At 33.8% G+C, this 129,154-nt stretch overlaps 15 protein-coding genes and 3 long non-coding RNA genes across 32 annotated transcripts in view; 8 read left to right on the top strand and 10 right to left on the bottom strand.

The window, feature by feature from the left end:
- Positions 1-3,619: 3,619 nt before the first annotated feature.
- Positions 3,620-6,788, bottom strand: LOC144566055 (cytochrome P450 71A9-like). The gene is made up of 2 exons (XM_078315916.1): positions 5,847-6,788; positions 3,620-4,419 (listed from the first exon to the last, which is right to left on the bottom strand). The coding sequence occupies exons 1-2, from the start codon at positions 6,714-6,716 to the stop codon at positions 3,799-3,801; spliced, it is 1,491 nt and encodes a 496-aa protein (XP_078172042.1). The 5' UTR covers positions 6,717-6,788; the 3' UTR covers positions 3,620-3,798.
- A 4,021-nt stretch (positions 6,789-10,809) lies between these two features.
- LOC144566054 (cytochrome P450 71A9-like) lies at positions 10,810-14,019 on the bottom strand. Its single transcript, XM_078315915.1, has 2 exons — positions 13,081-14,019; positions 10,810-11,636 (listed from the first exon to the last, which is right to left on the bottom strand). The coding sequence occupies exons 1-2, from the start codon at positions 13,945-13,947 to the stop codon at positions 11,016-11,018; spliced, it is 1,488 nt and encodes a 495-aa protein (XP_078172041.1). The 5' UTR covers positions 13,948-14,019; the 3' UTR covers positions 10,810-11,015.
- Positions 14,020-18,150: 4,131 nt separating this feature from the next.
- On the top strand, positions 18,151-19,120 carry LOC144565907 (uncharacterized). Its single transcript, XR_013515062.1, has 2 exons — positions 18,151-18,206; positions 18,784-19,120. It is a non-coding gene; the product is annotated as an uncharacterized LOC144565907 (long non-coding RNA).
- Positions 19,121-22,215: 3,095 nt separating this feature from the next.
- GLE1 (nucleoporin GLE1-like protein) lies at positions 22,216-30,584 on the top strand. Of its 5 annotated transcripts, none has more exons than XM_078316048.1 (19): positions 22,219-22,447; positions 23,020-23,043; positions 23,321-23,370; positions 23,864-24,067; positions 24,374-24,532; positions 25,100-25,264; positions 25,390-25,510; positions 25,685-25,833; positions 25,921-26,095; positions 26,380-26,578; positions 26,687-26,781; positions 27,007-27,077; positions 27,201-27,282; positions 27,370-27,465; positions 27,733-27,816; positions 27,901-28,029; positions 28,523-28,645; positions 29,803-30,033; positions 30,141-30,584. In XM_078316048.1, coding segments are annotated over exons 4-18 (1,872 nt in total). In that variant the 5' UTR covers positions 22,219-22,447; positions 23,020-23,043; positions 23,321-23,370; positions 23,864-24,065; the 3' UTR covers positions 30,025-30,033; positions 30,141-30,584. The 5 variants fall into 5 exon arrangements, 4 of the variants coding, with proteins under 4 accessions (XP_078172174.1, XP_078172173.1, XP_078172172.1 ...); XM_078316047.1 differs by having other exon boundaries at positions 22,910-23,043; XM_078316046.1 differs by having other exon boundaries at positions 22,853-23,043.
- Positions 30,585-32,080: 1,496 nt separating this feature from the next.
- Positions 32,081-35,892, top strand: LOC144566144 (glycosyl hydrolase 5 family protein-like). Its single transcript, XM_078316049.1, has 4 exons — positions 32,081-32,880; positions 32,959-33,206; positions 34,375-34,895; positions 35,135-35,892. Exons 1-4 carry the CDS (start codon positions 32,497-32,499, stop codon positions 35,620-35,622), a joined length of 1,641 nt encoding a protein of 546 aa, XP_078172175.1. The 5' UTR covers positions 32,081-32,496; the 3' UTR covers positions 35,623-35,892.
- Positions 35,893-43,409: 7,517 nt separating this feature from the next.
- Positions 43,410-45,613, top strand: LOC144566199 (glycosyl hydrolase 5 family protein-like). Its single transcript, XM_078316140.1, has 4 exons — positions 43,410-43,892; positions 43,990-44,237; positions 44,387-44,907; positions 45,109-45,613. Exons 1-4 carry the CDS (start codon positions 43,482-43,484, stop codon positions 45,531-45,533), a joined length of 1,605 nt encoding a protein of 534 aa, XP_078172266.1. The 5' UTR covers positions 43,410-43,481; the 3' UTR covers positions 45,534-45,613.
- A 1,363-nt stretch (positions 45,614-46,976) lies between these two features.
- LOC144566201 (S-adenosyl-L-methionine-dependent methyltransferases superfamily protein) lies at positions 46,977-48,341 on the top strand. The gene is made up of 2 exons (XM_078316146.1): positions 46,977-47,601; positions 47,937-48,341. Exons 1-2 carry the CDS (start codon positions 47,074-47,076, stop codon positions 48,237-48,239), a joined length of 831 nt encoding a protein of 276 aa, XP_078172272.1. The 5' UTR covers positions 46,977-47,073; the 3' UTR covers positions 48,240-48,341.
- On the bottom strand, positions 47,445-47,790 carry LOC144566202 (uncharacterized). Its single transcript, XR_013515157.1, has 2 exons — positions 47,689-47,790; positions 47,445-47,623 (listed from the first exon to the last, which is right to left on the bottom strand). It is a non-coding gene; the product is annotated as an uncharacterized LOC144566202 (long non-coding RNA).
- Positions 48,342-49,107: 766 nt separating the features above from the next.
- Positions 49,108-52,239, bottom strand: LOC144566200 (protein-L-isoaspartate O-methyltransferase-like). 4 transcript variants are annotated; one of them, XM_078316142.1, is made up of 5 exons: positions 51,939-52,239; positions 51,396-51,428; positions 50,589-50,859; positions 50,046-50,210; positions 49,108-49,514 (listed from the first exon to the last, which is right to left on the bottom strand). In XM_078316142.1, the coding sequence occupies exons 1-5, from the start codon at positions 52,140-52,142 to the stop codon at positions 49,264-49,266; spliced, it is 924 nt and encodes a 307-aa protein (XP_078172268.1). In that variant the 5' UTR covers positions 52,143-52,239; the 3' UTR covers positions 49,108-49,263. The 4 variants fall into 4 exon arrangements, with proteins under 4 accessions (XP_078172268.1, XP_078172270.1, XP_078172269.1 ...); XM_078316144.1 differs by having other exon boundaries at positions 51,978-52,239; XM_078316143.1 differs by lacking the exon at positions 51,396-51,428.
- Positions 52,240-61,828: 9,589 nt separating this feature from the next.
- Positions 61,829-62,437, top strand: LOC144566658 (leucine-rich repeat receptor-like serine/threonine/tyrosine-protein kinase SOBIR1). The gene has a single exon (XM_078316691.1). It carries the CDS (start codon positions 61,829-61,831, stop codon positions 62,435-62,437), a length of 609 nt encoding a protein of 202 aa, XP_078172817.1.
- Positions 62,438-63,027: 590 nt separating this feature from the next.
- LOC144566736 (centromere protein X) lies at positions 63,028-64,424 on the bottom strand. Of its 3 annotated transcripts, none has more exons than XM_078316757.1 (5): positions 64,356-64,424; positions 64,174-64,254; positions 63,847-63,886; positions 63,539-63,592; positions 63,028-63,444 (listed from the first exon to the last, which is right to left on the bottom strand). In XM_078316757.1, the coding sequence occupies exons 1-5, from the start codon at positions 64,374-64,376 to the stop codon at positions 63,341-63,343; spliced, it is 300 nt and encodes a 99-aa protein (XP_078172883.1). In that variant the 5' UTR covers positions 64,377-64,424; the 3' UTR covers positions 63,028-63,340. The 3 variants fall into 3 exon arrangements, with proteins under 3 accessions (XP_078172883.1, XP_078172882.1, XP_078172884.1); XM_078316756.1 differs by having other exon boundaries at positions 63,847-63,889; positions 64,356-64,406; XM_078316758.1 differs by lacking the exon at positions 63,539-63,592 and having other exon boundaries at positions 63,847-63,889; positions 64,356-64,406.
- A 16,504-nt stretch (positions 64,425-80,928) lies between these two features.
- Positions 80,929-82,582, bottom strand: LOC144566795 (Transducin/WD40 repeat-like superfamily protein). The gene has a single exon (XM_078316817.1). It carries the CDS (start codon positions 82,514-82,516, stop codon positions 81,212-81,214), a length of 1,305 nt encoding a protein of 434 aa, XP_078172943.1. The 5' UTR covers positions 82,517-82,582; the 3' UTR covers positions 80,929-81,211.
- A 17,389-nt stretch (positions 82,583-99,971) lies between these two features.
- On the top strand, positions 99,972-102,127 carry LOC144565929 (uncharacterized). Its single transcript, XM_078315772.1, has 2 exons — positions 99,972-100,162; positions 101,859-102,127. Exons 1-2 carry the CDS (start codon positions 100,058-100,060, stop codon positions 101,943-101,945), a joined length of 192 nt encoding a protein of 63 aa, XP_078171898.1. The 5' UTR covers positions 99,972-100,057; the 3' UTR covers positions 101,946-102,127.
- Positions 102,128-102,550: 423 nt separating this feature from the next.
- Positions 102,551-106,094, bottom strand: LOC144565927 (vacuolar protein sorting-associated protein 20 homolog 2-like). Of its 2 annotated transcripts, XR_013515068.1 has the most exons (8): positions 105,732-106,089; positions 105,185-105,337; positions 104,546-104,698; positions 103,657-103,734; positions 103,504-103,566; positions 103,293-103,395; positions 102,695-102,807; positions 102,551-102,662 (listed from the first exon to the last, which is right to left on the bottom strand). XR_013515068.1 is itself a non-coding variant. In XM_078315771.1 (7 exons), exons 1-7 carry the CDS (start codon positions 105,831-105,833, stop codon positions 102,782-102,784), a joined length of 678 nt encoding a protein of 225 aa, XP_078171897.1. In that variant the 5' UTR covers positions 105,834-106,094; the 3' UTR covers positions 102,551-102,781. The 2 variants fall into 2 exon arrangements, 1 of the variants encoding a protein (XP_078171897.1); XM_078315771.1 differs by having other exon boundaries at positions 102,551-102,807; positions 105,732-106,094.
- Positions 106,095-108,123: 2,029 nt separating this feature from the next.
- LOC144565926 (peptide methionine sulfoxide reductase-like) lies at positions 108,124-110,258 on the bottom strand. The gene is made up of 2 exons (XM_078315770.1): positions 109,872-110,258; positions 108,124-108,628 (listed from the first exon to the last, which is right to left on the bottom strand). The coding sequence occupies exons 1-2, from the start codon at positions 110,184-110,186 to the stop codon at positions 108,380-108,382; spliced, it is 564 nt and encodes a 187-aa protein (XP_078171896.1). The 5' UTR covers positions 110,187-110,258; the 3' UTR covers positions 108,124-108,379.
- Positions 110,259-112,240: 1,982 nt separating this feature from the next.
- On the bottom strand, positions 112,241-114,200 carry LOC144566909 (uncharacterized). Its single transcript, XR_013515304.1, has 2 exons — positions 113,834-114,200; positions 112,241-112,503 (listed from the first exon to the last, which is right to left on the bottom strand). It is a non-coding gene; the product is annotated as an uncharacterized LOC144566909 (long non-coding RNA).
- A 3,980-nt stretch (positions 114,201-118,180) lies between these two features.
- LOC144565925 (peptide methionine sulfoxide reductase-like) lies at positions 118,181-119,574 on the bottom strand. The gene is made up of 2 exons (XM_078315769.1): positions 119,188-119,574; positions 118,181-118,607 (listed from the first exon to the last, which is right to left on the bottom strand). Exons 1-2 carry the CDS (start codon positions 119,500-119,502, stop codon positions 118,359-118,361), a joined length of 564 nt encoding a protein of 187 aa, XP_078171895.1. The 5' UTR covers positions 119,503-119,574; the 3' UTR covers positions 118,181-118,358.
- Positions 119,575-128,461: 8,887 nt separating this feature from the next.
- The window catches only part of LOC144566580 (DNA repair REX1-B protein), a 3,208-nt gene continuing 2,515 nt past the window's right edge, over positions 128,462-129,154 (top strand). For 4 of the 5 annotated variants that reach the window (XM_078316634.1, XM_078316631.1, XM_078316632.1 and 1 more), the window contains exon 1: positions 128,462-128,788. The gene's annotated coding sequence lies outside the window, so the exon portion shown is untranslated. Of the gene's footprint in view, positions 128,789-128,815 lie in introns of those variants that run through there. The other variant, XM_078316630.1, reaches the window with a different exon arrangement.

Below are 129,154 nucleotides of genomic sequence, written 5' to 3'. Positions count from 1 at the left end.
TGACCAATATTGCAAAATAAATAAAGATTAAAGACAGTGGAAGCATCCAGACTTCACTGATTCCAGTCTTTTCAAGTACTAATTATGCTAAAAAAAAGTACAACTTATTAGCTCGGCGTGCGGACGGTGCGGTGACCTGAAAAGCAACCATAGATTGGCACGATATGTAAAAGCATACATGCATGGATCAAATTTTGATCATCAAATTAACCATATGTGGCGGACTGGCGGTGAATGGATCAATTAAATAATAATATAATATCGAGTCTGGTTACATAATATTAGTGTCATTTCAATCTATATAATATCAATTTTAAAATTTATCGAATCGATTTCAAACGATAAATTCAAACCGTTAAAACTAATATCTTTGTATTTACATGCATGTAAAATTTATATATTTTTTGAATTTATTTAGCATCAAGTCAAGCGGTAAAATGTGTGAGTTTTAAAATTAATTTTGATACATTTATTTTTCAACATTTTTAATTGCTTGATTTGATACTAAAATAATTAGAAATATAAAAAATTTACATGTAAACACGTCACTTATAAAGTAAATTTTAATTATTTAAAGTCTATCTAAACAAATTTATAATTAATATCATATGACATGTCATACTAATCAGACGGTATAATATCAAGTCAGACAACCCAACAACTATCCACAATGATGTATATCTTACCTCTTTTTTTTTTCGCTTTGTTTTGCCGACTCAGATCGAGGATGCGGTCCAGAACTAAAACAGGCCGTAGCCTAAATTTTTTTTGCCAAATATGGATTAGGATGATGTCAATATGTGGTCCTCATTGCTGCGGATGGTCTCAGGTCCATGCTGACCACGCACTTTGATTTATGCACGCTAAGTATAATTGACTGAAGAGTGAGACAATGTTACTTAATTTGCAATGCACAGATTGTTCTGTGCTTTGATTTCATATCTTCATTTTTAAAATTTAAATAGTTGATTTGAACCGCTGAACATTATTATCATATAAAAAAATAATACTTGCAGATCAAATTTTATATCTTTTAAAATTTTTTACTATTTTTTGAGATAATTAGAAAATTACTTGATCTAAAAATTCTGGACCATCCGAAAGTAGTGATTTTCTATCTAAAAAAATAGTAAAAAAATATAAAATAATATAAAATTTGATCTCCAAGTATTTTCATATAATAATAATGTTGAGCGGTTTGAATCAACTATTTGAACTTTAAAAATAAAGATATAAATTTAATGCACAAAACGATCCGTGCATTACAAATTACAAAGTACAATAGCTTCATCGACAGAATTAAGAAACACAAAAACAATGATGACCACATATTGTTTTCTTTTCCAAGTTTTCATATCTGCTTCTGGTAATCATTGAGAACTCCATCGAAATGTCATTCATTGCCTCTTGAATGCGCATTCTTCTAGGCATTGTTGTTGACACAGTATAGTCACACTCGCTCTACTGCTATGTTTACGTACATATCAAGAGAAGAGAATGAACATGTCCATTGACTTGCTAATATGGTGTGAACTGAACATTTTGCAACTACTGGTTTTACTTTTTATCTTCTCTTTAATTTTTGGCAATGAGAGATTTTACAAGTAGTTTAGTGTATAGAATATTATCTTTGTGTATTAAGAATACTTGTGTTGAAACAGGTTTATAATTTGCTCTGATGTTTAATAAAATCGCATAAAGACTTACAACCAAAAAAAAAATGTCATTGCTCTTTTTGGAAATCAATGCAAATTATTTTATTCGTAAGGGCAACATCTATTATGATTGGAATTTCCATATTTGTTTATGAGGAGGGTTCAAATGCCTCCATTTTTTGTGTCTCCATCATGTCTCTATTTTTAAAAACTTTAATAACTAAAAATTTGAAACTTTAAAGTCAGAATAAAACCGTTGGATAATATGGATAATTTCTATACGTTGAATTTTCAACTGATTAATTCACTCAAAAATAAAATTGAAATGTGATAATATTTTATGAGCATATAGAGAAAATAGCATAGATCACATCTAATGGTTTTATTTTGACATTTATAATTAAATTTTGAGTTATTTAAGTTTTTTAAAATGGAGGCATTTGAAGCCTCCTCTTTGCTTATTCCAAACTTTAAAGAATTATAATATATTGACAGATATTTATCTTGATAATTTTAATAATACTTTTTAAAATTATTAATTTTTAGAAAAAATAATGTCTCGTTGATATCTGATAATGTCAAATTATATAGCGAAAATCACTACTTTTAAGTATGAAAAATGGTGAAAAAAAAGTATGCAAAGTAGTTATTTTTTCGAATTATTTACCGCAAATATGTTTTTAGACTATTTTGACACGTTTTTGAGAAAGTTGCGCATTTAGCCCAAAAACAAAATAAAAATGACATATTTAGGCTATTTTTGAAAATGGTGTCAAAATAGGGCATCTAATTAATAGACAAGTTGTTTTCATTAGTTCTGAATTGTTTGTACGTACATCAGCCTTTATATAGGCCTTTCTCAATACAATTGAATCTATTATCTGATACAACTCATCTGTCAGTACATTGAGTCTAACTAACATAACTGCCTAACTGCCTCACTAATCTAACTTCTATCTAAGTTGACCGTTTGAGTTGACTGTCCAATATCCCCCGCAGGCAAAGCACGTAATATTGCACTCAATAGTAAGCTTAGTTCTTAGAAAAGCAAGTATGGCACTAGAGAGCGATTTGGTGAATGCATCTGCAATTTGATCTCTAGAACAAATGAACCGAACTCCAATTGATGAGCCGCAACTTTCTCTCGAATGAAGTGATAGTCTATTTCAATATGTATTGTATGAAGCTAAGAAGGTCACTCCAAGATTGTCGCACCAAAGGGTCGGTTTAAATGTGAATGGTACATGTACGTAATTCCTTGAGCAATTGTTGGAGCCAAGTGAGTTCGGCTACGGCCACTGCCATACTACGATACTCCACTTCGGTGCTAAACCGAGACACCGTATATATGTTGCTTTTTGGAGCTCCACAAGATAAGATTGGATCCAAAAACACGCAAAACCCGGAAGTCGATCGTCTATCGTCGGGACAACTAGCCCAATTTGAGTCAGAATAGGCATGGAGCTCAAAGGAAGAGTGAGAAGAGAACCGAAGACCATGGTTAAGGGTACCCTTTAAGTAGCGCAAAATGCGTCTGACAGCATTCCAATACTAATCGGTAGGGACATGCATAAATTGAGATGTCTTATTCACCGCATAGGAGATGTCCGGTCTTGTAATCGTGGCATATTGGAGCGCACCTACCACACTTCTATAAAGTTGTAGTTCGGCCATAGCATTGCCATGAAACTTCGAGAGCGGATCACCCGGTGTAAAGGGTTAATGGGCTGGGTACTAAAACGGGCCTCAAATCTGTTTATTACATTGACTCATCTGGGCTTTTGTAGATTTGAAAAGTGTAAGGCAGGTTATAATAAAACGGGCCTTCTTGTTCAAACATTATATATTTTGTAGCACGATATTGATAAAAAAAATAGGTTCATAAATTAGGCTTTACGTAATTTGAACTCGATAATTATAATACAATAAATACTAAATATATGAAAGTAGCTTTTTACTACCAAGAAATGTCATTTATTTGTTAATTCTTTATAAAAAAAAGTCTAGGAAACCAGCATATTTCTTGCTAAATAAAAATGCTAAATATAAGAGTAGCTACACATATTTCTTGCTAAATACTAAAAAGTTTAGGAACCGACATAAATGCTAAATATATAGTTACACATATTTCTTGCTACTCAAATCAATCTAACACCTTATTAAAAAGACTAGGAACCAACATAAGAGGATTTTTCTTGTGCACAGTTAACCCTAGTTCCTCCTCCAGATCTAGATCTTCTTTCGCCATACCGGCCGACAGTTCCCAATCAAAACAATACAAAAGGTTAGCCAAAGCAAGCTCAACCACCGGTAATGCGAAGTTGATTCCTGGGCAGCTCCTCCTGCCAACTCCAAACGGCACAAGACTAAAATCTTGGCCTCTAAAATCAACATTGCTATCGATAAATCTCTCGGGTCGAAACTCTTCTGGACTATCCCAAGTATTCTGGTCGAGAGAAATAGCCCTTGCATTGATAATAACCCTAGTTTTTGGAGGAACATTGTGACCTTGGATTATGCACATCTCTGTTGTTTCGCGAGGAATGAGCAGAGGAGCGGGAGGGTGGAGTCTCATCGTCTCTTTCATAACTAGCTTCAAGTAGGTGAGGTCTTGGAGATCATGTTCTTCGATCTTTCTGTTGTTGCCGGCTGTTTTTCGGACTTCTTCTGTTGCTTTGATCATGACTCGTGGATTTCTCATGAGCTCAGTCATGGTCCATGTTAGAGTAGCAGCAGATGTGTCAGTTCCAGCAACAAACATATCCTAAAAGAAAATGAAATTAATGCTCAATAATTTTCTTTTGGATTTAAAAAATATAGAACTCATTTTAATTATTTTTTAATACAACAAGTATCATTGAGTTGATTTTTATAAAAAAAAAATAGCTCCACCGATTCTAGAGATCGGTGGAGGGATGAATAAGTAGAAATAACAAATGCAAATTTCTTAGAACAAAATTTAAATTCTCTTAGGATTGGTGGAGCCGCTTTTTATAAAAATAAAATCAATGGTACTTGTTTTACTAAAATAATTAAAATTAATTATATTTAAAAAAAAATATCTTGCTTTTGTTGTTTATTTTTATGTCAAAAAAATATTGTGAAAGACAATATAGGCGATATTGCATAATGTCAATGCACTAAAATTAAACGAATACTAGAGAGAATTTACTAGTACAACTTGATATGCATTAATTAATTACTATTGACTGGTTAAGTGGTTAATTTTGCAATTAGAATATTTGTTAGATTGAAATTATAATTTTGGTGGAGAAGAGAGAGAACGCAAACTCAAAATATTTTTTCTTATATTAAAACAAGAATATAAGAGGCCGGCTTCTTCTTTTACACGGCTTGTATATGTCTCACTTATGCACTACTTCCTACAGAAGCTCATATCTCTATTTGTACTTATAATACACAAGTCGGTTAAATTCTAGACCATTTATGATTTCTAAAGGCTATTAAACGTAAATAAATCTGTTGTTATTCCAAAGGATAACAGAATCCTATGATCTCAGCCGTTCATTTTTTTGTCGAAATTAATTCACAGACATGAAAAAAAAAATCTTTGAAATTTGCGCATGAAATTTTTTAAACAGTTGGAATAGGAATAACAAAATCCTGTGACCTAACAGCAGATTTATATCCCTATTAAACATTCAAATATTACAAGAAAATTTGTATTTGAAAACTCTATGTCAAGCAGCCTAGATATTTTGTAAATATTACAAGAAAATTTGTATTTGAAAACTCTATATCAGCAGCCTCTTTTGTTGACTATTTTTTTCTTTGAAGACTTTGACTTCTCAAAATTGAGTCGGTGCACTAAGGGAACCAATTAAGTTTATATATCAACATATTCATCATGGGAACCAATTGAACACGTGTAGTAAATTTAATTTGGTAAAATAACACTTAATTAGTATGGTTGCCTCTTATTTACAATTTTAATTACCTAGACAAATTAACTAGCCTGGAATTTTACATCATATAATATCAAAGTTAATTATCAAATTAACTACCCTGGAATTTTACAATTTTAATTAACACTTTCCCAAAGAATTAACATTCAACATTGTAATAATCCAGCCATTAAAGCTGTGCAAATTAGAACCAAAATGGTAGAACACAAATCTATCGGACGAATATATAGCAATATAATTATAATATACTTAAGAGAAAACGTACCGTTATAATCCCCTTAACATGGCTCATTGAACTAAATGTCATACCATAAACAGGATCCTTGTGCAGCTGAAGCAACACATGCACCAAATCACTGAGCTCATGATCTTGAGCGCCACCTGATCTTGTATGCTCCTCTATGACAAGATCATAGAACTCATCCAATTCTTTAAAATTGTCCTCCAGCCTTCTCCTTAACCCGGTAATGGCATCAATCCACCCGAACCACGGCAAGTAATCTACCACCCAAAACTCGCCCAACATCTTTTGCATTTCCTCCAAAATCTTACCATATCCGGGAGCAACAATCCCGTCTCCAAACATCACCCGAGTAACAATATTGTTAGATAAAGTATGCAATGCCTCGCTTAGATTCACCAGGTTTGAAGAAGAGCATGCCTTTCTGATACCAGAAATTGAGTTAGCTACTTCTTCTTCCCTGATGTTGCGAAAGGATTGCACCCTTTTTGTACTGAGTATTTCTAAGATGCATACTTTCCGCGCCTGTCGCCAGTAATCCCCATAAGGAGAAAAAGATATGCTGAGGAAATTGTATGTATATCTTTTGGCAGCGTATAAAGATGGTCGGCTCGAGAAATTGACATCGTTTGTTTTAAGTACTTCTCTTAAAGCATCTGCACTTGAAATGACGAGTGTCGGTACCGAGCCAAGCTGGAGAAGCATGAGGGGCCCATGCTTAAGAGAGAGCTTGTGAAGTGAGTGGTGGGGATGTGCACCAATTAGTTGGTGCAGATTTCCTATAACAGGCAATTTTCTCGGACATGGAAATGAAGGGCTTCTTCGGCTTTTTTGGAGTTTCACAATGAGGAAGAGAAGAGGAAAGAGTAATAGGAGAAGACACAGGGGGGACATTTTTATTTTTTTTGCTAGGCTAGTATTTTGGAGCTATGTCTAGAGTAGAACTGTAGAAGTAATATTTATAGTACAAGAGGAGGATGGAGAGTTTGTTACTAGAAGAGACTTCTAGACTTCTAGTAGCTAAATTCCAATAGGAATCTCTTACTCAAATCTAGAAGAGATCATATCCATTTGGGTTTGTAACCACCACTGGACAGATCGAATCCAGACCGTTCAACGCTCGAACAGCTTTTAATTAATTGGGACTGAGGTAACTTTAAGATTCGTAACAAGCAATTTGGATGTCCAATTTTGTCAAGTATATATTTAAGGGGATGCCAGATATGAATCCGAACCTCCACTTGACAATTGATAGAAGATTAATTATATATAGACTTCATCGAGAATGCGACGGATGGATCTAGTCGACAGAATTTTTCTAGCTGTTAACAAATTGACTAGAGATATTCGGATCCCCTTAAAAGTATATAGAACTACATGTTTTGTCCCTCTAATGACCAATATTGCAAAATAAATAAAGATTAAAGACAGTGGAAGCATCCAGACTTCACTGATTCCAGTCTTTTCAAGTACTAATTATGCTAAAAAAAAGTACAACTTATTAGCTCGGCGTGCGGACGGTGCGGTGACCTGAAAAGCAACCATAGATTGGCACGATATGTAAAAGCATACATGCATGGATCAAATTTTGATCATCAAATTAACCATATGTGGCGGACTGGCGGTGAATGGATCAATTAAATAATAATATAATATCGAGTCTGGTTACATAATATTAGTGTCATTTCAATCTATATAATATCAATTTTAAAATTTATCGAATCGATTTCAAACGATAAATTCAAACCGTTAAAACTAATATCTTTGTATTTACATGCATGTAAAATTTATATATTTTTTGAATTTATTTAGCATCAAGTCAAGCGGTAAAATGTGTGAGTTTTAAAATTAATTTTGATACATTTATTTTTCAACATTTTTAATTGCTTGATTTGATACTAAAATAATTAGAAATATAAAAAATTTACATGTAAACACGTCACTTATAAAGTAAATTTTAATTATTTAAAGTCTATCTAAACAAATTTATAATTAATATCATATGACATGTCATACTAATCAGACGGTATAATATCAAGTCAGACAACCCAACAACTATCCACAATGATGTATATCTTACCTTTTTTTTTTTTTCGCTTTGTTTTGCCGACTCAGATCGAGGATGCGGTCCAGAACTAAAACAGGCCGTAGCCTAAATTTTTTTTGCCAAATATGGATTAGGATGATGTCAATATGTGGTCCTCATTGCTGCGGATGGTCTCAGGTCCATGCTGACCACGCACTTTGATTTATGCACGCTAAGTATAATTGACTGAAGAGTGAGACAATGTTACTTAATTTGCAATGCACAGATTGTTCTGTGCTTTGATTTCATATCTTCATTTTTAAAATTTAAATAGTTGATTTGAACCGCTGAACATTATTATCATATAAAAAAATAATACTTGCAGATCAAATTTTATATCTTTTAAAATTTTTTACTATTTTTTGAGATAATTAGAAAATTACTTGATCTAAAAATTCTGGACCATCCGAAAGTAGTGATTTTCTATCTAAAAAAATAGTAAAAAAATATAAAATAATATAAAATTTGATCTCCAAGTATTTTCATATAATAATAATGTTGAGCGGTTTGAATCAACTATTTGAACTTTAAAAATAAAGATATAAATTTAATGCACAAAACGATCCGTGCATTACAAATTACAAAGTACAATAGCTTCATCGACAGAATTAAGAAACACAAAAACAATGATGACCACATATTGTTTTCTTTTCCAAGTTTTCATATCTGCTTCTGGTAATCATTGAGAACTCCATCGAAATGTCATTCATTGCCTCTTGAATGCGCATTCTTCTAGGCATTGTTGTTGACACAGTATAGTCACACTCGCTCTACTGCTATGTTTACGTACATATCAAGAGAAGAGAATGAACATGTCCATTGACTTGCTAATATGGTGTGAACTGAACATTTTGCAACTACTGGTTTTACTTTTTATCTTCTCTTTAATTTTTGGCAATGAGAGATTTTACAAGTAGTTTAGTGTATAGAATATTATCTTTGTGTATTAAGAATACTTGTGTTGAAACAGGTTTATAATTTGCTCTGATGTTTAATAAAATCGCATAAAGACTTACAACCAAAAAAAAAATGTCATTGCTCTTTTTGGAAATCAATGCAAATTATTTTATTCGTAAGGGCAACATCTATTATGATTGGAATTTCCATATTTGTTTATGAGGAGGGTTCAAATGCCTCCATTTTTTGTGTCTCCATCATGTCTCTATTTTTAAAAACTTTAATAACTAAAAATTTGAAACTTTAAAGTCAGAATAAAACCGTTGGATAATATGGATAATTTCTATACGTTGAATTTTCAACTGATTAATTCACTCAAAAATAAAATTGAAATGTGATAATATTTTATGAGCATATAGAGAAAATAGCATAGATCACATCTAATGGTTTTATTTTGACATTTATAATTAAATTTTGAGTTATTTAAGTTTTTTAAAATGGAGGCATTTGAAGCCTCCTCTTTGCTTATTCCAAACTTTAAAGAATTATAATATATTGACAGATATTTATCTTGATAATTTTAATAATACTTTTTAAAATTATTAATTTTTAGAAAAAATAATGTCTCGTTGATATCTGATAATGTCAAATTATATAGCGAAAATCACTACTTTTAAGTATGAAAAATGGTGAAAAAAAAGTATGCAAAGTAGTTATTTTTTCGAATTATTTACCGCAAATATGTTTTTAGACTATTTTGACACGTTTTTGAGAAAGTTGCGCATTTAGCCCAAAAACAAAATAAAAATGACATATTTAGGCTATTTTTGAAAATGGTGTCAAAATAGGGCATCTAATTAATAGACAAGTTGTTTTCATTAGTTCTGAATTGTTTGTACGTACATCAGCCTTTATATAGGCCTTTCTCAATACAATTGAATCTATTATCTGATACAACTCATCTGTCAGTACATTGAGTCTAACTAACATAACTGCCTAACTGCCTCACTAATCTAACTTCTATCTAAGTTGACCGTTTGAGTTGACTGTCCAATATCCCCCGCAGGCAAAGCACGTAATATTGCACTCAATAGTAAGCTTAGTTCTTAGAAAAGCAAGTATGGCACTAGAGAGCGATTTGGTGAATGCATCTGCAATTTGATCTCTAGAACAAATGAACCGAACTCCAATTGATGAGCCGCAACTTTCTCTCGAATGAAGTGATAGTCTATTTCAATATGTATTGTATGAAGCTAAGAAGGTCACTCCAAGATTGTCGCACCAAAGGGTCGGTTTAAATGTGAATGGTACATGTACGTAATTCCTTGAGCAATTGTTGGAGCCAAGTGAGTTCGGCTACGGCCACTGCCATACTACGATACTCCACTTCGGTGCTAAACCGAGACACCGTATATATGTTGCTTTTTGGAGCTCCACAAGATAAGATTGGATCCAAAAACACGCAAAACCCGGAAGTCGATCGTCTATCGTCGGGACAACTAGCCCAATTTGAGTCAGAATAGGCATGGAGCTCAAAGGAAGAGTGAGAAGAGAACCGAAGACCATGGTTAAGGGTACCCTTTAAGTAGCGCAAAATGCGTCTGACAGCATTCCAATACTAATCGGTAGGGACATGCATAAATTGAGATGTCTTATTCACCGCATAGGAGATGTCCGGTCTTGTAATCGTGGCATATTGGAGCGCACCTACCACACTTCTATAAAGTTGTAGTTCGGCCATAGCATTGCCATGAAACTTCGAGAGCGGATCACCCGGTGTAAAGGGTTAATGGGCTGGGTACTAAAACGGGCCTCAAATCTGTTTATTACATTGACTCATCTGGGCTTTTGTAGATTTGAAAAGTGTAAGGCAGGTTATAATAAAACGGGCCTTCTTGTTCAAACATTATATATTTTGTAGCACGATATTGATAAAAAAAATAGGTTCATAAATTAGGCTTTACGTAATTTGAACTCGATAATTATAATACAATAAATACTAAATATATGAAAGTAGCTTTTTACTACCAAGAAATGTCATTTATTTGTTAATTCTTTATAAAAAAAAGTCTAGGAAACCAGCATATTTCTTGCTAAATAAAAATGCTAAATATAAGAGTAGCTACACATATTTCTTGCTAAATACTAAAAAGTTTAGGAACCGACATAAATGCTAAATATATAGTTACACATATTTCTTGCTACTCAAATCAATCTAACACCTTATTAAAAAGACTAGGAACCAACATAAGAGGATTTTTCTTGTGCACAGTTAACCCTAGTTCCTCCTCCAGATCTAGATCTTCTTTCGCCATACCGGCCGACAGTTCCCAATCAAAACAATACAAAAGGTTAGCCAAAGCAAGCTCAACCACCGGTAATGCGAAGTTGATTCCTGGGCAGCTCCTCCTGCCAACTCCAAACGGCACAAGACTAAAATCTTGGCCTCTAAAATCAACATTGCTATCGATAAATCTCTCGGGTCGAAACTCTTCTGGACTATCCCAAGTATTCTGGTCGAGAGAAATAGCCCTTGCGTTGATAATAACCCTAGTTTTTGGAGGAACATTGTGACCTTGGATTACGCACGTTTCTGTTGTTTGGCGAGGAATGAGCAGAGGAGCGGGAGGGTGGAGTCTCATCGTCTCTTTTATAACTAGCTTCAAGTAGGTGAGGTCTTGGAAATCATGTTCTTCGATCTTTCTGTTGTTGCCGGCTGTTTTTCGGACTTCTTCTGTTGCTTTGATCATGACTCGTGGATTTCTCATGAGCTCAGTCATTGTCCATGTTAGAGTAGCGGATGATGTGTCGGTTCCGGCAGCGAACATATCCTAAAAGAAAAATGAAGTTAATGCTCAATATACTTTACTTTTGTTGTTTATTGTTAAAATGTTAAGTAAAAAAATATTGTGAAAGCCAATAGGCGATATTGCATAATGTCAATGCACTAAAATTAAATAAAAAGGCTATGCAATTAACGATATACTAGTACAACATGATATACATGCATTAATTACTATTGACTGGTTAATTAGTGGTTAATCTTGCAATTAGAAAATTTGTTAGATAGAAATTAGAATTTTGGTGGAGAAAAGAGAGATAACGCAAACTCAAAATATTTTTTCTTATATTAAAACAAGAATACAAGAGGCTTCTTCTATTACACGGCTTGTATATATCTCACTTATGCACTACTTCCTACAGATTCATATCTCTATTTATACTAATACATAAGTCGGTTAAATTCTAGACCATTTATGATTTCTAAATTAAGGCTATTAAACGGAAATAAATTTGCTGTTATTCCAAAGGGGTAACAGACCCTGTTATTCCGATCTCAGTTGTTGATTTTAATTTGTCGATATTCAGACACAAAAAACTTATACTAACCAAAGACAACTTGATCAAGAAAGGATGGAATGGTGACACACAATGCCATTTTTGCTGCCACCAAGAATCAGTAGACCATTTATTTTTACTCTGTCATTTAGCTCAACAAGTTTGGTTCTGGTTAGGGCAAAGCCAAGAGGTCATGCTTCAGTGGCATACTTGGGAGGATATTCTAATTTTTTCTAAGACACTTGATCATACTGATGAGGTTGGTTTCCTAATAGTTCTTAGTGCAGTCAGCTGGTCCCTGTGGAAACATAGAAATGCTCTCTGTTTTACCAATGCTCCAATTAACTCTGCTCGAAACATTATACTAACAATTAAATCTTTGTGTCTATACTGGACAGGAAACATGAAACAGAAGTTCAAGGATGCAATGGGCAATTGGCTTCCAGTAATTGAGGATGCAATACCACTTCGGCAGTACATGCCACTTTCCATGGTGATAGATCAGCCCACTGGAGATGCACCAGTGACTCCATAGCTTGATGATGCAGTTCAGAATCTTGTTTTGCTCTAGTAGTAATAATAGCCTCAGCCCTTTCATAAGTGGCTTAGATATAACAACTCTTACTTACTTTTGGTGTTTGTCATATGTTATGCTTATGTTGATGTATGCACTGGTTTATCTTACTTCTTTTGCGCTTGGTAGTTGGTCTAGGGTACTGGCAACGTAAGAACCAAAACATTATGTTTTGTATTTAACTCAATTTCAGTAATGAAATAGACTTTTTGCCTCTTTTAAAAAAAAAAAAAAAAAAAAGACAAAAAAAACTTTTTCTTTGAGATTTGCGCATGAAAAATTTTAAATGTGACATGGTAGAACACAAATCGATCAGACGAATGGATAACAATATAATTATAGTATGCTTAAGAAAAACGTACCGTTATAATCCCCTTAACATGGCTCATTGAACTAAATGTCATGCCATAAACAGGATCCTTGTGCAGCTGAAGCAACACATGCACCAAATCTCTGATCTCATGATCCTGAGCGCCACCTGATCTTTTATGCTCCTCTATGACAAGATCATAGAACTCATCCAATTCTTTAAAATTTTCCTCCAGCCTTCTCCTTAACCCGGTAATGGCATCAATCCACCCGAACCACGGCAAGTAATCTGCCACCCAAAACTCGCCCAACATCCGTTGCATTTCCTCCAAAATCTTACCATATCCGCGAGCAACAATCCCGTCTCCAAACATCACCCGAGTAACAATATTGTTAGATAAAGCATGCAATGCCTCGCTTAGATTCACCGGGTTTGAAGAACAGCCTGCCTTTCTGATACCAGCAATTGAGTTAGCTACTTCTTCTTCCCTGATGTTGCGAAAGGATTGCACCCTTTTTGTACTGAGTATTTCTAAGATGCATACCTTCCGCGCCTGTCGCCAGTAATCCCCATAAGGAGAAAAAGATATGCTGAGGAGATTGTATGTATATCTTTTGGCAGCGTATAAAGATGGTCGGCTCGAGAAATTGATGTCGTTTGTTTTAAGTACTTCTCTTAAAGCATCTGCAGTTGAAATGACAAGTGTTGGTACCGAGCCAAGCTGGAGAAGCATGAGGGGCCCATGCTTAAGAGAGAGCTTGTGAAGTGAGTGGTGGGGATGTGTACCAAGTTGGTGTAGATTTCCTATAATGGGCAATTTTCTCGGACATGGAAATGAAGGGTTTCTTCGACTTTTTTGGAGTTTCACAATGAGGAAGAGAAGAGGAAAGAGTAATAGGAGAAGACACAGGGGGGACATTTTTTTTTAATTTTTTTTTTGCTAGGCTAGTATTTTGGAGCTATGGCTAGAGTAAAAATAATATTTATAGTAAAACAAGAGGATGAGGATCAATGGAGAGTTTGTTATTAGAAGAGATCCTTTCGGTTTTGAGACTTTTAGTAGTTAAATTCCAATAGTTATTCTCTTATTCAAATCTAAAAGAGAGCATATCCACAAACATTGGACAGAATCCAGACCGTTAATCTCAACGCTCGAATTTCATGAACAGCTTTTTAATTAGGGACTGAGGTAACTTTAAGATTCGTATTAATATGGATGTCCAATTTTTCATCAAACCAATTTTGTCAAGTTTGTTTGTTCCTTCAACTTCAAACCAACTTCATACCGACTTCATGAGATGATATATATATATATTTTTTAATTATAACTTAGAGATCAAGCTACCCAACACATTTCAAAATAGTAAGTATATTATGCTACCTATATTTCCTTCTCGCTTTATTTTTCTTTTGTTAAAATCAAAATAGTAAGTATATTAATTTCCATATATGTGGTAGAATTTTATAGCAAAAGTAATTAAAGTAATTAAACAATAAATTCATCAAACAAAGTTTCATGTCTCATATATATGTAACCCGAAGCGTCTAATTTATTCTCCACAAAAGTAATTGTCATGATTTTTCAATCATCACCATGATAAAATTACCAAACTTCAAATCCTCTGAGCATATTATTGGACATTCTATGAAAGTCAAATGTAAATGAGAGTCAATCATATAAATTTTTCATACTGTAAATGAAGATTAATTTTTATGCAAAACTAGGATGTTATGTGCTCATCAAGAAGGGTTGGTGAGGACACCTCCAAAATGCTATCGGATTGGCTTCGAACTACAAATCTAAACTGTTGAAATTCATATACTTCGTGAGTGATGCATGTAAATGTGAAAATTTTAGAGTTTTGAATTTATCAAGCACATGATCAAGCGGCCAAAACAATAATCATTTTATAATTGTTTTTATTGTTTTATGTACTATTTTTTCATCATTTTTTTGCATGTATATGCATCACTCACGATGTACTTGGATTTCAACGGTTTGAATTACTGGTTCGAAGTTAATCCAATAATTTTTTGAAGGTGTGCTCACAGTCCCTCTTGGTGAGCACATATTACACCCCAGTTTTGCTCATATAATACTCATAACATTTTACTCGAGTTATATAAAAATCTTGTATAAACATAAAAAAAAATTAAAATTAAATGGAGATCATTTTTTTTCTTAAAAGGCCAAACCCTGTTTCATTAATATAAATCTTGATAACTTACATCTATATAAATCATACATGATTTTATAGCAGTATGCTTTTCACTACTTACGGTTTGAATTCACAAACTAAAATTTCCAACAGTTTAAAGTATGCACTGCTTAGATCAAATACTAAAGTAAGGCAAAACAATACACGTAAGCACCAGAACACCTACTAGGAGTTTGACAATCATAGCCGGTCCAAACCTTCTTGAATTTATCAGAAAGAATAATGAGAAAGATAATAAACTGGTTCATTCTCATGTCACTCAATGGTTGAAATTTTAGATTTTTTTCCTCTTGAAATTTTAATTTTTTTTTCCTCCTCTTTTAAAAGGTTTACAAAATAAGAAGAAAAGATCAAACAATTATAGAACCAATTAGTAATAAATGATCATAGCATATAATTAAAAGATACGTAGACAACTATATATAATCGATATTTATGAGGGGACAAAATTGTCCATTTCACTCAACTACTTGAAGATATTGTGTTAATAAAATAAATTGTGGCGTTAATATCACTGTCCAGAGATGATATATCTTTAATGAGCAACAGAGAATTAATAAACTTCTAATTAATATGCTTTCCAATTACACGATTTTTTATTTATAATATTGAAAATCCTGCCAACAAAATTTATTTGTCCATCTAACTCATAATTAGAATAATTATTATTAGAGTGTACAAAATATTTGATTTTAAGAAAACATAACTTATATATACTTTAATTATTATCGTTAAGAATATAAATGAATGAATGAATGAATCTAGTTGACAGAATTTTTTTAGCTGTCAACAAATTGACTGGAGATTCGGATCCCCTTAAAAAGTATATAGAACTACGTACATTTTTTGTCCCTCTAATGACCAATATTGCAAAATATATAAATAAAGATTAAAGACAGTGGAAGCATCCAGAATTCAATGTTTTCAAGTCTTTTCAAATACAATTTATTATGCTAAAAAAAAAGTACAACTTATTAATATGTATTATGATAATATTTATGTATATATCTATTCAAGATTCAATATGTTTTATATCCATGTAATGTCTGATCCACATCTGTATTCGAAAAATAAATATAAATACAAATATAATTTTATCACTATCCGATTCGTTTGAACCGCTACCGGTTGAATGGATAAATTATATAATAATATAATATCAATTCAGACAAACCCAACAACTATCCACAATAATGTATCCTTTTTTTTTTTTCCGACTCAGAGGATGCGGTCCACAACTAAAACAGGCTGTGAGCCTAACAATAATAGTCAAATATGGATTAGGATGATGTGAATATGTGGTTTAGAGATGGTCTTATGTCCCATGCACTTTGATTCATGCACGCAAGTATAATTGACAGAAGAGTGAGGCTATGATAATTTCTAATGTGCGGATTATTCCGTGCTTTGAGTTCATATCTTTGTTTTTAAAGTTCAAATAGTTGATCTGAACCACTCAACAATATTATTATATAAAAATATACTTGAAGATCAAATTTTATATTTTTTGAATTTTTTTTTACTATTTTTTTAGACAATTAAAAAATCACTTGATCTAAAAATTCTGAACCATCCGAAAGTAGTGATTTTCTACCTGTAAAAAAGAGTAGTAAAAAAATTTCAAAAAAATATAAAATTTGATCACCAAATATATTTTCATATAATAATAGCGTTAAGTAGTTTGGATCAACTATTTAAATTTTAAAAATAGAGATATGAATTTAATGTACGAAACGATCCGCTAGACATTTGCTCTCGGGTAGGGTACGGGTACCTCGGGTATATCCGGAACGGGTAGTCGGGTAGGGCGGATACGGGTAGGACGGGTAGTCGGGTAGAACGGGTACGGGTAGGTCGGGTAGGTTTTTAAAAAAGTGTACCCTACCCGTTTCAAACCCGTGTCTGTCTCGGGTAACGGGTACGGGTACCTCGGGTACGGGTAGTCGGGTATTTTTTTTGTTTTTTGTTTACTTTTTTTTTTTTTTTTTTCTGTTTTTCTGTTTTTTGAATTTCAAATAAAACGGGTAACGGGTAAACGGGTAAAGTTGGTCGGATAAACGGGTGCAGGTACGGGTAAAACAGGTGCAGGTAGACGGGTTTTGGGTACGGATTGGACGGATTTTTTTCCCGAATCATTGAGTCCGGTCCGTCTCAAACCCGTACCCATGTACCCGTTTACTCGCCTATACCCGGGCACGAGTACAGGTAGGGATGGCAAAAAAGCCCAATTGGCCCGGTGGCCCGGTCATACCCGCCTGGCCTGCCCTTTACCCGGTCGGCCCGATGCTGTGATGGGCCGGGTAAGGCCGGGCCTAAAAACAGGCCAGGTCAGGCCTGGGCTTAAACAGAAGCCCACAGGCAGCCCGTTGGGCCTATATATTAATACAAAAGGAGCATTTGAGCAGTCTAGGGTTTTTCTTTTATTTTCCACGGCTTACCTCCTCTCTTTCACTCTCTTCGTCTTTTTCATTTCTCTCTTTCGCCTCTCTCTGCTTCACTCCGCTAGATCGCCGAGGCCACGACCACAGCCAGCAGATCTCCGCCACTCTGTCAGATCGCCGCGGCTCGGCAGCTATTCACTCCGTTAGATCGCCGCCAGCAGCATATCCTCACCTCCGCCCTATTAGTTTCAAGTGTTGAGTACACGGTACATCTTCTATTTTCTTCTAAGCTATATAAATTGTTTGTAGGGTTGTCGGCAACTCGCCATTACCAACTGGATCAAAAGTGGAGAAATGGGTAAAATCGAATGCTTTTAGTTATACTCGGAACTATGAAAAGAAATGGCCGGAAAAGAAAGGTCTAAAACATTTTTAGTACAAATACTTATTCTAAACAATAAAGGAAAATTTTAATAATTGCCGTGACAGTTGCTATAATTCTTATGTTGCATTGTTTGTATGCACAAGTGCTATAGGAACTTGGAGTCAAGAGGAGTGGGCCAAGAAGGTTTCTCAAGGTCTGATTTTAATTTTCTGATTTTAACATTGAGCCTTATTAATATATCATGGCTGAACTTTGTTTAGTTCTTAACTTATCATGGATTGTGTTTATGTTATCAAAGAAGTCTGTTTTCGAAAGAGGGCTTTTATGTTAATGAGGGATTTTCTAATGGTTTTTTGGGTAGCTAAAAGAGAATGATATTATGGACAGGGATGAGATTGAATAAGAATTAGGGTATTCAATTTCTGAATTGCTCTCCTTATTGGTACCAATACACGAGATCTTACAAGTAAGTTCAGTTTAGATGATGTTGGAACTGTAATATATAGCAGGGTATTTTGTTTTTTCTATTTTTCCTTAACTTTCTGAAGAGAATTATGCCATGTGTCCTTTCTTTCTGGTTGTCCGTGACTTAGAAAAATTGACAGTAGCCCTTGAAAGAAAGGATACCATGCATTTTGTACAGTTTATTCATCACTTAGTTTACTTAAAATTGTGAGTACTGTACACAAAAGGTGCTGAAATAAAATCAAGAACATACAAATTATACAAATTAATTTATATTAAACAACATAATTGAATTAATTATGCAGATCAGAGCAGTAGAAGAAGAGGAAGAGTAGTGATTTGTTATTACTAATGATGTTGAGGTAACTCTCTTTTTTTATGAACTACTAAAACTATAATTTGTAAAACTGTAAAGTAATTAGCATTTTGTACTATAGCATGATATTGGTATTGCTAGCAGGTTAGAGCAAGAGAAGTATTAGGTGAGGTGTGCTTGTTGCTTAGGTGCTAAATAATATTTGTGTAACTGTTAAATTTTTATTTTTAGCTTAGTATTAAATTATGCTTGTGCTGGATTATACTTTGTTGTGTTGTTGTTTGGTTGTGTTGTATTGGATAGTAAAGTGATTTGCTGTGTTGGAACTTTTGTTGTTGTGTTGTTTTGCTGTATTTGAAAACTTTTGTTGCTGTGCTGTTTTGCATAGTATTAATTTATGCTTAGGGCTGTGCTGCCATATCGTTTTGGATATATATTTTTTAATATATGCTTAGTATTAATTTTTGCTTGTGTTGAATTGTTGCTTGTACAAAAAATTATTGTTGGTTTGGTTGGGCATGGTAGGGCCGGGCCGGGCCGGGTAAGGCAGCCCATGGGCATAGGCAGGCAGGCACGGGCAGGCCTGGGCCTGGATGAAAAGCCCATGGGCAGGTCGGGCCTAAATTTTCAAGCCCATCAGTTTGGGCCAGGCAGGCGGGCCATTGATTTTTAACAGGCAGGCCAGGCCTGGACTTGGTAGAATACCCGTGGGCTCGGCCCATTGCCATCCCTAAGTACAGGTACCTCGGGTAACGGGTACGGGCCGGGTAAAACGGATAATACCCGAACGGGTATTAGCAATCCACTACGATCCGCACATTACAAAATAACATGGCCTCAGAGAATTAAAAAACACAGAAATAATGATGACCACATATTGTTCCAAGTTTTCATATTCGCTTCTGGTAATAATTGAGAACTCCATCAAAATGTCAATGCTCTTTTTGGAAACCAATGCAAAGCATTTTAATCGCAAGGGCAACATCTATTATGACTGGAATTTCCATTTTTGTTTATTCCAAACTTTAAAGAATTATAATATATTGACAGATATTTATCTTCATAATCCTAATAATACTTTTTTAAATTATTATTTTTTAGAAAAAAAAATAATGTCTCGTTGATATCCCTAAAAATGAAGAATTGTAAATTTTATGTCATTTGATGGACGATAAAATTTACATTCAATTTCATCATTTTGCAAGTATAGGTTTTGTTTACTTGTTGGATTTCAAAATTATAAGTTTTTTTTATAGTTGTCAAAATTGTCAAGCTATAGTTGTCGTCAATGAATACTTGTTTAAATAAATATTTGTTTTAAAAATATCTGACAACTTCATGCCTATTTGTTGAACGTGTCCCTTAAATTTCTTCATTTTTACTTAAATTTTGAAACACTATTATGCACGGACGGAAGAAAACATTTAAATTATAGAGGTTAAATATGTAATTTTTTTACAAAAATATAATACTCTAAATATTTTACTCTAAAATATAATAAAATTATGTCTGAGTAGAACTAGAGTGTTCTTAAGCTCATCAAAAAATTAGCGAGTTTAACTTCAAAATCTACGTAATATGATTTCAAATAATGAATTCAAACATTTGAAGTCAATCTAATTTATGACTCATGAGTGATACGTATACATGTCAAATTTATATATATTTGAATTAATTTAATGTAAATTCAAGCAGTAAAAAAAATAAGGTTTATGAATTAATTGTAATACATTCATTTTCAATTATTTTTTTATAATTTGACTTTATATTAAATTAATTTATATATTTATATATTTAACATGTAAACACATTACTAGTAAAGTAGATCGTTTTTAACGGTCTTAATCCGTCATTTTAATAAATTTTAATATTAAGCTCATCAAAAAAGTTTGTGAGCTTAGAAACATTCTAATTCTACTTTCTAATTAAAATGAAGCCATTCAGCTAACGTGGATCCGACCGTGTAATTAATTATGCGAACTACGCATTCATATAATTATCTAAACAAAAACCAAAGAGAAAATAGATATTTGATGAATAATATGATATAAATGTGTGCTTCAAGTTATTTGTGACCGTATGCCGTGCAAAATTAAATATTAAATATTTTAATATTTTAAAATAAAGATATTACTGCTTTTTATTTAAAAAATCGAATGGATAATAAAATGAATACGTATCCTCCGCATTAATATTTGTATCAACACAGATCGGTCGGTCCAGATTTATTTCGCATTAACGCAAATTCTAAATTAATGTGAACGATACGAATTCCAATAAATCCATTATTATTGCTGAGAAAGAATCTTAAAAACCGAAATTTTTAGTAATAAGAAAATAAAAAAAATTGACAATGAATAAGAGATTTGAGGAAATTTGATACATAAGAAAAACATCATTAATTGTTTGTAACGTGGACAAGACGTTATAGATCAAAATGTCCAGAAAGAATCTTAGCCACTAATTAGCGGTTTATGCTGACCGTTTTGATCTACCACGTTCAGATATTTTGGAAAAAGAAAATTCTGGATGTTAGTTTGTACAACGTCCTTTATTTACTTGTGAATCTTGAAATACAACCTGAATTCGGGAGTGCAGGTGGAATACTTAAATGCAAGTTGGTTTGAGTTCGACCGGGCCTAATCCGACCATTTCTCATCATGACGGGCCGAATCTGAGTTTGGACCTTCATGTCATTCTATTGGGTTGGGCTTCGAGCTAAAGCCCGCACATTAGCACCCTGCTTATAGTGGCATAGCTAAATGGACAGAAAGTCCACCGGGCCGGATAGTAATTAATTGATGCTGGACGAGTTGTGATCTGAACAGAGACCAAAGTTTGGTCCATCTATGGTAATATGCATATTATAGTCCATTAATGTCTTTGAAATACCGGAATCCTTACTCTGACTGGAGCAGTAGGCTGGAGTTCTAGTCCATATCCGTACGGGTTGGTCCGTAATACGGATCAATTAAGTTTTACATCCGAACCAGTTTTGATCGATTACTTACAAGCCCAAAGTTTGGTCGGAGCAGTTCTTTCCCGTTTGAGCAACTCAATCAATCTCTCGCTCTCAGTTCGCCACCGCTCTCAGTCCGCCTCTCTATCTCGCTCGCGCCGGTGCCGCTTCTCGTCCGTGGCGACAGAGGCAGAGCCAATTCAATGCAGGGGTGGGCAGTTGCCCACCCCTGGAAATTGATCTTTTTTTTTACCGGATATATGAGTTTCAATTGATGCCCACCTCTGAATTAGTTGTTGCCTCCCTCTGCAGCCCACAAAATCAATTTTAATACATCAGGCCATCAGCCCAATTCTTATTATTAATACATCAGCCCAAATTCTTATTATTAATTCCAAAGCCCAATTCAAAGAAAAAGAAAGAAAGCTACTGGACGTCTGGACTCACAATTCACCAAGCTCGTTGATTCAAAAGAAAGAAGCGGAGCTGCGGAGAAATAATAAGAATTGAAGGCGATTCAAAAAGACAGGCGGAGACGAAGTGGCGAACCCTTATCTAGCGTCCAGAACCCTTCGACCTTCGCTGAGCACAGGCACAGGCGAACCCTTCGGCCTTAGCTGATTCAGAGCACAGCCGCACAGGCGGTCTTCGCGATTTGAGCACAGGCGGACCCTTCGCTGATTCAAGAAGAGAGGTATTTAGGCGATTTGAACCCTAACTCTATTTGATTTCTGTTTATAAATTGATAAAATTGAGTAAAATTCAGTCATGGATTGATTAAATAAGGTATGTTTATACTTGATTTCTCAATTGATTAAATTGAGTCCAATGGTGTATGCCTTATAAATTGAGTCCAGTGGTGTATGCCTTATAAATTGATTAAATTGAGTCATGGATTGAGTAAAATCAAGACGACTGCACTGCCTTATAAATTGATTAAATTAGGTATGTTTATACTTGATTTCTCAAGTATATAAATTTATTCAAGTATGTATACTGAATTTTTCTGTTTATACCCGATTTAGGTTGATTTTGTAATTTTTTGTTTAGAGCTGAACCCTAAATTGTTTATTTATTACTTGTTTTTGTTTTATTATAGATTGTTTAGAGCTGAACCCTAAATTGTTTAGAGCTGAACCCTAAATTTTTTGTTTAGAGCTGAAAATTTTGTATCTATTGTTGAATTGTTTTGCCCACCCCTGGCTCAATTCCTGGCTACGCCACTGCGTGGCGACTCCTCTCCTCCGTCACGCCGCCTCTTCTCAGTCGCCACCGCCACTTCCTCTCAAGGTACAAACTTTCCTTTTGAGTTCGGACATAGTAGACCAATAGCGATAGTTCTCCTTTGAGTTCGGACATAGTAGACATAGTAAACTTTCCTTGACCTGTACTGTTCCCCGTTTTCTTTTGCTGATGCATATTTGTTCCACTCGTTTTGAGAAATAAAAAGTTTGAACTTTTTATTTTCTTGTGATTCTGAATGATTTGATAGGTCATGTAGTTTTGTTGAATGAAATGTCAGAGCTGCTAATTTTGCACTTCTTTTTGCTGATGCTGTGTTATACAGGTGCCTACTATTTTTGGGAAGAGAACCATCTTCATTGTACGTGCTTCAGGGTAAGAATTTGAAATTGGTTCTTTCTTTTCTTTTAACTTATATTTTTGATAGTTCCAAGTTTTATTATTTTTAAGCCTACAGGCTATTGGCTATATCTTTAAATCTATCTAAATTTTTCTTCTTTGGAGAAAGCACAAGTTTTAATAACTTTTTCGTCTATCTAAATTGTCCATATATGTTGTCCACACAAAGCCCGTTGGTTGTTCAATGGACAGCCCGCTGATTGTCCATATATTTTTGTCTGAACAGGGCCAGTTTGAACTGGGGTTTGTAATGATCTGAGTTGGACAGACCGAACATGGTCAAAAACTCCTCAAGTTCGGGCTGGTTATGGACTGGACATTTATCATTCAAATTTCGATACAGACCGGTTATGGACTGAGACCCGCTCATTAGCAGGCCTAGAAACCTTGATATCTCAATATATTTTATGTTTTTTCAGGAATCTCCATTTTTCTGCAAGAATACTGATTTTCTTGCTCTCTGTTGCAGCTTGCTTGTTACATTCTCTCTCACTTGCATACATGTGGTGTAGCCTTCACCAACTTACATCACTCTCCTCCGTCCCTTGATCAAGAACGCAAGGTCAAGACTGCCTGAGACATATATTGCTATTCCGTTTGATTCAGAACCTTCTGCTTTGGTTTTTCAACATCTGACGCATTTGGGTTTTCTTGAGACCACTTCTTGTAAAATGTATGTCCTTACTGTTTTTTCTTTCCTAAGCGATCAACTGGAGTTTGATTTTTCCTGAACTGGCACTTTCTTCTATCCAACTCTGGTTATTCTTATGTAAATTAAAGAAGAGCACTATTCAAGTAAACGTTTTAAAGAATATCAGTAACCTATATGTCGTACCAGTCTGAAGCCTAGAGTTTGTGCTGAATTACTGGTTAATCCAACTTTTTTAAATTTGATACTGCATCGAGTACCAAACTGGGCTGAGGTGACCCTTTCTTAATTGTGATGCCAACTAATTTCTTTTTTTCTTTTTTTTTTCAGGGATTCTCTCAGATTGGAGTTCAGTTTTCCCAAGAAATCACCTTCAATCCCTTCATTGGACCCTGAACCCAATTGGGACCTTAGTAGTCTCACTAAAGAACTAAAGTCACTTGAGATGCAGCACGCGGCTACTTCATATTTGACACCTATTCGTGGATGGTACTATTAATTTGGCTTTAGTATTAAGGCATTTCTTTAAGAGGGGATTTGCAAACTGAGCTCTACATCTGTTTCAATTGCTCAATGAACCTAACATTTTTTACTTACATTTAAGACCTAACCTCTTGGGTTAGTTGTGTATATTTACTGTCAAAAGCCCAACATAGCTGTGAATGACCTAATTGCCCCCAAATTTATTGTATTTTTCCTTTTTTTGCCAACCAAATATTTTATTCCCAGATCAAATAGATAAATCTGTATGGCTTCATTAAGTTGAATTTGGACACATGAAAATGTCAATAGAGTTAGGGAAATAGTTTAACAATTTATAATAAAACTTACTTCCACTAATGGAAAATCCTCTTATATCACACTATCTTAATTAAAATTTAATTTTTCTCTACATATCTTAAAAAATGGTAGGTGTGTAGTTGTAAACATTAGAATTGTTGGTTGCTATTTGCTATCACCAAAAAATAAAGTAAAATTGTTGTTTGCAGAAAACTCTCTTTAGTTTGTCTTTTGCTTTATTTTTTATCAAATGCTGCTTTTTGTTCCTCGTCTCAGGAACCTTCCTACTGGTAGAACAAAAAATAAGGAAGGGACAAAGAAGAACACTAGGCACATGACTAATTATGATTCAGAGGAATCTGAGAGCACCAGTGAAGAGGAAGAACGAGTTACTACACCAGTTTCACAAAACCGGTTTTCTTGCAATGATTTATCCTTGAGGTAAACAACACTAGGTCAAAATATTATAATATTTCAACTGATATTTTTGGTCAATTGTTCATTTTAATGAGATGTTAATTCTTCTTGATCTTCTCGTCGTCTCTCTCTCCAAAATTTACTATTAGTGATTCTGATGAAGAGCTGATTAAGGAGTTGCCTAAGGAAGAAAATGTTTTGTTGAACAAACCTTCAATTGAGGAATTTCTTCTTTTGGAGCTGAACCGAGAGCATCTGCTAGAAGTCCAAGTGAGTATAGGTTGTAACTTTTTATTTTATTTTTAACTGGTCAAGTTCTATGCTGGTTCTCTTTTCAGAATTTTATTTTTCATTAGCCTAACTAAATGGTTAACCTAATTCTAAAAGTCTAACTATTTAAGTAAGATGGTACTAGTTGATTGATGTTAACAATCTAATTTCTAGGAGCGTGCTAGGGGTACATTAAAGACGTTGGACATGCGCCATAGTAAAGAAATGGAGAGGCTAGCTTCCCGATTTGGTCAGATTGATAAATATGCTGAAGCAAGAAAAGAGGTTGATCGGAGACAAGACATGGAGTATCAAAGAAATGTGTATGTTCTCATTCCTTTACCATTCATTCTTCATGTCTATGCATGTTTTCGTCCTTCAGAAAATTCTATAACTTTCTGATTGTGCAGTGCAGAGATTGTTGATAGACATCTATCGGCTGTCCAATGGGACCATGAACAGAGGTCCCGCATAATGGAGAGAAAATTAAGGGATGATGCAGCTGCATTTGAGGAGGCAAAGAGATTGGAGAGAGCACACATTGAAGAGAAGTTACGGAAAGAAAAAGCACAACAAGAAGCAGAGGTTTGTTCAAAAGTAGTTTAGATTCCTGCACTGTTAGACTTACAATCGAAGTTATGTTGTTATACAGTTAACTGATTACCTTGACTAGCAACGGTGGCATCCCATTTGCATGTATCTAAAGAAGTCAGGTGTTAGCTGCAAGCATAAGAAATGCTGAGTATAATGTTCAAATACTGCATAATTTAGGTATTAAGTCGCAGAGAACTCAGAACAGGTTACATCTTTTTGTGCTCCACAAGTTTTGGAGCACTGATTGAACCTGAAGTTATATATATGCTTTACAGGCTAGACAAAAGGCAGCACAAGAAGCTGCAAAAAAAGAAGCTGAGAGAAAAAGGGCTGAAGAACTTGAGGCTGCTAAAAAAAGAGAAGAAGCTAACACTCAGGTTGTTAGAAACCAAGGAAATGCTGAGCCAGATAAGGAGAACCCAGTCACCAGCCAACCTCAGAATCTTGATAAAGAAAAAAATAGCCATCTTCCAGGTACGCTGCATTTTCCATGACAGCAAGAGGATTTTCATGTGATAGAATAATAAGTCATAAGTCGAGAAACTCAACATGCTAACTATATGGATGGTGAATGTATGATAGGTGTCAAGGTACTTGCAGCTCCTGCTGCCTTAGAAGCTGAGGCAAAGAGACTAAAATTGCGGAGCGAAATACCTGAGATGGCCCTTCTCACAAAGGTGAGGAAACTGATACAAATATTTTCAACATACATCTGAAGTTTGGAAAATTAAAAAATATTGTCAATTAAACACAAGTAAACAATGAGATAGTTAAAAAGGATTAGAAATCTTAATGTAACTGGTTCCCAGGTGGGCGTCATTCAGGATTGTACTTTACCATACCATTACCAGTCACAACTGAACTGTTACCTGTTACTAAGTAGTTAGCTTTGGAAAATGCAGGAATTAGGCAAGTATGATAGACGTATTGCCAAGTGCATTGGTAAGCTACTGCCTATAATAGATAATGTCAGGTATGTGCTTGTGCTAGTTTAGTGTTCTGAATTATTCTTCAGTTTTGCCAGTTTCATTGCCTTTTTGTTTCATGTTGTTGCATCTTTTCATCAACTCATACAAATTTATTCTCTTTTGTTAAGAACACGATCACAAGAATTAATAGCTGCTATAAATGATGCTCAATGCCCCCGTCCCTTTACGTATTGCATGCTTGCCAACAAGGTAGCTTCCAATCTTATATTAGACATTATTTGATCCATTTGTTTTATGTTTGCTTGGCAACTGGATGGGGTTTTCTCTCTCTTGTAGGTGGTTTCCCTCTGCAGAGACAGAAATAGCAAAGACAAGACATTTGAGGGAACTGCATTTGCTTGCGGTTATCTTATCCTTCTTGTCACATCACAGGTATTGATTTCCCTTTTGTGTCTTTGACCTTCTTTTTTGTCTTTTTTGTAGTAGTAAATGCTTCCTTATTTGTGTACTAATTTGTCAATTTATTTGTTAATTCATTTTTGAAAACTCATTTATGGGCATATACATGTAAACTTTTGCCTATATCATTGTCTGCACCCAGAAACACATTTATTCTTTAAAGGGATCCAAAATTTTTCTTTTGTTTTCTTTTGAAAACCTGTATTATTTTAGTTTACTAAAAGCATTTTCACTTTGTAGTTCCCAGATGCAATGGATTATATTTTGGCTGAGTTTAATAGAGTATGCATATATACAGTCCCAAAGTATCTTCGACCTTCTGATGTAAGTTGGCAGGTGACCTTCGATCATTTTGTTGCTTTGGTTCCATCTTTGTCCTTGCTAAGTTGTGAATTTGTTGTTGCTTAGGCATCTGCCAGAACAAAACAATACTACAAGATGATAGGTTACAATGAAGAAGATGAGAAGCTGGAGAGTACTGAGGCTTACCTGACATATGTTTCTGCTTATGTGAAGCTATATGCTGCAATCATTCAGGTTTTCTCCCACTTTTAACTGGGAACGAGTATACTTGTTGGTATTGCTTGATATTGGGTTAATTTCTGGTCACATCGTTCTAGACAGATTGCATTTTTATGTCAATCTGGTTCAGATGAGGTTATGCACATGTTCCGGATTACAGATTACTTCAATTTTCCTGTTGTTCAGGTCTTTAGTTGCATTAGATTTGGGTTTTGGGTCAGTTTTGGTTTATTGTACACTGAATTTTCAGTCCCAAGTGTGTTTTTTGCAGGTTAGATTGAGTTATGTTGGGTTTTGGTTTGACTTGGTTCCGTCTTGTTGTAATTTTTAAGGTTCATTAGTATCTCAAGATATTTGGGTGTTGGTTAGGTTTAATAAAGCTGTTAAATCTGATTGTGGACTCTTGATATGATAGGACTAATTCTATTACACTATATGAAACCAACTATGCAGATGAGCTGGTTACTTATTTATCATCTACTTGCATTGTGCATGCCAATATTTGCAGTCAGAGATTGAGGGGGTGAACAAGCCCTATGGATTGAATGAGGGATGGAAATGGATTGCAATGTGCCTGAACCGTCTCCCAGCTACCACTTCAACTGCCATTGCATTGGAAGCATTTCTTAGGGTATGTTCTTGTTTTTAACATAGGCTACTGATCTAGCAATTTTTGTACTGTGCAATGATTGTGCTACAAATGGGTGAACCTGGATTGAATACTGATCTGGCATATGAACACGGTTTGGATTCTAGACAAATATGGATATGAAGAGTATTACCTAACACAGATATAAATAAGAATTATTGTTCGAATTTTGAATATATATATATATTTTGAACAAAAGTGATACGTATGTTCCACCTATTTCTTATTAATATATATCAGGTTTTTACTCATACATACATCAAACTGGGATGTACAATATCTCACCAACCTAGAAAGACAGCAAAACCAGAACCCGAAGACCTTTTGGATTGCTTTAACAAGCAGTGTCAATCAATAAGTACTAACTCGGTATTATTCAGTTAGTGTGTGTGATGGTCAGGTACTACCGATATCAAGTGCAGTATCTGGCTTCATGGATATATCTTAGTCATACATAGTATCAATTAAATTCAGCAAAGCAAACCAGAGTAGAACTTCAGTATTACAAACAACCACAGTAGAACTTCAAAGCCAAAGTATAACTAGACCCTTTGAAAACTATATTATTACAATCCTTTCAATAAGTTCACAAATAAAGTTACCGCAGTAATGTCAAGACCAGCTTCACTTGCAGCACGTGCATCCCTCTGTTCATATGGTACCTAACTATACCACTCTGTCACCTGGTTCAGTATTTTACATTCCTTAACATATTGTTAATAACTATTGAAACTATTGTGGACATAAAATAAAATAAATAAATGGCAAGGGATTTGTTGTAACGAGCCATCCATTAAGAAAACAGTACACACACACACACACAGAGTATAGAACTTCAGCAATAGTAGTGTCTCTTTGGTAAGATCACTTGGCAATGCACCCACAACCCGATATGACACATCTGCTTGTTTCCCCATAATCAATCCGTTATCCGAACAGATCCCGTTAGTAAATCTGACACCGGATTTTACAGATACAGATGCTGATCAAATTGGATAAAATTTGATCTGTCTGCAGCCTTGCTACTGGACTATTTCAACAAAAATCTGTTACATGGGCTCCAAATGTTGAAATATGGACTATGTTATCTGCTAATTTCTCTTCTTTCTTTCTTTTTTTTCTTTTTTGATGCTTTACAGATGGCTGGATTCGCTCTCTATATGAGATATAAGTCTCAGTTTAAGAAAATATTGGACGTTATTGCTGGCAGCTTTTTGCCATCTTTGAAGCAGCTAGGTACAAAAGTTAAAGCAGAGGCTGTTACAAATCTCGAGTACTATATAACTGGGCAGTTGTACCTTAAAGAACCTGAAGGAAGGCACCTTGCGACAGGCTTGCTATCAAGAGACTTAGCTATATAAGCCTACAAGGTACAATGTCTCTTTCTATCTGGTATTTTTACTTTGACATGTCACTCAAGAAGTTTAATGCAGAGCTAATTTGATGGTTTTTATTTTTTGTTTTTGTTTTATGCCAGCCTGATTCTTGATCTGTTTATGATGCTCTTGTCAAGTTGCCTATTGATAGCCTCTCCACTGCAGTCTGATTTCTTAGCAAGTGCGTAAACTTTAGATATCTGTTCTTGCACTGCATTTGGTTGCAAGTCATAGAAGAATTGTCAGAATTGAATGGAAGCAAGCAAGTTATTTTATAGTTGCTTTCAGAACAGCAAAGAAGTTCACTTGAATGTTTCCGTAATATAGCCTGAAGATATCATCCGTTAGAAAGGAATCCTTTTGGATGCCAAACGATTTGTTGATATAAATTCTACTCCATTTTATAGTGCGGAACATTCCATCCCCACTAAATTGAATTGAATTCTTTTTAGCTTACTGGATTGTAAATTTGTAACCCTAGCTTATCTGAGCTGGAGGATAGTACTTCATAAATATAATATGGAAAATTCCTTTCAACTGTCTAGCTGGACAAGATCCATGCAATTTAGTTTTGCTATCAAATTCCTCAACATTGAGCTAAATTGTGTGTTTTTCATTATTTAGATAAGGGGAGTACTCAATTTGGCACTTTGGATGCAATTCAGAAGCTGATAAAACTAAACTATTAAGTTTTTTAAATCATGCAATGCAGGAGTGCCTTGTTTATTTTTAAATCAAATCAAGCTTGGTATGTGATTTATCGGAGTGAAACAGATATTACTTTGACACTGAACAAGCATGCAATGGATTCTGGAGATAATATTACTGTGGAAGGAAATAATGGTCCTAGGTTTTGTTGCACAGTGAAAGTAATGCTTGTTCAGTGTCAGAGTAATATCTGTTGCACAGTGACTTGTTTATTTTTAAATCAAATCAAGCTTGGTATGGTTTCTGGAGATAATATTACTGTGGAAGGAAATAATGGTCATAGGTTTTGAAATTTGTTTAATTATTTGGTTGCATTGTTCAAATTCAAATTCAAATCCAATTTTTTTTATTTCTTGAGCATAATTTGTTACACAATGACGTAACTCAGGCTGTATGTGGTTTTTTTCGTCATTTGAAGTCTCTGGCAAACACAATTCATCCTGCTAGGCTGCTAGTTCACATTCCTTTTTGTGAAAGTAAATATTTTAGAATCTTTTTACTGTTTCCACCTTGTAAAATAACTGAAAGTCTGCTTATTGGGAATTTGAGCATTGTTTCGAATAGCATATTTCTAATTGAAAATTCCAACCTAAGCTATTGGCACACTCATCCAAGTCATCTAACACCTTGTTTGGATGGAGAGTAGAGGAAGGGAGGGAATGGAAAGAAAACAAAACTTTTTATCGAATCATGTTTGGTTGACAAAATTATGTTAGCGGTGAAGGATACATGAGGTCAAAGGTTTAACCTTGTATCATTGTAATTAATAGAATCGGTTTCCCTTTTAATTTGGAATGTAACAAATGGGAAAAAAATATTTGCTGCAAATACTTTTAGAAAAATAACACAAATGTCTAATCCTATATCTTACCAATATAATTTTCATATTTTTTGTCACAAATTTATAACAGCCACTGAATTTTTCATTAATCTTCTAAATTTTAATCAACCAGACAAGAAATAAGACGGAAAAAAAAATTAAATTCATTTTCTCTCATTAATGATTCAAACACAGAAGTTAAAATATGTTAATCTTCTTTTTATTTCATTCCATTCCATTCTATTATTCACCTCCCCTTCCTTTCTCTACTCTTCATCCAAATAGGGTGTAAGATGATCATTTTATTTCCTGACACCTCTCTTTTATAAGCAGGCTTTTCTCAGCCTTCGAAATTTCTTCAGACTTGTTATGCGCTAACCAAGAAAATATTCAAAATATATTTCGGTTTCCTTGAATGGACCTCCAATCTAGTTCCCACAAAATATTTCAATCAAATTTGATAATTTATTAGTCGAGTCCACTATAACATCTACCTTTTTGACCATTCACTAATTGCACGAAATCAACTGAGGCCAATTTTATATATTATCCTTTTAGAACAATTTGGTATTGTTGAAACTTGAATTTAAATCAACTTAATTACCTTCTCTATTCCACAATTGACCCCTAACTTTGTCATTTATCTTGAACCCCTCACCAACCAAACATTCGTTCCCACAAAATGTGAAAGTAGGAGAACAGCATTGATCTCATTATCTTTACCTTGAAAGACAAAGCATCTTTAATTTCTAGACTTACAAATTCAGAAAAAAGTGGTGACCATTACTCCATTCCCAGAATTCAAATGTTAGAAACCTTTTAAGCTGCAAACTCCTCAAAATGAAGCAAAGTGAAAGTGACAGCGTTCAGAATAAATCCCCTATCAATTGCTCCTATTCTTCATACAGTGCACTGCAGAAAGTCAAAACATGAAGTCCTTTCTCCTTCTTCCCTTTATGCTCAGCCTATACATTTCTGTGGCAAGTTCACAATTATCGACCAATTCACGGTGGATAGTCGATGGGTCAGGCAAACGGGTCAAGTTGGCATGTGTAAATTGGCCGTCGCACCTTGAGCCAATGTTTGCTGAAGGCTTAAGCAAGCAGCCAGTGGATGTGATCTCCAAAACCATAACTTCTCTGGGCTTCAATTGTGTTAGGCTCACTTGGGCTACTTTCATGGTTACAAATAATTCCTTCGCATCTCTCACTGTTCGGCAGTCATTCCAGGCTCTGAACCTTATTGAATCCATTGGAGGAATTCGAGCTAATAACCCATCATTCTTGAATCTCACACTAGTCCAAGCATTTCAGGTGATTTTTTCTTTTCAAAAACTTCTTTTGTATATTCTTTCCAAACTTGAATAAAAATATGTTCTTATGTAAATATAGGCAGTGGTTTCAAACCTAGGAGATAACAACATAATGGTGATATTGGATAACCAAATAAGCAAACCGGGCTGGTGTTGCAGCAGCTCTGATGGAAACGGGTTCTTCGGAGACAAGTACTTCGTCCCCGATGTATGGATTGCTGGTCTAACCAAAATGGCAACCATGTTCAATGGCGTCTCAAATGTAGTCGGTATGAGCCTCAGAAACGAACTGCGAGGAGCTAAGCAAAATGTTGATGATTGGTACAGGTATATCTTACCTCTATCATATTTTCTATTATAAAAAATTACTTGAATGATCGAACTTTAAAATTTTAACTTGTTAGGTTCCTTTCAGTCGGTTAACCAGTTCCTATCAAGGTGACAATTTCTCTCTTTATAAAAAGTGCTGTCCCTATATCACATTAAATTTCTGAAACCTTGGTTTTTAACGGGCCAAGGTCTTATGTGGACTATTTTGGGCCGTAATGTATTGGGCTCATATCTGGCCCATTACATAAATAATTTGTCCAGATGACTATTAATGTTCCGTCCACCGTTCACTACCTCTGGATAATTTTTTTTTCATTGTAGCTTGTAATAACATTTAGCTGAATGTTAAGAACAAGTAATTAATTATTACTTAGATGATTACATTTAATTTGTCATTTATACATAATTCAAATTTGTAAAAAAAATTCAACCAAACACGTTGCTTCTAGACAATTCATGTTTGTTATCTATCAAATATGTTGGAAGTAATTTATGCATGATCGATACCGGTAAATATGAAGTTTTGACAAACATATAACAATGTTTGGTTAACAAATATGTATCACGTATAAACATGTAGTTATTTATTATTTTACAACATAATTTTCTTACTCGTATAATTTTGAAGTTATGATTTTAAACTCGTATAATTTTGAAGTTATAATTTTAAAACTGCTATATTGTTAACACATTCAAAGTCCAAACAGTCGATCCAAATCGTTCAACATGATGGATATATTAACTTGCAGATCAAATTTTACATTTATTTAAATTTTTTTACTATTTATTAAGTATTTTACAAAATCGTTGTTTTCAGACCATTTAATTTTTGTAATTATATTAATAAATAGTAAAAAAAATTCAAAAAAAAATGTAAAATTTCATCTGCAAGCACAATTTAATATATCCATCATGTTGAATGGTTTGAATCTACTATTTGGACTTTGAAAATGTAATCCAGTGTCACCAAAAAAGGGTGAAAGTGAATCCCTCTATATATAATTAGTTATAACTAAAATTTGGTGAGCCATTATAACAACTAGGAATGTTCATAAATAACAGTCATATGGACAGACCATAAAATAGGACGGCTCAGGTTTTCTTACATAATTAAAATAGGACTTGCGTTTTGTATTAACATATATAAACTTTATATATAATGAAGGAACATGCAGAAGGGGGCCGAGGCAGTCCATGCGGCAAATCCGGACATCTTAGTAGTCCTTTCCGGCCTTAGCTTCGACAATGACCTGAGCTTTCTCGCAAGAAAACAAGTGAACTTAAGTTACACCGGTAAGCACATTTTCGAGTTACACTGGTACGCTTTCTCTGACGGCCAAGCCTGGCGTACCGGAAACCAGAACCAAGTATGCGGTCGCATTGCATCAAGTGTCATGAGAAGAGCAGGGTTCCTACTGGACCAAGGTTGGCCCCTCTTGCTGAGTGAATGGGGTCTTGATTTTCGCGGCACGAACGAGAATGACAACCGGTATTTCGGATGCGTGTTGGGTGCACTCGCCGAAATGGACTTGGATTGGGCTTTGTGGGGCCTCCAAGGAAGCTACTACATGAGAGAAGGTTCGTATTCGCCAGACGAGACGTATGGGTTGCTAGCCTGGGACTGGTGCAAGCTTAGGAATCAGAGTATACTACAGAGGATTCAAGCATTGCAACAACCATTTCGAGGTATATCAACTAACTTGTATATAGTTCTGGTTTGTATTATGAAGAATTACGTACCATACACTGTGCATGCTCCCATTAAACACAAGGCCTGATGAACGCTAACAATCTGACAATATAATGAGCCTAATGATTTTTTTAACCCATAGCATAATGTTTAAACCATAATTGTCAACACAAATTATTTTTTTTGTTTAAACCACACCTTTGCACCTATAGAAACTTATTTATATATTATGCAGGTCCAGGGTTTTCAGATGTCTCAACCTACAAAATGCTGTTCCATCCATTAACTGGACTCTGCATTGTACAAAAATCCATCATGGAACCGCTCGAGTTAGGCCCGTGCACTGAATCACCAGCATGGATTTACACACCAGAAAACACTCTGGCACTGAAAAATAGCTTGTTCTGTCTCAAAGCCGAAGGTGCTGGTCAACCGGCGAAGATTGGGATTTTTTGCTCGGACTCCAAGTCAAAGTGGCAGCTGATATCTGATTCAAAGATGCATCTTGCGGCCAACATTTCGGGAAATGCTAATTCTGTATGTTTAGATGTTGGCAATGATGGCCAGAGGATTGTGACCAATCCTTGCAAGTGCTTGAGCAATGACCAGGATTGCGATCCGAAAAGCCAGTGGTTCAAGCTGGTTGATAGCACTAGAAGTTTTGCAAGTAGGAGACCTTTCAGCTTAGTTCCTTACTGGTTGGGGAATTGGAAGGTCTTGTAAGGCTACTGCTTGTGTAAATTTAGATATTTGTAATGCAATTTGAATTGCATATATACCTGGTGTTTGTCATTTACAATGAAAAGCATTTGAGATAAAGGGGCTTCATCCATGCATGTCTTTAGAGAGACAGGTCAAAGATTATACTTGTAAATTGCAATTCAATATCCTGTTGTACAAGGGAATCTTTCTGCTATCTATCATAGTCTCAATCGAATAAGCGATTGGGCTGAGCAATTTGATCAAAATTAATGAAAAGATAGAGGGAATTGAGAAGATGGTAATGGTGGAATTTCGCAAGAGGAATGAAAAAGGACAACCAATTGCTTTACATGGATGAACATGCTCTCCTCTATGTAAAGATCAGATTACAATAAATTAATTTTAATTTAATCAAGTTAGCTGTAATGAATGACCGTTGCCGGACTGAGTACAATTGAATTGGACGGACCAAAATTGTTCTATTAACTTAGCACAAATAATACCCCCCTGCACCATCCTGAGGAAGAACCGGTTGAGAGTAAATCTGGGCCGTCCATTTCAATTGTGTTGAATCAGGTACCTGGGAGGATAGGATCCGTCACGTCAGACGCCAGATAATCTGCTTTTACCTTCTGTTTCTTGTTTCTGACGATGCGGGACCCATATTCAGTGAATCATGATTCTGATTGCTGCCGTTCCCTTCGCTAACGTTTACATTATTTTATGTTGGGTCCCGCTTGACATAGAGAAAACTGTATTTATTTTGTTGACGTCGTTGGCTATTTCCGTCCTTCCGACAACGTGGCTCCTTCTGCTCGGCCTCTCATTTCTTTCTTCCCGGGACCCTCTAGATCTCTCCTTTTTGACGGAAAATTAATTTGATTGTTTTTATGTATATGTGATCAGTTGTAAATTTCAAAATGGATCGAATTTGCTTCTAATATGTTCATTTCCTTTTTAGAATAAAATAACTCTAGTTTTTTTTTATATTTTTATGTATATTTAATCAGGACGGAATTAGAATTTGAATATGAAGAGACTAAATATCATCCTTAAAAAATAGAATTATCAATTAAATTTTAATGATCGTTTGGATCATGTGGCCACACTTAAAAAAATAAAAAAAAATTTAAGATATATATAATCAAAATATAAATATAAAAAAAAATTAGTATGTGTGTGTGTGTGTCTATATAGAGTTGGGCTGCGGTACTTCGTGAAGTAAAGCGAGTGTTTTACTTCACGTCTATATCTTCATTTCAAAACGTTGATCCGAATCATTCAAGTTGATATCCATATTAAATTGTGTTTGGTGACAAAATTTTATATTTTTTGAAATTTTTTTTTACTATTTCTTTAAAAAAATTTAAAATCATTATTTTTCATAAAATTCTGAACCATAAAAAACAATGGTTTTAAAAAAATTTCAAGAAATAGTAAAAAAATTTCAAAAAAATGTAAAATTTTGTCTCCAAACACAATTTAATATGGAGATATGGATCTGTATTTTGAACTTTAAAATTACAAAATATGAGTGTGAAAGATAATGATTTGACGTCAATTCAAACTATTAAAATCAATTTATTTCACAAGTAATGCTATGGTTTAAGATCACCCAGCATTCAATTCAGTACAAAAGAAAGTTCGTCCCAACGAGCAGAAAAATAGATGGAGCCTCTTCCATGAGAAGTGAGAATTGCTTTATCTTCTTTGTATGGCTCATGCGTGACAATCTATCTTTAATCTATCTTAAGCTAAATCATATCAGAGTAAAATAAGAGATATGAAGATAGAAGAAAGAGTGTAAATGCAAAGTTTAGAAAATTTCGAATTTGTTTCGTATAAGATCAAGCGGTAAAAAAAAATAATGAAGGTTTATACTTATTTTAATACATTATTTTTGACAACTTAATTTAAGACTAAATTAATTCGAAAATTATAAAATTTTGTATGTACATGCAAAGCTCGTGAAGTAGATTGATTTCAGCAGTTTGGATTCGTCGTTTGATGTCAATTCAATAGATTTTGAAGTTATGCATACTAAGCTCTCTTCGTGAGCACAATACATGCTAGCTTTACTTCTAATATCAAATATGTTTTGAAAACCAATGTTTGATCTATGACTAAAGACAATATTTTTCATATAGAAAATCATAAGTTGGAAATTCAGATAAATCTTTTCATATAAATATAACATAGTTTGGTGACTTGATTTTGAACTTTACTCGAAAAACAAAAAAAAACAAATATTGAGTATATTTTGAGACTATTTTTATTAAGTTCTCGCGATAATAAACATATAAGAATTTAGTGGTATGGAAAAAGCATAATATGCATATTGTTGATTTGATTGTGAAGTATTGATTGAAAGATGTAAAAATAAATAGATTGAAGAATTTCAATATTGGGCAGAGTGAATAATGTTAGAGCCAGGAGAGTACAAAAGTCTATTTGCCATGTTCAAATTTGTCAAATGTATAATCTGTACCGTTAAAAAAAGTTACATTTATACCACATTTTTTTTTTCTTCCGAATTTCTATTTATAACAACAGCGTGTTCAGACGGAAAGGGCAATATAAACGTGCAAAATTCACAGTTCTCACACCGACAATCTTGTATTTAAACACTTAGTATAGCATCTAGCAATGTACCAAGCTTTCAAAATTAAAATAAAAGACAATCATGTATTTAAATCAGTTCTTTTGTGCATGCTGGACAAATTTTTAGGGGTAAGTAGATAGGATATTATCTGATTTGTATCTATATCTAAAACTATTTATATTTATATCTGTATCTGAATAATTATAATTGTAATCAAATAATTATAATTGATAAAAATACAGTTAATCACTAACTATACGTATTCAATTCGTTTACGCTCCTAAGCTGCCACAACAAAAATACTCTATATTATTAAACTAATTTATTAAATTGTATATACATTTCAATAATTTATTACTTATATCTTTTTTATTATACCATTGATATATTTAGTCGCATAGTATTAATATATGATATTTTTGAGAAATTAGAAATATAAGATGTAGCTGGTTCATAAGAAGTTGAAGTCGCATGATCATTGATACACCTATTCATAGTTCTTTTAGTTTTTCTATCATATATGCTTAGAAATATATATATCAAAATTCGGTTAGTATATTATGATGAATAATATAACACTATGATATAATTAGTGATTAGTATTTTGGTAACATAATATATGCTTTATTGCTTTGTAACAAAAAAAAAACTTAGTATGAAAAATATTAAGTCTAACTAATGAATGAAAAAATTATACTTATATATTATTTCTTTCTAATAATATATATCAATACTTCACAATTGGATCTAAAGGATCCGTTTTAGTTTGAATTTTCTTCATAGCAAAATTCCAACCAATTGCATCTAAATTAAAGAATCCGAATTCACAGACACAGCCCACATTTTTATTAAAATCCAATATTTAATCTATTTTATCACAAATAACTAAGTTTTTAATTTTTTTATTAAAAATACTCAAACCGCAACAAAATATTGCTTTTTATTTAATTTTTTCTTGCACTATAAAAATCCTGTTTCTCTCTCCTCCCTCTCAAAATCACCAGATATCAAACAATATCATGTTTTTTTGGTTTTTTATGAACTCTGTATCATGTTTTTTCAGAACCCCACAATATCATATATTTTAGAACCGCAGCACACAATATCATGTATTTTAGAACCGTAGGTAATAATCAGTTTGAGTTTTCTGATTGTCTGGGAGAAAAGGAAGGAGATGATTGTGATGAGAAACACGTCGGGGAGGTTAGAGAGGCGATCAATTGGGTCGGAATCTGTTGGCGAGTTTTGAAAAAAATAATAAAAAATGATTTTGAACTTCAATACGTAATTTTTGATATATCTCTTTGAATTTTGAAAAAAAAATTATTATATAAATGACATATATTGAACAATCATAGATAATTTTGATGTTCTTTGAATAATAAATGAAATCGTAATCCATTAAAAAAATAAGCAAACACACAAAATAGTAAATGCATTTTGAAATAATTATATGGGTAATTCTTGGATAATCTCTTAGACTTTTGAAAAAAACTAATACCGGTCGTTGTATATCTATCGTTGATAGAAAACTTAAACTGAATTTTTGAGGCACTAAATTATGTTTTTTTGCAATTCTAATTCCGTCGGGTGCATGGAGATGATCTCCTAGGTTAGGTCCCGACCGTCTCATCCCCCCCCCCCTTTTGAATTGATGTTATATGCGCACCGACTTTCATAGCCAAAGTTATAGCTGTTTAAAGTTAAAACAAAAAATGATGCTTCCGTGCAAAAACACCGATAACGCATTGATATTTTATGCCCGGCTTAACAACGGCAGAAGTACATCGATGTTTCATTGCCAAAACATCGATGACGGACCCATGCTCTCTAAACGGCCATAACTTTATTATTGTCAAAACATCAATAACGTCAAAACATCAATGATGCACCCATACAGATTGGCCATAACTCTAATTTTTTGCAGAAATGTTTTTTTTTGTCACCCCATTTTGCTTCTGAAATTGCCTTCTCTTTCTCTCTTTGATATCTAGTGATTTTGAGAGAGAAATGAGGTTTTATAGTGCAAAAAAAAATCTCAAACCGCAATATTTTGTTACGATTTTGATATAAAAATTTCAAGCCGTAATATTTTGTTGCGGTTTGAATTTTTTAATAAAAATTCAACAACTTAGTTATTTGTGATAAAATATATTAAATATTAGCTATTAATAAAAATGTCGGCAGGCACAGCTTCTTTAATGGGAAAGAAAGAGGAGAACCACTTTATTGTAATAAATAAAAGTTACAGGCACAGCTTGCATTTTTTTGGAAAGAGGTTAGCAATCAATGTTTTTTCTCACATGGGCTCTCCCTCTCTAGCTAGAAGAAGGCTCAGAATCTGTATTTTGTTAGCTGTCACCTCGCTAAGCAATTAAACCCAGACTTTCACACGTGTTTTCCTCACATTTGCCCTCTAGCTAGAAAATAGAAAATTTTCAGATATTATGATATAGATTTAATTTCTTTTACATAGTAATAGTATAGTTCAAATTTGATCTGACATAAAGTTATGGGCGTCATTATGTTCTCTGAGACTCTGACCCGTCTGGGGTCCGGATCACCTGAAGTAACCTTTGGGTTTTGAATGGAGGTTGTCCGATTCGAATCTGTCATTCAAAATTGTTTTGGAATTTGAATTTGTTGCTTGAGATGTGTGCACTCTATTTCAGATAAATTGTTGCAGATTTGAATCGAACGGTTCTTATCTAAAATCCAAATATTGAGTTAACGAATTCACCCGTCTGGCACTTGAAACAGTAGCCAATCCTTTCAGACAGACTATGGAATTCATATCAACATATGGTGACATAATATTTCTGTTTAGATTTCAGACTGTTCAGTCAAAATCCGCACAAATATTAAAAGGTCCGTGTATTTATCTTGAACCGAATTAATCTGAATTTTAATCGAACGGTCCAGATCTAAACAAAAATATTGTGTTAGTATAGACTCCAAATCATGATCATGTAGACAAGTTTAGAAAACTCTTTTAGACTCTCAATTCTCAAATTAGCGCAAATTATGACTATGTACAATGGCGAAGCCACAGTGCTATAAGGTAGATAGCTGTCTATCTCTGGAATTTTTTTTTTTTTGGACTAGGTTATTTAATGGATCTTGTCTACTTCTGGATTTGATTCTGTCTACCTCTGAATTCAATTTGGAGTAGCAATTGTCAGTTCAGACTTCAGAAATTGATGTGTGAGTCGTTTAATCTAATTAAGGAAGAAATGTATTTTAAATCTTTGTTCAATTCAGAGTATCGATTCTCCTTTGCCCAATTAATACCAATTATTTTAGAAATTATAAGTAATTGTTTTAGTAATTTTAAAGAGTGTGCATTGTATGTTGAAGAATTCATTCAAGTAGAATAAAATATACATTACATTTTAGATTTTTAGTGGTGACAAAATTTTGAGTTATAAAAATAGACGATGTTATTTTAAAAACTATTATGTGTTTATTTCAATTATAGTAATTATACATTCTACTTGCAAGAAGTGTTAATTCTGAGCTTTCAAAGGACATGAATATGTTTATTAATAATTCTAACAATAAATTGATAGTTATCAAAATGCATTTTGATTTAGTATGTAGTAATTGTCATATCTTTATTTTGAACTAAATAAGTAAGTGTTTATTTTATTTTAAAGATATGTTAAAAAATTCATTCAAGGAGAAAATAAATGTACATTACATTTTACATTTTAGGGGTGACAAAATTTTGAGTTTAAAAATGGATGACGTTATTTCGAAAACTATTATGTGTTTATTTCAGTTATAGTAATTATACATTTAATTACTTGCAAGAAGTGTTCAATCTGAGCCTTCAAGAGACATGAATATATTTATTAATAATTCTAACAATAAATTGATAGTTATCAAAATGTATTTTGATTTAGTACGTCATATCTTTATTTTGAACTAAAATAAGTAAGTGTTTATTTTATTTTAGGGAGATGATATGAGTATCCGCACTCTCATCCCCCCAATTTTATTTGTTCAATCTCGTCCACATTTCTCATAATCTATAAGGAATTTTGCGAATCTAAAATCACGAACGTCTTCTACACAATTTTATCTTTCAAATGAGATCCATGATGACATACTTTCGAGCTCGTCATCACACAAGTATTTATACCTCGTCATTTAAGTATTTATACATAGTATTTTTCACATATGACACTGCTGACATTTAAAAGTATTAATATCAAGTATTACAAGTATTTATATCTATGCACTGAAGTATTTATACCTATGTGGTCAACTATTTTTGTTAGATAAAGGTTGACGCAGGGACGATTAGGGAAATGTGATGCGGAGATGCGGGGTCCACGATTGGGGATAAATACTTACAAGTATAGGTATAAATACTTGTACGATGCAGTATAAATACTTGCACAATGAGGTATAAATACTTGTGTGACGATGAATCCGAAAGTACGTCATCATGGATCTCATTTGAAAGATAAAATTGCGTATAATACATTCGTGGTTTTAGATTCGCAAAATTCCTCATAGAACGTGAGAAATGTGGAAAATATTGAAAAAAATATAAAAAACCCACCTCTAAAAACGTGTATGATTCTTCTCCCCATGTAGTTTGAGTGGTCTCTCTATATAGTTATACATGCAAGTATTAATATCTTAATTTGCAAGCATTAATTTATTATCTTCCAAGTATTTATACTAGTGTTTTGAATAAATTTAATTAAATTAGTTAGTTAAGTTAGTTTATGGGAAGTTAAAATCTGTTTAAGAGATGAGGGTATAATGCGGATACAGAAGTGTGGGGATTGAAATAATTATTCTTTATTTTAAGGAGTGTACATTATATGTTATATGTTGAAGAATCCATTCTAAGTAGAAAAAAAAATGTACATTTAAGTGTCATTTAGGCTGTTAAATACACAAAAGATTAGATTATGAGACAACAAGTCTTATGTGCACTATCATTTCCTTGGTGTCGTTTAACAACCATAGCCAATATTAGAAAAATGTAGGGCTTAATTGGTCGTCTTATATTATCGTAACCTAATTCCCCTAATTAATATTACAATTCAAACAAAGAAAATATCTGTTTTAACTTGCAACAATAGAGAACAAGCACTGACTGGTCTGGGCCTACCTGTTTGAACTTGTACAACAATGAACAGGCACTGACTGAACTGACCTGACATAGCATTTGAAGCTATAAATGCTTAGGCTAGCAGAGGCAAAAATTCAAATTCTTTTCATAGGATTTTTTTTTTTATTCATTAGATAGAACATAACAATGAAACCATTAAATCTGTTTCTACCCACCCTGCTTCTCCTCTCTCTGGTAAATATCAACCTATACATGCCTGTGGCTGCCGTGAACCGGCTCTCGACAAGTTCACGGTGGATCGTTGACGAGTCAGGTAAACGGGTCAAATTAGCATGCGTTAATTGGCCTTCACACCTTGAGACAATGGTTGCAGAGGGTTTAAGCAAACAACCAATTGATGCAATATCCAAGAGCATTGTCTCTAGGGGCTTTAACTGTGTCAGGTTAACATATGCTACCTTTATGCTTACAAATGAATCACTATCATCACTTACTGTCAAGAGGTCGTTCGAATCGCTCAACTTAACCAATGCTCTACAAGGAATCGGTGTACACAATCCGTCAATCTTGAATCTCACACTGATTCAAGCTTACCAGGTTGGCATTTTGTTGTTTAGTCTCAATTTTTTTTTCCATATCACTTGAAAAAAAAAAAAAAAAAACTTATGTTCACTGTAATTGATTTAAAATGTAGGCTGTGGTGTTGAAACTTGGAGAAAACAATGTTATTGTTATCTTGGATAACCATCTAACCAAACCGGAATGGTGTTGCTCCAATACTGACGGCAACGGTTTCTTTGGAGACGTATACTTCCATCCCGATGTGTGGATACAAGGGTTACAAAAGATGGCCACATTGTTCCGTGATGCGTCTAATGTGGTCGGCATGAGTCTGAGAAACGAGCTACGAGGACCCCGGCAAAATGTCAGTGATTGGTACAGGTAATTGGTTACTATACTCATTTTATTTATTTTTATTGAATTGAAAATTAGAAATGAATGTAACTAATTCTGCAATTAGAAATTATAATCGGTCTGGTACAAAATATATCAACCACTGAACTAACTAATCAAATAAAACATGTATACAGATACATGCAAGAGGGGGCAGAGGCAATTCATGCAGTTAATCCAAAAGTTCTTGTTATTTTTTCCGGGCTATATTTTGACAACGACTTGAGCTTCCTTTCAAGTAAACAGGTCAAGCTGAGCTTCACCGGAAAGCTCGTTTTTGAAGTACACTGGTACAGTTTTTCTGACAGCGAGACATGGAGCACCCTAAACACCAATCAGGCATGTGCAAAAGCAAGTGCAGATTTCATGAGAAATGCCGGGTTTCTCCTCGACAAAGGGTGGCCACTATTCATGAGCGAGTTCGGGCTGGATAACAGAGGCGTGAACGATAATGACAACCGGTATTTTGGGTGTGTTTTGGCCAAAGCAGCTGAGCTGGACTTGGACTGGGCTCTATGGGCACTTCAAGGGAACTATTACTTGAGGGAAGGTGTGATAGATCATGGAGAGACATATGGTGTGCTAAGTTCAGACTGGAGCACCAGTCAAAATGCTAGCATTTTGCGAAGGATTCAAGCATTGCAAAAACCATTCCAAGGTGCAGTTGTTAATTTCATTGACAAATTGATTTGTTTCTTTTTTCAATATATAATCAAACAATTGAATGCCTTATGGATAATTAAATAATTGAATGGCTTGACCTCCAACTTTTACTAAAAAATATATATGATTAAACATTGAAAATCATGAAAATTTACCTTGTTGCCATTCATCGGATGAAAATTACAATAAATTGCAGGACCTGGATATGCCAATTTTCTACCTCACAAGAAATTATTCCACCCCGCAACTGCACTGTGCGTGACATGGAAACCGGAGCATCTGCTCCAGCTAGGCCCATGCGACCAATCTGCAGCTTGGAGGTACACCAAAGAAGGCAATATCAAACCGAGAATAGGCTTGAGTTGCATTAAAGCAGGGCCTGTTGGGGAACCAGTGAGGCTTGGGGACAAGTGTTCTGGAGAGAGGTGGGAACTGGTGTCGGCATCGAAGATGCACCTCGCAAGAATGTACAATAGCGAGGGAAATAGTGTTTGCTTGGATGTCGATTATGATGGAAAGACGATCGTGACCAAGCCATGCAACTGTCTGAGTGATGACCATAAATGCGACCCGACCAGTCAGTGGTTCAAGCTAGTGAATAGCACGTGGAATTTTCTTTGAAACTTCTTATATTGTAATAGGCAAATCAAATTAACAAAATGTTTCGAAAAATATACGGGTTACGTCTTTGAACAATGAAAGGAAATTTGTTAGTTAGGATCATTTTTTTTTTTAACTTCACAGTTTGATAATTTTCAAATGGTCGTGTTGTGCATTAGAAGCTTCTTACGAATGGATAAAAATACATGTATTAGTTTCTAATATGGTTCATCTGTTGTACAAAAATAGGATATCACAGGCATACCGTTTTCCGTATTAATAATAATTGATTTAGTAAAAATCAACTATAAATTATAAAGAAGGTACCACCTTGTTGGGTTGGGTTGGGTTGGAGATTGGCAGGTCTGATTAAGACACCAGAAGACAAAAGTGCATTAGATTACTGAACCTTTGACCAGCCGATATATTGGTGACATTGGTGATGGTTAAATATATTGACAGATCCGTTTTAGCTTCATGCAGCGCACTAATCATATGCATTGATGTTTGGACTATATTCTACTACCAAGCTTTGAAAAAGATGTTTTGAGTATATTGAACGTGCGCTGCATGAAGTGAATACTGCGCTGTTAATATATTGCTCGGGCCAATCTAAGATTTTTTTTTTTTTTGAAAAAAAGGCAATAAAGCCCATTTCAATTTCATAAAACCAAAGGTTAATTTACAGCCAATTCAAACATGCAAATCCTCACTGATCTCCTAATAGATCATTCAGCAAGAGAAAAACCAAACAAAAGATAAACGCTCTACGTTTAAGAACCCACCACAACACAGTAATAGAGAAGAAGTTTTCTAAGATTAAGCTGAGGTAAGTACAAACACCACCTAAAGGCGCAAAACACAACCAATCTAAGATTCTTCGGCTGTTAATTGAGGTGGCAGCGTTCTAGGCTTGTGTAGGAAACAACGATCGAGAGAGAAGAAATTGGTACCGTTCTGGACTTAGAGCTTCGAAAGAGGAGAAATTAATTTCAGACAATGCAGGCCTAAATAGTATGGGCCTTTTCAGATCTAAATTAAACGAAAACCCGAATTAATAATAACAAAATAGTCTTGTAGGCTCTACTTTTTCCGACATTCTAAACCACAGAAATTTGTGCGAATTGCATTGTTTGTTCTACGGACAATTACCCAAAAAAATAACCATGCTTGTTCTTCAGTACAAGTAAAAAAAATATATTTAATAGAAACACCAAAATTTTTGCTTAAAATACTACTGATGTACGTTCACAACAATTTATGCTCATGCTCTTAACTTAGATCAAATTTGGTCCACACTTGTATAAGAGATATTTCATTTTTTTTCTTTTATCTGTAGAAGTATCTATATATGTTTTGCTAGATTTATCAGGGCCACCATCAGTCTGGTCTCAGTGTGCATTGTAAATTCTGGTCCTGAAATGTCCACCAATCCCCCCTATAAAGAAACCATTAGCTGATTAAAAAAAGAAACTAACTATAACCAACCAGTATTCTTTCCTTCCAAAGCAAAAAAAAAAAAACAAGAAAAAAAAATAAGAAAGGAAATATTTTTAATCTCATGCATTTCTCCAACCAAACCACAAAACCATGGCCAAGCCTCCTCCCCTCACTCTCTCACCATCCCTCGAAACCACAACACCTCTCAAAGCTCCCAGTCCCCTCCTCTTCATCCTCGTCTCAGCCGAACACCTCGGCCGGCAACATAAAGCGCCTTGTTCTAAGCCCGGAGGGGAGGGTTAAACTCAACCCTTCATCCGACCGAGAATTCTACTCCTTCCCTCGGTTTGTGACCCATGTTGATGACAGCTTCATCTCGACTCTCACCGATCTCTACAAAGAACGGCTGAAGCCTGACTATGAAATTCTCGACCTGATGAGCTCCTGGGTTAGTCACCTACCGCCTGAAGTGAAGTACAAGAGGGTCGTCGGTCATGGGCTCAATGCACAAGAGCTGGCTAGAAACTCCAGGCTTGATTATTTCTTTGTCAAGGACTTGAATCAAGACCAAAAATTGGAATTTGATGATGAGAGCTTTGATGCCGTGCTTTGTACCGTCAGTGTGCAATACCTTCAGCAGCCTGAGAAGGTATCCAATGATCTTTGTGTTTCTATGGAAATGTTTTTTTTTTATTATATTTTGTTTACATAAAAGAAGGAATATATGTTGGGTTACCAGTACACTGAAGAAACTGTCCTGAGCAGTTAACCACACACCATGTGCACAAAAATAATTCAACAAGAGGTTACACTCTGCAGTACGGTTTGCACCATCAAAACCTCTGAAATTACTAGGAAAGAAGTAGCCACTTCTCAGACCTGGTGCCAGAAATTATGTTCAACTTACAACAGAAGTTACCAGAAAATTATGTTTATTGTTACTGATTTACCAATGTAGATACTTCTCTCTACCACCTTTGACAGGTTTTTGCCGAGGTTTTTCGGATCCTAAAGCCGGGAGGTGTTTTCATTGTAAGCTTTAGCAACAGGATGTTCTATGAGAAAGCTATCAGCGCGTGGAGAGAAGGAACAGCATATAGCCGGGTTCAGCTGGTTGTGCAGTACTTTCTCTCAGTTGATGGATTCACACAACCAGAGGTGGTCAAGAAGTTGCCTATGAAATCTGAAACTTCACCTCTTGATGGCATCATGAGATTGTTTGGACTGTCACAATCAGATCCATTCTATGCAGTGATTTCGTACAGAAACTTTAAGCCTTCTAATTGAAACATGTGCTGAAGCACAAATACCAGTAACCCACTTCATAAAGTTGTACAGTATTTCGGGTACTACTTGAAGCAATAATTTACAATGCTTGATTGCAAGGAAGAGATGCAGGAGTAGATACAAATCTGTATAGATATTATACATTGAAGCACTGGTGATAAATCTGTAAGCCTATTTTGTAATACAGAAGCTGAAAGTCAGATAAAAAAACAGTTTAAAATCAAAGATTACTAAAAGTAAAACCAGAGCTCCTGATTGCATGCTAAGAGAGATGCTATACTTTAACTATGTGCCAATACAATGCGAGCCATATTACAAGGTTAAAAAACTTTAGAACATGATCTATAGCATAAGAGAACGTTTTTTCTCAAAGCAAAACCGTCTGTAGTCTCAGAATTTATTGTAGCTCTATACTGGTAAATTTCTTGCTTCCAAACTCTCGTAGAATGCCAATCTGTTAGTGATCAGCAACGATTCCCACCTTTTCTAGCTGACTCTCAGCACATTCACCATGTGGAAAATGGAGTCGGGTTAAAAGTTCGTTACCATGTGAAACCTAAGCAGCAGCTACCATCTCAGGTACCATTCTAGCGCCAGATCACAATTTACAGAGAAAAAAAGATACGAGCTGTTATAAATCACACGTGCTGAAACACAAAAATGCCTAACAGAGCAATCGTTAGCCTGACAAGACCACTTAACTACACTAGGAAACTCGAAAAAGGAACTGTCAAAACGCTAGGATCTCTTTGCTGGTACAAAGGATAAATTAAATTGCACAAAAGCAAAATTTTGCTGGAAACTTCTCAAATAAACATTACTATCAGTTAGTCTTTGAAGAAGCCAATGCAATCAAGAAACCTCTGGAAATTTGTCAAGGAGCAACTACATACATAAACCTCTGGAAATTTGTCAAGGAGCAACTACATACATATATACAAAGAAGACAAACTATATACAGTCAAAGATATTAGTACAAAAATTTACAAACAGCAAAATTTAATACTTGTACAGTACATAGGGCTCAGTAGTTCTGCAGCTGGGCCGAGCGGCTGGTTAACGGCACATACCGAACACCAGTCACGTTTCGGGATGTAATGGAGCCGTCTAGTTTCTTGTCAATAACTTGCAAGTCCTGAAAGTAATGCCCAACTGGAATGACCATTCTACCCCCTGGCTTTAACTGATCCAATAGAGCTTTGGGTATCTCAGGTGCAGCGGCTCCCACATGAATAGCATCGTATGGGGCTGCTTCAGGCCATCCATCTCTCCCATCTACGACAGGTTAGAAGATCAGTTGGTTTTAGAAAAGAGGCAGAGTAAAATAAGCAATTCTGTACCGCAAAAAAAACCTTAAAACACCATACACTCTTTTGCACAATAAGATGCCGTGATGCTCAAGGAAACATGAAAATAAATCCTATGAGACTCTTACTTTCAGATTAGACGGATAGGAACTACCTCTGATTATTCTTGATCAAGTAAGAGAGTGATGAGGGAAATTTTACAGTTATTGGAGGGATGTACAACTCTTGTCATGTTATATAGGGAAATAATATGCAGCATGAATTCAAAGAAATTACTTGACGAATCAGAATTGTTTTAACATGTCTAACAGCATAATATAAAAACCTACCAAAAATAGAAGAAAAAATAAATGCTGAAAGCTCGAAGAACACAAAATTTTAGGAACCCCGTAAGTATTCTGAGTTGAAAATGAACATGATAAAAGACAATTAAGACTTCAGTGCTATTAGAATACCATGATAAAGGATAAAATCCAATTGAGTTCTGAAATTTGCATACCAGCAACATGCAGAGAGAGGGAACCTTTCTCCAGCAAAGGTGCAGCTGCGCTTCTTTTGACATTCTCAATGGAAGCAGCAACAAGCTCAGGGATGTGCTCAATTCCTACAGCACGACCTTCCGGACCCACCATCAGTGCAAAGCATGCTGTCAGGTACCCACTTCCTGTACAAATTTCATATGAAATGTCCACCTCGACAAATTAAATTGATGTCAAGAACTCAAACTGGAGTGCTGGACTAATACAACCATAGAAATTTCGTCAAATAAAACCCATCAGATTGTTGAGAAATTAAAACTCAACTACATCCTACAGAAGAAAAATAATGTTTATTTAACTTATTTTATTTAGGTATTAACTGAAAAATAGTGATGGTCAACAAACCTTACATTATTGTCACCTCAACAAATCATGTTACTGCACTGTATTTCTTGGAAAATAAGGGAGAACATTGCTTAATTTTGAGCATACACTTTTTTAGTAATATAATGGAAGATATTCTACATTTTTTATAAAATAAGGGCATTTCCAAAATACTTTACCTGAACCAACATCCAAAGCATGCATGCCGGGTTGGAGATGATCCTTGAGCAACTCCAGACACAAAGCGTGCATGTGAGGTGCTGATATAGTTGCATTATAGCCTATCGGCATTGGGCTGTCCACGTAAGGCGGGTACTCTTTCTTCACAAAAAGCGCTCTGTCTATTGTCTCCATTATTTTGGCCACTTTGTCAGATCTTAATTTTCCATATTGTTGCAAGTGCTCAACCAGGGCTTTGTTTTTGTCTATTGAACCAGCTATCCAAAATTGCTGGGATGAATAAGCACAAAACAGATAGACAATTTCAGTTGGTAGTTTGTTCTAATTTAACCTAAGTTCAATGATTTCAATACCATATCAAATAACACCAACAACTGCAAAAGTTGTGATTTTAGGAATGAATCAATATGCATGCTCGACATGCAAAAAAGAAAAAAAGAAAAAAGACAATGGAAATTTAAAGAGATACAAGTTAAAAGAAATCAAGAGCCAAATATATATAATGTTATTTTAATACTTGTTTGTGTGTAAAATCAGGTTACCACACCTGTTTGGTAAATTAAAGAATAGAAGTTCAAACACCAAATCAAAAAGCTCAAAATCTTACTAAAAAAACAGTTTAAAGCATAAACCGTTAGGGTTTCGAGAGAGTAGAGACCTTTAGCAACCACTGCCAAGTTTTTGAAAAAAAAGGAAAGGGCAGAGGGAGATGTGGCTATTTAAGTCAACTTACAAGCTTTCTAGAAACTGAATACACACAGAATTTTTTATTTAATTCTCTAGACTGAAAGTCAGAAAAGGAGTACCAGGAAAAGAATGAAACCTAGGAACCAGATCACCTATACAACGGAAAAGAAGCAAAATTCAGTATTAACATATTGCCACCAAATTTGGAATTGAATATCAGGTGTTCAATCAGAATTTTTTTCGCAAAATGTAACTGCGAATTATACACACACGGGATTGTGTGGATTGTGTCCAGTAAATCTTTTGAATTGCTATAAAAAATACCAACAAAATTTAACTTCTCTTTATGAGAACCAGCATTTGGTCGAGTGACAAAGGCAATGCTCTACCACACTTCCAAAGCCGGATGGGAAAATCGATATTAAAGAGTTGGATAGCTTGACCTCCAACCTTTACTAAAAAATAAAAATAAAATAACTTGTATATTGAATTTTTTTGCCTTTTTGTTTGTTTGTAATATCAATGTGATCGCTAATTAAGAATTATGGTCGGATACAGTAAAACCAAAGTCCCAGTAGTATAACTATACTGAAGTTTTACCAGATAATCTAAAATTTCTTGTTTCTCCCTTCCACATCCAAAACGCCAAGACTAGAACTTACACGGAAGAAAAGCCTAGGTCTTAGAGAGCGGAGCAATACCTCCATTTCTAGAAACGACTGGAGTCGCCGACAGCCCCGCTGAAGCTTCTCACCAGGGTAGCAGGAGGGGAAGAACCGAGAGAAGTCGCACGAAGAGTAACGGCGCGACTGGAGAAGAGAGATGCGCGGCACGCTCAGAGGCAAGCTCAAACGCAGGCTAGACATAGCTTTGCTGTGCACCTCCTCAGTGCGTGCGCTGTCTCGAAAGAGGACAGGTGGGGGACCAGGAGGTTCCCACGTGTAAGCAAACGCCCCTGGGAGAGAGTTCACATCCTCTCAGGTTACCGGACTAAGTACAATTGAATCGGATGATCCAAAATTGTCTTTTTTAACTTGGTACGATTCTCAAAGCAAAAATAATACTACCCCTCTGTCATCCCAAGCAAGGACCGGCTGATAGTAAATCTAGACCGTTCATTTCAATTGTGTTGAGTCAGGTACCTGGGAGGATTCGGATCCTGAGAGAGGGAGAGAGGTCCAGAAGTTATATTTCTCTCCAGTGAAAGTCGCCTCTGTAGAATTCCTTTCATTGTAATTTGCAGTTCAAAATAAAATAATGGCAGAACTTTTCATTTGGAAATGGAGAGGATAGAATGCTAGAACCTCACTTATGTGTGGACTACGTGGCAGTTTTATCATGTGGATAAATTTAATCTGGTTTACTTTATCGTTCTTTTCGAGAGCTTGTTTGTTTGTCGATTACATTAGATAGAATTTGATAGGAATGGATAGGATTCCGATTTTTTTAAAAATACCCAACTAATAAATAAATTAAATAAAAATGTCCAGGTTTCAACTGAAATTTTAAAAATACCCCCCGCAGAAAATATTTGCGCTCTGCAATTTTTATTCCCGCCCGCAGATAATATCTGCGCTCCGACCTTGTAATTACATATCCGCTGCACGGATCTTAAAGCAAATGCGCGGTCCGGAATTATTGTTTGGAAGCGCAGAAATTATCTGCGCTCCAACCTTTAAATTATTTATCAGCTGCACAGATCTTGAAGCCTCCTTTCTTCTCCAAACCGCACCCCCGTGAAAACCCCCTTTCTTCTCCAAACCCCACCCCCGTGAAAGCGAGACTGCCCGTGAAATCTCTCCGCCAAACCCCTGCCGCTCTGCCGTGCTCCGTTCTTGCTCCGCCCCGCTCCGTTCTTGCTCCGCCCCGCTCCGTTCTTGCTCCGCCCTTCCTCTCTACTGTTGAGACGACAGTGGTGGCCGGTGAACCAGTAAAAACCATTCCGAAATCAGGTTAGGCATTTCAACTCTGAACAACTCTGAAACCAGTAAACATCCATCTTTATAATTGTTATTATCATTATTTTTCAAATGTTTGGACTTCGAATATAGATCATAGTATGGACCAATGTGCATTATGCATAGCACCATAGCCTTACTCTTATTATTATTATTATTGTCGTTGCCATCATCATCACCATCATCATCACCATCACTGTATGGAGGGAATGGAGCTCTTTATGCCGCTTGGTACTGACAGGATAAACTTGCTTCCTCTTTGTTCAAATTAAAAACTCATTTTGGTGCTTGTCTATGAGCAATAAGTTAACTTTCTGAGGGCATTAATGCAAGAGTTTTCTACTGGTTTGACGATGTGTCATTTGAATTTTTGTTTTGTTTCTTTTTTTTTTGAAAGATTTATTAAATAGGCCTACAAGATTCTATTTTTTGGTGGATGTGATTGAAATTATGTGTTCAATTGATGCTGGCATCAAATGGACTGACATATTTTGTACAGGAAATTCATTATTTCGTTGTTTTTTTTTAAACTGGAACAATGATTTTTTCTGGCAGTACTTCTTTGACCTTAGTTGTTGAAATGTTTACTTTGCTCTACTTATAGCATATTTTTCTTGTTGGATTCCAGATTCTGTTATGTATCTTTTGAAAATCTTTTCTTTGGAAGAGAGCAATATAAGGACAACAAAGATTTGAAAACCCTGATTATTATTTGGTGCTTGCATGTAGTTATTTTTACTCAACATTGTATTATTTTCTTTTTGCTAACCTTAATATTGCATTACTAATGCCACAATTTGCCCAATGATGCTTAACACAGTAAAACTAGACAGCTTGTCAGTTTGTACGGAAGTATGATGAAATGCAATTTACTGAGGGTATCCTGCTACTGGTTTCTTGATTTTTTATGAACTGCTAGCTTTTACTTCTTTTATATGAAAAAAGTTATTTTTCACTAGGACTATTGGTTTGGGAAAACTATTTGCACTTAGTTGTCTGAAAAGTATACAGTGTTTGTTGATTGGTGACTTGGTAGATGTGTCAATGCTCTTTCATCCGTTTGGTTTCTACTATTTTGCATCTGTAGGTGAATAATTCCTGCTTCTCTTGGATATTTGAAATTTGATCAATAGTTCAATGAGCAAAGTAAAAGGATTAATTTTATTTTTTTTAAAAAGAATCTATTGTTGTGGTCGTATGCTACTCAAAATTATGTTATTAAGTAATAAATCAAATGTTATCTTGTAGATTTTTCTCAAATGGAAAACACGGAAATTAACTGCCAAGATAGTCATACTAGTCTTTCTTTTTGAAGGTTTAGTCATACTAGTCTATGTTTCGAATTTGTTTTACAATCAATTGGTGCTGTATGGTATTTCCACTAGTATCTGCTTGTATTTTTTTTAGGTACTACATTTTAATATCTTCTTCTTGTTAGTTTTGTGTTTCTCTAGATGCTCTAAAACAACTGATGCTTTGAGCTTCATTTTTGAGTTCTGCTCCTACTTATTTATGCATTAAATTTAAATTTACTAATCTGAGGCTTTGGTTATCTTTTTTTTTTCCTGCTAATTGGTTTCCTTCACTCTATATATGAATTTTTCTACTTCATAGTTGGTTCTTTTAATTCCTTTGCACATGCTCTATATGCTCGATGATGGAATCTACTATACAAAAATTTTGGAGGCTCGTTTACCTTGTGTTGGTTTTTCTTTGAGCATGATTGGTGAAGCAAACTTTTCTTTCTGAGATGTGAGCTGTCATTAATAGCTATTTTTACCCTTCAAGTTACTTCCCTACCGGTAATGGGAAGAAGAAAACAAAAATGTGAAAAGAATTCAATTCTTTTTTATTTTTATTCTGATCACCAAAATTCAATTGAAATTCATCTCTATTGAACTCTATTGAATTGAAATGAATTGAACTCTATTGAGTGGGGTTTTCGATCAGACCCTAAAACAATGGCTGGTATATTTAGCTTAATTTAGTATATTGTAGCATGTCTAAATTTTTTTTTAATGTAGGATGGCGGCTAGGGGACGGGGACGGCCTAGGAGAATACCACCACCCGACCCTGATCTTGAGCCAATTCCCGATAACAGCACGGAACATTTCAGTCCTCTATTATGGATGACTCACGCAGAGCACCGAGTTTCACTGGCATCTATTGAGGTACTTGATTACTTTTTTAAGTTTAAATTTTGTGGAGTTGTCGTATTTTCAGTTTTTTATGTTATTTACTTCTTTCAACACAGAGTGAGGAGATTGTAGAGGCTAGGAGTCGGCATCCTAGTATACAGTACTACTCGTTGATGGACCAGTATCTGCAAAATTTGGGACTGCATCATTTGGTCGACATTATGGAGACGGAGACTAAGGCCATTAATGTGTCCCTCTTGGCAGGACTATTCATCCCCATTCATCCCCAGTTTGCAGATTTTCCTCCGGTACCTCGTTCATAAATTCAAATTCTGACTCGTTTGGATCTTCATGTACTGGTGCCGGTCTGGGGTCAGGACTTGGTTCAGGCTCAGGTAAGGATGAAGGACCTCCATGCATGGATATAGGTGAGATAAAAGGTGGAGATTGTACTCGTGGTGGGACAAAAGGTGGAGATTGAGGTGAATTATGGTATATTTCTGCTTCCGGTTCTGCTACTGGCATTGAGATAAAAGGAGTGTGTGGTTCATAATTTGGTTGATCATTTTCTGCAACCGAAGCTTGGCCTGAACTCCCAACCACTGACTCTCCTCGAATTCTGCATGCAAAAACTTCCAATAATCCACCGGACCGCACAACCTGCGCGATCAGGCCTCTCAATGCCCCGTCATCACCCAATGCGATTCTGACATACCTTCCTGCATGGACCATTCGGGCTTGAATCTGTAATTCCCAACGATTCCTATTGTAGCCGCTCACTTCATAAATAAGCGATTGCAACTGCTCAAATGAGAAATTTTCATTAACCCAATACGTATTTACTGGAGGTTTGGAGTAACGTGCCCCATTCTGGTCAAAAATGAATTTCCCTCCAAAATGTATTGAAATTGCAATAGGCATGGCCAATAAACTACATTCGGAGAAGGAAATATTTTGTAAGTTTACTGATTTCAAATGAACAGTAAATATGTATATGCACAGTAATGAATAGTAAATGAACAATAAATACGTATATGAACAGTAAAAACGTATGTGCATAGGAAATGAACAGTAAATACGTATATGAAAAGTACATGAACAGTAAATACGTATGTGCACGATATATGAACAATAAATACGTATATGCACAGTAAATGAACAGTAAATGAATAGTAAACGAACAGTAAATACGTATGTGCACAGTAAATGAACAGTAAATACGTATATGCACAGTAAATGAATAGTAAATGAACAATAAATTATTAGTAAACGAACAGTAAATACGTATGTGCACAGTAAATGAACAGTAAATACGTATGTGAACTGTAAATGAACAGTAAATACGTACATCCACAGTAAATAATCAGTAAACAACAATACGTAAAAAAAACCTGATTTAGCAGCTGAACAGTTCTTCTCTTCCTCCTCCCTCTTCTTCTCCTTTCCTCTCTTCTTCCTTCCTCTCTTCTTCTCCTCTCTTTCCTCTTTCTCCTTCTGCCTCTTTCTGTCTAAGAGTCTATTTATAACAAAAAAATGCGCCAAAAAAAAAAAAAAAAAAATTTAAAGGTTGGAGCGCAGATAATTTCTGCGGGGCAGAATATTTAATCCCAAGCGCAGATAATTTCTGCGCTTCCAAACAATAATTCCGGGCCGCGCATTTGCTTTAAGATCCGTGCAGCGGATCTGTAATTACAAGGTCGGAGCGCAGATATTATCTGCGGGCGGGAATAAAAATTCCAGAGCGCAAATATTTTCTGCGGGGGGGGGGGGGGGGGGGGGGGGGGGTATTTTTAAAATTTCGGTTGAAACCTGGACATTTTTATTTAATTTATTTATTAGTTGTGTATTTTTAAAAAAATCGGTAGGATTTGATAAGAACAGAAATCTATATTTAAAATATGGAAATTCATAAATACTAAAAAGTGTAGTAAAAAATGTCTGTTTATATCAATAATCCCATTAGTTATTGGCAGTGACTAATTTGTCATAGATTTTTCAGACTAATCGACCAATTATTTTTAGTTATGACCGATTATTTCCAATTAAAGTAAAAAATGTCTGTTTATATCAATAATCCCATTAGTTATTGGCAGTGACTAATTTGTCATAGATTTTTCAGACTAATCGACCAATTATTTTTAGTTATGACCGATTATTTCCAATTAATTGCTTGACAGTTGTTTGTCCGTCTAACGACTGCATAATGTTATTTGCAACACTGATACAGATACACACAAAATTAATTGTAAAAATGTACTGAAATGAGTATTTGATTGTACTACATAATTAGCTATGAGAAATTCTATTTTTTTGTACAAAATATTTGATATTGTACAATTATAATTATTAATAATATTATTATTATTATTATAACTAAATAAAGTAGATTAAACAATAACATAATAACATGTATTAAATAATATTATTTTATAAAATATAAAAATTTATTTAAATTGTATTTAACTATGTTACTTCGATATTTTTATATGAGCGTTGACGTCTGAATTCGGAGCGAAAGCAACCCGTGCTCATGAGCCGCGCAAACACCCCCACAAATTTTTTCTTTTCTTTACCATCTGCGTGATTCGAATCCTGAAAATTCGATTGAATATCAAAATCCTTAACCACTGTATTAGAGAATCAGATGTAATATGTTCTAGCAACTGTGGTATTTAATTCATACTTAGGTTCAGCCTTTATTTTTTTTTGTGTAAATTTAGTTGGAGTTGTGATTATCTAAACATAATATATAAAATAACAAAAAAATAATATATATAATAAGCGTACCATATTTTTTATTTTTAAAAATTGTCATATCATATTTGTATCGTATTCGATACGATATCTGTACCTATATCGATATTCTATACAGTGTAGGTATTTAATGAGATGGATACAATCTAATCGTGTATTCAATAAACTCAACTTTTAGTTGTTGCATTTATTAATGAGTTGAATGAAATTGTTAAGAAATTTTGTATTTTATCTATTGCTTAAATGATAACAAATAAGAAAGCTTTGTCAGATTCACTTTGGTCTGAAATAGAACGGAAAAAAACATTATTTTAGATATAAACAAAACAAATCACACTTTTTTTAAATGTTTGATACAATTATTCTAATTAATAAAACTATTACATATAATTAATTAAATAAGGTGGATTACAACATATCAATACTTATTATTTTATTATTTCATAAAATACAACTATTAATTTTTATAATTAAATAAGGTGTATTAATGAGTGTATTAAATAGTTAAACTAATATAAAGATCAATCAAAAGATAGGTGATTGCATATAAATTAGTAAAATACATAAAATTTGAGAAAATATTCGCGTGATACAATGAATAAAGTACAAAGAGAGAGAAAGAGATAGTCAATAGGAAAACAAAAATGATGTAGGAGTGTATTTGTTATTTCCTATTTTTTATTGAAGAATGAGAACTAAAGTGGATAAGAAAATTCCTTACTTGTGCAGAGATGAATCTAAATTATATAAATGGGGTTGACCCCATTTATTTAAAAAAATTATATTTATATCTTATCTTATTTGTAATAAAGTTTATATTTATATCTTATTTGTAATAGAAAAATTTTATATACTTGATTCTCAGTTAAAAGTCTGATTCCACCACTCATATAAAGAATAAATGATTACCGAACAGCTTCTTGGAAAATAACCATCATTCCTATCAATTTTCATCATAAGAAAGGCACCCGATCATGCTTAAAGTGAACACAATTTTTGTTTCAATCAGGTTAAAATCCGAATTGTACGGAATTCCTTTAAAATTCGTGCTAATGCATAACGAACGGACAGGTTCAAACAGGGGCGGAACCAGAATTTGAATTTGGGGGGAAGCCGAACCGCCGTAAGATGAAAGATGAAAGAACAATTGCAAACAATAACCATCTTAACAACAATATTAAATACTAAATAGATTCAAAATCATAACATCTTTATAACAAAAAAGTATGTTGTATGCATAACAATTGCTTTTTTAAAATAAAAATTAAATCCTACAATTCTATTAATTTCAACTTAGCCCTACGACTTCCAAACAAGCCAGAAGCTTTCCTTCTTTCACAAGCCTTTACAAATGAAATGAGCCTTGTATTTACCGGGTTTACAAATGGGCCTTGTATTTTGAGGGTACCCCAATTGAATGTCCAAGTACCCTATTAAGCAAGTTCCGAGGGATTGGAGGGTGCCTGGCCCCTGCTCGCACCCCTTAGTTCCGCCACTGGGTTCAAACTTCAAACTCAAATATTCTGTTACCTCCGGTGATATATATTTGTCAAGCGGCAAGCCGCCAACTCAACAGAAGAAGAAAAAAAGATACTTGGGCTGTATTTTAATGTTTGCTTAATCAGCCCAGATGTTAGCGCGCGAAGGAAAGCCCGTTTAGAACGAAGGTTTACTTGTACGGTTGTACCGTTCAATATTTATTGATTTTATTCATGAAATTTTCCTTGAGCAAATTAGTGGGACCGAATATCAGACTGCTCAGTGGGGCCGAAGAGGTGGTCAGATTACAAGAAGAGGGCAACTTGGCCCCTTGGGTCGTGGTGTGCGGATTATTCCAATAATATGCGAACTTGCGAAGGCTATGCTGCAGTTAATTAAATTTGTTATGTGCCAGGTATGTAATGGAAGTTGCAAGGTTAAGGAGAAAGAATGGACAAAATGACAAAATCCTGGAGAATGGCCCAAGAATTAAACGGTCAAAAGCTAGTGCAATGACAATGGTATGCTTTAAGACTCTACTCTACAAACGCAGCACAAAGAGGAAGAAGAACGAAGAGCTCGAGAGCACGGTTTTTTTTCGTTACAGTGAAACCTATACTCTAATTTGGGAATTAGGAATTTTGAAACTTTGTACATTGCTTTTCCCTCGTCACAGTAGCGCGTTCCTCTTCTTTCCTCTCCGATTACCTTCTTCTGAAGCAGGTAAACAACGTGGACAGGCCGTGTTCCTCTCCTCTTTCCCTTCATTCCTGTTCCTTCCCTTTATAATAAAAGGATTTCTACCCCTCTTGAAGCACAGCCTAAGTATCCATTATGTTTTCTAGTCGACGGTGAATGTGATTTGTGGATTATTTTTGTGCGGTTTGTTTTTATACTGTCTATTTTAAGTCGTAATAAACAATTAGATAATGCTATTTGTAAAACCAGTTAATTCATTTTTAAATTAGTCTGGTTTCTTTGTACCACCATCCTGTGTTAGAACTTAGAACTCTAAATGTTTTCCTTCGAGTTAATTTCTGAGGGATTTATTGTCACACATTTGTGAAATCTAAAATTGATTATTTTAGATTGAATGATCCAAATCAAACTACAGAATAAACACCATTGCTACAGCCTACAACCTACAGGTGGTGCCGAACAGAAGACATTTACACACACAAAATGAACTTGAGACTTCAAATTTATTTACTTTCCTCCTATGAACACAACAAGTCAATAACCAAGCCAAAACAATTCTTTAGCATCAGCATAAAGCGTCAATCAGAAAAATGTTTTCAAATATGGCATCGAGCGTGCCAGTCAAACTATAAAAAAAGAAACAAAGTAAACGAAAACCTGTACAGTTCTGTCAGCAATAGAAAACGTATAAGTTGGTATTGACCAAAGGTCAACTCTTACCAAAGAAATAACACTAAGTCTCCTCCAAAATATAAAAAGACACTAACTTTACTTTGAAAAACTGCACACAGCACACAAGGTTTACTTCATCTCTGTACCCTTTCCAGAGGCAAAGACCTAGACCAGCACAAATGGCTAATATCATATTCACTCTCCTTCTCCGTATCCACTTTCTCCTTGGCCCTTCCATCTCTGCCAGATCAATCCACATCATCAATCCAGACCAAAATAACAATCAAATCGCATCGAGGCGTCTCCTCCTAAGCCATGTCACCACCGCCTCAGCTGCACACTTCATGTCACATCCACTTTGGGTTGGTGTTACAGTATCCTTTGCTGCCGGTTTTTTCCTTGGGACCATCTTTTATGTCATATATCGACTTTCCGCAAAATACTGCAATCTCAGAGTCTTTATCAAAAAACGAATTAATCCTGAACCAGCCCATGCTGCGACAGTATTTACCCCTCTCCTTCTTTCACCCGATAATCTCTCCTTTGTTGACGACTTGTGCCACGGCCGCCTCCCAACACCTCTTCAAGTGATTGGCCGTGGTGGCTGTGGTGAAGTCTACCATGCAGACCTCATCTCTGCCGACCGCACCGTCCCAGTTGCCATCAAGAAGGTAGTGTACCCATTACTCAGTGCCACCCAGCTCTGTGCTGAAGAAAGCAAATTTTTAGACCACCGCATGCATCAAATTTGATCTGAGATCAAGACAGTCAGCCGCATGCGACACCCCAACCTAGTTCGGCTATTGGCACACATACCACAGCCAGGAAGCCATTGCCTTGTCTACGAATACATGCCACATGGCTCACTACATGATGTGTTAAAACATGGAAACCCTGAGTTAGACTGGCCTTGCCGGTACAAGATTGCACTGGTAATAGCTGCTGGTCTCGAGTACCTCCACATGGCGCACCGACCTAAGGTAATACACCGTGACTTGAAACCAGGTAATATTCTCCTAGACATAGACTTAAATGCCAGAATCGGAGATTTCGGGCTCGCGAAGCTTGTCCAACTCGACACCGTCAGTGGGGCAATCAATTCCAACAATGTTGCAGGAACACTTGGATACATTGCTCCTGAGTACTACCAGAGGCTCTTATGCACAGAGAAGTGTGATATCTATTCATTTGGTGTGATTTTGCTTGTGTTGGTTACTGGGAGGTTTCCCAGCGATGATTTTTTTCAGATGACAGATGAGTTGTGCATTGTGGGATGGATGAGGGCAATCATGAGGTCAGAATATCCGACGGTGGTGATTGATCCAAAGTTGATTGGTAGAGGTTTTGAGGAGCAGATGTTGTTGGTGGCAAAAATAGCTTGTTTTTGCACATATGATGATCCCAATGAGAGGCCTAACAGCAGAGATTTACGGTGCATGTTGGCTCAGATAGGATTGTAAACTTCTAACTATTTTTCCACAAGGAAGGCTTCTACCATCTTTTTGTGTTTTCAATTAGGTGGAAATTACAAAGCCAACCTAAAAACAGTATTGTTTCTATCTATTGTAAAATGAATTATTCATATTCAAATAGAGTCATCTAAAGCATACCTGATTTGGAATTTTATATTATTTGAATTTGATCACTCGTGGTACGATTCGAAGTCCAAGTCCTATATACAACATATTTTATTTGTTCTACATATTATTTCAAAAGTTTAATAAATTGGAATGATTTAAAAGTAAAGTCCTTGCTTTAGATTTTTTTTTTATAATCATTTTCTTTCTGTTTTCATTTGAACTTTGTTCCTACAACTCAACTGCACAAACATCTCTATCTGGTCTTTTTCATCTGACTGGTACATCTAATATGAGTCAATTTTTAATATAAATAATTAAGCAACCAAATCAGACTTGCAATTATTATACTTTGAACTTTTCAATAGGGTCTATATCAATTTTCAACCATACAGATACCAGAGAAACTAACTAACATGTAGCTACGCCATAACTTCCACCGATTCAAATCCAGTCAAAAGAAAAAAAAATGCTTTGATGTTTGACTTTTTGCTAGTCATAAATAACTTTTTTACAATGCACAGGAACACTAACTGATACAAGTAATCTGAAATGCAAAAATAATGAGTACATGAATGAGACAAAGGAAATTTCTACGACTTTAACTTCAAAAAGTAATAATTAATGGAATTCTGATCTCAGAGTCAAGATCTTAGCACAGTCAAGAATGCGTACTATTCTTTGAAAGACCAAAGAGCCCCAAATTTCTCATCACAAATGTACAAAGAACAGTATTGTAGAACTTTCATGGAACCTACCTACTATTGTAATATTCATTTCCATAGTCTAGAAGTCCAAAAGAAGTTGGGGAAGCACTCTCTCCAGATGAGTAGGCTCAATGGTGTCAATTCCTTCTGCTTCAGCAATTAAGGCAGCACGATGAATAGCCTCTGTGATTAATTAATTATTTAATGGATGGTCAAAGATTTAGTTTAAATAACTTTTATGATCTTTATTGAACTATATAAATGAAAGCATGAGCACCTGCAACAAATAACCTCAGAAGCTCACAACTTACTTTCAGTGCACTGGCATTAGCTGTTATCATGAAAAAGTTTTTAAGTAAAACGGATCACAAAAATTATAACTTGCATATTAAAAGATACTATATAAGTATCAGGATGCAACCAGGTAAATAATGCAGGTTTTAGTTATTATTTGGTGCTTGCTTATATTTGAGGATGGGTCTTAGTTCTTACATTTTAATATTTTATACATGGATAAATTGATCATGCATCATTAGAAAAGTTAAATTTAACAGTATATATAAATTTTATATAGTAATGAAGTACCTGTTGTCGCTCGACTCTTCTTTGATGTGCTTGGGCCAGCCTGCTGTACCAAACAATTACATCAATACATCAATGCCAACTTTTGATTTATGGAAATTGCTCTGTGGCTTTTCAAAAAGATTGCTCAACTAAGAGAAATTCTTAAATCTCAATCAGACAGTGCCACCTTCAGTCCAGTTTAATCCAGCATGAACATTTTAAATGTTCAAGTACTAATTTAGTTAGGTCATCTAATTCTTCTCACATACACAAAGCAAACTGAAACTAAATCTAAATACCTACAAAATTGAGCACCACTTAGATTTAAACTCGAAGATTACACCGTACCTCCAGATCGATGGCTTCGTTCCCTTCGACCTTTTTGCTTCGCCTGCTCCAAACCAGCTTGAAAATCGCGTGAATGAGATCCTGATCACATCACATCAGTACACTCAAAAATCGGTTTCATAAAAGATTTTTAACATTAGAAATAACGACTGGAATAGAGCAAGAGTATTCTAATGACGCACAGGATCAAAGTTCTCTTCCATTTCGAAAAAAATCCAAATCCAAACAGCTCCGACTGAATTTGATTTTTTCTTACCAATCAATTGGTATGTATGTTGCACAGCACACCTCGCGAAGATATATAATTGGGCTAAAATCAGGCCCAATTATGTAAAACATTGGTGTTATAATTTGAGGCCCAAGAACATATAAAGCCTCGAGTGAAACAAATGAATAAATTTATTTTGGGCCGATTGGTACAATTTGTGCACATCATGGGCCGCATAATTGATTTTTCTAATTTCCTTCCCTTTCATACTCGGTAATTAACATGAGCTTGTACAACAAATTGGTACAATTCAAAAATAAATTAATTATTCATTGAGCAATTCGAAATATCAAGAATTTAATTTTATCGACATTGATTGGCAATTGAATAATTTTGAAAAGTACACTAAAATCAGTATAGAGTTGATCTAATTGACAAAAATATATGTACAATCTTATTTCATACTTCAGTAAATTTTACGTCAGATGCCACAAGTCTCAATTATATATGAGGAGGGTTCAAATGCCTCCATTTTTTGTGCCTCCATCATGCCTCCATTTTTAAAAAACTTAAATGACTCAAAGGTTAAAACTTAAACGTCAAAATAAAACCGTTAGATGTAATCTATATTATTTTCTCTATGTGCCCATAAAAAATTATCACATTTTGATTTTGCTTTTATATGAATCAATAAGTTGAAAAATCAACGTCTAGAAATTATCTACATTTATATACATTTTTACAAGCTCAAGATGACAATCAAAACAAAGTTGAAATGCCATAATTTTTTACATGTGCATAGATAAAATGATATAGTTCATATCCAACGGTTTTATTTTGAATTTTAAGATTTAAATTTTGAGTTATTAAAGTTTTTAAAAATGGAGGCATGATGAAGGCACAAAAAATGAAGGCATTTGAACCCTCCTCATTATATATATAAATGGTTAAGAAAATCAATCTTATATCCATTCAAACATTCAACAGCATCATTAATCGAACACGATATAAATTCGCTGTGCTAACTTCAATATTAATAGAAGGCGCCAGAAATACACTGTTGAGGTTCAATTGTCAACTTCAAGAAAACAAGAGATTTGACAGAAAAGGCGGCTGTCGGCCAATTGGCCAACTTGTATATCCACTCCTCATCACGGACCGTTTTATCCATTTGTTTCTTTGCAACTTAATTCTAATAACATATTGATTATCTCCTGCTATTTTTTATTACTATTTATTACCCCTTTTTAATTTAATCTCGTTCGTGAATATGTGGCTGAGTGTAAAAGTTGGATGAAAGAAAAATAATAAAAAAGAGGAACATCAAGAGGCCAATTGCGTATCAAGCAACCTCCTCCCTTTTCACGGGCCAATTGGGAGATTTAGGTGATAATTTTTTTTTTTTCCCTTTTTTCTTAAATCGAAGCTTGGGTGATGATTGTTTTTGTCTTTTTAAAGTTTTTGTGGCTTGAAAAATTAACACAACACACATTTGGGTTGAAAAGTTTATTCCACAGAAAGCTCTTCATGAGGTTTCTGAGATATTTCTTTTGCACTTACAGGAGAAAAGTTTTCAATGGATTTTATAATCTCTCAGGAAAAGCAAAGCAAGAGCATTTAATGACGTGTATTCTGCTAGTACCTAACTAATAATATAACAAATTAAATAAAAGTCTATTAAAAATGACATATTAAGAGAACCAATTTTTGATCTGATGACAAAGAACAACATATTCCGAAAAAAGTGAACTAAAAGCATAAAAAAATATTTTCCCTATACCTATACAACCAAAACTAATAGTTCTATACTTATATTGTCAAATTGTTTTCTTTAACATTCTCTAAAAAAAATTATGGCATATTTTGCAGTGAAATCCTAAGATAAATCCATACAAGTAAACCACACTGAACTTTGGGTAAATTTGCCGCAGAAGATCCTAACCAGCTGTTAGGCCAGTCAAACCTGTAGCGCGTTGACTTTGAAATTGTAGAGGTGCAATGGCAAATTGGCAATGCAATAATGCATGCACGGCAACTGGAAATGGCTCCATGCCAACTGGACAAGGGACACGTATTCTCTGAATTAACGTACCGTTTGAGTTAATTTATAAACCGTACGATCAGAATTCGGGCCAATCCGGCCCAAGCCTATAACGCACGGGGCCCTTTAATATTAGTACAAATCTCAATCGGACGGTCCACATCTTAAGTCAAAATTTGAGTTAATGCAGAGGATATGAATTCCTGGACAAGGCCAACTTGCACTGCATGCCTTTTATTACCACCTCGACCTACGTACCTCTCTCTGACAGTTTGACTCATCTTTTCTGTCTCATCTCTTTTCCAATTTTGCTCGTGCTTTTTTCTGATATAAATATAATATAATATAATATAATATGTTGAATTAACATTTAACACCCATGTATAATAAATAATCCGTTATGATGGAGAAAAGATGTTCATATTAATAGGACAGATGCAGAAATCATATGAACAAATTACGAAGGGTATAATTATTAATTTAATAAAAACTTATTAATATATGATCATGGAGGTATTCATACAATCATACGATCAGGTAGAGGAGTTGTATAGAGTTAGGCTGGGGTGCTATGGATAGCATAGTGGCCTCTATGCTACGACTCAATATTCGAGTTTTCAAAATCCAAATATTACTTTCACTGTGATCAGGTCGGTCAACTAAAATTTCCGATTAAAATTAAAAACGTTACCATACAAAAGTATTGTGCGTTTCGAGACAGAAAGGTGCCAACTGCCAAGTGCAAACCAAGTGACAGAGCTCAATTGACATTTGATAATAGCATTAACAGGAAACGAAAAGTTTAAAGCAAATGCCTATAAATATATATATATATATATAGCTTCATTGTGTAAGATTGGGCTACGGTGCTATGGGTTGCATAGGGAAGAGGGGGCTGTTCGATGGGTTCTCTCACCGTCAGATCTGCTTTAGGATTCGTGTGTACGGATTTTGAAGTTGATGCAAAATTGCAGGCGCGAATCCTAAAGCAAATCCGACGATGAAGAGAACCCATCGAACACAAAAGTGGTCCGATGGGCGTCGGACGCCCCCCGGCCTCTCCCGTTGCATAGAGGGCTACAGTGCTATGACTTAATGTTTTAGTTTTTAAAATTCTAACGATCGATTCGAATCGTTCATCTTGTTCTCCATATTAATATGTGTTTGGAGACCAAATTTTACATTTTTTTGAAATTTTTTACTATTTTTTAGATTTATTGAAAATAGTTATTTTTCAGACAAATCTGGACCATAAAAAACAACAATATTCAATAAATCTAAAAAAATAGTAAAAAATTTCCAAAAAAATGTAAAATTTGGTCTCCAAACACATATTAATATGGAGAACAAGATGAACGGTTCGGATCGACCGTTAGGATTTTGAAAACTCAAATATTGAGCCGTAGCACCGTAGCCCTCTGTGCAACCCATAGCACCGTAGTCAAATCCCCATTATATAGGTACATGAATATGTCGAATTCGTATCCTCTGAGATATCTCAAACTTTGCGTGACTTAATGGAAAATCCTAACCATTTAAATACGTTCTGCACGAATCTCAAAGCACTATAATACTGACCTCTACATCACCCCCAAATAGGCACCGGACACGTCAGTCACGCAAAAGTTGAGATATCTCAGAGGATACGCACTCAAATACATCCGATGTATATACCAGTAAAATTATTTTTTAATCTCCTACGGGATTTTCATCAAAAAAAATATATATATATTTTTAGAGGAGGGATCGACTCTTTTTTTATGACATCGAATAACATCGTGCATTTTCAAAGTTGTCAAAGTCCAAACAGTCGATCCAAACCGTTCAACATAATGGATATGTTAAAATGTGCTTGAAGATCAAATTTTACATTTTTTGGAATTGTTTTACTATTTATTAAGTATTTAACAAAATCGCTATATTCAGACCGTTGAATTTTTGTACCCATCTTAATAAATAGTAAAAAAATTCAGAAAAATGTAAAATTTGATCTGCAAGCATGTTTTAACATATCCATCAAGTTGAACAGTTTGGATCAACTGTTTGGACTTTGAAAATGCACGGTGTCATCCGATGTCACCAAAAAAGGATGTCATCCGATCCCTCTATTTTTTAATACTGTGCTTGAATTTTTGTCATTATTTATTTAGGGCCTGTTCGGCATGATACTATTCACGTGGGAAAAAGAAAATTCACTTAGACTGCATTTTTTTTTTCCACGTGAACAGTAATTTTTCAATTCAAAATTTTCAGTTCCTATTCATATTCCCACTGGGAACGCCAAACACGCCCTTAGAAGGCAATAAGCGCATGAAACCAATCTCTTTTGCAGCTCTGTCAAATTGCTGAAATTCATGATTTAGGAGGGACAAAACATAAAATCATCTCTCTATACTATATATATATAACATATTTTCAACAGGTACTCCTCGAGCCATGCGAAATTAATTAATTAGCACTGTTATATTATGCTGTTAACATGGATTAGGTCTCCGTATAGCCCACTAAGTCCACTCATTAGCAATCAATTAATTAATCAAACAATTAATATAATATGAAAATGATACTGGGGTAACAGTATAATTAATATATTCGTATTCTTCCCGCTGTATTGCGTTCCAGTTTTCCAGCACCGCCCGCCAGCGGTTTCGCGCGTCCCCTTCTAATTAATCCGATAACAGAAAGGTATTAAGCTGAGTATTTGTTTTGTAAATAAATGAATAATTAGTAGGGTCGGTTTGCCATGTGGGCCGGGTTGCAGATTTGTAAAGCGTACTGACGGATCATATTAATTAATTTATTATTATTATTATTATTATTATTATTATAGTATGTAGGCTTTGTACATACACTTTTTTTTTCTGTTTTTGGCAAGAATCGAACCCACTTCTCCCGTGAGAGAGAGGGGTGTCTTACTAGCTACTCTAGACAACGGTGACATATTAATTAGATTCAAATTGGTTGCAGATTTGTAAAGCATATTGACGGATCATATTAATTAGATTCAAATTGTTCTATATAGAGAGAGATGGGCTATGGTAAGTTGCGAAGTAAAGATCTTGTTTACTTTACACTTATATCTTTGTTTTTAAAGATCAAATAGTCATTCCGACCTGCTCAGCATGATATCTATATTGAAATGTATTTGAAAACTAAAATTTATAATTTTTTTGAATTTTTTTACTATTTGTATAGGTAAGTAGAAAATTGTTGGTTTTGAACAAATTCTGGACCATATAAAACAGCGATTTTGAAATATTCTAAAAAATTAGTAAACAATTTTAAAAAACTGCAAAATTTGGTCTCCTAGCTAACACATTTCAATATGGAGATCATATTAAGCGGTTCAGATCGTCTCTTTGAAGTTTTAATTATTGAAAATATTAGCGTGAAGTAAATCAAGACCATTAACTCACCGTAGCTCAACTCTCTCTCTCTCTCTCTCTCTCTCTGTATATATATATAGAGAGAGAGATTGACTAATATGCTTTCGCTAGCACTTCGGTCAAAAGTGCTACTGGTTCAAATTCTAAAAAATTGCATTCGAAACTTCGAACTAAATAGCTCAGTAATTTGGTTATATATTGGACTCGTAGAATACCAATGTTTACTATTTTTTGAATTTTTTTTACTATTTTTTATGATTTATGAAAGTTGGCAAAAAAATGACCTAAAATAGTGGCAATTTTCTTTTATTTTTAGACAATTTTTTGCCATCTTTCATAAATAATAAAAAATAGTAAAAATTAGTATTGTATGAGTTCAATATATAACCAATTTACTGAGCTATTTAGTTCGAAGTTTTGATACCGAAAGCATATTAGTCTCTCTCTCCATATATATATATATATATAGAGATGAGCTATGGTGCATTGCAATGCATAGGCCATGGTGTGCATTGGACTATAAATCACTGATTCAAAGTCCAAATGACCAATCCAAACCGTTCATCTTGTTCTCCATATTAATATGTACATGGAGACCAAATTTTATATTTTTTGGAATTTTTTTACTATTTATTAAGCCACTTTGAAAATCGCTGATCCAACGGTGACTGTTTGGAACAGTAAAATCAGAAGCCACCGTTGGATTAACGATTTTCAAAGTGGCTTAATAAATAGTAAAAAAATTCCAAAAAATATAAAATTTGGTCTCCAAGCACATATTAATATGGAGAACAAGATGAACGGTTTGGATCAGTCATTTGAACTTTGAATCGGTGATTTATGGTCCAATGCACACCATGGCCTATGCATTGCAATGCACCATAGCCCATCTCTCTCTCTCTCTCTCTATATATATAGTGTGTGTGTGATCCGCATGCGATATGTTTTGCAATTGGTGGTAAGAGCCCGGGCGAAAGAAGAGACAAACGAGATAATCCTAGTGTTTAATTAAATCGCTCTTAATATAATGATGGCAAATTAGATGCAATGCATAGCTATAAAAGACAAAAAAGTATATAATTAGGGAATCTCTGCACCCTAACAGGCTAACACCCGTAATCTCCGGGAATTTATATTGGCAGTTGATTAGTTAATTTAGGGGTCTTCATATATTTGTTTGATTCCTTGTTCTACCTAGTTTCATTTCATCACTGAATAAATGTATTTATCCAACTCATAATCTTGATATTTGTTCGATCGTTTCCTTCTTCTAATTTCAAACTCATAATGATCTTGATATATATTTGAAATATTTGTTTCATGTCACGCGCTCTATAAAAGTGATGCGTATATATAATAGAAAACATTAAACATACCACATGATATTTATAATTATGACAAAATTAATTTACCTAATATTTTATATAACATTAATTAATGAGCAGTTGATATTTAATTTAAATAATCTGAATAAAAAATAATTAATGAGCAGTTGATATTTTATATAACATTAATTAACTATATCCAATTTGAGTTTGAGTTTGAATAAAAAATGAACTGAATTAGTTTGATTTATTTCAGAATAAATTTCAATCAAACAAATTAATTGTGATTTTCTTTCAAATCAAAGTCAATCGAATCACGGAATACAAGCTTTTCTGACCGAAATTTTTAAATATACCATCATTCCAAAAAAAATAAACCCAAACACCCGGGTTTTGAAAATTTTCTAATTTTGACATAACCGCATCGCCCAGATGCGGCCACTTTTCTGCGGGCCGCATCTAGGGGCAGCGGCTCATTTTTTTTTTTTTTTTTTTTTTCTCATGTGACTTTGAACTGAAAACAGGGTGGCCGCTCCCTCGGGATACGGCCCTGGCCGTAACGCCTAGAAGTGGCCCGAAATAAGGTGGCCGCTTCCTCGGAATGCGGCCGTGTCAAAATTCAAAAATTTTCAAAAAAATGATGTTTGGGTTTATCTTTTTTTAAACCATGGTATATTTAAAAATTTCGGCTTTTCTGATACATACAGTCTGCCTAGCTAGGAAGTCTGAAAAGAAGCAATGAATCTTATTAGAAAACTCAAAATTAATTGCTTGCTCTACCAAAATGCTAGCCGCCTAGCTAGCTAGCCCAGTTGCAGCTAATCATGCACCGATCGAGTATTAAGTGATAATATCATTTGTATGAACCACAAAATTTTCTGAAAATATATATAACCAGGGGCGGACGCAGGATTTTTGTCAGGACGGGACGATAATCGGATGCAAATAACTTATCGGGTTCAAACCCAATAGCTTATCGGGTACAATTCAACATAACAAAAAAAATACCAATCAATATAATAAAAATCCTAAATTACTTGAAAAAAATTAACAATTCAACATTTATAGGAAATTTGAAATCAACATTTTGGTTCAACTTGGCAGCTTCTGCCTTTGAATTTAAAAATAAAAAATTAAAAATAAAAACATTTTGATTCAACTAATTTTCACTATTTGGGATCAGCACCTATTTGGGCTCCGCTAATTTGTTTCGCTTAGAGTTTATATGGGCTCCGTCCCGTCTATTAGAATTCCAGAATGGGCTACAGGGAGGCAATTTGAATTCCAGGGAGGGGCAGAGGTCCGAAAAACAGATTTTTAGCACTATTTTTAAAAATCCAGCGGGGGGCAGCTGACCCCCCTGTGCTACAGTAGATCCGCCCCTGTATATAACCCAAATTCAATGTGCTCGAAAGTTCGATCTATCCGTTTCCACTTTGAACAGTATATATATATTCCCACGCAAACTCTAACATTTCTATCATATACTATATTCCAAAAGAAAAAGGAAAAAAACGAAATTTGTACTTGCTATATTTCAAAACCATGACTTTGTCATTTTCTATTATATATAAATGTAAACATCATCATGCCCGACATTTTTAAAAATATCCAAAAACAAACAAATTATTAAAAAATAACCAGGGTCTGCCCAAATTTTTAAAAATGTCCAAACCGCCTATTTTCCGGGCGATCCGAGATTATTTTTTTTTTATTCCAAACCGCCTATTTTATCAGCTGTCCGAGATTTTTTTTTTTTTTTTTTTTGCAAATCAAATTTGCACATCTGGTTAACATAGCAAAACACCTTCAAAAATCGTGAAAATTGACTGACATGCAGTCTTGACATCGTACAACAGGACTGTGAAGTTTCATACAAAATCTCCGAACAGGTCGTGAGATATCGACTCTCAAAAATTTCCCAAACGGCTGAATATTTCATTCTGAGTCCAACATTGCACATCTGGTTAACATAGCAAAACACCTTCAAAAATCGTGAAAATTGACCGACATGCAGTCTTGACATCGTACAATAGGATTTTTGAAGGTGTTTTGCTATGTTAACCAGATGTGCAAAGTTGGACTCAAAATGAAATATTCAGCAGTTCGGACAATTTTTGAGAGCCGATATCTCACGACTTGTTCAGAGATTTTGTATGAAACTTCACAGTCCTATTGTACGATGTCAAGAATGCATGTCGGTCAATTTTCACAATTTTTGAAGGTGTTTTTCTATGTTAACTAGATGTGCAAAATTGGGTTCATAATGAAATATTCAGCAGTTCGGGCAATTTTTTAGAGCCGATATCTCATGACCTGTTCGGAGATTTTGTATGAAACTTCACAGACTTATTCTACGATGTCAAGAATGCATGTTGGTCAATTTTCACGATTTTTGAAAGTGTTTTGCTATGTTAATCAGATGTGCAAATTTGATTTGCAAAAAAAAAAAAAAATCTCGGACCGCCGATAAAATAGGCAGTTTGGAATAAAAAAAAAAAATCTCGGACCGCCCGGAAAATAGGCGGTTTGGACATTTTTAAAAATTTGGGCAGACCTTGGTTATTTTTAATAATTTGTTTTTTTTTTTGGGTATTTTTAAAAATGTAAACATCGTCATGCCTTAAAATGGATCGTCTGGCTCCGACGAAAGTAGCAAAAAATATTTAATTATCTGGTATCATATATGGTCACAATTTCTGACCTTCCAACTAATTGGATGCGTGCACATAATTAAAATATATTTAAATTCCATCAATGCCACGGCCAATACAACTCGGTTGATAATCTATCCGGTAACTAACCAACACGAAACCTGTGTGCTACATTCGTATAAAATAGTCGTTGTTAGACTTTTGGCATCAGATGTACTAATCTCCTTATCATTAATTAGGTCTGTAATACATATCTATTCCAAGTGTTAATTGCTTCAATTATCATTAAAAATTAATGATGATTCGAATTTGAGCCAGCCTTTGCTTTCTTTTGTCTAAAGGAGGGTTCAAATGCCTCCATTATGCCTCTATTTTTAAAAATTTCAATAACTCAAAAAATTTAATTATAAATATCAAAATAAAACTATTAGATGTGATCTATGTTATTTTCTCTATAAGCTCATAAAATATTATCACATTTCAATTTTGTTTTTATGTGAATTAATAAGTTGAAAAATCAACGTCTAGATATTATCCACATTAGAATATTTTTTTTTATAATCTCTTGATGACAACCAAAACAAAGTTGAAATATCGTAATATTTTACATTTGCATAGATAAAATGGTGTAGATCATATCCAACGGTTTTATTTTGACTTTTAAGTTTCAAATTTTTGAGTTATTAAAGTTTTAAAAAATGGAGGCACAAAAAATAGAGGCATTTGAACCCTCCTCGTCTGGAGGACAGTGTTTTTTTTTTTCCTGTTAATTCTTCTTTTGTTGAAAGCTTAATTATTAAATCTCATTAATTATTTGAATTTTTATTTAAAAATTACCTATGGTTAATAAAAAAAAACCATTGAAAATGACTAAATGCAAAGGACGATGATAACAATCCCCGCAGCCTCCACCCCGCAGATACTGCCAAAAAAACATAGGGGGACCGCTCAATCATTAATGAGAGTTTAAAAAACAGTGGGTATTTAACTTAAAGCATCAAAGTATTTACCTTGAATTTGTCAGGTAATAAATCCTATGCAAAGATCTCTATTTATGAAAGAATAAATCAATCAATTAATTGTCCCTGCACAAAATTTCCTTTTTTTTTAATCGTTCCCGCACAACTTGGGACCATTAAACACGGGGGGACCGCTCAATCATTAATGAGCATTTAAAAAACTGCGGGTATTTAACTTGAAGCATCAAAGTATTTAACTTGAATTTGTCAGGTATTAAACCCTATGCAATGATCTCTATTTATGAAATAATAAATCAATCCATTAATTATCCCCGCACAAAATTTTCTTTTTTTTTGAATCGTCCCTGCACAACTGGAGACCATTAAATAAACAATCCCCTCACCCAATGATAAATACTCTGAGACATAATGATAAATATTTTATGTTACATAGATAAATACTTTACATTATATGGATAAATACTTTATGTTACATAGATAAATACTTCTCAGACATACTTGCAACTTTTAGTAAAACATCAATGATAAATACTATCCGACATAATGATAAATACTCTAGGTTACAAGGGTAAATACTTCTCAGAAATAATGATAAATATTTTTTTGAACATCAATTAACAGATAAGTATTTATTAATGGGGATTGTTATTAGATAACAATATAATTAATGTGGAGATTGTTTTTAAAGACATAATTAAGGCGGGAATTGTTATTAGAGGAATGCATAATTAATGCGAGGATTGGTATTAAATGACAGTCTAATTTAATGTAGGGATAAAATGAAACTTTTAACGAAATTAGTAGAGGGATATATGGCAGTTAAGGAAGAGAGAGAATGCGGAAAAAATGGGGAGATGGGAGTGGGGATTTCATATAATTATTCAAATGCAAAATATTTGGAGAATAAATTTAAAATTTCAAGATTTAGCTGGTGATAAACAAAAGGAGAAAATCTTATGTGACGACAACAGTATCCAAAATAAACCATGTTAGCCTGTTAGGTATGTATTAAAATAGTTAATAAATAGGTCTCAGTTGTATCATAACCTATATATCAATACCAAACGTAGGTCTCTGGCATATCAAAACAAGACATGCACTAAATATAAAATGAACTTTTGCATTTCATTGTTTTATATATATTCGGCATGTATATATATGTATATGTGTGTGTGTGTGTGTATGGACTCTTTTGCCATGGCTACCTTTTAAGAGAATATTCATCATTAAGGCAAGCAGAATTCAATAAAGAATTTGTGATTTTAGAAGATAATTACCTCGGAATGAACTATCACTTCACATGCACTGTAATGAGTAGCTTTCAATTAATACAATGGAAAGTCCATAATTAGGTTGCTTACATGCACTGTTATGAGTAGCTTCAATTATTAATTAGTTATTACAATGGAAGGTCCATAATTAATTAGCTAGGTTGCTTAATTTTGATCTTATTGTAATTAGGGGTGCAAACGGATTGGATACGGATCAGATAGTGGTAAAACCATATCCGTATCCGTTTTTATTTTTCGGATATGGATACGGATCAGATATTAGACGGATACATACTGATACAGATCGGATATCGAATATCCGTAAATTTATACATAAATATTTTCATAATATATATTAAATTATATGGTATATATCTACTATTCGGATACGTATAGTTAAAATTCAAAATCATATCCGTATCCGCACGGATATTCAGATATCGGATATCCATATCTAATTGTCGGATACAGATCCGGATACAATCGGATATTATCTGATCCGTTTGCACCCCTAATAGTAATCTTGTTTTTTAGCTAAGATGAGCTTCACCTCATTAATTATCTTCTTTCTTTTTTTTAAAAGAAGAAGAAAAAACTCACTTACTCACCTCATTAATTATCATTTTATTTTTATTTTTGGGAGCATTGTTTGTTCCTCTTTTTTTTTCTTTTCTCTTTTTTTTATCCTCTCATTATGTTTGTATATGTTTGTTTGGCTTAATAATTAGTACACATAATATTTTAAAATATGTATATAGATATTTATGTCGGTAATTAAGTATATATAGGAAATATGATCCTTGTCTCATTTCCATTGGTCCGTATATATACACGTATTAGCGCAATTCATTGCCGGCTCACTTTATCATACCTTTTATATATTAATTCATTTTGGATATGAATTTCGTCATGTTAGGTGCAAGTAAATTAAATCATCCAGCAATCAAAACCATGACTTTGCCATTTTCTATTATAAATGTAAACATCTCGTCATGCCTTATCCAAAGCTATCCTGAATGGCCTTTTTGGGATATATATATATTTGACAATCCTACACAGTTATAACACATGTTCATGTTCAAGAGGGCAACGGTAAATATATCATGTACTGCTATCAATTATTACTCCATCTGGACCATCTAGCTATAGTTTTTTGCATTAATATAGTTTTCTGAAGAGAGGTGAATTTTTTTTTCTATCATTGTAATCTATATTTATGCATGTATATAGCTAAGTTAGCATAACCTTTTGAGTTCGGATTTCTTAAAGTAACTCAATTTTTAAGTTTAGATTCAGACCGTCCGATTCAAATTGGGCCATCAGATTAAAGGGGCCCCTTGCGCGCACTCTACCTCGGCCGGATTGATTCGGATTTAAATCGGACGGTCCACATTTAAACCCAAAAATTAGGTTAATTTAATTAGGGGATCCGGACCGTTTGCTTTTAGTGGAAGTGATCGTCTTAGAAATATCTTAGTTTAAAAAAAAATCATAATAAAACCTATTTTTCTCTTGCTTAATAATAAAATGCCTCGTTATTTTTTGCTCCAATATGTCTAACATTTTTATTTTCATTTTCAAGATGCCCTTTGTGTGAGAGGTTATAAATTTGAAACTCAGATAGAAAAACTTATTGTAAATTTTAAATAGTTAGGTAGCTCGACCTCTAACTTTTACTTAAAAGAAAAAACCCGGCATTTTAACCCTACTCTTGAATTTATTAGAAAAGAAATTAAAGAAACAACATTAATTCATTTCATTTGGTGTAAAAGATCCCAAACTTCGTTGTAAAGGACATGCATGATCGATGCATGTTCCAGCACAAAGATGGTGGCGAACTGGTAATCATGACATCACCGACTTCAATTTTATGATCAGCACTTCCAATTTAATTAACACAATTAATTAGATTTCCAATGTCAAGTACATATCTAAAGAGCACACAACAATTTACAATTAATGCACAAAGCCAAGTACATATATATCTAATGTCAACTCTATGCAAATTAAACAACAAACAACCAGTGGGGACTATATATTATCACTGAACCTATAAACAGAGAGAATAAGATAACATGCAGCATGGTTCACACCTCACACCTGGCAACATTTTGGAAAAAAGGGAGATCAGTTGCAACTCAAGGACCACCACCATTTTTTTCCTCCTTCCAGCGAGATTCTCTGTCTTCAAGAAAGTTCATCACTACAAACACCACAAACAGTGGTTGCACTTGCACTGCACCACTCTGTTTATCTTAATTAATATATTTTTTTAAAATGTCAAGTTTTAATTAAATTATTTTTAAGTGAAAGTCATGATCATAGGGACCATAACAGTCTTAATTACAGGATTCTGTCACATGGAGATTTGAGACTTGATTTTTTTTTCGTAATTTTTTTTTTTTTTGGAGATAGAAACAGGGAGCAGGGGCGGACCCAGAGTAGACCGGGGAGAGGGAGAGGCAGCTGCCCCTTCTGGATTTCGAGTTTTAGTGGTGATCTATTGGTACCAATCAACTTTGTCTCTCTCTAAAATTTTTTTGCCCCTCTCTAGATGTTTGATTTGTAATTCGGGTTAAATTTAGTGTTAAAATCAAAATAAATTTTTTGAATTATAATTGGTAATTAGAATTATAAGTTAAAGGATCAGAAATTATAAGTCAGAGAATGAGAAAATATAAGTCAAAATATTTTTTTTTTATCGAGTATCTAATTAGTTAATGGATTTAAATCCGATAAGCTATTTAAATCTGATTCGATATTTTTTTTTCCCTCCCGACGAAAATTATGACTCAGTCAAGCCTCCAGATTTCATTGATTTTTTAAATTACAAAGTCATGTACAAATTTTGTTTTATTATTTATGGACATGGACAGGAATATATCGATAATGATGTTGGTTCTGTTTTTGCTTTTATTATTTTTCTAAAATTGTCTTGAGGTCTGGAGTTCATAGTACAGCTGGGAGTTTTGTAGATTCTAATTTTGGTTTCTTTTGTAGTCGTAATGATGAATTCGTTGAAATAAAGGTGGTTCTATTAATATCTGGCTGTTTATTTTGAAAAATATTGTAGCAGGTCAACAATTCCACGAGTCATTCTACATCAAGATAAGATCTAATTAGGATCATCTGTGGCCACATCATGCGTCATTAGCAATTTTGTAGAATACCAATTTGACTAATATGTTTTCGGTAGCACTTCAGTCCCGAGTCAAATTTCAAAATACCGCATTTGAAATTTCGAACTAAATGACTTGGTAAATTGGTTATACGTTGAATTTGTAGAATACCAATTTTTACTATTTTTGAAATTTTTTTGCTATTTTTTTATGATTTATGAAATATAGCAAAAAATAGCCTAAAATATTTACAATTTTTTTATTTTTAAGTCATTTTTTGTTATCTTTCATAAATCATTAAAAATAGTAAAAAAATTCTAAAAATCATAAAAATAGGTATTTTACAAGTTCAATATATAACCAATTTACTGAGCTACTTAGTTCGAAGTTTCAAATATAAAATTTTAAAATTTGACTCAGCCGGAGTGCTACCGAAAATATATCAATCAAACTCTCTCTCTATATATATATATGAAGTGTGGGGCATCATAATTTGCATTGATGTAACTTGGAACACAAAATCCGGCCGTTGCAGAAATCTATTCTTTGGTCGTCTTGTCTGGCGACGCAACTATTGTAAAGATAATGCTAAATAATATAAGAACTCCAAACAATAAAAATTAGGAGTTAACATGAGCCACATTTTTCATTGTTATAATTATTTAATGAATAACAATTATTTAATAAATATTAGTCATAACGAATTATATATAAAGTCAGGTTAGTTATATAAATTAATTATCTAACCAACAATTGCGTCAATAATATAACACCTTGAAATTAAAACTTTATTATAAGCTTATTTTACGAGTAAGAAAACTATTTTAACTCAAATAATTAAATATATATGTAATTAATGCAAATCTGTTATCAAACATTTTTTTTAGAAAGATAAAGGTCTAGAATCGGATCAGAACCAATTCTCTCTCTTAAACAACAAATGGAATTAATGTTCGCAAAAGACTCTTCCGAGTTTCTAATCCACACCTAGGGGCGGACCCAGAGTAGATTGGGGGGGCAGGCGCCCCCTCTGAATTTCAAGTTTTAGTGATAATTTATTGGTATCGATTAATTTTGTTTCTCCCTGAAATTTTTTTTAACCCCTCTAGATGTTTGATTTATAATTCGGGTTAAATTTAATGTTAAAATCAAAATAAATTTCTTGAATTATGATTGATAATTAGAATTGTAAGTTAAAGGATCAGAAATTATAAGTCAGAGCATTGAAAATATAAGTCAAAATATTGTTTTTTTTTTATCGAGTATCCAATTAGTTAATGGGTTTAAATCCGATTCGATATTTTTTTGCCCCCTGACGAAAATCCTGGGTCCTCCCCTATCCACACTTTCCACACATAATAAATTACTTTTAATTAGATCAGATAAATAGCGGGCGTAAGTTTTCTTGAATCCGTGTCCAGTATTGCAGAGGATCACCCTTACTTTACGGTTTGAGATTACATTTCAACCGGTTTGGTATTTGGGCCGCAGTAGGGGGCAATATTTTTGGGTTTTGAGATTCGTGCCAAGTTAAAAAGAACGGTTCAGATCTAGTAATTGCAAAAGATTCCCTTAAAACAGGTATATGAGAGGATGTGAATTCAGTTTTTTTTATCATCAGCCTTAAGAAAAAAGTTATTTATCATCATGACTATAAAGAACAATGACGATCAAACATATGATGTTCATACAATAAAACAATTATTCTTTTAATTGCAAACTTCGAATGTCGTATGATTGACAAAAATAGTCGTCTAATTATAATTAGTTATTGTTCTTAATATTTAATTAAATATTATTAACATAAAATTAACGACAATAAAAAAAATGCAATCAAAACTTAGTTGCCAACTGAACTCAAAAATTATGCTCCAGTGACAGTGAACCTAGAACCTAACACCAGGTTCATTGAACAAAACCAAGTCACACTCTCCGCGTGGGACATAAATCAGCTCCAGATGAGCCGTGGTATTTCTCATGCAGCCACTCGTGTGGTTTAGCTCCAAGCATATATATAGATTCAAATATTTTGGATTCGTGACTAGCAAGTCCGGTCATGACAAACCCGAAACCCGAACTTGCCAGACCCGGACCTCCCCGTCAAAGCTCCCGCTACAGACCCGGTACTCCTCCTCCCCTTCGGCCGCGGCCGACTTCTCTTTTGGCATTTGAACCGCCACGATCGACCGAACTACGCTGACATGACCGGCCATAACGCCAAGGCAGCTATACTCCCTGTCTTCCCTCCCTCTCCGCCAAATCCTGACCGTCCGATCGCTGGACCCGCTGAAAAGCATGTCATCTACACATGCTAAACAAAGTATCGCCTTCGCATGGCCTCGCAATGCACCGACTACCACCAAATGGTTTGCGCTCTCTTCCCTCTCCCAGACAACGATTGACCGGTCATTTGCCCCTGAATACAGCACTGACCCGTCGCTACTGATGGCCAGTGCATTTACCGCCGATCGATGCCGTTCAAATGTGGCAACAAGCGCATGTCGCTTTTCACCAGGTGCCCGTGCCCAGGCACGTATCTTTGTATCGGCCGACCCGGTGTAAACCGTCCCATCTGGCGCGATTACTAATGCATTGATCGCATCATCGTGTGCTTTAATGGACTGAACACACCGCAAGTCACTCGATCGCCAAATCTTGAGCGTCTTATCCCAAGAGACAGAGTAGATGTATTCTCCTGCTGTAGCCAGTGCGGATACAGTGTCGGCATGTTGAATCCATAACTGTTTGTGATGTCGCCTAATGAGGGTGTAATTCTTTGGAAAAGGTAGGCGAAGAAGCCGGTCTGACAGTGTGGGAAGGGAACCGGCGAGGCGAAGATCTCCAGAGCGAGAAGAGTGTCGCCAGAGGCGCAAGAGGCTGTCTTGATGTGCCGAGAGGATGCCTTGTGATTTCGGAAGAATGACAAGAGATTTCACTGCGCCAGCTGAAGGAGCCGAAGGATGCGAACTGACGAGGTCGAGAGATGTGAGATCATAACTGGAGATATTAGAAGGGGAGGCAGTGTAGAGAAGAAGGGAAGATGGAGAGATGGTTAAGGCGGGTGGTGAAGCGGGAGAATCAGGGGAAAGGGCTTTTAGAGAGGTAAGATGGCGAAAGGAGGTGGAGATGGAGGAGGTAGAAGAAGGAAGCAGACATTGAAGAGAGGGGAGGGAAGGAAAGGTGAGAACAGAGGCAGAGTCATCTGACATGGCGGGGGAAGAAGAGGTAGAGCAGCTGGAGGAGAGAGAAGGGGAATTGGAAGATGGATTTCTCAAGGCATCCCCGTTTGGATTAAGGTTTTGTTTTTCTAGAGATGCGGAGGTGTGGCAAGAGAAGGATTTGGGGAGGGAGAAAGGCATCGGGTGAAAGAGAAGAGTTTGATTTGGAGGAGAAGAGCAGGCTGAAGGAAGCAGAGCAGATGTAGGTTAGCAAGTGGTTTTATAAGGATTTGTTTCCCTATATCTATAAGATGGCAATTTATAAAGTGGAAATCGGTAAGATGTGGACTTAGTAGCAGATTTATAAAATAGTCCTTGTAATTAAACAAATTATAAAATACCAGTCTCGCAATTTATTTTTATTTATCTTTATCTTTTGGCGAAAGAAGTCAAATCCTAGTCCCTGTATTTGATTCAACTGAAAGTAATTCAATGATTCTTTTAACTATGTGCTGTGTAATTTTGCAATCAAGTCCTAGTTCTTTTTGTATTTAAGACAACTCTGTTTTTATCCTTAACTATTATATTAGTTTTAATTCAACTGAGATACTGAACATTTATAGGTTGAAATATGGTCGGGCGGGTACGGATATCCCGGGTATACCCGGGCACGGGTACGGGTACAGGTATGACGGGTACTAGAGTATACGGGTATGGGTATGTCGGATATTTTTTTCAAAAACCATACCCTACCCGTTCTATACCCGTACCCGTGTATCCTTGACGGGTAGGACGCGTACGGGTTTTTTTTTTTTTTTTTTTCTGTTTTTTTTCTGGTTTTTTTTTCGTTTTTTTTTTCATTTTTTTCCGTTTTCTTTCTTGATATTTTTTTTTTCTGTTTTTGTTGTGTTTTTTTTACTTTAAAACAATAAAATATAAATAAAAAAACAGAAATTAAAACAGAATTTTAAAAACAGAAATTAATAAACAGAAATTAAATACTAAATTTTAAAATCAGAAATTAAAAAACAGAAATTAAAACACAGAAATTAAAAAACAGAAATTAAAAAACAGAAATAAAAACAGAATTTTAAAAACAGAAATTAAAAAACAGAAATAAAAACAGAATTTTAATAACAGAAATTTAAAAACAGAAATGAAAATCAGAAATGAAAAAACAGAAATGAAAAAACAGAAATGAAAAAACAGAAATAAAAACAGAAATTTAAAAACAGAAATTAAAAAACAGAAATTTAAAAAAAAAATAAAAACAGAATTTTAAAAACAGAAATTAAAAAACAGATTTTTAAAAATAGAAATTAAGGGTTTGGGGGGAAATTTGAATTTGGGGTTTGAATTTGGGTCGGGTATAAGGGTACGGGTAAGGGTAGACGGGTACCCGGGTAGGGTAAAGTCGGGTACGGGTATAGTCGGGTACGGGTATGGTCGGGTATTTGTCCAAAAAAACCGGCCCGGTCCGGTTTTTGCCCGTACCCACGTACCCGAGTACCAGACCCATACCCGGGCTCGGGCATGGGCGGGTATGGTCGGGTATACCCGTTAAGGGTATAATTAATACTCTCGTTGAATCAACCTCTAAATTATTGTATTTTGTTAACAGCTGACGTGTCAGTGATGATAGATAATTAACTGCCACCTCAACCAGTGTATTCATCAAGCAAATTTCATTATTCTTTCATTCTCCCTCTTTACTTTTCATTTTTCATTTTTCTCCATTGTACTCTCTCTCTCTCTCTCTCTCTCTCTATTAGTCATTTACAAGGACCACTTCTCTGAGTCTTAATTACACACAGTGACACAGAGAAGCGCCCTTTTCTTGAAAGCAATCTCTATAACCACTGGTAGATCTCTCTTTTGATCCATTATTCTAAAATACTAAAAATTATAGTTGAGAATAAACCAAGTTAGGATACAACCAATTTTGATTGACCAACAATTTTGGCAATTATTTGTTCTTCAGGAAGCAAATCAGGATACTGTCATATGTGTTAGTAGCTTTGAAAAAAGAAACTAGCATGGCTTGCATACACAATTTTGGTTAATTATAATTAAAGCCTATGTTTGGTTAAAGAGGGAAAAGTTAATATGGTGCAAATTATGATATCATTAAACAATTGACTGGATTGCTTCTATGATGGTGAAAGAGAAGGAGAGAGGGAGAAGGAAGGAATAATTTATTTGATGAAAATACTGGTTAAGGTGACAGTTTAATTGTGCAGTCATTGTTGTCACATCATTACTTCACTATAAAATTGACGAAACACTAAAAGATGGCTAGATTGAACAAAATACAATAATTCAGAGTCGATTGAACTGAAAAAAAAAAAAATAGTCTTTCAGGTGTGAAAAACAAAAAAAACTATCTTTTATTTTTAACAATAGCCTTCCAAACTATGTCAATCAGTGACAAAGGTCTCAAATAGAGTGGGAAAAATGTGTCGTGACTTGCCGTGATATGACTAACACGTTGTGATTTTGGACTCGTGCCATGTCGTGTTGTGATTAAGTTAATTTTTCATGTGCCGTGCCGTGACTAAAATATCAAGAGATGATCACGGCACGCGAATAGTCACGTCACGTGAGTCACATCGTGCCTAAACATGACTCGTGTGACTATTTTATCATAATTTAAGTTAGTTATTCAAAATTCATTATTTGATCAAGATTTAACGGTTTTAATTACACGTGACTCGCCTGACCACGTGCCGTGTCATGCTGTGACTAGATCTTTCGCGTGACGTGATGTGTTGTGCCAATTTTTCTAAATATAATCACGGCACGTACCGACATGTGTTCCATGCTGTAACCGTGACGGAGCCGGCTTCGCCGTGCCATTTTTTCCACTCTGGTCTCAAAGACAATTAATTTGCTATTTAATGCTCTCAAGTTTTAATTATGAAATAATCATAATACCCTTGATAAATTTATATTTATAAATATTTTTATTAAGTATAATTATTTGAAATTTTCATTATCAATTTTAAATTAATAATGACTTTTATTTCATAATGTTTGTTTTTTCAATTTAACTATATATTATGAATATTTAATGAAGCGCTTACATTTTAAAAAGAATTACAAACTTTCTACAAATTAGAAAACCATAAATCATAATTAATTTAAATATTACTTTATAAACAACTAAGTATATTCTAGTCATTTATAATTAAAAATTGAGCATTAAATAGTAAATTAACTGCCGAGAGAGTGTCAATGACTGATTTTCAAAATTAAAAGTTTGGGATCAACTAATCACAGCTAAAAATGAAGTTGAGATTACGCTGTACCACACTGAGGAAAACATGAGCTGATATATAGACCTCTGATGAGATGTATGATACAGGAAATAACATCTGCTTGATTTAACTAATACATTGCTATTAAATTGACGGCTCACTAACTTATAAAATGTTGCTCCTGTAACCCTCAGTATATATCAGTGTATATATCAGTGTTGTAAACAATGGTATGCGGTTATCGGACGGACATAATACCGTCAAGCGATTAATCGGAAATAATCGGAAATAATCAGCTATAATCGGTCGATTAATCAGAAAAATCTGTGATGGTTTACTTACCGCTAATGACTAATTGGCTGATTAATTGGCCTAAACGGATATTTTTTACAACACTGGTATGTATAACTATAGGTGTGTACATTTGACACCGGAGAGGTAGAAAATGCTTTACTGAAATCAGCTATACAAATCTGCAATTTGTTTTTACATTTTAACAATTAGAGAAGCTTGAATGAAATCTGTAAATATGCCAAGGTATAGTACTAAAATATCATTTTCTTAAAATTTTGAACTTTTCAATTTAAAACTAAGAGGTTAAAGGACACGAGTAGATTTTTAACATATAATGCACACGCAATAAATTTTTGTCTCTGTATTCAAGTGGGTACTGTTGTTAAAATGAAAGAGCAAGTAGAGGTGTCAACGGGTATTGTACGGATAAGGTGGAGACATTTTCATACCCGTACTTGTAATGATAACGAAAAAAATCTTTATCTTTATTTGTCTTAGTTTGTACTCCAATATACACCATAATTTTGTACTCCAATATGCTTCACATTTTTATCTTCATTTTCAAAGTCCGAACAATCAATTCAAACCGCTCAGCATGGTCTTCATAATAAAATATTCTTGGAGACCAAATTTTATATTTTTTAGAACTTTTTTACTATTTTTTTACATAAGTATAATATTATTTTTACTATCTAAAAATATATAAAATTTGGTCTCTAAGCATATTTTATTATAAAAATCATGTTGAGCGGTTCGAATCGACTGTTTGGACTTTGAAAATGGAGATAAATGATGTGGAGCATATTGGAACACAAAATCATGGTGCATTTGAACCCTCCAAAACCATTATTTTTCATATGATGATGGACCCTCCAAAAACAGTGATTTTATACCTATCTAAAAATATAGTAAAGTTTTTCGAAAGATATAAAATTTGGTCTCCAGACACATTTTATTATGAATATCATGTTGAACAGTTTGAATTGTCTGTTTGAACTTCAAAAATAAAGATAAGAATGTGTTCAAATATAAGAATGTAGAACACGATTGGATTACAAAAACAACAAGGTATTTGAGCTCTCCTTGTGTTTTGATCCAGCAGTGCGCTTTCAACATCTCACAAGTAGGCATAAAAGTACATGAGTAAAACTAGGGCGTTCTTAAGCTCGCTAAGGTGTTTGGTAAGCTTAACTCTAAAATATATTATATCGGTTTCAAATGACAAATCTAAGCCGTTGAAATTCATTTACTTCACAAGTGATATTTCGATTCCATAAATTACAAGCAGCACCTAGGAATATGCATTGTAATTACCCAAAAAACACAGATAAGTACCTGCTATATTACGATCCCTAAGGCAACAATTGCATGCCCCGTGTCAATTCCATGTCTCATGATATCATGAATAGATCCAAGGTAGGAACGTGTCATCCTTGCATATCCACTCGTTTCTTGATTCCGAAATAAATCAGTAATTATGATTAACTCCTTAATCATATGTGCACATACTTGTATTATTTCATCAAGGGGTCCAGTGATATCATCACTCATTTACATGAGGAAAATTGGTATTATTGATAATTACTATCTCTCTACATAAGAAATACATACTGAAGTAGAATCTGTATGACTGCCAGTTACGGATAGCGTTGGATAATACCCACGAATACGCATTCTCATGTGAGAGAAACAGTCATCTCATACCTTAGAATTTCTGACACAAATAAAATATTAATGACACAAACACAATCCATATTAAATGTTTTATTTTGGTCAATCAGGTATCCATTTGATTAGATTGACAACTCCTTGTTATATGATCTGCCGAAGATGATCATCATCTAATCCAAATGCTAATCTTATGCCGGTAATTAATGTTCGTTATTAATTACCAAGACTAGAGACACTTTAGAGTATTTATTAACTCATTTATAGAGTTCCACAATTCCAAGTCCTCAACCTAAATTATCTATAAGTAATAAAATACTCAAGAAACAAGATAATAAATAAATCATCCAATTATATGAACAAAATTTAAAAAATAATTATCATATGATTGGCTTCTAAATCATAACAACAGTATTATCTGCATAAAAGTTCCATATGTTCACAAAATTGTTTCTTTTTTTTATAGTAAATTAAGTTGTATAATGTTTATAAAAAAAAATACAGATGAAGTTGAGATTACGCTGTACCACACTGAGGAAGACATGACATGTATGATACAGGTAATAACATCTGCTTGATTTAACTACATTAATTGCTATTAAATTGACGGCTCACTAACTTACAAAATGTTGCAAATGAAGTTGAGATTAAGTTGTACCACATTGAGGAAGACATGACATGTATGATACAGGTAATAACATCTGCTTGATTTAACTAATGAGGAGGGTTCAAATGCCTCCATCTCTTTCCATCATTATCAAAGTTCAAACAGTCGATCCGAACCGCTCAACCTAACCTCCATACTAAAATATGTTTGAAGACCAAATTTTATATTTTTAGGAATTTTTTTACTATTTTTTTAGATAGGTACAAAAATACTGTTTTTAGATGGTTTTTTTTTTTTTGAAGGTTGGCCTAGACCAACAATATATTGATAAAAAAAAGTTTATGTACAATAAGTATTCACAACCACTCCATTTAGATTTACTGATTTTGTACCTATCTAAAAAATAGTAAAAAAATTCCTAAAAATATAAAATTTGGTCTCCAAACATATTTTAGTATGGAGGTTAGGTTGAGCAGTTCGGATCGACTGTTTGAATTTTGAAAATGATAGAGAGAGACGGAGGCATGATGGAGGCACAAAAACATGGAGACATTTGAACCCTCCTCTTAACTAATACATTGCTATTAAATTGACTGCTCACTAACTTACAAAATGTTGCTCCTGTAACCCTCAGTATATATAACTATAGGTGTATACATTCGGCCGAAATTTTTATTATACCCTTTAAAAAAAAAAGATAAACTAAAACACCCCACATCATGGAAAATTTCACATTTATTCGGACCGCTAAGTCAATATGCATTTTATTTATGTGGGGCCACAGATTGGCTTAGAGGTCCCTCAAAACTTAAATATATTTAATAATTATAGTATATTTTTTGAGTTTTGGGAGAATCTCTAAGCCAACGTATAGTACTAAAATATCATTTTTTTAATTTTTAAACTTTTCACTTTAAAACTAAAAGGTTAAAGGAGGAGTATATTTTTAACATATAATGCACATGCAATAAATTTTTGTCTCTGTATTCAAGTGGGTACTGTTGTTAAAATGAAAGAGCGAGTAGGGGTGTCAACGGATACGGTACGGGTCAGGTGGAGGCATTTTCATATCCGTATTCGTAATGGTAATGGAAAAAAATCTTTATCCCTACCCGTTTTATCGAATACGGTGCGAGGCAGGTAAACAGATAAAAAAGTGTCATTGACATCTTAATTTGTACTTTCAATAATATATTTTTCCAAACAAGAAAAAAGAAAAAAATAATAATGAATACAACTAATTTGTATTATGAAAATTTAATAAAATACAAAATTTTATTGTATCTATCATCTTTATACAAAATATATATCTATATTTATAATTTTATTTTTAAAAATTATCTTATATGATAACATGTAAGATAACAACAAAAAAATAATACCCTTATCCGTATCCGATAAGATAACGAAAGAAAAAAAATCTTATCCTTATCCATGTTTTAGAATACGATACGGATCGGGTAAATGGTTAAAAAAGTATCATTGACACTGTTCACACAAAAGCGTATGCACAAAGTTTCAATACAACAAGCTGTACCTTTTAACCTTGGTTACACCTTTCGATTCGGATTGCAAGTGTACAATCCTATCGAGTAGTATATTCAGGTATCGATCCACATGACGGTTCAATTCTTAACTGGACTCTACTTAAATTAATTAGGTACTAGAAGTTTGAAAAAATTGATTTGGTTTGTTTAATTTCCTAAGTTCAATTGTAAGAATTAAATGACAGAAAGTAAAATTTGGTTTTATCAATTAAAAAAAAGGCGTTTCCAGAGTTTCTGATTTCATCTTCAACTCTGTCTCTCGGCACCAGACGCGGCCCGCGTACTCTCATACGCTGCCCGCGTGGCCCTCGAGTGAATACAACATGCGTCTGTTTCTGCGTTGTTTCTTTGTGTAAGGTTCTACTGACCGTACCTAATGTTCCTAAACCTCAACTCTCGTTTGTTGGCTTAATAAACTTGATAGCGGAAATGCAATTTCACCTTCTTAAGTTTCCAACCCTAAACTCTCGTTTATTGGTATTCAACCTAAGTTATTTGTCCGGTTTACTAAAGGTATCCACCACCTCTCGATAAATGGAAAAGTTCACCTCTCAGTTACTATTTGGTCTCGCCTCATGGCTCGAAAACCTACATCAAGTACTTAGTCTGATTGAAAGAAACATCAAGGCCAAAATACTAAAAAAGATGCTATAAACATCTAACAATAAACAACAAGAATCATTCAAACAATTTCAACAAAGCAATTAAAATAGTACTCAAACAAATAAACACAAATATCAACACAGATCCAAACAACATGCATATAAAACAGAGTATTCGACTACATCATAACCCTAGAAACTAAATAAACTATTCAGACATGATCAAAAAGCAAACAAAACAAGTGGAGAAAAGAAAGTTCATAATGAAAATGATAAAACCCGGAGAGATCAAGCTTCCTACTGAGCCTCCTCTTTCTGCCTCCAAATATTGCTCCCAAAAGGGAGAGATCCCCTTCCTCATGCTGCCTCCCCTTTATTTATAACTATTTTGTGACTTGGGGAGCAAGCAACCAAGGATGGAAGATGAATCAATCAAGATCTCATGAGATATGGCAATAAATTCAGCTGATGCCTCTCTAAAATGATTTCTGCGATTTGCACATTACAAATTTTGATTTATAACCTTCCTAAAATTGTAGATCTTGTTGTCATTTTTCCAGCAAGCTTTTATTTGCCTAAAATGGAGTTCGTATGACCAAGATATGATCAAAATACGAAAAGATGTGAAAGCTGAAATTTTCATATATGCGCTGCGCGGCCCCGCGTGGGATTCTATGCGACCCGCGTGTTGTCTCTGTTTCTGCTGTGAACAAAACTTCAAATAGGCATAACTCATTATCCGTAGAAAAGCTTGCGAGAATATCTATAATTTGCTCCATTTCCTGAAATTTAAATAAACTTCGAAAGTAACTTGATTCTTGATATAATTCTAAACTAAATTAAACTAAATTCATAGAAATTGGTCAAGTTATTGATATAAAACCCTAGGCAAAAGTATCATAATTTATGCTCATCAGACACTCCTAAGAGCAAGGGTCTCCTAATTTGTAAGTTGAATTCATTATTTTAAGAAGAACATATATAGATCATGAGTAGAACTAGGGTGTTCTTAAGCTCACCAAAGTGTTTGGTGAGCTTAACTTCAAAACTCATCAAATCGGTTTTAAATGACGAATCCGAACCGTTGGAATCCGCCTACCTTACGAGTGATGCGTCTACATGTGAAAATTTTAAACATTCGAATTAATTTAGTATAAAGTCAAGCGGTTAAAAAACCTTCAAAAAATGAATGCACTAAAATTAATTTATTAACCTTCTAATTTTGACCGATTGACTTTATATTAAGTTAATTCGAATGTTTAAAATTTTCACATGTAGACACATCACTCGTATGGTGGGTGGGTTCCAACGGTTCGGATTCTTCATATGAAACCGATTTAATGAGTTTTGGAGTTAAGCTCACCAAACACTTTGGTGAACTTAAGAACACCCTAGTTCTACTCTATAGATCATTTCCAAAAGATTTGATTATAAAACCGCGGACATAATGCAGTAACGCAAGTTCATGTTCAGTTTTTGAGAAAAATATCTAAAAGATATTGTGTACCGGAATTTTAATTAAAAAATAAATTGAAGATCAATTGTCAAATTCTTTTAAAAATTATATTAAAAAATACTATACAATTAATTCAATTTTAATTAAAATTCAAATTTTATCTGCCTCTAAGTGCCATATTATTATAATTCAACTAGCTAGCTTATCTGATCAAACAATTTCCTAAATAATTGTTTGAAATTTAAAATCATGCCGTGCCGTGGGTAAATTGTGTAAAAAAAGAAGAATAACTAGCAGTTTAGCTATTTAGAAACTTCTAGTTTCCTATGAAGGGCTCATTCTCCACATGCTTTATTGTAAGCTAATTGGAAAGAATAAATTAAGATACAACCATTCACACACACTCACAATTCACAAAGTCACAAGTCGCAACTGTATTTAGACAAATTATGTTCTAATAAGACATTTTATGTCGTAATGAACTATAGTACGTATTAGTCTTGTCCACATTAGTGGCGGAGCCACAATGTCTCAGGGATAGACAGCTGTCTACTTTTGGATTTTTTTTTCTTCTTTTGACTAGATTCTTTAATGGGTCTTGCTTACCTCTGAATTTGATTCTGTCTATCTCTGGATTCAATTCGGAGTAGTGATTGTCAGTTCAAATTTCAGAGATAGTTTGTGAGTCGTTTAATCTAATTATGAAAGAAAGGAATTTTAATTAAAAAATAAATTGAAGATCAATTGTCTTTAAAAAATTATATTAAAAAATTAATACAATACAATAAATTCAATTTTAATTCAGATTCAAATTTTATCTGCCTCTTAGTGCCATATTATTATAATTCAACTAGCTTATCTGATCAAACAATTTCCTAAATAATTGTTTGAAATTTGAAATCATGCCGTGTGTAAATTGTTAAAAAAAAGAAAAGAATAACTAGCAGTTTAGCAATATGACTGACTAGTGATTTATTTCCGAAATTTTTATAAATACCCAAAAAAATATAAAATTACAGAATCTACCCACTATTTGAATGAAATTCGAAAAATACCCAATCCGGTTATCCAATAACCGAATTTGTAACAAATTTCTGGTCAATGGATTCCCGGACTCAAAACAATATATCCGGTTAACCATTCACCGAAAAATTGTATTTTTTTTTTAAAGAGAATTTTTTTTTATTTTTTGTATTGAAATGTTGAATATATTTCTTTAAAAATAGATAGAATACAATATAATTTGATTTATTAGAAAGACTGCAACAAATAACCCGGATCAATATTTTTCAGGCCGGATTTTTCGCGGCTGTAAGAAAAATTAATATATTTCTTTGTGTTATTGGAAAAAAATAAAAATGCTTAGATTATGAGTTATTGATCCCGGTTCAAAAGTCACTTCTATGTAATCTATAAAATATTGTGATCCTTCTAGGACATTTAATTTATAAAAAGTTGTATCTATTTTGAGAATTCTTTTTGAATAACAATTATTAAATAACTTAAAGTTTTTATTTTTTTTCAAAAATAGATACAACTTTTCATAAATTAAATGTCCTAGAAGGATCACAATATTTTCTAGATTACATAGAAGTGACTTTTGAACCGGGATCAATAACTCAGAATCTAAGCATTTTTATTTTTATTTTCCAATAACACATAAAGAAATATATTAATTTTTCTTACAGCCGCGAAAAATCTAGCCTGAAAAATATTGATCCGGGTTATTTGTTGCAGTCTTTCTAATAAATCAAATTATATTGTATTCCATCTAATTTTAAAGAAATATATTCAACATTTCTAATATTTCATTACAAAAAAAAATTAAAAATTTATGTTTTTTTAAAAAAAAAAAAAAAACTTTCCAACTGGATATGTTGTTAAAAATATATATATATATATATATATATATATAACTTTTCGGTGAATGGTTAACCGGATATGTTATTTTGAGTCCGGGAATCCATTGACCAGAAATTTGTCACAAATCCGGTTATTGGATAACCGCATTGGGTATTTTTCGAATTTCATTCAAACAGTGGGTAGATTCCGTAATTTTATATTTTTTTTGAGTATTTATAAAAATTTCGGGATTTATTTAGAAACTTCTAGTTTCTTATAAATGGCTCATTCTCCACATGCTTTATTGTAAGCTAATTGGAAAGAATAAATTAAGATACAACCATTCACACACTCACAATTCACAAAGTCACAAGTCGCAACTGTGTTTAGCCAAATTATATTCTAATAAGACATTTTATGTCGTAATGAAGTAATGAACTATAGTACGTATTAGTCTTGTCCACATGTCTAATTAATAAGACATTTTATGTCGTAATGAACTACAGTATTAGTCTTGTCCACTTGATTGTGCTCTTAAATTAAGGAATAATTTGCTCAGATAGATCTTTTTTTGTTTTTTGAAAGCCTGATATCAGGTGGTTACAACAGTGTAATTTTCACCATGAAAATTACAACAAGAATACAATATCTTAAACAAAGCAACTTATATATCATCCAAATCTCCTATAATTCCCTTAACAGTATTGGATCCAGAGCCCGTCATGCCTGATTTGCTACATTTTTCGGATCAGTCCCTCTACCTTCAAAAATTACACATTTTCTATTCTTCCAAATACCAGCAACCAGAAAGAAACCCCATCCCCTAGACCTCCATGCTAGAGCTTCTGTCAACAAAATTGGATCCATAAAATGGCTTCTCTTCTAGCCCGTTCAGCTAAAATTATAGGATCTGTACCCCTTCCTTCAAAGATAATGCTATTTCTATTCTTCCATATGAACCAGCAACCAGCCAAGAAATATACTCCCCATTTTCTTCTTGCCTTCAGACTATTGTAAGGTTTGTATGAATTTTCTACAGTGGAGCTAACTGAATCCCCCTGTCTCAATATTCTGAAACCTGACAATAGGGATAGTCTTGACCAGAAAGTAATTGCAAAATTACAAAGGAAAAAAAAGGTGTAGAGATGTTTCTAGGGAACATGCTTGGCATACAACACAATGGAGGTCACACTGGAAGCCCCTGCGAGACATATTGTCATGAGTGAGGAGTTTATTTTTTAAGAAGAGATATGCAAATACCTTACAGTTGGTGGAATTTTGAGTTGCCATATGAATTCAAATTTCCACTTAGTTTTGAGTTTGCCATGTAATTTGCTCAGATAGATCACCAACGGAAAAAACAGAGAACAAATATTTGTAGTATGTTGTGTGTCTGTATATATAAGGAGGGTTCAAATGTACTATAATTTTGTGCTCCAATATGCTTCATATTTTTTTCTCTGTTTTCAAAGTTCGAACAGTCAATTCAAACCACCCAACATGATATTCATAATAAAATATGTTTGGAGACCAAAGTTTATATTTTTTAGAATCTTTTTACTATTTTTTTAGATAGTTACAAAACATTGTTTTAAGGAGATTTTGTACCATCCGAAAAAATGATATTTTACCTATGTACCATATATAGCCCAAATAACCGATCCAAACCGTTCATCTTGTTCTCCATATTAATATGTGCTTGGAGACCAAATTTTATATTTTTTGGAATTTGTTTACTATTTATTAAGCCACTTTGAAAATAACTGATCCAACAATAACAGTAAAATCAAAAGGCACCGTTGGATCAACAATTTTCAAAGTGGCTTAATAAATAGTAAAAAAATTTCAAAAAATATAAAATTTGGTCTCCAAACACATATTAATATGGAGAACAAGATGAATGGTTTGGATATGTTATTTGGACTTTGAATTCGGTGATTTATAGTCCAATGCACAAAGATAACTATGCATTGCAATGTATGGTAGTCTTACTATATATATATATATAGCCCAAGTTGTTTCACTGTGGACGTCCATGCTAATTCTAAATTAATTAATTCAATTTGTCTAAATCGATCGTACATTCGTACTTATATTATGTATTACATTAAAATGCGTTCGTTATATGTTATGAAACATTTATAATATATATATTGGGGGCTCCCATGATATTTTTTTTCTTAATAAAAGGAGGTAATTTGTACAACATTTTTGCATTTGCTAGAAACTTGTTCTGGTTATCATTAATTAACAACTAACAAGTAAAATGCATGAAATCAAAGAAACTCGGATTGCAGTAGTGTTTGTTAGTGCAGTACCATTTATTTTAATTAATGTAGTTTAAATGTTTCCAAAATATAAAGAATTTCTAGGAAAAAGACCTTAATATTATTTTATTTTATTTCTGAACTTAAATATCGTAAAAGAAAATAAAAATGATATGTCATAGGGTCAAAGTTAATTAAATAGAAAACTTAGTGTAGGCAATGCTAATTGGTTGCCTAGCTAGGTGCATTAGGTATAATTACATATTTACATCTCATAGGTATAGTTGTTCTCCAAACATGATTGATCAGTCCAAGGATTTCATTTCTTGTATAATCGAATTATTATTTTTTTATTATTCAGTCTTTAATTTAATTTCATTAATACGATACGAATCAGATAAATGGATAAAAAGGTGCCATTGACACTCCTAAGAGCCAGGGTCTCCTAATTTGTAAGTTGAATTCATTATTTTAAGAAGAACATATATATGTCATTTCCAAAAGATTTAATGATAAAACCGTGGACATAACGGAGTAACGCAAGTTTATGTTCAGTTTTTGAAAATAATATTTAAAAGATGTTGAGGTGTACCAGAATTTTAATTAAAAAATAAATTGAAGATCAATTGTCTTTTAAAAATTATATTAAAAAATTAATACAATACAATAAATTCAATTTTAATTCAAATTCAAATTTTATCTGCCTCTAAGTGCCATATTATTATAATTCAACTAGCTTATCTGATCAAACAATTTCCTAAATAATTGTTTGAAATTTAAAATCATGCCGTGGGTAAATTGTGTAAAAAAAGAAAAGAATAACTAGCAGTTTAGCTATTTAGAAACTTCTAGTTTCCTATGAAGGGCTCATTCTCCACATGCTTTATTGTAAGCTAATTGGAAAGAATAAATTAAGATACAACCATTCACACACTCACAATTCACAAAGTCACAACTGTGTTTAGCCAAATTCTATTCTAATAAGACATTTTATGTCGTAATTAATTATATTAGTCTTGGCCACATGACTGTGCTCTTAAAGGAATAATTTGCTCAGATAGATCTCCAACGAAAAAAACAGAGAACAAATATTTGTAGAGTGTGTGTATATATCCACTTACAATATTTGTAAGTTACAACATCTTATAACAATTTGGTTTTGTGATTTTCAAAGCCTAAACAGTCGATTCAAACCGTTCAGCATGATATCTATATTAACATGTGCTTCGAGATCAAATTTTACATTCTTTTTGAATTTTGTTTACTATTTATTAAGTATTTTACAAAACTGTTGTTTTTCAGTGGTCCAAAATTGCCTAAAAACAACGATTTTGTAAAAGATTTAATAAATAGTAAAAAAAAAATGTAAATTTTGATCTCCAAACATATTTTAATATAGAGATCATGTTGAACAGTTTGAATCGATTGCTTGGACTTTAAAAATTATAAAACCAAATTGTTATAAGATGTTGTAACTTACAAATGTTGCAAGTGAATCCCTTCTCATATATATATATATATGAGTAAAACTAGGGTGTTCTTAAGCTCACCAAACTGTTTGGTGAGCTTAACTCTAAAACCCATCAAATCGGTTTCAAATGACGAATCCGAACCAATATGATCTTCGTAATAAAATATTTTTGGAGACCAAATTTTATATTTCTTAAAAAAAATTACATAGGTACAATATTATTTTTTCGGATGGTACATAATCTCCTTGAAATAGTGATTTTATAACTTCAAAAATAAAAATAAGAATGTAGAACGAAACAATAAAGTATTTGAGCTCCCCTTGTGTTTTGATCCAGCAGTGCACTTTCAACATCTTACAAGTAGGCATAAAGTACATTAACAGAGAGAGATCCTCTTCTGCATGCTGTTAAATTACAAACTCCCAAAGTGTGCTTTGACAAAAAAGAAAATACTCAATTTATTATTGGTACTAATCAGTTACCCACCCACTAAACCTTGACAAAAGTTAGGATTTGCTCCCACCCTTAAAAAAATCCATCTTAGAAAAGAACAAAGTTAGATTTTTATTTTGTGATGTTTTAAAAATGTTAGTTGATTGTATAAAAAGTGATCTTAATCTCATCTTCCAAAAAAAAAAGATAATTAAGTTAATGTTACAGTGCCACTTGGTCATATATGATATGATTTTATATGTTTTAAAAGTGGCAGAGCATATCCCTACTTTAGTGCTTGGTGCCTCACTTTATGAAGCCACAGATATATCGATTTTGTTGCATTCCCTTCCCACACACACACAAACAGAGAATGAGACAAGTTTAACAAATATTTACACCTAATTTAACCATTTTTTTTCATGCATGCTTAAAATTTATTTTTGTAAGATATTCAGGATTACATACAGATGCAAACCTTAATTAAAATAATATTACTATTGCAAAAACTAGCATTTGGTCCAATGAAAAAAAGATAATATTTTATGTGTGTTAGGGTGTCCATCGGTTCGGATATTATCCATACCGTTTTGATGCTGATCATTGTCAAATGTATAATAAATTCTGTAAACGCTGACCATTGACAACGTTCAGCTTAAATTTTATAATCTACTTTTGTAATGCTAATTACTTTTCTAAATAAGCAGCTTATATTGCTGAAATATAAAATGATGGCCATTCTTATAACATATAATTCTTAATGTTTTTGAATTCTTCGGATAAATATATTTGCAAAAAGTTGTACTTTGTTTGTTAGGATGGCATATTGGTACATGTATAATTTATATTAATATGGGGTCGTATGGGCTGCCTTTATATTAACCATAGTTTTCCCAACATGGTATTGTATATTTGTATATATGTGAGAAACTTTTTATAAAATAATTAATGGTGATTTAGTGGGTATGGCATGTCTAAATTAAATAACTTATAACACCAACCTAAAATAATTGCATGTTCATTGGCACAAAAAAAATGAATTGTGTTGCAGAGACTTAATATAGCCTTAAAATTAATAGTCATATTTATCAAAGATTGAGTTATCATCTGTCTAAGAAAAACCAAATTCATATGTATTTAGAATTTAATTGTTATGTTGAACACAAATTGCAACACACCGGAAATGGAACCAAACTTGTTTATGGCCATCATTTTCAGAACAAAAGGAAAGCATATTGTTCTTTAGCTTTGAGATGCTTTTTACATCTTTCAAATTTAAAAGTAGAAATGTAGAATGCAACTCTGTTTCTGCTTGCTTTTAATTTTCTTTGGATTGTTTTTCCCTTTTTGTATTGTGTTGTGTTTAATGTTTATAGGATAGAAATGGGGTGTTGGGCCAGATCAGCACCAGACAGGTGGACCCAAATTGATGCAAATAGGTGGTTTATTTTAATTTACAAAATCAAATAGCAAGTCACCGGCCTAACTTTTCCGGAAAAAAAAAAAGGTGAAAGCAAAAAGAGAAAAGATATTTGGAAGCAGTAATAGAAGCATCAAGGGCAAAGTATGGATCCTACTGCTTTTAAAAGAGAGGTCTATGATTTAAATAATTAATTCCAAAGCTCCTTTAATTATTTTCAAAAAAGGGATAACTTTGCAATGAGCAACATAAGGAATTGCTTCAAACAAAATTAAAGAATCTCTCTGGTTGTTTTGATAGTTTTCTGATTTAAGTTTTTTTTTTTTGTTGTAAAGAAGCGGTGCACCGTACACCTACAATTTTAGAACGAATTGAATTTGGGTTGAGGTAAATTAGTAAAGGGATCCAGTTGTCCTCTAATTTTGGGCCGAAGTTGATAAATAATGGGCCTGGTTAAATATATATAGAGATAGCATTTATGGACCATCCAATGTAACTAAGAGGCCTATTTGTACAATCGGCACCACGGACGAAGAGACTTCGAACCTAATAAAATGAATTCACATCCCCTCAGTTACCTGACTGAGTACAATTAAATTGAACGGTTTAAGATTAGAATTTTTAACTTGACACGTATCTCAAAGCACAAATAATACTGCCCCCCTCTGTCATTCCGAACAGGCTCCGGCTGATATTAAATATAGGCCGTCCATTTCAATTTTTTTGAGTCAGGTACCTGGGACGATGCTGATCCTAATAAAATGGTTTCAATGGGCATATATGCAAAAAGTTCATAAATTAGGGAAGGTAGAAGGGGAGAAGTGAAAGAGATTCGATTTTGCAATCAAGAGAAAACAAGAGAGAGCAGGGAAGAAACAATGGTGAAAGTTGCCACCTTCTTCGGTATGAGCTTCGGCGCGTTTCTCTTCTGGCAATCCATGGATAAACTCCATGTCTGGATCGCTCTTCACCAAGACGAGAAGGTATCTCTCTCTCTCTGTCTCTCACACACCACTTCCCTCCTCCCGTAAAATGTTGAGGTTTTTGAAAGGTAACCGGGTTTATTTTGCTCCGATTTGGAATATACAGTCAAGTCAGCTCGATTTGTGGCTCAGTACCTCTATGTGTCAGATTTTTAATAGCAAGTCCTCTGAGTAATATTGGATCATACAGTGTTCGATCTCAGTCATATCCTGAGTTGAGTAGTAGGTTAGGTTTAGCTGTCAGGTAAAAATGGATTGAATTTTGGGTTGGTATCGATCCAATTGTTAGTTCATAATCAAGGTTAAAGTTATGCCCTATCAGATCTTTCAAGTTAATTAGATTATGTTGAGTTATCAGCTTACTCAAAAGTTAAAGATAACCCTAAGAAAATATAGTGTGTTATTTTGTGTTGATGTCTAGACTTTGTGTTCTTAGCTTATTATCATAATGCAAAATTTGTTAGTTAAAAATCATATTGCCTATATTGAACGCTGTGATCTGCTTCTTTTAATCTTTCAATAGTAAAGGGAGTAATACTCTAGTTTATGATTCTTAAGCTGAAGAACCCAAAAATCAAGCCAAATAATAAAACCAATAAATCCTTGCATCCTTTTTCTTGCTTTGATTTTTATTTTTCTAATTTAAGTTGTGTTGTCCTTTCGCACAGCACAACAAATATCAATTAGCATTTTCAAGGGATGAACAAAGCAAGTAATTTCAATCAATGCAACATCATGCTTAAAAATGTAGATAAATATCAATTATCTCCCGAGAAAACTCTCCAAAGTGAGAAGTATATAACCATACCCTTGTTTCCGTATCCTAAACTTACACAGGGAACCAAGACAATGTGTCTCAATTTTATAAACATTGATAAACATAAAGAAATAATAAGTATTATGTCTAAGCTTAATATCGAAAGTCAAAAGGGGAATTTGATGTATACTATAGTATATAAAAATATTGAAAACATTATGCATGTCCTCAAGAGAATAAGAATTCTGTATCCATCTATACTAGTTTGCACATGACATTTCTTGCAAATAAGAAGTGTCATGATTATGCGAGTTCTTCATTATCCCTCCCCCCTACTTTATTACACATACTTATTCGGATCAGAAAGGTAGAGAATATGAATAGAGAGAAGGAATACATTCAGCATGATCATGAGAGGAGTTGTTTTTCGTTTATTGAACAAGGAAGAAGAGAACCTGATTTGGGAACTTAAAGAGAGCTGGGAGAAGAGAGATGATATTTGCTCCGTCTTTTGGAGGGGCATATGATCTAACCCTTTTTCAGAGGGTAAAATCATACCATTTTAATTCATTCTCTTCAACATGTCCCGCTAACTCACGTATATTTTGTTTACAATTTATTCCTTGTTCTGAAGAGACTATTGTAAATGGTGTACATTTATTTACCAGTAATTTGATCTCTTTCCACCACTAATTAGGTTATATGATAGTGTTAACAGAAGACTCTATTGCAAAATACTCGCTCTATTCTGAACATCAGTATTTTGTCTCCTGATTATACATCCCACAAATAATCCCTCTCATTTTGCTTAGTTGCCTCCTAATGTAACAGTTTATCTTTATCTCCAACAAGTACTGTTAGAGTTAGCTTTAAATACGATACATTATTTTCTGTGATATTTTATGAACTCAAATCTAACCATTTTATTCTGTATTTCAGAAAGAAAGACTGGATAGGGAGATGGAAATCAAGAGGGTCAGGCAGGAGCTTCTGGCGGAAGCAAAACAAAATGAATCTCTTGCATAAATTCCTTGTCATCTGCTTTCTAAATTTTCTTTTCTCGATTTGCTTTGAAATCATTGTTTTGGAATCTCTGTTATGCTAATAAGCTGACAATAGTTGATCCTGACACTTTCCTATGATGTTGGGAATGCTTGCTCTGCCTTGCAGTGACATGGAATTGTTTGGTGTAGTTACAAATCTTGAAATATATTTGGTACTTGTATTTTTCCCAAGCAGCACAGAAATATAGTAAATGCTGTTGATCCTCTAAAGGAGTTGTATCCGGAATTCCGGATTGATCTGTAATTGGTTCTTAGTAGAATGCTTCGATTCTCACAGAAGTTCAGGGTTTCTGTGATGTATTAACAAAGGTTATAATACGGTACTGCATTTACCAATTTAATTTTTTTTCCAATGACAAAATTTCCAATGGAATCGGAGCCTTATTTTAATCATGCAATGTCGCAATTGAACGAAAGGTACTATGAGGGAAACAATGTAAATCATCAACTGTTTGCATTTCACGCCTATACAGAAAGACATTCAAAAAATGATTAAGAAAAACCAAAACGAGCTTTACAGTCTGTGATTTCCTGACAAATCTCACTCGTACGCACAAAAATGACAAGTCACGATAAAAGGTACGAAATTATAAATTAACTTAATAAACAATACTCTAAACGATGTATAAATAACCAAACAGCACAGGACAATTTTTATTCTCAATGGAATATGTAACAGTAGATCACATGAAAGAACCAAGAACTGTATAGGAGAGATCTGATTTGTTCATGCATACTTTACAAAAGTTTCAAGATAAATTGGAGAGAAACCATTTTCGTCTTGAGTTTTTCCCTTCTTCAAGCTGGGAGGGGCTCCTCCAAGACTGTAAATTTATGAACTAAATTTAGTCAATAATCACATAATGACAGACAATTTCTCCAAACTTCTCATAGTTGATTGACCCGTATATAGCTCTCAAACAACCAACTTGGCCGTACATTCAGTTGTCAAACAAAGAAGATAAATGAAGAAAAGGGACTAAATGTTGCACAATGGTTCAAGCCAAATTGTACACAGATAAAATTTAGTGCTGGGGACTGAAACTGTCATCCATGGTACACCAAATGCACTGTGATTATGCATCAAATATATTTCACATCTTTTAGCAACTTTTTTTTTTTTTAAACAAGGGTTCTCTTATCTTTTAGATGTTCAGTAATCTTCTTTACTTCCCCAATTACAGTAATGTTAAGATAGGCTGTTAGTTTCTTCCCATTGTTTCTGCACCCACTTCCGTATAGAATTTGTACTTAATAAGAGTGTGATTGTGTGAGTTTGTGTGTGCATGAACCTCACAGAGAGAGAGACCTTTTTCTCTTTCAGAAGTAGAACTCTGACCAGCAACCTGTACAGGGGTTTTGGGTACATCAGGAAGTTCAATCTCATCATTTGGCAATGATTCTTCACTTATCTAAACACAAAGAATTACGGAAAAACTCAGCATTAAATGGGATTAGCAATATTCTTTTATATTAAAATGAGAGGATGAACAAGAAAAGCAGATGGATTATTTTCATACCTCGTCCTTCTTCTCCACTATAACAGGCTCCACTGGGGTTTCTGGTAAATCTTCCACCACCATCTGGAGATAAAAGGAAATAATTTATTATCAAAATATTTCAAAGGGAATAAATTTCCTAATCTATATAGAGTGAAAAATGGCCATGCAAACCTCTTCTTCCAATTTCTCAAATTCATCCATGACTTCTTGTTCTTCTTCAGCAGATAGCTGGAATGCCGCATTAATTTCCTACATTCAAGAAATAAATGAATTAATACTAGATTATGTAGTTTATATAACACTAAATATTCACAAACATAGATAGAGAGAATGAATCTATTTACATAAGTATTCCGGACTAGGTTTTTCTAAGTTGCACTTTCTATGAGGGAATAGACAATAAGCATCGCAATTTGTTTACTTACTATTATTAGATATACTGATTTACTGCATTAAGAATCAAATAAAAATTTAAAAATAAAGTGGATGCACAAGAGTAGGGAGAAAAAGTTAAAAGAACAGTTGAAAGAGAATTATAATATAGAAGGGTACAATCTCACTGCAAATACAGCCCCAATACTCCCAGAAGGAAGCAAGATATGAGAAACACAAGTGCCTAAACAAAGTTCCTTATCTTAGCTGAGAAAAGAGCATTCTCTATCAAGTATGGGTCTTTAGGGGATTTAATGCAAAGGTACCAGGTAGTCCAGTTTGAAGGACTAACTACCATGTTAAAAAAATATGTTTGAAAATTTCTCAGAAAATTACAAGCATGGACAAGACCAAAGTGAGGAAAGTGCCAATAAAAAGAAAGAACCGAATTTTCACATTGATAGAAATAACGTCAAGAAAATAGCCCCTAAACTTCCACACTTTTGCTCAATTTGTTTCCCAAGTCCTCTTCAGGTCAATTGAACCCCCGAATATTCATTCAAGAAATGATTATGAGGAGCCATTTTTAAAAAATAAATTATGAGGAGTCATATAAGATCAATAAAGAGGGAATGAACACTGTATATTGAGAGTAAATGAACAAAATTAAATAAAGCGGCAAGATTACCTCCTGATAGGCCTTGGCATCTGCAGTATCATCCATCAACTTCTGAACATCATCAATGTTAATCTCACTTTGTATCGATTTAATTGCACTACTTCCGGCCTTTAAGCTATCAAATACAGCTTTTTGTTTACTAGCCAACTCAATATCTGCCAACTGAACACAAAAAAAAAAAACACTAATCACAAAAATGATAATAACACTTGGTCATGATTGCAGTCGGTAACGAACCAAGTATGTACAACTTAGTTCGGAACAGTGCAGTGTTTATTGATTCTTTGATACTCAATTTAAGCTTTGCACCTGATTATTGCTTATATATGTCTGATATTATTAAGACCATCCAGAAGGAATTGCAATATAATGTCGGATAAATATATTGAAATACCCTAGAACCTACTTTGCGCTCAGATTACCACTGGCTAAGTCTACTCGATCTCTGCATACAACTTCTGACCATTTGCTCATTTCCCAATAGGTTTAACAGAGAGTAAACTCTAATGCACTAACAAAATTGTCTGGTGGTTCATTTTGTCAATCACATTCTCTTTATAAGGAGAGATAAAACAACTGACTGTGTAATAATACTTCAAGATTGTTATTTCTCAGTATTAACTAAATGAAAAAATGTTTCAATGATACCTGTTGCTCAACATTTATTAGCCATCCATCAACGTTCTTAAGTAGCTCTTCTTGAACTTTTTTCTTTTTTAGTGCAATCAAAGCCCTGTCTTTTCTCTTTTGCGCAATTAGGTCCTTTGCTGCTTTTACTTCAGCCTCAATAACTTTTTCAAGCTACACAATGAAATATAGACAAAATCAACACATGTAATTGTGTAAAATTTGGTACAGATCCACCAAAGGATGAAATATATCTCTTGACAGTTGCATTTAAGAAAGAGATACTACAATTTAGATCAATATAAAGGTTACCACTGAAATCTTACAGATTAACATTCACTAAAGCACTTCAACTTGCAAAAAACATTTTTCTATTGTTAAAAAGGCATGATTGTCAGATTCATATAATATGAAATTGCAAAAACGCAATTACATTAGATTTCTACTAAGTCAGCATCGACAATTAAGATTGTCAACAAAGACGGTTCAAACTAGATATTCATTTCCTTTAAAGTTCTACAATTTAAACTAAATCAGAAGGATGCAAAAGCGAATCGATCAAAATCACCTGTTGCTGGTATTCACCTAGCTTTCGGCGCTGCGTCCTGAGCGTAAGAATCGCACGATCAACCTCCGTGACCTTTACTTTCTTCGTGAACAAATTCCCCATCTCTGCACCTCTCTTCCTCTCTTTACCTTTTCTCGAAAATAATTGGTTTGTACTGGTGATCTAATAGCTGTAGCAAACCTTTCAATTAACTGCGAATAAAATAAAACCTCTTCTTAACTAATCGTGCGCTTTCCGGCGGTCGAAGCAAGGAGCTGGAGATGTGGATTGGTACGTAACCGGGAGCAGCGCATCAGCCAAGCGCCGACTCGGTTTTGGTTCAGACCGGGTTCGGGTCAATTTCAGTGGTTCACTTTTGCAAAAGATCCGAGTATAACATCTTTGCATTACGGGTGATATCCGATTCGTATTGGAATACAGATGTTGATATCCGATATCTCAATATCCGAATAAGGATATTGATATGATTTTACGTTTCAATTATCCGTATCCGAATAATGAATATATACTATATATTTTTAATTTTTAATATATATTATTCACCATTATAATTAGATAAATATTATGGATTTTAATATTTTTTATATTATTTTAATAAATATTCGATTTAATCCGGACTGTAACCGCATCCGTCTGATATGTCTGATATATGCTCCGATCCATATTCAAAAAATAAAATAAAAAACATGGATATAATTTTTTCACTATCCGCTCTGTTTTCATCCCTACTTTGCATACATTTAGTTGGAGTAAAAATAGAACTAATCTAAAAATAACGCTATTATTTTAGATTAATTCATATTTAGATTAATAACTGTCAATTAGTTTTAATTTATTTTGTGTGTTTTAACTCACTATTTTACTAACTTAAGTAAAATATTGAATTAATTACTATTTTTAATTTGAATTTAGCTTACTATTTTTACTAGCTCACCCTTTCATCCAGATGCATCTTTTGTAGCTTGTATCAGCCCAATTAGACTAGATTCTGGATTGTAACCCGGAAAGAAGACGGGCCCCTATTTGAAATACAAGGCTTTGACCCATCAAAAGGCGCCATGTTGTTTGGGCTGATTCCATCATTAGTTTTAGGCCCAATATGTTTCAATTATATTAAAATGACAAATTCCGTTGGAAAACTGATCAACATTAACATCTTTCACTAAATTTCTCTCGTAACATTCTTCCCATTTTTCGAGACAGGATTTTCTGCTATTAGCATTTTGATAATCGATCGGTAGTGTTTTTATGAAGACGTCAAAAAAATGTAGGAGAAGCAAGAGACAAAATTTTAAAGTTTAATTGTATTTCTTCATATTAAATAGTGTAAATGATTTATTTATAACAACATAAAATCTCTAAAATGAGAAACCTATATATAACTTCTTCTAAAATATACTTCATACTAAATACTAAATACTACATAGTGTAAAATATACTATATACTACATACTAAATACTAAAATATACTACATACTAAATACTAAAATTTTCCTTCTAAAATATACTACATACTAATGAGAAACCTATATATAACTTCTTCTAAATCAAACATGACGTAAATAGATAGTGAGATGAGAGAATACAGAACATCTATAGTGGAAAACCAAACCGTAAAATTCGCTGCACACTTCCAACAGTTGATCTTCGTTGAGATCGTGCATGAAAAACTTATTTCATTAAGATTTGCATATGAAAAATTTCCTATTAATAGTAAGAAATAACAACAGATTTATTTCCTGTTAATAGCACCTTCCAATCTACATGAAACCTGTTGGATTTATTAGGTACATGTGTCACTCAAAAATCTTTTAATTAGATGCCTTTTTTTCAAAAAAAATTATTTGAAGATAAAAATAAAATTATCCCCCAACAGTTGTTGCCCTTATTGTAAACAGATCAAAGTGTAGTTATTTTCATTATGTACTTACAGAAAATATTTGAAGCAATATAAAGTGACATAATGCATGATAATTGATAAATCACGCAAAAAGAAACTCTCTCTTTACTCTTCCTCTACCTACCTGCAAAATTTTATATATCAACTTTTAATAAAGATTATTTATAAAATTTCGAGTACGCACATATTAGATCAACTACAAAAGAAAATAACTTAATATGTACGAGACCATAATAACAAAAGAATTCAATTTTAACAATAATAAATAAAATATAAGATATCAAATTATTTATTTGAATAAAAAAACCTTTAAACATTTAACATATATATGAAAGCAGCTCCTTTGTCTCACACCATAAGCCGCAACATATACAAAGACATAACCATAAATTAGAATATGATAATCAAAAAAGCATAATTTATCTAACTCCACATTTTACTGGGATTATAACACCACGAGAAGTAATTCAAAACAATTGTTAATGCAATACAGAGTAATTGTGGTGCTACAAAAGAAATTCTCAGATGGCATCTGCTGATTTTTTAATTACTTATAAGTTATGCCATCCAATAATAAGCACTAATAACCTCGGTGCAAGCAAAAGAAATGAACTTACAAGTGGTTTATTGCAGCAATAATACAACAACAAAAATTGACCAAACTGAACATACAAGAGACATATGCTGGATAACAAACTCCAGCTTTGTTTCAAATATCCGGTCGAAATTTGGATCATGACAAATCATATCATCCATAGCATCGAATTGGATCGTTGCATCCTTTCCTGGCAGATTGCTTCATGCCCCCGCTCCCTTTCTCAAGGTATTGCTGATGGTACTCCTCAGCACAGTAAAACTTCTTTGCTGGTAAAATTTCAGTAACTATTTTGGCAGAAATTTCTTTTTGTTTTGCTTCTAATGACTCCCTGGCAAGCTTGGCTTGCTCTTCATTATAGTAGTAGATTCCAGAGCGGTACTGTGTACCCACATCATTTCCCTAATTAAAGATAAAAGAAAGATAAATAGAAATAAAGACCATTGAGAGAGATAAGTAATAGAATAGAAAAAAAACATCATGATCTCTACTACTTCATTTAAGAACAATTATCTAACATAGTCAAAAGATTCACGAATTATTCGCGAATAATATTTTTTTTGTGATGGTGAACCGAACGCCGAATTATTCGGTTGACAATTTGACCGAATTATTCGTGAATAATTCGCAAATTGTACAAATTTTTTCCCGAATTATTCCCGAATTTTTCCCAAAACATTTTGTTTGTTTTTTATTTTTATTTTTGCTCCCTTGTGGGACTGGAATCTTTGATCTAGATAATTCTGAATCATTTCCGAATTATATCCGAATTATTTTCAAATCACGATTTTTTAATCCCGCCAAACCGAACCCAAATTATTCAATTGTCACTATGTTATCTAATGCATTTGACAATGGATCTTCATAAGAAGATGAACATGCAAATAATAAATGACCAAAAAACAAAATGCAGATATTACTTTCAAGTTCCAGCACAACATGGAGAACAAGCAAAATAATAGATCAGGAAATTTATCACATTAATTGAAGAGTCATTTCATGTTGCTTAGACTTCCTTATGTGTGAAACAACACATATAACCCATTATTATATTAATAGTTAGTGTCCCTTTCTTGATCATCCACACTTTTGTATACAAAAATTTAAACTTTACTTATACATGGTATATATATATCGTACCACTAGTCAACTCAGCACCAGCTTGTATACTGGCAGGGCCACATTGAAAACAGTGGGGGTCAAATAACCCCATCAAAATTTGCACAATTACATTGTATACTTAATAAATTAGTTAATTTTCTAGCTATTTAAAAATAACACTACTGAGTAAAATTTCTCACTCAGCCACTGAGTATGTACCCTTTAACTCTCAAACTGGGTACCAGTACGAACCAGCCATATACTAATCCAGTTTACCATTAGACCAAACAGTCCAATGTATGGATTATCGCATTAATTGAGACTTAGATGGATGTTGTTGTTGTATCATTCCGTATCAGATATCTAGATAAATGCTGGTAAGCCTCTAAAAAGGGAAGCAAGATGTTTCCCACACAGTGAAATTTTTCTCAGAAACAAAACAAGCCCAAATTTTCACTAATTCACACACTAACAAAGAGACGCCATATCCCATATAATAATTAACACAAATTAATCAACATTCCAAACCCAATATAACACCTACCTGGCGGTCAACCGTAGTGGGATCATGCTTGCCCCAGAAAACCCCAAGAAGGGTCAAATAACTACACACTGTTGGATCAAAATGCACGCGCACGACCTCAGAGTGACCCGTCTTACCAGAGCACACATCTCTGTAGGTAGGATTGTCGACGTGCCCCTGAGTATAACCCACCTCGGTTTTTACCACACCTTCGACCCGCTGGAACGCTAGCTCCACGCTCCAGAAGCACCCAGCGCCGAACTGCGCCAGCTGGTTTCCGGCGCCACCCTCCGGCGAGTCGAGATCGGGTCCCAGCGCTGGGTTTGTCTCCGCCATTTTCGGATATGTTTCTCTTTCTTTCCCTGGATTTTGTTGGGTTTGACGAGTGAATGAATGATGGATGTAGCCCCACGAGGTTGATTATATATATATAGGGGGTTTTATAGAGGAGAACTGGGGAAGGGCTGACCAGGGGATGCAATTTTTCAATCGTTTCCGTTTTCAGGAGGGTTTTTTAAATAATTAAGGCGATCTTATTTGGTGAAGGATGTTGAATTGTATTACAATAAATATTATAAGATTAGGGATCAATTTATATATTTCTTTTATGACATCGGATTACATTACCCTCTACATTTTTAAAGTCTAAACAATCGATTCAAATTATTCAACATGATGAATATATTAAAATGTGTTTGCGATCAAATTTTACATTTTTTTGAATGTTTTTGAATTTTTCTTATTATTTATTAAGATGGGTACAAAAATTCAATGGTCTGAAAATAATAATTTTGTAAAATACTTAATAAATAGTAAAAAAATTCAACAAAATGTAAAATTTAATATGTAAGTACATTTTAATATATCCATTATGTTGAACGGTTTGAATCAACGGTTTAGACTTTAAAAACTTTCAAAATGTAAGATGTAATTTGATGTCATAAAAAATGAGTACGAGTGAATTTCTCCTCATATTATAAAGTATTTTTAAGGTCGTTCAGAAAACTTCGATAATTTGTAAGCAGCCATGCTTCCTGTTCAACTCTTTTTGAAAACGTTTTACAAGTAAAATTTTAAATTGTAAATTTTTTTTTTGTCAATTAAATATAGCATGTATCAAATTTTTTGAGTTATTTTTTGTTGTTGTTGTTATCAATAACTATAAGGAAGCTGTTAATAAAATCTCCTTTACAGTCTTCATTCATGGAGGCAAATGAACATTCTCTTAATGTACATCCACTTGAATTAGAAAGTATCACTGGATAAAATTTCTTCATGAATTTCTCCTGTAATGCACATCACGGATTATTAGGGGAAAAAAAAAATGGTCCGATAATTGTGCATTAATTTGTTGTTGGATAAAGTATGTAAATACGATATTTCGCCAATGTAGTTCTTGCAAACGAAGTCAACTGTGAAGAAGATACGACCTAGCTTCTTGGAAATGGCACATGGGATGGAGCTGTTTCTCAAGTTGACTTTGATATATATTATTATTGTTACTAATTAATAACTTGAAATTACATTATGAAATATATTTGATTAGTCAGACTATACTAGTCAGTCTTGTTTAAAATTGCAATATGAATTATCTTTAATTAGTCAGGCTATCATATATACACACCTTGTGTTGACCTTGTCATCCAACTAGGGGCAACCCAGAACAAAAATATCGAATCGAGTTTAAATAGTTAATTAGATTTAAACTCATTAACTAATTAAATTTTCAATAAAAAACAATGTTTTAACTTATGCTCTTCAATACTCTGACTTGTAATTTATGATTCTCTAACCTATAATTCCAATTACCAATTATAATTCAAGAAATTTATTTTAATTTTAAATTTAAATTTAACCCGAATTACAAATCAAATATTCAAAGAAGAGAAAAAAAGTTTCAAAAGAGGCAAAGTCAATCAAAACATTCAGATTTCTACTAAAATTCAAAATCTAGAAAGGACAGCTGCCCTGTCCCTGCATCCAACACAAAGCTTATTCTAAATCAATAAGTTGGCATCCACTATTCAAGCTTATGATACATATAATCCATCCTTTGGTTCTTAGTTATATAATATATTAATTGTAATTTAGCATGTGCACCTCAAACTTTAATTGGGGATTCAAATGAAGGATTTGAGTTAATTTGATTGATATGATCTGAATATAAGAATCTTAATAACTCGATTTATGAAAATTTCAAGTTCATAAATCGAGTTACATGTTGATTGAATATCATCGGAACAAACTAACCATAACCATTCTAACATGCTTTATAAAATGTCACACCCCAAACCAGGAATTCTGGATTAAGATGTGATCAACCTCGCCTCGTGCTTAATTAATCATTAAGCACGCAAGGCTAACCATAAATAATAACTCAAACAGCAGCGGAAGCAAATATAATATAAATATCAAGCATCAGTCACATAGCAAATAAATAAACATACACATACATAACATATAATTCGATCCATCTCGGATCCAAATAACACCATCTATAGAAGGGGGTACATGATCTATCGAGCTCGTATATATAACACAGTAAATACGAGACTCGTAAACCTAATCAAAAGTCTAACTCTAGCTAATCAAACGATGTGGCCATCGGGGACAACTCCTGACAACTCCTGCTGCGGATCGCCAGATGCTGTACCTAAAACCCACGAAACAACTTGTGGGTGAGCGACGAGTCGCCCAGTATGTGACCCAGAATTATCCCCTCAGGGATCCTCTACGATCAAAGCACTTTTATTTATAAAATGAATACAGTTAAAATATGCACATGTGTGAACCTATATTAATAGCTAATAGAATTTACAATACTTTTGAATGATGCCATGATGCGATTATTCCATTATGCCAACATGCGAAATAAACCCAAAATAAAATCAAAGTGTAATATCGGATATAAATCAAGTCGGAATCCAGTACTCCTTGCACTGTGTGCCCAAATACAATAATAATAATAATAATATGGATAAAGTAATCACCCCGTGCCTGCCAATAGGATCAAAAAGATCCAAACAATATAATCCAAGGACTGTGATCAGAGTGCAATGATACACGTTGCCTAGTGACATCGAGCATTGCTCCACAAGATAATAGCACACTAGCCGATGGTTATATCAAATCCAATGTGTCATCTCGCATAACGATTCGTCACCCAAACATATCCAATAGGAGAAATCATACAATGCAGGTCGTAAAAAGTCAATCTCTTCCCTCATGAGCAGGAGAGAACTCTACCGTCTGGCCAGTCCAATAGGTACACCACGCATGATTCCACAAGGCTCGAGACCGGCTGAGTCCGGCTATGAGTCCGGCTATGAGTCCGGTCATTGGGTCCGGTGTGAGCCCGGCACAACCGTAGGCTCCCGTTGACCCCCGTTGACTCCCGTAGACTCCCGTAGCTCCCGTAGCTCGACCTTGGAATCCGTTCTAGTCAAAGTAGCTCCTAATGTAGAGAAGGGATAAATCCCGAATCGTATCGTGCCACAGAACTCGAGATCGGAACTGCTCACGTCAAATAGTAAAACGATCGAAAAAGGGTATATATATCAAAGTGTATATATATAGTATAATCCTAAAGCCATCCAAGGATCAAGTGACCCTCAGCTCAGTGGCTGTCGGGCCGTCCCATGCCAAGTGACACCAAGACGGAACGAAGTCACTCGGCTCTGCTCAGCTCTCACCAATGCATGCGTATGCACGTAAAATAATAATATAGTCTTCTACGAGAAGAAGACAGTTAATAACCTAATATTCTAATAAGATATACATATAATATTATTTAATTACTCTACTCTTAAAATACAGTAAATTCGAGTTTTTCAGGGTTTATGCAATTCTACCTACAGTGCAAAAAGGATAAACATGCTCTAATGTTTTAATGCAACTACTTAAAAATAAAGTGCGAATGTCAGGTCAAATGGATCGACTGGTAAGAGTACGCCCACGAAAAGAATAATTCAGATATCCCACACCTGTAGGGCTGGAGTCTCTGTCGCTAATAATCGGCGTGCTCCGCGTATGCTCCGAACTGCGGGTCAGTCGGATCGGCCCACGGGTCGGACTCGCACGGAGTTGACTGATCTGTGATCACGTAATTTAAACTAATTAAAATCTACGCTAATTTTATTCTAACCCTCGTCCCAATTAATGTACAAGTCGATTTCTCGATTACTTCGATTTTATAAAATTTATCGGTTCAGTCAGTCGGACTGATCCGATTAGGCATATATTAATTAATTAATTTCATGTCATCGAGCGTAGCATTAATCTTAATTTACAGGTTTGTCAACTATTGATCATTCACTTTGGTCTAGTTTAATCTAATTTAATCCTAGTCAAATTTATATTCTAACGCTTTAATTTTGAAGATATATTGCTTGTATAAATTCAAATGTCGAATTATTCGTAATAAAATAATTGTTCGGGAGTTACGGTAATTTTTTTAAATGTGCTATACTTAGTTAATATATTCTACTATCTACTCTCTTTGATTTAATTTAATTCACTATAATTAATCCCGTCGTTCGAATTCGATATTCGAAACCTAAATTATAATTTAAATTCCTAATTGTAATATTACGATAAAATATGTTAATTTAATAGTTATTACATCAATTCGTATTAGTTACGTATTTTATTATATACGGTTGCATTTGGTTATTCAAAACTTTAGTTTAATTAAAGTTTTAGAAACGTACCCTTTTAAACTAATTTCACATGTCTCAGTTAAAAATACAATTAATTAAATAAAATAAGCCATAATAAAATTCACGATTTCGATTCAAGTTTGAAATTATTTATTCTAACAATTAGGTCTAATTTATATTTTAGTTGTATAATTCATTTTATAAAATTAAAAACGAAACCCTTAATTGGTTTACGTGTTTCAAATTAATTTATTGCTAAGTCGCGCAATTCGTTATTTTTATAACTAATTAAATCTCTACGTTTACTTAGCCGTTTCGAATCTAAGTCCATAACAACTATTTTTCGTTGCTAATTAATTGTCCTTTATTAATTAGTAACAAATTTTTGTACAAGTTCGAACAAAAATGTTTAAAAGAACTATTTTAACTTTAAAAACTTTTTATGAAACTTTTATTTTAATTTAATGTGTTTGGTGTTTTAATTTGGTTTGTTTCGGGATCATACAGGTGTCCAATCGGGTTATTATAGTATCTGCTCAAATTATGTTATGAGTCATCATCGAGGCATCAGACCCTGGACGGTATAATCATTTCCCGAGCTAGTTCAAGTTTACGTAAGCATTCGATTCCTTATAAAACTTAAACTTTAAAAGCCGCGTTTTTATCCGACAATTATGCCCTTTGGGAAAAACCCAAGTACCATAATTAATTAGCCCCTTTAAAATATGCCAAGCCCATTTATATTAAGGCCCAAGCCTTGTCCTAATTTATTAATAAATTAGATATAGGCCCAACAGAAATCAAAGTCCATTTCCAATTCATTTTTTTCTGTTTTCATATAAGGGCCCAAGCCCAAATAAAATTCAGCCGAACCCAATAAGTAAAAAGGCCAAGCCCAATAAAATATATAATTTTGCACCTTAGCCCTTAGAATTTAATTAATCTCACAAGGGCCTACATTTTTCGCATCCAACCCCAAATTTTCCCAAATTCACAATTTGGTCCCTGTCAGTTCAAGTACTGGTAAACACAGATCAACACCGTACCAGAAATTCATGGGACTGGTACACTGGTACCAGTCACCTACACAAGTCAGCAACACACCATCCATATACACAGCATCAACACAGAACCAGCACAATATACACAACAAGCAAGCATAGGTCAGAGGCAAACACCCAACCAAACAACACAAGCAAGGCAACAGGTCAAGGTAACCAGAACCCGAAACAGAGCAAGCACAGGTCAGAAAGCACGGCAACACAGCCAAGTGCATCGGCTTGCCGGGAAAATCAACAACCCGAACGAGCCACAAAAATAGGTAAGGTGCTAAGAATTACCCGATTAGAGCTAGCACCGAGGAGAGCACCGAGGAGAACAGCAAAAGGGGAAGGGGGAATCGACACCAGTGCAACAGCAACCAGCACCAGCACGGTAAAGCACCAACCAAGCACCAGAACAGCATAAGGCCAGCACCAGAAAGGCAACAACCAACACCAAAGCGGCACCAAGCAAGCAAAGAAAACCCCCAACCGTCTAGGGTTTTCGGATCCTCACAATCACAGTAGGAAATAGCAAAATAGAGGGAGAACAGGGCAAATCTCAACACATGAGTGCAAACAAGCAAAAATCAAGCAACCCACGAGAGAGAGAGAGATGGAGGCTTTATAATACCAGGGAAGGCACAGGGCAGCAGGGACGGGGCAGGGGTACGGCCAAGCCCCTGTCAGAGGGTAGGCACGCACCAGGCACCAAAGTCGCACTGGGCAGGTGAAACCGCGCACAAGTCAAGCACAGGGACGGGATCTCTGACAACCGACGGGACGGCACGAGAGAGAGAGAGAGCGGGAACTCAAATCCGAAACCTTCTCCAGTAAGGAAACGAGAGAGGGAGAAAGCTTCACTAGTGGGGCCACGGGTCAGTGAAGGAAGAGAGGGGGCTAGGGTTTACGGGAGGGAATGGAGGAGGCGGAAAAGGGAGAAAGGGGGAGGGGTGGGGTTCGCCAACAGAGAGAGAAAGAGAGTGGGGAGGGGGATTTAATTAAATCCCCTGGCTTTAAGATTCGTGCTGAGTTGAATCTACGGGATAAAACAATTCCATAATTCATATGTTTCTAATTGTTATATGTTGATATGTTAATCACATTTCAACGAAATTGGTTTGAAATTTCGTTATAAATTTCGTATATACGTATTATGATCTAATTAGTCTACACAATTCATAATTAACAAAATTTATACTTTTATAATTTTGCTTGCACGAAAAATTCGTATCCTTATACTTTTAATTAAATCTCGATTGATTTATTTATTTGTACGAATCAATTTGTTTTCTAAATTTCTGAATTTTAGTATACAATATTTCACGATTCATTTATATTCGAAATTTTTGATTCGTTTTAATTAGTTAGATAAAATCTGAACGATCGTTAATTTAATAAATAAAAAAAATAAGAAAAATAAAAAAAAATTATTTAAGCGTAATAATCGATTTAGAAAATTAATCATATTTTAAAATTTCGAAATATAACATAAAATATAATTAATTTTGGTTAAAAATTTAATTAAATATCTTCATAATAAAGAATCAACTTTTAATCTAGTAATAAAGGTAGTGTTTTCCATGTTAAAAATTTCATCTTTAGAATTTAAATAAAAAATCTTTGTAGATATTAATCCAGTTGAATAGCTTGACCTAAATTTTATTGTAAGAAAAAAAAAACTAGGTTCAGAATCTCACGTTGATTTTGGCTCATTGAATTAATTATTTTGGGATAACGTTTTATAATTAGAGAATTAAAATGTGTTATAATTTTAATGATAATGAGTTAAAATTTAGACTATAGACTCATATTTAATATTCTCTTACTTAAATAAAATTTAAGATAATAAAATCATCGGCTAAGACTCTCATTGGAAAAAAAATAGAGTTGACGTTTCTTATCTGATCAGAAGAGAACGACCTGAATTTTTTTTATATACCATAATAAAAAAAAAAAACATCTCCGTCTTATAATTAGATAATTAAAATGTGTTATAATTTTAATGATAATGAGTTAAAATTTAGACTATATATAGACTCATATTTAATATTGTCTTACTTAAATAAAATTTAAGATAATAAAATCATCGGCTAAGGCTCTCATTGGAAAAAAAAAAATAGAGTTGACGTTTCTTATCTGATCGGAAGAGAACGACCCGAAATTTTTTTTATATACCATAATAAAAAATCAAAAAATCAAAACATCTCGCTTTAACCCATCAAAAGGCGGATATGTATCCTCCCAGGTATTGTAGAGGATTACCCTCACTTTACGGTTTGAGATTCAGACTAGTGCTGGTGCAGTATTATTGGGCTTTGAGATTCATGCCAAGTTAAAAAGAACGGTGCAGATCTAGTAATCGTAAAAGATTCCCTTATCAGTTAATGGAGAGGATGTGAATTCTCAAAAGGCCCCGTGTTGTTTGGGCTAATTCCATCATTAGTTTTAGGCTAATTAAATATGTTTTAACTATATTAAAATGACAAATTCCGTTGGAAAACTAAGCAACATTAACATCTTTCACTAAATTTCTCTCATAACATTCTTTCCATTTTTGGAGACATCATTTTCTGCTATTAGCATTTTCATAATCTATCGTTAGGGTTTCTAATTAAGAAGATATCAAAAATGAAGGAGAAAAAAGAGAAAACTTTATGAGAAGTTTGATTGTATTTCTCGACTTCATATATTACATAGAGTACAAATGATTTGTTTATAACAACATAAAATCTCTAAAACGAGAAATACTTCTCCTAAAATATACTACATACATAACTTCTTCGAAATTTGGATCATGACAAATCATATCAGCCATAGCATCGAATTGGATCAGTGCATCCTTTCTTGGCAGATTGCTTCGTCCCCCCGGTCCCTTTCTCGAGGTATTGCTGATGGTACTCCTCAGCACAGTAAAACTTCTTTGCTGGTAAAATTTCAGTAACTATTTTGGCAGAAATTTCTTTTTGTTTTGCTTCTAATGACTCCCTGGCAACCTTGGCTTGCTCTTCATTATAGTAGTAGATTCCAGAGCGATACTGTGTACCCACATCTTTTCCCTAATTAACAATAAAAGAAGAGTGAGTCTATGGTACTATGCATATTACGATTTGGCACCGTGCTACGGCTCTATATTCGAGTTTTCAAATTCTAACGGTCAATCCGAACCGTTCATCTTGTTCTCCATATTAATATGTATTTGGAGACCAAATTTTACATTTTTTAAAAATTATTTACTATTTTTTTAGATATTTAGAAAATCACTTGATCTGAAAATTATGGACCATCCAAAAACAGTGATTTTCAATAAATTTCAAAAAATAGTAAAAAAATTTCAAAAAATGTAAAATTTGGTCTCCAAATACATATTAATATGGAGAACAAGATGAACGGTTCGGATCGACCGTTAGGATTTGAAAACTCCAATATAGAGCCGTAATACGGTACCAAATCGTAATATGCATAGTACCATAGACTCACTCAATGTTTCCCACACAGTGAAATTTTTCTCAGAAACAAAACAAGCCCAAATTTTCACTAATTCACACACAAACCAACATTCCAAACCCAATATAACACCAAACCAATTAATCCAAAAAACAAAACATTAATTAAAATCAGAGAGTCAAGGACACCTACCTGGCGGTTGACCGTAGTGGGATCATGCTTGCCCCAGAAAACCCCAAGAAGGGTCGAATAACTACACACTGTTGGATCAAAATGCACGCGCACCACCTCAGCGTGACCCGTTTTATCAGAACACACATCTTTGTAGGTAGGATTGTCGAGGTGCCCCTGAGTATAACCCACCTCGGTTTTTACCACACCTTCGACCCGCTGGTACACTAGCTCCACGCTCCAGAAGCACCCGGCGGCGAACTGCGCCAGCTGGTTTCCGGTGCCACCCTCCGGCGAGTCGAGATCGGGTCCCAGGGCGGGGTTTGTCTCTGCCATTTTCGGATATGTTTCTCTTTCTTTCCCTGGATTTTGTTGGGTTTGACGAGTGAATGAGTTATGGAATATAGACGTAGCGGCACGAGCTTGATTATATACAGGAGAGGTTTTAATTTTGAGTCCGGCTAGTATAATATGGATGTCATATGATACTAACTTCAAAATTAATTGAATAGACTTTAAATGACTAATTTAAACCGATTTACTTTATGAGTGATGCATTTAGATATAATTTTTTAAATATTTTAGAGTTATTTTAGTATTAAATCAAACGATAAAAATGTTGAAAAATGAATATATTAAAATTAACTTAAAAACTCATACATTTGACTTCTTGACTTGATACTAAATAAATTCGAAAAATTATAAATTTTGATGTAAACACACAACTAATAAAGTAGATCGGTTTGAACAGTTTGGATTTACCGTTTGAAGTCGATTCGATAGGTTTTAGAGTTAGTGTTATATATGTTGAAATGACACTGATGCTATACTAGCCAGACTCTTTAATTTTTATAGAGGAGAACTGGGGAAGGGTTGATAAGGGGATGGAATTTTTTCTAGAGGACGGATCCGATTACCACAATTATTTTTTACATTTTCAAATTCCAATTCGTCGATGCAAACCGTTCAACATGATCTCCATAATAAAATGTGCTTCCAGATCAAATTTTATATTTTTTTGAATTTTTTTACTATTTATTAATACTTAATAAATAGTAAAAAAAATCAAAAATATGTAAAATTTGATCTGCAAGCACACTTTATTGTGGAGATCATGTTGAACGGTTTAGATCGACGATTTGGACTTTAAAAACGTAGAAAATAGTTGTAACAACTTTGCAGTGACTCAAAATTTTATAATTGGATCCCTCCTTTTTTTTTAACCGTTTCCATTTTCAGGAGGGTTTTTGAAATAATTAAGGCGATCTTATTTGGTGAAGGATGTTGAATTAAATTATAATAAATATTATAAAGTATTTTTAAGTTCGTTCAGAAAACTTTGAAAATTTGATAAGTAGCCCTGCTCCCTGTTCAACTCTTTTCAAAACGTTTTACAAGTAAAATTTTAAATTGTAAAAAAAAAAATTCATCAATTAGATATATCATGTATCAATTTTTTTCAGTTAATTTTTCGTTGTTGTTATGAATAAGGAAGCTGTTAATAAAATCTCCTTTACAGTCTTATTCCTGGAGGCAAATGAACATTCTCTTAATGGTGTCTAGGTACATCCACTTGAATTAGAAAGTATCATTGGATAAAATTTCTTCATGAATTCTTATGTAATGCACACCACTAATTATTAGATAAGAATTAGAAAGTACCATTGGATGAAATTTTTTCATGAATTCTTGTGTAATGCACACCACGGATTATTAGAAAGCACCATTGATGAAAATTCTTCATGAATTCTCGTGTAATGCACACCACTGATTATTAGAAAGCACCATTGATGAAAATTCTTCATGAATTCTCGTCTAATGCACACCACTGATTATTAGAAAGCACCATTGATGAAAATTCTTCATGAACTATCCTATAATGCACACCACGGATTATTAGAAAGCGCCATTGATGAAAATTCTTCATGAATTCTCTTGTAATGCACACCACGGATTATTAGAAAAGAATTAGAAAGTATCATTGGATGAAAATTCTTCATGAATTCTCCAGTAATGCACACCACGGATAATTAGAAAAGAATTAGAAAGCACCATTAGATAAAAATTCTTCATGAATTCTCCTATAATGCACAGCACGGATTATTAGAAAAGAATTAGAAAGCACCATTGGATAAAAATTCTTCATGAATTTTTCTGTAATGCACACCACGGATTATTTGAAAAAAAATAGAAAGTACCATTGGATAAAAATTCTTCATGAATTCTCCTGAACTGCACACCATGGATTATTAGAAAAGAATTAGAAAGCACCATTGGATAAAAATTATTCATGAATTCTCCTGTAATGCACACCATGGATTATTTGAAAAGAATTAGAAAGCACCATTGGATAAAAATTATTCATGAATTCTCCTGTAATGCACACCATGGATTATTTGAAAAGAATTAGAAAGCACCATTGGATAAAAATTATTCATGAATTCTCCTGTAATGCACACCATGGATTATTTGAAAAGAATTAGAAAGCACCATTGGATAAAAATTCTTCATGAATTCTCCTGTGATGCATACCAAGGATTATTAGAAAAGAATTAGAAAGCACCATTGGATAAAAATTCTTCATGAATTCTCCTGTAATGCATACCACGGATTATTAGAAAAGAATTAGAATGCACCATTGGATAAAAATTCTTCATGAATTCTCCTGTAATGCACACCACAGATTATTAGAAAAGATTAGAAAGCACCATTGGATAAAAATTCTCCATAAATCGAGTTACATGTTAATGTTAATTGAATATCATCGGAACAAACTAACATAACCATTCTAACATGCTTTATTAAATTTAATTAATTTTGATTAAAAATTTAATTAAATATCTTCAGATTAAAAATTCAACTTTTGATCTAGTGATAAAGATAGTGTTTTTTGTGTTGAAAATTTCATGCTTAGAATCTAAATAAAAAATCTTTGTAGATATTAATCCAGTTAGATAATCATGGATTGACCTAAACTTTACTCATAATCTCAGAATCTCATGTTAGTTTGGCTCATTTAATTAATTATTTTGGGATAACGTTTTATAAATAGAGAATTAAAGTGTGTTATTATTTTAATGATAATGAGTTAAAATTTAAACTATAGACTCATATTTAATATTGTCTTACTTAAATAAAATTTAAGATAATAAAATCATCTGCTAAGGCTCTCATCGGAAAGAAACATGTATTGCGCAATTTTAATTATTTAAAAAAAAAAATAGAGTTCATGTTTCTTATTTGATAGAAAGAGAACGACGAATCGTAAAAGAAAAGAGTTGGTGCAATTTAGATAGGGCGGAGCTAAATTTTCAGACTATGAAAGTCAAATATATATGGAGATCAATCATATAAAAATTTTCTACAGAAAATGAGGATCAATTTCGGAATATCATATTATTCAACTCTAAATTATATAGAAAATTATAAATAAATATAAAAATTTTGAAAAAAAAAGTAAGAGTCAATTGACCTCCATTCATCTTTCCTCCCTATGTCTCTGAATTTAGAGGCATTGAAATCTTGAAAGAAAATATGATAAAAAAGGTAGAAATTTTGAACACGTATCCTCTGCATTAACTCGAAAGGGAATCTTTTGAATTAATACATCTCAGCCATCTTATTTAAACAGAACTAATTTAACCGTTTGATTTTAACACATGAACTCTTGAATATTAGTGCGGATCAAGTCTGCACATATTTTAAAGTAGATCGGATGGTCCAGATGCATTAACTCAGAATATTATCTTTTGAGTTAATGCAGAGGATACGAATTCAGAAATTTTGGGAGAATTTTTCTACGGACACGAAATGTCAATTTTATAATCTCTTTCTTCTGTGTGTTTATTGGTGAGAGAGGATATTACAATTTCTCAGTTTAAACGTCTACTGGAACTCGGACAAGAAAATATTCTTCTCTCCTCTCCTTTCTCTGTTTCTTTATTTTAGCTGTTTTTAGCGCCGCATCCTTTCTATTGCATAAGTTTTTCAAACCCTATATAATGGTAGTTTAGTAATTTTAGACAATGGTTTATTAAAATAGATGTATAATAAATTATTTTATTTTATTTTATTAACATATGCTAATTAGGGCTGGGCAAAATTGCTCGAACTCGCAACTCGCTCATAACTCGCTCGTTAATGGCTCGCTGTAACTCGCTCATTTACAACTCGAGTCAGTTTCAACTCGAGTTGGCTGACTCGTTTAATAAATGAGCTGAGTTTGAGCTGAGCCCAACTCGCTCATTTATAACTCGAGTTACATAGCATTTGCCACAATAAATCCCAACCCAGACCTAAAACCAAAATTCCAAATCCCTCAGACCCTCTCACGCACCCAAATCAAAATCCCGCCGAAGTGCCAAGCACTAAACCCTAGACATTTAATCTCTCTCTCTCTCTCATTCTCACACTAACCCTAACCCAACCCAAGCCCTTGTTCCGGCGACCTATCCACCGTCCATTTCGGCAACCCATTCGCTCTCTTTCTCTCACTACCAGAGCCATGCACAACGGGACCAGCACAACGATCGCCATGGACAGCAGAGGAAATATGGTACTGGTACCCGGTACTAATACAGTGCAGTGCATCAATCTACTACTGGTACGCCATGGAGATCAAGAAAATGCACTTTGACTTTTCTGATTTGCTTTCTTTTCTGTTTTTCTTTTACTTTGCTAATTTCAATAATCTTTAGGGACTAGTCTGCTTATTTTCATGATTTTACTGTTTTGTTCATTTGCCCAAATGTATTGGTCTATTTGTAATTTTTCTTATTTAGATTGTAAGTACAAACTCTGTAACTACATGTTTATTAATCAAATGTGGGTAAAATCCATGTTTTTTCTCAAAAAAAAAATTTGTATCTTGAAAAGTGTAAGGCTATGTTGCCTGTAGTTGCTCACTTGCTCTCAACTAGGCCTTAAATTGTGCATTATTTATGATGAGTAAATTTTCACGCTTTTGATTGCCTATAATTTTTGGAGACTCTGAATTTTATATTCTGAAAACAGAAAATGCTGCATAGGTGCACTAGCTGAGTCTCATAAACGAGTTATAAACGAGTTGCGAGTCAATTCGAGTTGATAACGAGATGAGTTCGAGTTGGCTCTACAGCTCGTTATTACCATCTTAACTCGAGTTGGCTCGCTCGTTTATTAAATGAGCTGAGTTCGAGTTGGGGGTAACTCGCTCAAACTCAGCTCATTTACAGCCCTAATGCTAATCAACAAAATGCAATTCACAATCTATTATTTTCATCTCTTTTCTATTGAATTAAACTCTATTCTCTAATTTTTATTTCGATCAGAGTGCGGCCATTTTTATTAATACCCTTAACAAAAAACTTAATTTTAAAAATGCCATTTTGTACCTTTTTTTTTTCAAAACTACCCCGACCGTCAGGCCCACTGGCGGTCCAAAAATCCAACCAAACCGCCCGTGGGACGGGCGGTCCGTTTTTTTTTTTTTTTTTAGAGATCTTAGTATTTTGATTTAAATAATTTTGTGAAGAAAAAGTTTTCTTATTTAGAGTGCATGCCAAAAAATAAAACATTTGATATATTTATGAAGTGGTGTCGTAACTCTTTATAACTATGATTTTTTATTTTTTTGGTGAACTTTGATTTTATTTGTCAGTTGGATATCACAAGTCTAAATATAACACTAATTAAGGACTTGACTTTTATTCAAAAAAATTTAAGTTCTGACAGCTTGTTGATCTTCTTCTCTTTTTTCGATTTTTATAATATATGTATAATATATACACATACACATACATATACACCTACACATATACACATACACATACACATACACATATACATATACACATACACATACACACATATACACATATACATATATACAATTTTTTTTATAATATATGTATATATGTATAAATATGTACATATACATATACATATACATATATATACATTTTTTATATTATATATACAAACCATATATATACAAGTGATGTCGTCGTAATTCTTTAAACTTTGATTTTTTTTTTGGTGAACTTTGATTTTATTTGTCAGTTGGATATCACAAGTCTAAATATAACACTAATTAAGGACTTAGCCTTTATTCAAAAGTTTCCAAGTTCTGACAGCTTGTTGATCTTCTTCTCTTTGTTTATGGTACTAAAACAGTAGTTTAAAGCTACTAAAATATGTTCAAACATCAAATTAGATCTCTATCCATACACAAAGTATCCTAGACTGACCTCTGGTATGGTATCAAGTCCAAACTCAGCAGTCAAGCACTAGGCAAAGGCCACTAGTATAGTGCAATGCACTAAAAATATCAAATTTGACCTTTGCTGGTAAATCAGCAAGACTGGACTGATACAGGGACCAAACTGCAAAAGTGATTGCACCAGCATGTAGAGCATTCAAAAATACACAGAATTGATATAAATTTTAACTTTTTTTTAGAAATCTTAGTATTTTGATTTAAATAATTTTGTGAATAAAAAGTTGTTTAGAGTGTATGCCAAAAAATAAAATATTTGATATATTTATGAAGTAATGTCGTAATTCTTTATATACATATACATATATGAGGAGGGATCAGATGACACCCTTTTTTGGTGACATCGGATGACACCGTGTATTTTTAAAGTCTAAACGATCGATCCAAACCGTTCAACTTGATGGATATGTTAAAATGTGCTTGCAGATCAAATTTTATATTTTTTTTTATTTTTTTTACTATTTATTAAGATGGGTACAAAAATTCAACGGTCTGAATATAGGGATTTTGTTAAATACTTAATAAATAGTAAACAAATTCCAAAAAATGTAAAATTTGATCTGCAAGCACATTTTAACATATCCATCAAGTTGAATGGTTTGGATCGACCATTTAGACTTTAAAAACTTTAAAAATGCACGATGTTATCCGATGTCATCCGATCCCTCCTCTACATATATACATATACATTTATACACATACACATACACATACACACAGACACATACACATACACATATACACATACACATATACATATAGACATATACATATACATATACATCTATACATATACATATACATATATACATATACATTTAGACATATACATATACATATACACATATACATATACATATATACAATTTTTTTATAAACTCATTTATTTATAATATATGTATATATTATAAATATATACATATACATATATATACATGTAGAGTAAGGCTACGCTACTTTGTGAATTAAACGAGGCGTTTTAATTCGCACTCATATCTTTAGTTTTGAAGTCCATAGCCGATCCAAACCATGAGATGTTTAATCTATATTAAAATGTGCTTGGAAATCAAATTTTACATTTTTTTTGAATTTTTTTGCTATTTATTAAGATGGTTTGAAAATCACTGTTTTTTAATGCCTACCGTCGAACGAAAACTTAAATTGGATTTTTGAGGCTCCAAACGACATTTTTTTTTTGAAATTCTGATGCTTCCGATACAATGATGCCCAGTGTTACGGATCCATCTCATCCTCCCCTTTCAGAAAAGTGCTCATATGCGTAAATCCGAGTTTCCTAGCCAAAGTTATGGTTGTTTAAAATTTTTCGAAAATTAAACTTTGAAAATTCATAACTGACTGTAGAAAAATCCAAATAAGTTGAAATTTATATCAATTCTGTGTATTTTTGAATGCTCTACATGCTGGTGCAATCACTTTTGCAATTTGGTCCTTGTATCAGTTCAGACTTGCTGATTTACCAGCAAATGTCAAATTTGATATTTTTAGTGCATTCCACTATACCAGTGGCCTTTGCCTAGTACATATATACATATATACAATTTTTTTTATAATATATGTATATATGTATAAATATGTACATATACATATACATATACAGAGATGGGCTGTGGTGCATTGCAATGCATAGGCACCCTTGTGCATTGGACCATAAATCACCAATTCAAAATTCAAATGACCGATCCAAACCGTTCATCCTGTTCTCCATATTAATATGTACTTGGAGACCAAATTTTACATTTTTTGGAATTTTTTTACTATTTTTTTAGATTTATTGAAAATCTGCAAATTCGGGTGAACAGTAAAAATTTCTGGACCTCTGGATCGGCAATTTTCAAAGTGGCTTAATAAATAGTAAAAAAATTCCAAAAAATGTAAAATTTGGTCTCCAGGTACATATTAATATGGAGAACAAGATGAACGGTTTGGATTGATCATTTGGATTTTGAATTGGTGATTTATGGTCCAATGCACAAGGGTGCCTATGCATTACAATGCACCATAGCCCATCTCTACATATACATATATATACATTTTTTATATTATATATACACATGTAGAGTAAGGCTACACTACTTCGTGAATTAAATGGGACATTTTAATTAGCGCTCATATATCTAGTTTTGACCGCTTAATGGGGCATTTTTTGACCGCTTAACTTTATACTAAATTAATTCGAATGTTTAAATTTTTCATATATAGACTCATCACTCGTAAAATAGACAGATTTCAACAGTTCAAATTCATAATTTAAAGTTAAATTTGATAAATTTTAGACTTGAATTTATCAAGAATTCCCTACTGAACTCAAGAACATCCTGGTTCTACTCTATCTATTATATACTTGTAATCCGCGTCGCGCAGCTCCAGTTAGGGGTGTAAACGGTCGGATACGGATCGGATAGTGGTCTTACCGTATCCGTATCTGTTATAATTTTTCGGATACGGATACGGATACGGATCGGATATTAAATGTTACGGATACGGATCGGATATCGGACGGATACGGATATTTTTCATAATTAGCTTGTTAGTTACAAAACATTTATTATATTATTAAAATATTAGTCACTAATTATATCATAGTGTTATATTGTTCATCAAAATATATATCTATATGCAATTTAATAAATTATTTGTATAATATGCAATTTAATAAATCAATTTAAAAACATATATCACATTTATTGTGGTTTAAAATATAAACGGTCGGATGCAGATAGTAAAATGCCTTACCGTATCTGTATCCGTTATAATTTTTCGGATACGGATAGTCTCGGATACGGATACGGATCGGATAATTTAAGTACTTTTCCGGATTCGGATTCGGACGAAATCGGATATTATCCGATCCGTTTACACCCCTAGCTCCAGTACTTCAACAGTGAAATCTATCCCTGACTTTCGGGGTCCCACTGCAAAGGAAAATAATACTCCCTTTTCTACCTTCTCTCTCCGTTTCTCTCCTCTCCATTTTCTTGCTAAAAAAATAAAAATAAAAAATCCTGCCGCTTCCATCTTCTTCCTAAAAAGAGAAAAAAAATTCCCCAACCTAAAAAATAAAAAACAAAATACAAATTCTCCCCCTCTCCTTAGCGGTTTCCCCCATCTCCTCTTTTCTCCTTCGATCCGAATCCTTTCCTCTACCATTGACTACTCCGACTGTACTGTACGGTTCCCGCGCTCTTTCTGACCTCAAACGCCGCCTGCTCCGCTTTGTCGGCCTTATCTACAATCAGTCACTTCGTTCGTTCTTCCCTGCTGTCTGCCATTCTCCGTAGATCCCAACCTCTGCCTCCGCTCCACTGGCGCTTCTGATTTCACCTTCACAGACCTTCTCCACAGCTGGTATCGTCTTTCTCTCTCTATAATTTTCCGAATTAAAAAAAGTTCTAATTTATTTGTTGCAGCTCATGAGGTTGTTAGGTTCTCATTGTTGCTAGGATTTGTATGTGTTACTGTTTATTGGGTAGTTTCCTCCTTATATGCCAAGTTTTTTTAATGACTGATTTATTGGTTGCAGTTTATGAGGTTATTAGGTTCTCATTGTTCTTACTATTTGTACGTGTTACTGACTGTTGGGTAGTTTCCTCATGTATACTTTTGCTGATCCGACTATTGTTCATCAATTGAAGCTAGGGAACAGGCTGATTTTGATTCTGTTTCTGTTTCGAGAGAAACCGTCTTAGAATGACAATAGTTTACTGGAATCAT

This window comes from Carex rostrata, chromosome 15 (assembly GCF_964058835.1).
Source record: "Carex rostrata chromosome 15, lpCarRost1.2, whole genome shotgun sequence".
NCBI lineage: Eukaryota > Viridiplantae > Streptophyta > Magnoliopsida > Poales > Cyperaceae > Carex > Carex rostrata.
The sequence above is the reverse complement of the archived record's forward strand: the minus strand, read 5'-3'. Positions and strand labels throughout refer to the sequence as shown.

Bases quoted from the DNA above. Each gene is read 5' to 3' on its own strand.
- LOC144566055 (XM_078315916.1), bottom strand. From the start codon at position 6,716: ATGTCCCCCCTGTGTCTTCTCCTATTACTCTTTCCTCTTCTCTTCCTC. The intron at 4,420-5,846 runs GTACGTTTTCTC...ATTTTCTTTTAG, and splicing joins ATGTTAAGGGGATTATAACG to GATATGTTTGTTGCTGGAAC.
- LOC144566054 (XM_078315915.1), bottom strand. From the start codon at position 13,947: ATGTCCCCCCTGTGTCTTCTCCTATTACTCTTTCCTCTTCTCTTCCTC. The intron at 11,637-13,080 runs GTACGTTTTTCT...TTTTTCTTTTAG, and splicing joins ATGTTAAGGGGATTATAACG to GATATGTTCGCTGCCGGAAC.
- GLE1 (XM_078316048.1), top strand. The intron at 24,533-25,099 runs GTACTATTAATT...TCCTCGTCTCAG, and splicing joins TTGACACCTATTCGTGGATG to GAACCTTCCTACTGGTAGAA. The intron at 26,579-26,686 runs GTACGCTGCATT...AATGTATGATAG, and splicing joins AAAAAATAGCCATCTTCCAG to GTGTCAAGGTACTTGCAGCT.
- LOC144566144 (XM_078316049.1), top strand. From the start codon at position 32,497: ATGAAGTCCTTTCTCCTTCTTCCCTTTATGCTCAGCCTATACATTTCT. The intron at 33,207-34,374 runs GTATATCTTACC...TATATAATGAAG, and splicing joins AATGTTGATGATTGGTACAG to GAACATGCAGAAGGGGGCCG. The intron at 34,896-35,134 runs GTATATCAACTA...TATATTATGCAG, and splicing joins ATTGCAACAACCATTTCGAG to GTCCAGGGTTTTCAGATGTC.
- LOC144566199 (XM_078316140.1), top strand. From the start codon at position 43,482: ATGAAACCATTAAATCTGTTTCTACCCACCCTGCTTCTCCTCTCTCTG. The intron at 44,238-44,386 runs GTAATTGGTTAC...ACATGTATACAG, and splicing joins AATGTCAGTGATTGGTACAG to ATACATGCAAGAGGGGGCAG. The intron at 44,908-45,108 runs GTGCAGTTGTTA...AATAAATTGCAG, and splicing joins ATTGCAAAAACCATTCCAAG to GACCTGGATATGCCAATTTT.
- LOC144566201 (XM_078316146.1), top strand. From the start codon at position 47,074: ATGCATTTCTCCAACCAAACCACAAAACCATGGCCAAGCCTCCTCCCC. The intron at 47,602-47,936 runs GTATCCAATGAT...CACCTTTGACAG, and splicing joins ACCTTCAGCAGCCTGAGAAG to GTTTTTGCCGAGGTTTTTCG.
- LOC144566200 (XM_078316142.1), bottom strand. From the start codon at position 52,142: ATGTCTAGCCTGCGTTTGAGCTTGCCTCTGAGCGTGCCGCGCATCTCT. The intron at 51,429-51,938 runs GTAAGTTCTAGT...TCCGTTGTATAG, and splicing joins GACCTAGGCTTTTCTTCCGT to GTGATCTGGTTCCTAGGTTT. The intron at 50,211-50,588 runs GTAAAGTATTTT...AAATTTGTACAG, and splicing joins TGCTTTGGATGTTGGTTCAG to GAAGTGGGTACCTGACAGCA.
- LOC144566658 (XM_078316691.1), top strand. From the start codon at position 61,829: ATGCCACATGGCTCACTACATGATGTGTTAAAACATGGAAACCCTGAG.
- LOC144566736 (XM_078316756.1), bottom strand. From the start codon at position 64,376: ATGGAAGAGAACTTTGATCCT. The intron at 64,255-64,355 runs GTGCGTCATTAG...TGATGTGATCAG, and splicing joins TGGAAGAGAACTTTGATCCT to GATCTCATTCACGCGATTTT. The intron at 63,593-63,846 runs GTACTTCATTAC...TCATGATAACAG, and splicing joins GAAGAGTCGAGCGACAACAG to CTAATGCCAGTGCACTGAAA.
- LOC144566795 (XM_078316817.1), bottom strand. From the start codon at position 82,516: ATGCCTTTCTCCCTCCCCAAATCCTTCTCTTGCCACACCTCCGCATCT.
- LOC144565929 (XM_078315772.1), top strand. From the start codon at position 100,058: ATGGTGAAAGTTGCCACCTTCTTCGGTATGAGCTTCGGCGCGTTTCTC. The intron at 100,163-101,858 runs GTATCTCTCTCT...TCTGTATTTCAG, and splicing joins CTCTTCACCAAGACGAGAAG to AAAGAAAGACTGGATAGGGA.
- LOC144565927 (XM_078315771.1), bottom strand. From the start codon at position 105,833: ATGGGGAATTTGTTCACGAAGAAAGTAAAGGTCACGGAGGTTGATCGT. The intron at 105,338-105,731 runs GTGATTTTGATC...TTCATTGTGTAG, and splicing joins TAGGTGAATACCAGCAACAG to CTTGAAAAAGTTATTGAGGC. The intron at 103,396-103,503 runs GTATGAAAATAA...CTTTGTGTTTAG, and splicing joins TAGTGGAGAAGAAGGACGAG to ATAAGTGAAGAATCATTGCC.
- LOC144565926 (XM_078315770.1), bottom strand. From the start codon at position 110,186: ATGGCGGAGACAAACCCAGCGCTGGGACCCGATCTCGACTCGCCGGAG. The intron at 108,629-109,871 runs GTAGGTGTTATA...ATCTTTAATTAG, and splicing joins CCACTACGGTTGACCGCCAG to GGAAATGATGTGGGTACACA.
- LOC144565925 (XM_078315769.1), bottom strand. From the start codon at position 119,502: ATGGCAGAGACAAACCCCGCCCTGGGACCCGATCTCGACTCGCCGGAG. The intron at 118,608-119,187 runs GTAGGTGTCCTT...ATTGTTAATTAG, and splicing joins CCACTACGGTCAACCGCCAG to GGAAAAGATGTGGGTACACA.